At 42.6% G+C, this 144,179-nt stretch overlaps 1 protein-coding gene and 1 pseudogene across 2 annotated transcripts; both read left to right on the forward strand.

Moving 5' to 3' along the window:
- Positions 1 to 5,346: 5,346 nt before the first annotated feature.
- GOLIM4 (golgi integral membrane protein 4) lies at positions 5,347 to 74,035 on the forward strand. 2 transcript variants are annotated; one of them, XM_040986392.1, is made up of 16 exons: positions 5,347 to 5,772; positions 43,444 to 43,518; positions 44,738 to 44,787; positions 45,429 to 45,482; positions 46,900 to 47,050; positions 50,942 to 51,024; positions 51,484 to 51,567; positions 55,111 to 55,275; positions 58,398 to 58,727; positions 61,049 to 61,299; positions 61,697 to 61,779; positions 63,192 to 63,301; positions 65,565 to 65,732; positions 65,981 to 66,049; positions 71,902 to 71,982; positions 72,282 to 74,035. In XM_040986392.1, the coding sequence occupies exons 1-16, from the start codon at positions 5,586 to 5,588 to the stop codon at positions 72,432 to 72,434; spliced, it is 2,094 nt and encodes a 697-aa protein (XP_040842326.1). In that variant the 5' UTR covers positions 5,347 to 5,585; the 3' UTR covers positions 72,435 to 74,035. The 2 variants fall into 2 exon arrangements, with proteins under 2 accessions (XP_040842326.1, XP_040842327.1); XM_040986393.1 differs by lacking the exon at positions 51,484 to 51,567.
- Positions 74,036 to 77,860: 3,825 nt separating this feature from the next.
- On the forward strand, positions 77,861 to 80,320 carry LOC121160518 (annotated as a pseudogene).
- The last annotated feature ends 63,859 nt before the right edge of the window (positions 80,321 to 144,179 follow it).

Raw genomic sequence — 144,179 nt, forward strand, 5'->3', positions numbered from 1 at the left:
TCAGGGTGACAGTCCAGGGAAGAAAGGCCTGCCTACAACCTAGGATTCTGAATGTGGATGCGAAGATGGTGGCACTGAGAGGTCATGAGCGGAGCCACAGAGCAGCATACAAAGGAGAAGGGTGGTCTAAGACGGATATCTCCATGTCGCTGCTGCAATTTGAGCTCCAGCTAATGCTGTGCAACTTGACCTCTGCTATCTTTTTACTTGAAATGCAATAATTGGATTTTGACTTTTATTGAAAATTAACTTTATGTCCTTTCTCAGTCAAAGTCCTGGAAGTCCCTTTGAGTTGACTCAAAATAGTCTTGGAAACTACAGCATAAAGAATGTTCTAAAATTAAATGTTGCATTTCTGACCAACACCTGGCATTGTATGCACCTGAAATATGACCGATCACATCTCAACAATGAAAGAAAGCAAACACCTATCATATATTAAAATGATCATGCCTATTCTGTAAATGTTCATGGATAAATCAATAAACCAGGACTCCAGTAAACTCTACACTTTTAGAGATGAGCATTAAGAGAGCCCTGCTGTCCTGTTGGTTGCCATTGTCTCTGCTTACCCAAGGCCTCCGAATTGCTGGTGCAGTGTGTTCCTGAAGAGCTAAAGGAGCTGATGGAACTTTTGGGAAGTCTTTTCAGCCTTCTGTGTGGTCATTTGATTTTAACATGCAATGAGACTATATTTTTTTTCTCTAAAATTAACATGCTTGTTTGTTCTTTATATGCTAATTCTAATACATATTAAACAAAAACAAAATTGAAATGATTTTGTGTGCTGCCTTAGCATATGGAAGTTTAGTCTATGCTAGGTGATCTGCTTTGGAATGTGGGTAAAGAAATTCCTTCCTTCTGGTTCACTCTAAACCTTAGGAAGTGAGTCTTCTAATCACTTCTCCCTATTCAAGCTTGTGTCAAACATATTTATTGGTAATGTTTACGCTGAGCTTTCTCTTAACGACAAATATTTCATGAATAAAAGGTAATCATTGGCTCTCTGCTTGCACTCTTCTACCTACTTAAATAAGTGAAAGGGCAAAATGACAGCAAAGCAAGACATGCAGACTTGTTAAGCGGGTGGGATTCAATTACTGCTACCACATTAGCCACTGTTCTTTTCCACTTTGTTAATCTGCTAACAATTACGCCCAGGTCATTAACAAAGGCTCGTGACAAAGGGGTTTCAAGGCATTGCTCAGGGGATCCTGGAAGTGACAGAGTAGCTCCTAGGAGGCTTCCCTCACCTTATAGCTCAGAGTAAGTCAGGGAGAGGTGGCAAGCAGGGAAACCAGTGTTGATAAGGGGACAGCAAAGGGACGAACTGGCACAAAGGAGAAGAGATTGAGAAAGTTCTGGTAGAGGATAAAGTATCCCTGGTCTCTGCAACTCTCACATGAAGAGTGTGACAGCTATGATTTGCGAATGCTTACAAGCCATTTTAAGTTGTATTTAACATTCATGCTTTTTCTGAAGTGGTGACTTTTCTTGTACATTAAAAAAAAAAAGAAAGAAAAGAGGGCCCGGCAGTGTGGCCTAGCGGCTAAAGTCCTCGCCTTGAACGTGCCAGGATCCCATATGGGCACAGGTTCTAATCCCAGCAGCTCCACTTCCCATCCAGCTCCCTGCTTATGGCCTGGGAAAGCAGTTGAAAGTCTTAGGACTCTGCACCCTTGTGGGAGACCTGGAAGAAGTTCCTGGCTCCTGGCTTCGGGTTAGCACAGCATCGGCAGTTGCGCTCACTTGGGAAGTGAATCATTGGACAGAAGATCTTTCTCTTTCTCAATGTCTCTCCTCCTCTCTGTATATCTGACTTTCCAATAAAAAAAAAAATCTTTAAAAACAAACAAAAACAAAAGAGTCCCATTTGTTGTAAAGAAGACTAGACTATAAGGAAAGCTCGCACAACGGGAATGACTTCCTCCTAGGTCTCACACATGATTTAGAACCATCTTTCTTTGCAAATTAAATTTCAACTATTTCTCTCACCTTTACCTTGGGGCTGGCATTGTGTCACAGCAACCGGCCACATGCAACATGAGCACCCACACAGGTGCTGCAGCTGTCCTGGCCGCTCACTTCCAATGCAGCACGCTGCTGAAGGCCTGGGAAAAAACAAACCAAGTAAGTCCATGCCATGCACACTGGAGAACCAGATGAAACTGCTGGCTTAGGTACTGCAGGACTAACCAATGGAAGATCTCACCTCCTTCTCACCCTCCTTCTATAACACTGGCTTTCAAATAAATAAATGTCAAATTAAAAGGAACATGAGCACACTTGATTAAAATGACAAATTCACTTACTGTGGAAGAAAACTATTCATGCTATCTTAGCCACTTTCAAATTTATTTAAAAATAAGACTTTGTCTTGTAAATTTCTTCTGAAAACAGAAATAAAACACAAAACCAGCATTATTCCTCAGAATCTACAATTTTCAGTTATATATACATCGCTAAATACATGACACATGGAAATGATATTATATAATACCATGTTTAAAATAGCAAAGAAACAAAACAGAACAAAAGACTTTCCAAGAGCAGTAAAAATAGCTCATTTATTGCAATCTCTGCTCAAAGGCAGTGTTATGTAAATCCGATTTATAGGCCCTGAGTGTCTCCTGCATGGTGGCAGCTGGAAGGCTCTCCCCTGGCATTGCAGGAAGTTGGCAGTGCATTCACCTTGGAATGTAACATGATACACACATTGCCATTAGTGATTTTATGTACTTCTGCATACCCTTCTTGAATTTGACATAATGGATAAGATCAGGTAATAATTTTTTACTCTTTCAAATTTTATGACTAAAATATTGAGTTGAATTTTATGGCATGCATTTGTTATATTCCGTAGCCAGCCAGCAGCTTTAGGCGAGGAACACTTTCGGCGTCTAGAATCAGACTTTAAAATGAGTAATCATGTATCCGAGAAGCATGAGGGATTTTCAGGATCTGGAATGGAACTAAATACTACCCACTGTGTAACATATGAGCAATATTTTTTCCAGGTCTTTCCATAGAAATTCCTTTTCTTTTGTGGCTAGAGCAAATTTTTAATTCAAACATGAGCCAGTCTTGCTACCATGAGTTTACAATTCCTCCAGAGCAGAGTAGCTTCTGGATGGAGAGTTTATTCAGCACATTTTGCACTGATGGTGCAAAGGGGGGATTTAGCATGAAGAGTTCCCAAGGGGTTCTAGTAATTACCCAGTCTTAGTTTTGAAGAATCCAACTGGAAGAAGCCAATTGAAACAGTGGTGGATTGAATTACAATTAAGGGTATAAAACATTTACACAACAAAGCCCCAAAGCCTCTGGAGTCTTAAAAAGAGAGAGAGAGAAATACTGGTTCTGACTTCCTTCAGGAGGACTTGGCCCCCCAGAGGAACCGAGTGGGGAAAGCCAAGTGCTGCTGTGGCTTCTAGCTGTGCTGGAACACAGCTTTCCCCCTCCTCACTGGAAAGGCAGGGAGCAGAGACCACGAAGGGGAGCTTGCAGCTGCTGATTTAGTCAGGGGCCCACAGCTCCGCCCATGCAGGCAGCATGGGCTTTCCTAGGGACCCTGGCCAGTACAGCCTGAACTCCACCACCAGCTCCAACCATGGAGGTCCATGCTCTAGGCAACGGATTACGCTTCTGTTCCCCCTCCCAGACTCAGAACAACTCAGTTTCCACATCTACCTAGGAGGTGCCGGGCCTTTAACGGTCACTTTAATAAAGTATTTCCTAACTTGCCAACTTGTAGTTCCAACATTCACCCTTGCTGTCTAAGTCAGGTAGTGTATTCATAAATGAAAGCATCTTGAACCACTTGATGATGTAAGTTAGAAGTACATGCCAGGAAGTTTAATCCTAACAAGCCAGATTTGTGGTACATTTTACTTACTTGATGACTTTTAGCATCCTGGGACTTCAGAGTCCTATGCCAGGGACCGGGTTTGTAAGTGTGTTTGGCTAACCAGATCTGTCCCTCGGTTTGGGCATTCATTGCCCATTTCCATGTGCTGGTCCCAATCCAGTTGGAACATCTTAGAAGTTCTGCAGCACCTAACTACGGAGGGGTCAGAAAACTCACATATCTCTCTTAGACTTCAGGTCAAGACCAAACTAAATCTCCACTTACACATGGCCCCAGTTTTTACTTCCTCCAGTGCTTAGAAACAAATTGTACTATGGGTTTCTTTCGAGATTTGTTTTACTTGATTTTAACACGGGAAGTTGTGTTGACCTTGAAAACATAAGAAATGTAACTTCTTTTTTTTTTTTTTTCCCCTGTGCCATCAAGCAAAACTAACACTCATTCGAAAAGGAATCTGTACTCATCTCTGCCTCTAAGATTTGTTCCTATTCCGCTTGCAGTCAGGGGAAAACCATGAGCTCATTGCTCCCCCGGTGCCAAAGTGACTTCTGCAGCCCACGTGGACAGTTGCGGCGCCTTCAGCCCGGCGCGCGCTTCAAGTCTCCCCGACTTGCAGCGTGCCATCTGCGGGCACACAGTGGCCCAAGGGAGTAGGTGGACCGGGGAAGACCTGGCGGGCACAGCAGGCATCTGGGTTGCATCTCAGAGGCGCTGCACGTTACCCAGCCAGCCCGTGAGTCAGCAGCACCCGGCCGCAGTGCAGGGAGAGACGCACGGTCGCTGCCATCCACTCCACTGACCGCGCACACTTTGCTGTGCTCTCCCCCACGTGCGTCCCGAGCGCAAGGTAGCCAAGGCGCGCTCCCACACGTGCTCACGAGCCTCACCTGGCCATCGGTCCGGAACCGTCTCCCGCCACCTCTGGCTCCGTCTCCCGCCACCCCTGGCTCCAGCCCCTCGCCCCGACCCGTCCTGAGCCCCACGTGGGCGCACCCGGGCGCCCGGCGGCCGCGCTGCCCACGGAGCCCCGGGCCGGCCCCCGCGCCTCCCGGGAAGGCGCGGTGTCGGGGTCGGACGGACAAAGGCGGCGTCCAATCCAGCCCGGCACTGCCTCAGCGAAGGGAGGGAGCGGCGGCAGGGCCCAGCCCAATGAGCACGGAGCCCGAGTGGGACTTCCTCCCGGAATCCCGTTGGCCGGGGCAGCGGGGCCGCGGGTGACACGTAAGTGAGGCGGGAGCGGCGGGGGCCGAGCTCCGGGAGCCCCGTCCGTGCCAGCGGCCCGCCGCCCCCCGCAGCCGCCCCCGGCAGCCGGCCCGTGCCCCGTGCCCCGCGCTCACGCCGCTCGGGGCGCCGCCGGGCTCTTTGTTAGCGCGCAGCGTGCCCGGGGCGGCCGCCGAGGGGTGCCGGGGAGCCGCCGCTCGGGGCGGGAGCTCGCGGGCCGCCGGGGCCACACTGTGCCGCGGAGGGCCCCGGCAGCGGCGTCTGGGCTGCAGCCCCGAAGTATGCGGAGGGCCCCCGGGCGGCCCAGGGCGCCCCGCGCAAGTTTGGCGGCGTCGGAGGCTGCGCGCCCGGCCGAGCGCGGGGACTGAGGCGGCCCCGCTTTTGTGTCTCGCGCCTCCCCTGGATGCCGCGTCGGGCCAGCTGCGGCGGCCGCTGCTGAGGACCCCGGCGGGGCCGAGGGGCGACGGCGGGCGCGGTGCGTGGCCCAGGCGGGACCATGGGGAACGGCGTGTGCTCCCGCAAGCAGAAGCGGATCTTCCAGACGCTGCTGCTGCTGACCGTGGTCTTCGGCTTTCTCTACGGCGTGATGCTGTACTACGAGCTGCAGACGCAGCTGCGCAAAGCCGAGGCGGTGGCGCTCAAGTACCAGCAGCACCAGGAGTCCCTGTCCGCCCAGTTGCAAGGTACGCCTAACGGGACGAGCGCGGCCGGGGCCAGCTGCGCCCCGCGCCACCGGCGCCGCTGGAAAAGTGGTTTGGGGTGAGCCGTCTGCACTGCAGGCGCCAAGGCTGACCTTCAGGGACATCGGGGCGAGCTGCGCGGGGCTCCTGGCCCTCGGGAGTGTCCGGGAAGGTGGCATCCCCTTGCTCCCGCGGCCTGCTGGGGGCTCCTCCGGACACTTCCCTGGGCGTTTCGCAGGGCTAGTCCCGCACCCCCTGCCCTTGTCAAAGGCCCAGCTGCAGTCCCCACGGCACAGGACTTTCCAGGGCCGCATCTGCCAGCCCACGTCCCAGGCACACGTGTTTGGGTGGCAGGGGAGAGGTGGCTCCCGGTGCGCTCTCAGCTGCCACAGGAAGTGCGGAGTTGGGCTGAGAGGCATCAGGGGAAACCAAAGCTCTGACCCCGAAGTCCCAACCGAGGGCCCAGTCAGCGGAACTGATCCTGCTGGTTTTCACTGTGTGTGTAACAGGGTGTCTTTCTCCGTGGTGGATGTGTTGGGACGCTCCACACCACTTCGCTGATCATGCCCTTACAGTTATCGCGGTTATTCTACACAGCCTTCACTTCATCACAGTGTGTGGGTTTGTGTAGGTGTACACACATTCTACCCTTAGCCTTGGGACATGGAAGAGGACAAACAGTTTCTCATTTTGCAAGACACAGCCTCAAACTGTGTATCCTTGTATGTGCAGTCTCATTTTATGTAAATTTCACACACGTGCGTGATTGCGTGGTGTAGCAGAAGACATAAGCATCCCATGCGTACTTTTCCTAAAGCTTTTGCCTGAACTTGTGGTTTCTTTGCAACTGCTGCGGCTCTGCAGGAGCACAGCCTAGAAGCTGGAAAGAGTGAACCGCGGACAGCCATTGCAGCCCATCTCGTAGCACGTAGCACGGCCCCGAGGGCTGTTCCTGGCTGTGGGTGCAGAGCTAGAAACAGGTGTCTGTTGTTGCTCCAGCTATTCTGCGTGTTTTGTAGTTAGAAGAAAAAAGGAGAGAAAATGATATACAGCTGATTGCTCGGTCTCATTTGTTCTTACCAACTTGGAAGTCGAGTATTTTTAGCTCACTGAGGCTGCTGTGAGCCTAAGTGGCAGGGTTTGGTTCAAATGGAAAACCTGTTTTGGTATGCCATTAGATTCATGAAATTCCTCATTCACCTTGTTGAAATCTATGCAGAAGTAACTGCTGGTTAGAAAATAGTAGATGTTTATTTACTAAGAACTATCAACAGCTTCCCTGGGCAGATGAGCTCATTTAGGCCAAGGGAGCGTTGGCTGTCTAAGGGTACAAAAGCAGGACTGGATGTGCAGCAGCCAGAGCCTTAGCTATGGGTGGTTAGTGGGTCTGTGCTGGGTGTGGGAGTCCCGGGTTTGTGGGTGGTCAGTGGGTCTGTGCTGGGTGTGGGAGTCCTGGGGAACGCCTTATACTGTGGGTGGTTAGTGGGTCTGTGCTGGGTGTGGGAGTCCCGGGTTTGTGGGTGGTCAGTGGGTCTGTGCTGGGTGTGGGAGTCCCGGGTTTGTGGGTGGTCAGTGGGTCTGTGCTGGGTGTGGGAGTCCTGGGGAACGCCTTACACTGTGGGTGGTTAGTGGGTCTGTGCTGGGTGTGGGAGTCCTGGGGAACGCCTTATACTGTGGGTGGTTAGTGGGTCTGTGCTGGGTGTGGGAGTCCTGGGGAACGCCTTATACTGTGGGTGGTTAGTGGGTCTGTGCTGGGTGTGGGAGTCCTGGGTTTGTGGGTGGTCAGTGGGTCTGTGCTGGGTGGGGAGTCCTGGGGAGGGCCTTACACTGTGGGTGTTCGTGGGGTCTGTGCTGGGTGTGGAGTCCCAGGAACGCAGGCCCTTCCTTCTTCCCATTCCATCCTCACCTTTGCACAGGGCCTCCCATTCCAGGAAGCGCACATGTGTATTTGAACAACAATCTAAAACCAGCTCAGTGAAGGTGAAAAAGTCTCCCCAAGTCCTTGGGTCAGCGCTTGAGGCCTCGCTGCTGTGGCTCTGCCGTTGGAAAACCAGAGCAAACATCAGAGACAGAACATTGCCCAAGGAGTGGCTTTGCCTCAGCTGCCAGTGCTACTACTTGTTGACCGAGCTGTTGATTTCTGAATCATGGTCTTGATTTGAAGTATTCCATTTTGAGAACCAGAATCAGTTTCTTATCCCCCTTAATTTAATTTCTTTTGCTAATGGTGGTGGAGGAGGAAGGTGGCAGATGGTAATACAGGATCATGAAAATGTACATTTCTTGCTGCAGCAGGAACTCAAAGGCTCTACTGAGCTTGAATGAGCGGCCTTAGAGTTTACTTCTTAATTTACATTTCTGCAAGTTCCACTCGAATCGTGATGCTGCAAGACTTAGGATATGATTGTGCACAAAGTGTTTCACAAATGGCCAGCGTTTACTGTTACCTGTAATGAACCCGTTTGACTTCTGTAGCCTTTCTTTTGGATTCCACATCTGCCCCTTTAACGAAAAGCTCTGGATGCAGCATCACTTTTGCTTTCTTTTTCCAGTGACAGGTGACTTTTTTATTCTTTTGCTCAACAATGTGGAGTATTGGCTCACTGACTGAGGTTAGGTGGGATCTCTTGAGTTGGGATCTGATTTAATTAGGAGTGACCTTTTAAAGGATGAGTCCTGAGAAGTTCCATGAGCTGATGATTAGTGAACATGGTTAGATCATCTTTAGCTGCAGAGTTATACTGTAGTTCCTATCTAGGTTACTGTAATCTCAAGTGCCTTTTGTTGTGAAATAGCTTCGTTAAGGTGCTGGGAAAGTAGGGGAGCCTTCCTCCACTGCACAGAGTGTTCATTTGTCTGTGTGTTATCTGTAAGCAGCTCCCGAGTGGCACCTTACTTTTACTGGGGCCTGGGGCAGAGGTCACATGCTGGTGGGAGAGGCAGAACAACAACCTTTGCTCACCACAGTATTGACTTAGCATTTAGGCTTAAAGCAAAGCAAAACAAGAACAATCCTTTTGGCTGAGCTTTGTACCATTGTCTGTGTCTAAGAGCAGTGTTTTCTACCCTGGACTGTCTGTTAGAACACTTGCATGGCTGGCTCCCGGAGCAGTTAAATGTGGTCCTGGGGGCGAAAGTGCAACCTCAGTGGTTCTCACAGCTCTGCAGGTGGTGTCGGGGTGCTACTCAGGCTGGGAATCCAGCTCCGAGATCTGCACACTGGACCTTGAGTCTTGTCCTGGAGGCAGAGCAGTCGGTCTGCTCTGTGGTTCGCACTCTCGTTCTAGAACTTCCTGGGTGAACATGGGCCTCGTTTTTCTTTTGTCAGATTTATTTTATTTAAAAGGCAAGACTTAAAGAGAGACAGAGAGAGGAGCTCTCACCCAAGTGACATCTTCCATCTGTTGCGTCCCTTCCCTAAGGGCCACCACAGCCAGGCTGGGTCATGCTGAAGCCAGCAGCCTGGAGCTCTGCTGGGCTGTTCCTTGTTATAGGCAGGGGCTCAAGCACCGGGCTGCCTTCTGCTTTCCCAGATGCATTAGCTGCAAGTTAGATCAAAAGTGGAACAGCTGGGACTCAAACCAGGGACTCACAAGACTGGCTTGTTCTGCTAGGACCCAGCACTGGTCCTGACTCATTTTCTTTTTTCTCTTCTCTTCTCTTCTCTCTTCTCTCTTCTCTTCTCTTCTCTTCTCTTCTCTTCTCTTCTCTTCTCTTCTCTTCTCTTCTCTTCTCTTCTCTTCTCTTCTCTTCTCTTCTCTTTTATTTTATTTTATTTTATTTTATTTTATTTTATTTTATTTTATTTTAATAGAGTTTAGAATGATCCATTTGGGAGCTGTTTGCAAAGTAGCAAGCTAAACCTCTCTGCCTGTAGTGCTGGTATTCCATATAGGTGCTGGTCCTTGTCCTGGCGGCTCTGCTTCTAACCCAGCCTCCTGCTAGTGGCTGGGGAATGCAGTGCAGAATGGTCCTAGTCTAGTAAGATGATGCCACTAGCATTCCTGGCATGCACCTTCTCATGAAAGATCAGCACTTCGTTTCACCAGAGTCTTGTTTGTATTAAGGTACTGTGCCTTTCTCTTGACTCAGTTTCATCATGTGCAACAGTTTGAACTTGGCAGAATCATTTGTTTACAGTTAGCCACCTCCGTTTATTGAACATCAAGGAAAGCAGCTGAGCAGGCCTGAATCCAGCCTGTGTTACTCTGCAGAAGAGACCTTCCTGAACAATTTCAGTTTAGCGTATGATTAACCATTAACTCCCTTCCAGGTCCCAACAGATTGGGAAAGGGCTGCTGCAGTAACTGTGTGCAGAAAGATCGAGGAGAGGTATTTAGCTATTTAAATGTTTGGAAAGGCAGGTAGCTTAGAGTCCAGCAATGCTGCTTCCCTAAAGCATAGTGGGAGTGTTGGGAGTCCTCTGGTTTTCCAAGTGGTGGACAAAAAGCACCAAGAAAATGTATAAAGAGGGTTGTGCCATGGGTGTCTCTATGTCAGGTAAGTATATTACACTTGTTTAAAATTGAAACAAGAAAGCCCTCTGCTCTAGGGGTGCGATCTGTCACCTGAGTGCCTGAGCGAGTTGTCCTTGCATTGTGCTTGCATAACCGTTAGGCTGGCCCTCCAGCCTCAGTGTGATTAGCACATCCGGTTGTGCTTGGTTTTCCTAAAAGCAGAGGTCCCTTTAGCCAAGGAATAGGCTCTCTTTAAAAATTAATGATTTTGAGACAGTGAGAGAGATACTAAGCATATTCAGACAGAATGTCACCTAACAGTGAAGTAGCTTGGAATGAAACAGAACCCTCTTGCTGTGGTTGGCCATGCTTTTTCCACAGAACACATTGCCTTCAAAGTTATTTCCCCATGTGGCATGAGAAAATGGGTTTAAGATGAGACTGAGGATTGGACATTACCAGTGTGGTTCTTCCTCAGGACTTTCCAGGGTGGAGTGCATTGTTGGTGCTGGCCTGCGAGCTGATTGGTTGATGCTGGAGCTGGTTTTCGGCAGCTCCTCAGCATCACACCAGACTGCGTGATGCAACACTTGCATTTCTTTTTCACTGCCTTATCCCAGGCCGGGAAAGAACTCTGAGTTGGGTGCTCCAGTCTTTGTTAAATATGTAGTTGCACATCTGGCTTTGCAGGGAAAGCAGGCATCAGGTAGCCAATGGTCTGCTAGCTAGAATTTAGAAATTGCTTAATTGCATTATGTGATTGTTAAGTTAAGCAATCCATTAATTGCCATCTATTAATGTCAGTGTTTCATTTAGAAAGTATTGGTGTGAAGTTTCTTTTCAAGCACTTGATTATAAGGGAAAAGGAGTGTCTGTAATGCATTGGTCCAGCTTTCTGGTGGATAGTAGTGCCTGCATCTCTAAAGTTCAGGATGGATTAGCTGAGAAGATGTGATAAAAAACATGGAAGTTCCTGGTTAGCAGATTGTGTGCTGGGATGATTGTATCATTCCTGAGGTGTCTTGAGCTAGCCTGGAGTTGTAATTTACAATAAAAGTTTAATTCATCTGCTGCCTTGTGCATCTCTGTTGATCAGCAACACTTTTCTCTCTGAGCAGAAATGGGCATTGCTGTTTTTCAACAATGCTGTGTATTTCTGAATGACATTTTTGTGTTTGTTGTTGTTGTTGGCCTGTGAGCGCCAGTCTGCCCTTCACTAACAAGCCTCATGAAGTAGGCTCGCAGCCTGCAGCAGCACAGGCAGGACATTCATTGCCCTCTGCAGCAGCATGGCATTTTAAAAAGTATTGCCTTACCTGTTTTTGCATATAAAATGTCACAGTATGATAGATAGTGCACAGAAAGGTAGAAGATGGATGTGCTGTCGTGCTGAGGAACAGGCAGGATAGGGCGTCAGAGTGATACCATTTGCTTGCGTTTGAGAGTAAATACATAGGAAAAAAAACGATTGTTTTAGGGGAATGAAACGTTCTGTTTTGTAGTACACATCTCATTTAAAGTACCTTTCCCTGCAATTTTCGCCACAAGAAACAAGTGACTCTGTAAATCAAGGCATTTAAGAGAGCTTTGATGTTTATTGTCTTTTGACAATATGTGATTGTGTAAAATAAATGCTAGAAACAAAAGTTAAAGTTGAACATTTGAGTGAAGAATAAGCTTTACTTTAGTGAGATTTGATGTTATAAATTGACTGGGATGATGTGGTAGCTGGCTTGTCCTCCTACCTGCAGCACTGGATCCCATTTGGGTGCCAGTTCCTGTCCCGACTACTTCACCTCAGATTCAGCCCCTTGAGTATGACCTGGCAAATCAGCAGAGGATGGCTCAAGTCCTTGGGCCCCTGCACCCATGAGGGAGACCTGAAGGAAGCTTCTGGCTCCTGGCTTCAGATCAGCTCAGCTCTGGCCATTATGGCCATTTAAGGAGTGAACCAGTGGATGGAAGACCTACTCTTCAGTAAAATCTATCAATCAAATATAAGGGTATAAACATACAGTTTTTTAAAAAAGAGAAGTCACTAAATGTGTGCTGAAATCATTGAATGTTCTCCTTTTCCCAAATGTGTTCTAGTCATTAGAGTATCTATTCACACATGCCTTTGATCTTACTCTTCTGAAGCAGTTGCTGCAGGAGATTGGGGTGGTAAGTAGGTAGAGGATGTTTTTCCGTGGTATGTGTTCATGCCATCTCCCGTTCGGGACCCTAGCAGGGAGGAGCGGCTCTTGATTCCCTGTCTTCCCATTGTGCTGTTGCTCTGCGTGTCTGCCAGGTTGCTGCCATGCTGATCCCAGTCAGTCTCATTTCCTGTGGCCTTCTTGTCTTGGGCACATTCACACACTTACCCTAAGTTCCTTGTAACAGGTGACTCTGTTCTCTTTTCCAAAAACCCAAAGAGGAAAATTCACTGTGTGCCTATAGCATCTTGCTAATCGACAGGGTACTTCTTAAGGTGACAATATCTTGTATTTTTCAGGTGTACATTTTGAACTCTTGTGTTGGCTAGGGTGCACTGGAATTTAAAAAAGATGTTGTTTTCAGCTGACGTGTCACATGGGAGCCATAGTCACGAGTGGGCTACATTGGTGCAGATGAGGCCCTTGTCTGAGTGGCCCACAGTCCAGTCTGTTAAATAGAGGCTGAGTTTTGCAAAGAAAATCTGCTTCCCTTTACTGCTGGCTTCAACTACCCTTAACTGTCAGCAGCAGCAGCTTGTTTGCTCCATAGGGAGTGTCTTGTTGGTTCCTGTCCCTACGAGTGGTGTTTCAGTTTGACCTCTGTGAGAGTCCGTGAACCTCCTGGTGTCTTTTTCCAAGAAGGAAGTCATAACTTTAATTAGATTCTCAAAGCATCAGTGACCTGAAAAATGTTAAGATCCACTGCTCCAAGGTGGATTCCTTTCTGAGGTTCTTTCGAGTTCATCTTTGAGCTTTACCTCCAGTGCTCCTATTCTGTGAACTGCTACAGCATGTCTGCAGATGATCAGGGCTTGCTGCTGCCCCTCTCAAACCTGAGCCATCCTCGTTGGAGACCTAAACAGTGTTTAACAAAAGCATTCATTCCTGTAATCTTAGATCACAGAGAACATATTGCAATTAGATGAGAGCTTTGTTTTTCAGATTGCTTTATATACATGGTATTATTGGATCCTGAAAACATGCCATTGTGGAGAAATGGAGCAAAGAAGATGGCCTCGATTCTTGTCTCAGTGAAAGAAGAATTTCCATGCAGACAGTTCAGGGAGCAAAGCAAGACTGGAGTCAGAAATTTACAGCAGTATCCAGGAGGGGGATTCCAGGAGAGAAGGTTGGAACAGCTCTGAGGGCCAAGTCTTTTGAGCAGTTTTTGAGTAGTTTTGGGGGGGAAAAAAAGAAGAGCTGCTAACAGAGGGTGTGGACAAAATCCATCCAAGTCCAGAATTGCAGTTCTGTTAATGATAAAACAAAAATGCCACCAGAGGGGTGGCATAGATGACTTCTGCTCTTGTGACAAGCCGACAACTTCCTTGCTAGTCTCATGAAACTTCACAGCCACAGGAGTTGGAGCAGCACTTTTTACTTTTTTAAAATTTATTTTCTTTCTTCTTCCCTCCCTCCCTCCCTCCCTCCCTCCCTCCCTCCCTTCCTTCCTTTTTGTTTTATTTCACAGTTTCATAGGCACTGGGGTATCTCTTCCCCCTCCCCAAGGTCCCTCCCTTCTCCCCACTCTTTTCCCCTCTAGTCTTACAATGGATGTCTTTAGTGAATTTTCACAAGTCCATCTTGCTGCCATTGAGGAGTTTCCCAACAATGTAGGAGGTTATTAGCTCTATCGCTCCAAGTCTGTCCTTGTCCTGCACACAGGAAGACATACTGTCTCTTTTTCCACCTAACTCAGGTCCCGTATTAATAGCATGCTGCACTCCTAAGACTCGCTGTTCCAAGCCAGTTTCTAGCTTTGCCTCCTCTGAGGGGACCCTGTTCTTTTTCATTCTTACTGCTCAGGTTAGAACATTCCAGATGGGAACTCACCTACACTTTAAGAATGGTCTAAGATAGTCTGCTTCTTGCTGTTCTCCTTCCCATATCTGTCTGCTGTGTCCACAGAAGGAGTTGATGGCTGCCCACGGTGGCTGCCTGCTTCAGCTCCACTCTGCAGCAGATCTCGCATGTCCTGGGGGACGTGGGCAGGCTCCTGGAGGGATCCATGAGCAGGATCTCAACTTCGCCTTTTGCTTTTGTCTCGGGATCTTTGTCCAGGATCTAGAGCACAGGAACTGGCAGCCCAGGGGTCTGCCCTTCGCCTTGGCTTCACGGGGACTCGGAAGTTCACTGCCCAGGGCATTTTTCCAGCTCTGAGATGATCCTAGCTTCCAGATGCAGAGGGCACATCAGTCCTCTAACTGATCGCAGGTTTGTGGAGCAGGAACCAAAGTCCTTAGGACCACATTGCAGTCAGGGGTAGGATTTGTTTTGCCCCATTCATTTCTCTGAAGACAATTTTGTGGTAGTGTCTCCATGGGAAAAGAAAGGTGTTACATAGATCTCCAGGTCTGCAGTTCTGTTGAGAATGTGCAATCCCGCTCTCGGGGCCTGTATTCCTGTGTGTTGGATGACCGGCTGCCCATTTGGAATGGAGCGTGTGGACTGGGGTGGGCAGAGCTCCACCCCTGACCCTGTGATGGCGCTTGCTGTCTGTGCTGGTGGCCTGGCCTCTGAGAGCACTTGAGATGGGAATGCTTTGGAGCAGCCTCCTTAGTTAGCAGTTCAGAGACGGGGTGACCTCACAGCCATGCTGTCCTGTGGGCTTGCTGCTGGTCACGCGTGGCCGTAGCCCTTATATGCCCTAAGTGTGACCCAGGAACTGGATCTCCACAGGTCTGGTGGGGATGGAACTGTGTAGAGAGCAGTGGAGCGCCCTCAAAAACTCAAAGATAAAATTACACCGAGTATGTGTGTTCAAAGGTGATGAAAGCAGGCTTCTGCAGGTCGCCTCGAAGCGCCAGCAACGCTCCGTGTGCATCAACTGATGAATGTGATTTAAAAGCAGTTATCTGTGAATGAAACTTTACATTTGTACATTATCAACAGTAACAAGTAATTAAAAAGGATAAGTTAAAATTAGAAATTAGTGCTCATTATCTATAGACTTTTTCTGACATTTTTGTCTGAATTATTTATATAGGATAATACATTTTAACATACTCAAATTACATTGTGTGTTTTTTATTTTGGACTAGATATTTGTTAAAATGCAGTATGAATTTTAAATAGATATTATAGTTTTTAATCTGAACAGAATCGCTTTCATATCTAATGTAGAATTTTTTTTTAAGATTTTAAAAATTTTTATTGCAAAGTCAGATATACAGAGAGGAGGATAGACAGAAAGAGAAAGATCTTCTGTCCAATGATTCACTCCCCAGGTGAGCACAATGGCTGATGATATGCTGACCCAAAGCCAGGAACCAGGAACTTCTTCCAGGTCTCCCATGTGGGTGCAGGATCCCAAAGCTCTGGGCTGTTCTCGACTGCTTTCTTAGGCCACAAGCAGGGAGCTGAATGGGAAGTGGAGCCACTGGGATTAGAACTGGCGCCCGTATGGGATCCCGGTACGTTCAAGGCAAGGACTTTAGCCGCTAGGCCACTGTGCCGGGCCCTAATGTAGAACTCTTATATTTTATAGAAATTTGGGTAAGAGATGGTTTTGGTGAACTACTGAATTGCACCTTGACTATTGTGTAAGATATTTTACTGAGTGTAGATTTCCTGCTTTTGTATTTCTGACTACTTGTGCACTGTAAATCTGATGTCGCATTCCATGTTCTTCTAGATATCCATTCAAATGTTACAGCAGTTTTAAATTGTTCCATTTATGGCTATACTATTACGCCGGTCACCGTGTATCCATTTTGTTGATGGGTGCTATAGGTTATTACTACTGAATGTATTAGTTCTTTTGTTTTTTTTTTCCTTTAGAAAGAGACCAGGAGCTTCTTGAAATGCTTTACTATTTCAAATAAAATAATGCAACTTAAGGACTCTTTTGAGTGCATTTGCAAAATGGCTGCTGGAGTGATTTAGTATCCTCATGGATCCTATGTGTAATAACTGTCCATGCTTACTACAAACTTAAAAATGGGACCTAGAATGGGGTAGTTCCAACTGAAATGTTTTACACAGCATTTGTGGTATTCAGCTTGGGTCAGGGACACGCTGCCTGAGGGAGTGTTCATAGACATAAGCTGTCAAATCTGTTCTCCATGACCCAGTGTTCATGTTCACTTGGAACATTCTTTTTTTATTTGCATATTGTAAAGGGGAGGGGGTCATCAAACCCATTTAAATATTATTATGGGGCCAGGTGCAGAAGCCTAGCTGCTAAAGGATTCTGTATGGGTGCCAGTTCTAATCCTGGCTGTTCCAATCCCCATCCAGCTCCCTGCTTGTGGCCTGGGAGAGCAGCAGAGGATCGGCCAAAGCCTTGGGACCCTGCACCCACATGGGGGACCCAGACAGGGTTCCTGGTCTCAGATGGCCTTGAGGAGTGAATAGGCAGATGGAAGATTTTTCTTTCTGTCTCTCCTCCCCTCTGTGAGTCTGAATTTCCAATAAAAATAAATAAACCTTAAAAAATGACAGTAGTCTCAGCAGTTGTACTGATTGCCTTCTGCTAAAGTTTGGAAATGCTGTCCCTCACAGGAAGGATCCCGTGCATGACCAAGTGTTTGGGAAGAATATAATGGAGTTACAGCAAATAGCTTGTAGGTGGTTGAACTGTGAGATTATTTCTAGGCTAAAATGTGATTTTTGTATTATGAGGTGGTGGTGTAATTGAATAGTGATGAAAATGAGAATTATCGCTAATGCTTATCTCCAGAAGTTTGTTCATATGCATTTAAAATTGGAGAGGCAAAGATACACACACAGACACACGGACACATGGAGAGGGGCGAGCCCATGGGGGCATGCGCTCTCATCTGCGAGCTCACTTCCTGAATGTCTGAGCGAGGCCAGCGAGTGGTTAGGACCAAGCTGCTTGAGCGGTTGCCTGTCCCCTAGACTCTGCATCAGCAGGGAAGCTCTGTTCAGAAACAGCATGGAGGTTAAGCCTGGGCACTCATCTGCGGGGTGCGGGTATTCCGACAGGTGACTTCAGTGCTTTCCCAAATACGGGTTCTTGTGCTTCACAAGAATGTTTTGCATTGTTACATAGTGACAAAAGGGGGGGGGGTGAAGAAAAAGAAATGACTTGATCAAGTGGGTCAATAAACCTGTAGTTGATTTTCTAACATTTAACACTTGAACATGCTAAGCTAACAATTGCCAGTACACTATTATGCCATTTTTATAAATATTAACTTGAGGAGAAAGAAAAACTAATTTCTACTCATTGTTTGGCCAGGCCAAAGCCACAAGCTAAAAACCTGCATTTCTGCCTCACAGGGCAGTGGTGAGGGTCCAGGAGTGTGGGTCATATGCTGCCCACCTCAGGCAGGGTAGCAAGGAGAGGACTCAGGAGCAGAGCAGCTGGAATCTGGCATGCTCAGCACAAAAGCTACAACTCAACCAGTTGTGTCAAAGCTCTGGCTAACAGACAATAACAGTAACCAACAACCGCTGAAACAAACATGTGTCTAACTTAAAACTTTAGAGTGTCATATTTTACCTAGCAGTGAAGGAAAAGACCCTCTTGAGAGAAAAAAATACTATTGCATGAAACCTCATTAATTGACAGTGGATTTATATTTAGAAGTAGTAAGTTATGCGAAGTGATGCATTTTTAGCTCACGGTTTCGCAGATTCACACTGATTGCTCCTTCAGCAACACTTAGTGCACATATAACCTGTACAATCCAAAGGGAAGCTTCTCAAACTGCCCTTGCCCCAGATTGTATCATGACGATCAGGAGGAGTCTGTTACTTTCAGTTAAACTGGAGGATTGCTTGGTAACTTGTAGAAACAGTTGAAGTTACAACATTGTCACACATTTTCTATATAGTATATTATAGTTTATTGGAGTTGTACTCCAGTTGTAAGAGATGTTTTGTGACTTTTTATTTGAAAATTCTTTATTGAAAAGGTGCTGATTCTGTTTCTTAAAAGACAGAGAAGAAAAGCACTTGCCAGTTTTGGATACATAAGTCAAGACTGTGTGGTTTTGCTGCAGTGGATGTTGTATGAGTAGCTGATCAAAGATACAGCAATCAGTGCCTTAGTGTTGACTGTCTTAAGCCTCTCAGTCTTGCTGGCTGGCAGTAGCACACTTAGAAAAACAAACATAGTAACCCTCGCGGCTTTGCAGTGTGCCTGAGGTTCACAGTGTAACATTTGGACTTGGTAGGTCTGAGTTGTCTGAATGGACACCAGGGCTTCAGCTCCACGGGCCTCTGTCCTGTGAGCTGGATGGGAAGGCTGGAATCTTTCTGGTGCTGCCCCTTCCGAGGAGACACACTGAAACAGAGAGGAAAGGCATTAACACTGGAGAAGTGGCACACTAGCTCCTGTGTGCATACTTGGTGAGCCAAGTCATACACACACACCCACCATTGTTGGGCTGGCAAAGGCTGCTCCACCCAGCACAATGAGGACTAAACGAATGTGTGACAGGATGCGGATGTATATAATTCAGTAGTGCCGGGTGGAGGACTTGGAACTGTCACACCCTATGCCACAGTCAGTTTGTATATAGGTGAAGTGTGTGAGCTAAAAGCATAAAGAACTATTTCACAGTGACTTTATATATAGCCTTTACATGATTAAATCAAGTAGCATAATTTAGTCACGTGTATATTTCTAGGTAGAGTTTATGAGTTTATGATGAATGAACACAGAGCATAAATTCTGGACAAATGCAGTACATTAATATATTCTTCTATTCAACATAGTTCTCCTGAACAGAAACTGAAGCAGTTACTGTCCGTCCCTCTTGTGAAATGCGAGTTTGGTCATTTAAGTGCTGGGCCATGAAGAAACCAAAAGGTGAAGCAGTCTACTAAAGACTTTCTGATTGGATTTTTATAGCCACTTATACGTGAAACATCTTTACCAAAATATTTCAACGTACAGTATGCTGATATTAGTAGCAAAGGAATACATGATATGCCCCATGTTGTATTTTTATGGGTTGATATATAGTGGCTGGAATAAAACCAAGCAAGTGAAAGCTGAGTGTTTTAATGTATGTAAGCTTCTGTTGGACAGATGAAACACTTTACTAGCCGTTTTTGTTTTTTTTAAGAATTGTTTGTTTGAAAGGCAAAGGTATAGGTTTGGGATTTGGGGAGAGATTGGTACCAATACTTGTTTTCCATCTGCTGATTCACTCCCCAATAGACAGAAGCCAAGGGCCTGGAACCCCATGGGAGTGGATGGTCAGTTTCTGTCTTCCCTGGGTACATTGGTAGGGAGCTGGGTCACAAGTGGAGTAGCTGGGACGTGAGGTGCCAACATTGCAGGCAGTGGTTAAACGTGATACGCCACAATGCTGGCCACTAACACATTCTCTAATTTTAAAATGAACCCAAAAAGAAGCTGTTAGATTTACTTGACAGTTTCAGTCTATTATGGTAACTGTAAATGTTTATATCCAAGGCCTTGGGAAAAGTTGTTGGAAAAATTCATAGAGGCACATGCCCTACTTGTAGAGAGGGTGTGTGTCTAGCCGATTGTTATATTGTCCTTAAATGAAATACTGCTAATAGCAACCTTTTCTACTTTTGCTTTGAACTTGGTTCTTTATGTCAGCGTCAAAACTGATTTTCTGTAAGATATCAAAAACTGTAGGTATGCAAATATAGAATTATTATGTGCAAATGCATATTTCTGTGAGTTGTTTTTATTTTTGGACATGTAATAAAAGAAGCAATAAGAAAAGGAACTTTTAAACCTGATTATGCGACACTTTTAGTGACTAATGCCTGCCTGGAAAATGTTCAGCATTTGGGCATGTAGGTTATTGGGAAGCCCTAATAAATTAAGCTCCAGATGCTCTATGAAACCAGTGAATGGTCTCCTAGCTACCAGTGTATTCTCCAACTTAACGAAATATTCTCATTAACGTCTATCCTCTTGATATGGAAGATAATCTAGTTTTATTTTGAACTTGCTGGTCCCTGCCTTGGCTCTCTGTAAAGGCTTAGATTCATAGACATGGTATTTTGATGCTCACATCCTTGTCTGCGTGAAGGCTGTAACTGTTAACCATCACCAAGACTAACAGAGGACACTTCCACTTGTTTGGCATCCACCCTTTCCTCCCATATACTGTAGCTCAGGCATTTACACAGGTCAATGTTTGCAAAACAGAAATTAGGGAATAGTATTTTCCATCTCTGTTTGAAAGAAACTTTTAACTCTTTCCTTTTTGCTGTAAGAAGTAACTTCCAGCCACATGGATTTGCAGCTGTCTCAGGGACATTCTGTGCTTGTATCTGTCTCCGGATTCCCAGGTCTTCTGTTCTCTAGTTGGAATGCTGTGTCTTGAGATCTGTAAAACCCTGGTCCTTTGTGCTCCAATTTCGGCTACCTAGAAAGGCATTTTCCTAAAAAGGCCACTGGATTGGTTAACTATGGCTGTGTAACAACTTAACCCAACTGAAAGCCTTCAAGCAATGAGTATATAAACACAGAGAAGACCCAGGGACAACTCAGTTGGGTGGTTCTGACTCAAGGTCTACTGAGAGGTAGTGATGTCATCTGTCAACATGGATACAGCTCCAGGGAAGATCTACTTCGCCGCTTGTACATGCAGCAGTTGCCTTAGACTTGGACCACGTGTGTCGTTCCAAGGATGGCTTGCATGTCCTCGGGATGTTTCAGCTGGCTTCCAAGGAGAGGGAGATCCAAGAGTGGAGAATGGAGTGGAATCTGCGGTGGCTCGTGAATGTTGCAGAGTGTGAGATTATTCCGGGCCAGGAGGAGTCTTTATTGCCCAAGCTTGGTGAGAGCAGCTCCCACTAAACTCCAGGAGCAGCTGTGCTGGACGTCAGTTCAGTGAGCTTGAATGGCTCAGCAGGCAGGAAGGACTGAAGGCTCACAGGCAGCCTCTGGAGCCAGTTTCACACCTTCAGTTAACCTGAATGGACCAGAGGAGATAGGAGGGGTGGGTGTGGACACTGTGCTTTCACACTGTCTGCTTTTGATTAACCTGACAAGAGGCTGGCTAACTCAGCCGGCTGCACCCCATCACAGCAATCTAATCTTGGCAGTAACACAGTATCATTTTTGCTGTAATATATTATCAGTTGTGCTAGGGGAGAGAAGGAAGAAAGGGAGAGAGAAGAGAGGGAGAGAGGAAAGAAAGAGGAGGAGAGAGGGAGAGAAGGAGAGGGCAAGAGAGAGGGAGAGGAAAGAGGGGAAAGAGGGAGAGAGGAGAGAAGAGAGGGAAGAAGGGAGAGAATCTTTCATCCATCTGCTGATTTATTTCCCTTGTGGCCACAGCAGCATGGGCTGGGCTAGGCTTAAATTCAGGATCTAGAGCTCCATGCAGGCTTCCTACATGGGTGACAGGGAACTCATACAATAGATGACATCTAAAGATAATGTTTTCTGAGTCACGAGATTCATTTGTTAGCAGGAAGCAGAGGAGCACCCCAACGTGAGAATGGCTGTCCAAGTAGCGACCTAGCCTTCTACTGCACCATAACACCTATGCCCTTCCTTTTATTTTTGAAGGCACAGTGACAATAGTCCAACCACCTGAGAACTGGATTAATTTCCCATTTGTACTTAGTGTTATCTGAAGTACTTAGTATTTGTTATTTTATGTAAAGCTGGTATTTTATGTCCATAACTCCAATTTTTGAGTTTAGAACAAGCCCTGAAGGTTTAATTTTAACATCAAATAGAAGTCTTTCTATACAAATACCTACATAAAATTAAAAGCGTGGAAAATATAAATTTTGTGGCTTAACTAGTATTTATTGACCTTACCTAATTGTACAAGGCCTACAGCTAGGTATTCTGTGGTTACAAACCCCAATAAAGCGTGTCCCTGCCCTGGAGGAGTCCTGAAGAGGGGAGGACTGTCCTGTGGATCGTAGGGAGCAGGAGTTACAGGAAGGGCTATGTAGAGGGAAGAGGAGGTGTGAGAATTGAGGAACATGCCTGATGGAATGCCTTTTGCTGTTGCAAGGTCAGTACAGTTTCTGGTTTGTGCTGTAGTTCTGTGTTGCAGTAAGTGGAATTGATAAATTACTTAGTTCTATATTTTAAAGGTTACCTTTCTAAAATGACTAAATGGTATTGTGTTTCATCACATAAGGCCATTACGCAGGGAAAGAAATTTGCCTGTATTCCAAGTAGTCTTAGATTAATGTGTGCTTATAGAGTTGTATTTCTAGAGCCTGGCGTGATGGCTCAGTAGCTTAAATTCTCACCTTGCAAGTATGGGGATCCCAGATGGGTGCTGGTTCACATCCAATTGCTCTACTTCCCATCCAGCTCCCTGCTTGTGGCCTGGGAAAGTAGTGGAGGACGGCCCAAAGCCTTGGGATCCTGCACCTGTGTGGGAGACTGAAAGAAGCTCCTGGCTTCTGGCTTCGGATCTGCTTAGCTCTGGCCCCTGAGGCATTTGGGGAATGAACCAGTGGACGGATCTTTTTGTTTCTCCTTCACTCTGTAAATCTGCTTTTCCATCAAAAATATATAAATATTTTTTAAAGATAGAATTAGATCTCTAAAAGTTGATTTTAAGATCAGTTGTTGCTGTTGTCATTATTTTGCTTAGTCATTGTCTCTCCCCTTTGTCATTGTTGCTTAATGTTGCTTCTGATTTTTTTGTGGACTGAAAAGTGCAATAACCAAGCCTGATGCGATTACTTGAAGTAAGAACACATGAGATTCCTTCCAAAAGTTTCTTTCAAGTAGTTCAGTCTGAATTGAGCTTCAGTTTATTTTTAGTCTACCTATTTGTGGCCCATCTTAACATCTGTGCAGGACTTGCTGTCCAAGGCGTGTGTGCAGGTTTTAAACATTGCCATTGATAGACAGGATGTTATTTAGGTTTGTGCAGGCTTTTGTCTCTGTGCGGTCATCACAGACTACAGCGTAACTCTGCAAGTTCAGTTTTATGTCCTTAAGCAAATTGTTGGAACTTTCTGGGTTTCCTTTGAAAAGTGCTCTCTTCCTTATGGGATTGATATCAAGGGTAAGGGACTGCAGTCAGGGATAGGACATGACCAGGCGGTCAGTCTCCCTCCTCTGGGAGTCATTTTTTCCTCTGGGAGATTGGCTTTGCACACAGTCCCCTTGTGCCTGCTAACAAATGCTTTGGTCACCAGGGTCTGCAGTGCAATCCGCTTTGTCCAGGATGTGCTGGTTCATGTGCAATGGCGGGGAAGACCAGCATAGTCCAGAAATCATATTTTCTTTCTGAGATCCTGAGTGTAACTTGTGCATATGGTATGGCCTTCTAAGTTTAGCTTCATTGCCGTGAAGTACCAGGAATCCGGCCCTTGCAAAACTTGTAGCAAGTAAACTTGTTCTCCAGGCATGCCTCAGGGATTAGATGTCCAACAGCAAGTTCAGCTGCTCCGTGGTGTTCACTCTCTGCCTAAGACTTACAATGATGGAACTCAGCCAGAGGCATCTCAGCCTCTGAAAAGAATAAGGCCAGAGGCTGAATGGGAGGATGTTAACAGTCACTGTAGATACACAAAGCTAACCAAACACTCAGAGTAAGGAATTTTTAAATTAAAGCTCTAGAGCATCCATTAATTACTTTGATTTTTTTCCCACTGGCTTACATATTTTTTGAGGTTACCCACCCTTGTGACTCATTCAATAGCAGCGGAGTCAGTGAAGTTGGCGTCTTTTTCTGGTCACCCAGCAAAATTGGGCCATCTCTGTCTTGGTGGAGTGTGTGGGGTGACGCACTTGCTTTCACAGTGGTCCTGCTGCTGCCATGTTGGCTTCTTGTTTCATTCTGGCTCGTTTCCGGCAGGCATCTGTAGCTTGCCAGCACTGAGAATGCTTCCTCCACCTTTCTTCTGAACATTATGGTTCTTGTGTGTTTTCATCTCATCCATTCCCTGGGAGCTGAGTTGGAGCTAAGACATTCTGCTCTTGTTTTACTTAATTTTCCATCTGAAAGATGTAAAAAGAGACCAGAAGTGGTGTAGGAGTGAGAGAGAGTGAGGGGAAGGGGAAGGCAGTGATGGAGACCGAGGGGGAGAAAACATGAATTGAAGTGAGTGGAAGTACCCTTATCTGCTGCTTCACTTTGCATGTGCCCTCCAGGCTTGCCGAGAGGTTGAGGGCCACAACAGCCCTGAGCCAACTTGAGAGCATGCTTGAGAGTGTGCTGCAGGCATCCTGCCTCCTGGGGCTCACTCTAAGCAGTATGCCTCAGGCAGCATTCTTCACTCTGAAAAGGCAGCCCAAACCTTGCGGGCTGTAGAGAGAGCCGTCCTGGCCGCCACTTGACTTGCCAGTATGGTAGTGCTGCCTGTGAAGTTGCGGCTGCTAGGACACTGGTGTCCCACAATGAGGGCCTCTTCTCGTACTGGCAGCTCTGTGTCTGATCCAGCTTCCTGCTGACATGCTGGGAAGGCAGAAAATTAAAGTCCAAATGTCTGAGCTCTTGTCACTCCTGTAGGAGACACATGTGGGATTTTGGAATCCTGGCCTTGTCCCGAGTAAGCCTTAACTGTTATATGGATGGTATTGTGGGTTCCAGGTCTTGGCTTGACTCAGTCCTGGCTGTGATACAGATGGGGTTATGGGTGCCAGGCGTTGACCTGACTTGGTTCTATTTGTTATGAGGATGGCATTCTGGAATCCTGGCCTTGTCCTAACTCAGTCCCATCTCTTGCAGACATTTGTGGGTGAGCCTGCTGATGGGAGGTCTCTCTGACTCTCACTCTTGATCTCACTTGCTCTGTCTTAAAATGAATCAATATTTAAAGAGATTGATGTTAGAATAGATTTAGTAATTTATTAAAAACTCACAAAGAAGGGTTAATTTATTAAATGCAGAAACGTTTTGGAACGCCTTTCCCACTTCAGAATTTGGGTTTGATGTCTATTTAGAAGGGTGTTACAATGAGCAACTAAGATGTATTTCAATTTATGAAGCTATCACTTCCTTTAGACAAGTCCTAGAACATAAATTTGCTTTCTTTTAAAAACGTCTTTAATGAAAATTGAGGCTATTCCCATGTTTTGAAGAACACCAATTTTTGATAATAAGGGTTTTGGAAGATTAGTAAAGATCATTTTGGGTTTCCTGGATTTTTTGAAGTTCACTCTTGATCCTGTGCTTCATGAGGGAGAGGACTGCTTCAGGGTTGTGGATGGGATCAGGAAGATGAAACAAAGCTGTGTGTTTTCACCCGATTTGCTTGGGTGTAGAACTAGACTCATATGCAGACTCCATCATGGCTTGGATGGCCTTTGGTAAGTTCTGTTGCCATTTACCCTCTGCCAAGTACCTGTTCAGGTGAGGGTTATGGGACCTGGCATGATGGCTCAGTGGCTAATTCCTCCCTTGCACGCACCAGGATCCTAATGGGCATTGGTTAACTTCCCATTCCCAGCTGTTCCACTTCCCATCCAGCTCCCTACTTGTGGCCTGGGAAAGCAGTAGAGGACGGCCCAAAGCCTTGGGACCCTGCATCCATGTGGGAGACCTGGAGGAAGCTCCTGGCCCCTGGCTTTGGATCGGCTCAGCTACTTTTCGAGTGAACCAGTGGATGAGATATCTTTGTCTCTCCTTTGTTTTGAATAAATCAGTTTTTTAAAAAAGATGAAGATTATGAACATTATACTACTTTTTTTGAGTTGTGGGTGGAATGAAGGCATCCATACCTGTGCCATACGTGCAGTAAGACATTTTTTTAAAAGACAATACCGTTTAATCAATTGATAAACTATCAAACTTCTACGAAAATATTACCTTTCCAACTGTGAGTTAATAACCTCTTCCTGTTCAAAAACTTTATAGTTGAAAACAAAATAGATCAAAGGTTTTATATAATGCTAATTTAGAGAAAGTAGAGAAGACATAAAGCTTTAGTGGATCCCCTTTGAGATTTCCACTAAGGCAAGTCACTTTGACATTATTTTAAGGCATGGTGTTTTTAACAGGCATTTTTATTTCTTTCATACGGAATATTTTGAATGATCTTCAAAAGGGCAGCCATTTCCAGCATTAATTCATTTTATTCAGGGATGATGAACTTCAAAGCAGCAAAACTCAATTAAGTGAAATAGTCAGGAAGTGGAATATTGTGGTGAATTTACTTGTCATTGCTACATAGAAAACTTACTGCTTTGTCTGCCAATGCATTCTGGTCGGTGACTTCACTGAATGTGAACTTGCATTGAAAGCTCTGTGTCATAAACATATATTTACATTTACTTATATTGACGCACACATATTTATAAGCACACATACACATCATATTTGCCCTAAAACAATGAAAGAGATTCGACTGGAGAAAGTTTTTATCATGTCAAGTTGTTCTGCTGAGAAGTTTCTAGATGACATTGATTGTTAAGTTGGTCCGAGTGGACATCACTGGAAACACGAGTTCTTACCCTGTTTTCAATGTATATCGGATAGAAAGTTCCAAGTAAATGCAGGCTTTGTTCTTTTTGTATAGCAGTGAATTACCCTTATTAGATCTGGATTGTTCCTTCTAAAACTTAAAAACAGAGCAAACCTTTAAGTTCGCTCTGAAGCTACTTGGTATTATACAAACTGACGAGTGCTGGTGACTGTAGAGAACCAGTAAGAGGCAAAAAAAAATTCATAGTTCCAATAACCTGAGAGAACTTCATTAAAATTCTGTTGTTTAGCCTTATTTATAGAATTACAGGCAAGTGGATGTGCATTTGTATTTTTTATAACTTAAATTGATGTTTTGCTTCATGTATTATTCACCTTATAAATTTCAGTGACGTAAAGAAAAGGTAGATGAAAAGACCCAAAACGAGGAACAAAGATATGGTCTTTTCTTCACCCTCAGACACACACATGCACGCACGCACACACACACATGCGTGCACACACACACACACACACGCACACACACACGCACACACACATGCGCGCGCGCACACACACACACACACACACACACACACACACACACACACACACTTATCTGTCCTTAATCCACATTGCAGAGTTTATTGAGTATACAAAGATGTAGGTTAGTTTAAACTTTGTCTTATTCTGCAAGAATTGTCAAATTCTACTATTTATATGCCAATAGTAAACTTTTTTCAGAATTCAGAAAAACTTTTTTGAATAATAGTTATTAAGAAGTCAAATTTAAGAGAGATAACTTTTTTACTTTATTGTCTGAGTGTTGAATGATAAGTTTTATCACAGTAATTTTTTTTAAAGATTTGTTTATTTTTATTTCAAAGTAAGATATACAGAGAGGAGAGACAGAGAGGAAGATATTCCATCCAATGATTCACTTCCCACGTGACCACAACAGCTGGAACTGTCCGGAGCCAGGAGCCAGGAGCCAGGAGCCTCTTCCGGGTCTCCCATGCGGATGCAGGTTCCCAAGGCTTTGGGTCCTCTTCCACTGCTTTCCCAGACCACAAGCAGGGAGCTGATGGGAAGCGGGGCTGCTGGGATTGGAACTGGCACCCAAATGGAATCCTGGCTCATTCAATGTGAGGACTTTAGCCACTAGGTCACCGTGCCAGGCTGCACAGTAACTTTTTGTTGGTTTGTTTTATTTCACAATGAGAAGGAATGCAAACTTATCAGGAAAATACATCCACAAATTATATATATTTGTTCTTGGTAGCTGAATTTCTAATCATTTCTAATAATTCTGTAAGCAAAATCTTATGAATATTTTTTTTGATTTATTTTTATTATTTTTTTATTGGAAAGGCAGATATACAGAGAGGAGAGAGAGAGAGGAAGATCTTCCATCCGATGATTCACTCCCCAAGTGAGCGCAACGGGCCGATACTATGCCGATCCGAAGCCAGGAGCCTCTGCTGGGTCTCCCACAGGGGTGCAGGGTCCCAAAGCTTTGGGTCATCCTCGACTGCTTTCCCAGGCCACAGGCAGGGAGCTGGAAGGGAAGCGGGGCTGCCGGGATTAGAACCGGCGCCCATATGGGATCCCGGGCATGCAAGGCGAGGACCTTAACCACTTGCGCCACCGTTCCGGGCCCTATGAATATTATTTTAATTCTGTAATGTACTATGAGATATCTATTTTCATCAGATTTATAGTGATACCTTATGCGTTGACTTAAAGCTTCCTGAAAGCTTTAACTGAAAGCTGAAAGCTTCCTTTTTCTTAGTTGTGAAATTGAAGGCCTAGAAATCACTGTTCTCCACTGTAGGAAACATTAGGCAAGCAATGGTAACTCACTACCAGGTTTCATCCATGTTCTTTTCAACTTCATTCAACTCGGAAGGAAGGGTTGGTGGAAATATTTACTTTCTGCCACATATAGGAATACATATTATTTATACTTATAATGTAGAATTGTTCTTTCTCTGCATTTAAGAATTTTTTATGAGTCGACCTTATTTTTATTTCTTGAGTGGTGGTGGTATAATTTCTGATGCATTTATTATTGGGATAATTGTTTGAGGGCTGTAACTGCTTTGTCAACTAGTTTTTAGTAGTCTGCTTTTCATAACTTCAGAAATACCAACTGGGAATGCTGCTTAGGATGCAAAACGTTGGTATTAACGTGTAGTGTGGGTTTAGAGTTGGGTATCTGTAATATAATGTCTGGTAGAAGTTGGTATTATTATGCTGTTTGGGGTGAGAGTTGGATATCCAACTTCTACCAGACATCATATTACAGATACTCAACTCTAAACCCACATTGCACGTTAATACCAACTTTTTTTCATTAGTAATGTAACCCTTCAGAAAGTCTAACAGTGAGAGAATTACCAAAAAGTTTAATGCATCCTAATTTAGTGCCTGTAAATGGAAGTATTGGTTAATGAGAAGTACGTTGATGATTAAACAGAGGAAGTTGGTAGCTTGCTTGTTCATCCACAAATTGCTCGTGACTTGAGAGTAAAAGCCCTTGGCACACAAACTGAAAAGGGGCGGGAGGGTGTAGTTATTAAGATTGCGCCTAATGTATGAATTTAAGAACATTTTTTCTTCAGTAGTTGAGCATTCTTCTGCAGTATGAAGGGGTTTCCAAGGGTTTATGGAGAATATGCAGTTGTGCATGTACGTTGAACTATTTTTTGCACTAAAATGAATAACTTAATTCCATTTGTCCCTGAACTTTGTGGAGGAATGGGGTATATGTAAGCTCTTAGTTACATCTTGTCTGCAAGGTGATAAGAATAGAATGAAATCTTTAATGGAATAACTGCTTGTTCTTCCTGTGGATTCTTGATTTGTATGTTTCGATGGAAAAAAGAAAGTACAAGCGCAACTGAAGCTTGCTAATGAGTCTGTTTGAAGGCTATAATTATAATTAGTTTTATCCTCCATTGCTTGAGTGTGAGTATGTAGGATAATCAACGCCAGCTACTCATGTCCAGATCCCTGTGAGTGGTAAACCGGTGGAGTTTGGAGCTAGTGTGTTTATTCTGTGCCTGAACTTCCTGTTTTCACCTACCTCCCAATTACTTGCAGCTGTCAAAATAATTGTACTCATTTTCAGATACTTTGTAGAAGGAAAAGGGCTTGAAGCCCTTCATTCACTCATCAAGAGTCTTAAGCTCTTCAGTTAAAAGATACCACCCAGCCTGCTCTCTCTTTGGATCTTTCTGGGCCAGCAGTCTTCTGGACATTACCGTTAATGTCTTAGGGTCATAAAGGTTTCATCCGGCCATTCCATAATTCTGACGCATTATTGCTATTAAAGCAGATTAGATAATGTTATACCAGGAAGAGGTCTTAAAGGTCAGTTGATAAGCCCTTTAATTTTACCAGTGATGAGGCACAAAGCACTAAAGACTTTTGAGATTCAAAATGAAACCACGTTTCTGGAGTTCTCAGACGTGTGCAGGTCTCTGCCCTCTGTGGAGGAGAGCCCATCATTCTCCTGCCTTGGAGAAGGGCCTCCCGCAGAATTGGTGATTATTCCCCACATGCTCAAGGGTTAGTGTGAGGGGAGTGAGGATGCATATAAAAGACAAGGAAAACCAAGCAAGCACACTATTTGGGCCCAAGTGCAATTGCAGCAGCATTTGTATGTGTGGGAGTGTGGGGGGAGGGGTTGGAGGTGGGAGCCTACTTTATTATTCATTCAGTGTCAGAAAAGCATAATGTGTCTTCATGTCTCATACACATAAGGAAAAAGAGCCCCCTGGCAGACACTGTAAATGTGGTACAGTACAACCTCTTCGTTTCTGTGTCCTGAGTTTGAAGTTACTGAAAATCACAGGTAACAGAAAAATAAGAACTTGTGTTCTTTTACCGAAAGACTTTTCCTAAAAGCCAGCGTTTGCCAGAATTCTGCTATTGTGACTCTTCACTGAAATTCACGTTCCTGAGAGTGTTCCAAGGGGCCGGAACAGGGACTCAACTGACTAATCCTCTGATTGCAAGCACTGACACCCTACGTGGACACTGGTTTATGTCCCAGCTACTCCACTTCCCATCCATCTACCTGCTTATGACCTGAGAAAGCAATGGAGGATGGCCCAGAGCCCAGGAAATCCTATACTCACTTAGGAAACTCAGAAGAATATCCTGGCTGTTGGCTTCGGATCAGCTCAGCTCCAGCCATTGTGACCATCTGGGGAGTGAACCAGTGGGTGGAAGTGATCTCTCTCTCCCTTTCAATTTGTAAATCTGTCTCTCCATTCCAACTAATTTAAAAAGACTTTTGTTATGTTTTATTTATTTGAGAAGTGGGGGAAGGTACAGGAAAGAGAGAGAGGAACAGGAACAGAGAGAGGGAGGAAGGAAAATGAAAGGGAAAGAAGACAAGGAAGGAAGGAAGAAAAAAGAATGAAAGAGAAAGAAAGAAACAAAGGGAAAGAGAAGAAGAAAGGGAGGGAGGGAGGAAGCGAAGAAGGGAGGAAAGTAAGGAGAGAAGGCCAAGTTTCCATCTGATGGTTCACTCCCCAGGTGAGCATGCCTGTAGAAATGGGTTGGGGTTGAAGCCTGGAGCCTGCAGCACGGTCCAGCAGTCCCATTCTGAACTCAGGCAAACGTCGTGTGAGCCATTGCCATCACTGCACGGAATCTGCATTGGTGAGAAACTGGAGCTAGGAACCAAAGGTGGGAATCAGACTGAGACACGCTGGGCATGGCTAATGTCTGTGCCTCTAACCGAAGTGGAGAGAATGCACTGAGGCTGTCATGGTAGATGCCCCGAGATGAGTGATGGGGTCATGACCTGATGAATGTGGTAAGCTGACTTTGCTAAATTGAAATGTTTTAGTCCACTGAGCTCATGGTTAGCAAGTCCGCTTTGGACACCTGTTCACTCTTGTGATTGTGCCGCTGACCAGGAGCTGCCACTTGTCTGTCTGAAGAAAGTTCAAAATTCACACCATGATTCCTGCAGAATACAAATCGCTTTTGCATCATCGTGAAGAGAAGAAAGCCCATGAGTGGAGCCATCTTCAGTCAGGGCTGGTCTGTTTTCCTCTCCACTATTGGTGTGCTTGTATAAAATAATAGAGTTCTGGGTCCGGTGTGATAGTGTAATGGTTAGGGTCCTCGCCTTGAACGTGCCGGGATCCAATATGTTTGCAGGTTCTAATCCTGGTGGCTCCAGTTCCCATCCAGCTCCCTGCCTGTGGCCTGGGAAAGCATTGAGGACGGCCCAAAGCCATGGGACCCTGTACCCACGTGGGAGTTCCAGAAAGAAGTTCCTGGCTCCTGGCCTTGGATTGGCGCAGCACCGGCCGTTGTGGTCACTTGGGGAGTGAATCATCGGACGGAAGACCTTCCTCTCTGTCTCCTCCTCCTCTCTGTACATCTGCCTTTCCAATAAAAATAAAAAATAAATCTTAAAAAATAATAGAATTCTGAAGTTGTTGATAACTCCACTCTCCAACCTCTTTTGTTGCTGAAGGACCAGAAATGTGCAGTTTCTTGTGACTGTAGAACTGGTTAGTGTTCGATGCCTGGAACAGGAATCTTGGTGCAGGCAGTGTTATTGTCCCCAAACCTCGAGTACTTGGAAGTCCTCATTAAATTATCCCTCGTCACTCTATTTTTTCCTGTTTCTGTTCTTTCTTTTCACTTTTCTTTCAAGTAAACCTATCTCAGCCTTATTTATTTTCAGTAGATTTAATCTGAACTCTGAAATGGTATTGAGAAGGAAAATTGGAAGTCTAATGAAAATGCTGTCTTTGCAGTGTTTTCTTTCTCTTAAGCTTCAGTCATGAGTTTACTGATTTTACTGTGCTGATTTAAAAAGAATTTGCATGTGTTACTAAACATCTGTATTCTCTGACATTCATATAGAACTTTTTGATGTTATCAGCCAATTTCTGTGCTTATATTGATATACGCAGCTGTTTCAAATTTAAAATTTCTTTTTAAAAAAGATTATTTTATTTTTATCGGAGAGGCAGATTTATAGAGGAGAGGAGAGATAGAAAGATCTTCCATCTGTTGGTTTACTCCCCAGGTGGCCAGCCAGGAGCCAGGAACTTCTTTCTGGGTCTCCCATATGGGTGCAGAGTCCCAAGGCTTTGAGTCATCCTCGACTGCTTTCCCGCTTTCCCAGGCCACAAGCAGGGAGCTGGATGGGAAGTGGAGCTGCCGGGATTAGAACCGGTGACCATATGGCATCCTGGTGCTTGGATGGGGAGAATTAGCCAATCAATCCACTGAGCCAAGCCCAAATTTAAAATTTCTTAAAATGTGACTTTCAGGAGTCTGTGTTAATTATGTGAATGATAACATTTCCATCTGTAAATTTTATGAAGTAAAATTTGTTGGAAGGGGGCAGACCTTCGGTGTAGCACTGGCGATCTCCCATGTCTGAATACTTGGTTCAAGTCCTGACTCCCGTTGTCATCCTGTTTCCTGTCACTGCACACCGTGGGCGGTGGCGGTTGATAACTTAGCTTCTTGGTTCTTGGCCCCCCTCCTGGCTTCTGTCTGACCCAGAACTGACTGTTGCAGGTGTTTGAGGAGAAAATCAGTGAATGGAAAGTCTCTCTCTCTCTCCCCCTCTCTCATTTCTCTACTTTCAAATAAATGAAAATCAGTGAATTGTAAAAAGCTAAATAAAACTGGCAGGAAGAATAGTACGTTGTTTTCAGCATGTGAGGTCTTAGATTCAGTCAGTGTTTGTGTACTCCAGTCATTTAGGTTCCCTCACCGAGCTGGACTTAGGGCTGGGAGGGAGATACGCAGATGATGGGACCAGCTTTCTGGAGAGTGATCTGCAATGCAGTGGGAGCCACTGAAAGTATCACACTATGACTGTGGATGGAGACAGCCTGAAGCTAGTGCCCTGTACAAGAGGGGCAGGAGAATTCCAAACGCCTTCAGCATCCACCAGGCCTGCTGGCAAAGGCAGACACTGACCTGCCTTTACCATCTTTGTCTAGCTTCCTGCTGATGTGCATGCTGGGGAGGCAGCAGGTGACAGCTCAATAGCTTGGTTCTCGGCCACCTTCCCTGTGAGACCCAGCTGGAATTTGTGACCCCGGGCTTCCGCCTGGCCCAGGCCCAGTTGCTGTGGGCATTTGGGGGATGGACCAGCCAGTAGGAGCTCTCCCACTATCATTCTTTCCATTTCAAATTAAAGAATTAGCTAATTAATGTTACAAAATGTCCAGTATGGAACCCTGAAGTAACTTTTTTTTTTTTTTTGCCGCCTCCTTTCTCCTTGGTCCATATTTCATATGGAAGCTAGCCCAGAAATGCTAGCTTTAGTCCTCTGGTTAGAGGGGCAGGGGCATCTTGTCTGGGAGTGAGCACGAAAGCTTTTCTTTTACTGGGTGCTTTTCCACCTGCTTCGTTTTAAACAGCAGACTACTGCGTAAAGAAGATGCACTAGCCCCAGATGACCCCATTTCATGTGCCTAGATATTTATGGAAGGCACCTGGTATTTTTTTTTCTGATGGCTGTAATAACATTTCCAATGGATATTTATTCCCAGGCATGTGTGCTCACAGTTGCAAATGTGAAATGTCTTTATAGACATGTCTGTCCCCAAAAAGAAAATGGAAAAAGAAAAGGAATTCGGGATGCAGAAAAGATGGAAACCATGTCTGTGCTCCTACAGAATGAAAGGCCAAATAAATCATCCATGTGACTTAGAGCAAGACAGAGATTCCACCAGAGCTATCCCAGGTGAAGATGGAGGGGACTGTGTTTCGGAAAACCTTGAAGGCGTTGTGAAACTGACAAGTGAGTGAAAGTCAGTCAGTCATGGAGAGACTTTGGCCCAAAATGTTCTGGGAGACATGGAAGTAGAAAACAGTGACACATGTAATGTATTTTATATTTTATTTCAATTCTAAACTGAAAATGTCATGATGTTACAACAAAAATGGATGATGCTTGTTTCAGTGTATCTCTAAATTTTTATGAACTCTGCGGCTCAATGGATTTGTGGGAAGAGGTCTCTGTCAGCATTCCAATTAGGAATCAGCATCGTCAGTGCCCCACAGCATTCCCTCCTGCTCTCTCTAGACCATTCCACTCTCCCGGGCACAGGACGAGCAGCCCGGCTGGCTTCTTTCACCATGGGTTTTGTGTGCTTGTTTGGGAGCTTTTTATAGATAGAATCAGTAAGTGCCACTTTGCTGTCTGGCTTCTTCCCCTGGTGTTTTGATTGTGAAAATCATCAGGCTGTTATGTTACGTTTGCTCACGTTGCTGAACGGAGTTTTACTTGTTGAACACTGCAGTTATTCATCTTGCCCTGATAGGCATGGGTGGTGGTTCCAAGTCGGAGTCGCTTCCAGTACTGCTGCTATGAGCGTTCTTGTATGTGACTTCTGGTGAGAAAGTATTTTGTTGTGTATTTGTTCTGTATTTTGTTGGTGTTTGTCTAGGAGCAGAAGTTAGAGGCCATAACATATGCCTTCTCAACTGTTGGGAACACTGTGAGCTTTCTAATTTATTTCAATCTATACATCCACCAGCGAAGTATTTCCTGCATGTTCTTGCTATCTGTTGGTATTCTCTTTTTTGTAACATCTACTTTGATGGGAGAAGTTGTATTGCGCTGTGATTATAATTTACATTTTCTTGGTACCAAAGTTAGTGAGCACCTTTTTAAGTCTGCTGAGGTCATTAGGGTGCTTTCATGTGCTTGTTTATATTCTTTGCCATAGCTTTTTCACTTCCATAAAATTTTGATTGTACCATTGGAAAACAGAACAAAATAAGGCAACTTTCTATGAAATTGTCTTATTGGCAAAATTAGAGATGTTCTTACTTTAAAACAATGTGGAAATTTAACTCTCATCTCAGTGTTTTCTGAGCCAGTTCATTAAGCCATTCTTTGGGGTGCCTGTATCCCATAGTGGAGTGTCAGGGTTCAAGTCCAGTTCCACTCCTGATTGCCGCTTCTTGCTAGTGTGTAACCTGCAAGGCAGCAAGTGGTGATGCCAGTGGTTGGTTCCCTTCCCTTCCCTTCCCTTCCCTTCCCTTCCCTTCCCTTCCCTTCCCTTCCCTTCCCTTCCCTTCCCTTCCCTTCCCTTCCCTTCCCTTCCCTTCCCTTCCCTTCCCTTCCCTTCCCTTCCCTTCCCTTCCCTTCCCTTCCCTTCCCTTCCCTTCCCTTCCCTTCCCTTCCCTTCCCTTCCCTTCCCTTCCCTTCCCTTCCCTTCCCTTCCCTTCCCTTCCCTTCCCTTCCCTTCCCTTCCCTTCCCTTCCCTTCCCTTCCCTTCCCTTCCCTTCCCTTCCCTTCCCTTCCCTTCCCTTCCCTTCCCTTCCCTTCCCTTCCCTTCCCTTCCCTTCCCTTCCCTTCCCTTCCCTTCCCTTCCTTCCCTTCCCTTCCCTTCCCTTCCCTTCCCTTCCCTTCCCTTCCCTTCCCTTCCCTTCCCTTCCCTTCCCTTCCCTTCCCTTCCCTTCCCTTCCCTTCCCTTCCCTTCCCTTCCCTTCCCTTCCCTTCCCTTCCCTTCCCTTCCCTTCCCTTCCCTTCCCTTCCCTTCCCTTCCCTTCCCTTCCCTTCCCTTCCCTTCCCTTCCCTTCCCTTCCCTTCCCTTCCCTTCCCTTCCCTTCCCTTCCCTTCCCTTCCCTTCCCTTCCCTTCCCTTCCCTTCCCTTCCCTTCCCTTCCCTTCCCTTCCCTTCCCTTCCCTTCCCTTCCCTTCCCTTCCCTTCTAAATAAATAAATAAATAAATAAATAAATAAATAAATAAATAAATAAGAAATTTAGAAGTGAGTTAGAAGAGAAGCCTGACTCATTTTCCTACACCTCCAATCTGTCAATTTTGAACCCTGTTTTTCCCCTGTAACACTGATTAATGTGTAAGATACTATTTCACTTATTTCTTATGCTTAATGTTTATCATGTATGTTTCTCTGCGAGAAATTCCCTAAAGTAAATTGTTGATACCATTTTACCCACAGTATTTTTTCCAAATATGAGAATAACACCTGGCTACAGTTGATTCTTGGCAAGTGTTGGTTTGTTTTGAGGAATGAACTATGTGTCACTCAGAAAAGATGAGACTTTATGTGGTAATTATAAGCCTGGTGTCTAGGTTTGTTTTCGTTTTTCACATTTTGAAATGAATACTTGAATTGGGACTTCGGATAAGGGCGGACTAGTTTCTGTACTGCACTTAACTGAAGAGAAACCAGTGGTGGCCAGTCTGATTTATCTCACTTGGGAGCATTCCCTGCAATATAGTCTTCAACCTTCTAGGGGTTAATTGTTTGAATACTGGATTTTGTGTTGGTCCCTTTTTGTTAATATTGCTTTAACGTCCATAGAGGAACCTGCGGGGAAAATGTTTATAAACATGAGATATATTTTATGTTTAGTTGTATACCAGTTTCCAAGAGTCTATAGACGTTAATTCCTAGTCCCATTTTACAGTACCGCACCTTTGCGTCCTTAGCATGTCCTCACCTCAGTCGGAGGGCACCAGAGCGACCTGTCTCTCCCTGTCTGTCTCCCCTTCATCCACCCATTCTCTCTCCCCCGCATTTTCCTCTTTGTTCGTGAAGTACTTGGAGGTTATCAGTTTAGATCTGACTGCTAGACAAGGAGACTATGACACTATAGGATCCGTTTACTTAGATCTACTTTTAGAGCTGTTGCTTCTGTTACAGTGAGTCCACGTTTCTAGTATGCGTGTACACACGTGTCTGTGTTATAGTGAGTCGACGTATCTAGTATGTGTGCGCGTCCGTGTTATAGTGAGTCGACGTTTCTAGTATGCGTGTACACACGTGTCCGTGTTATAGTGAGTCCACGTTTCTAGTATGTGTGTGTGTACACGTGTCCGTGTCTTGGGGAATGTGCTCTTGGTCGTGTGCAGCCCCTCATGCACAAATCACTATTATCCTCTCTGCTCTCAGTTCCTGTTTACAAATCCGTCAGCTCAGAGGTCACAGTGTCTTTCCAGGCTCTCAAGCCTTTGGGGTCCTCTGTCCTCGCTGGGTCTACCTCGCTGCCCTCTTTCGGTAATTTGAATTGGTCGGTTCTGAGACATCTGTGAAAGCGCGTTCTACATGATGCCTGGAATGTTGCTGGTCATGATGTCAGAGTTCTTCACAGCTGAGAATGCGTCCACAAGGAGTGAGAAGTTTTGATGATGACTGTGATTGTTGGTGACTCCCTACTTGAACAAATGCCAGAGAGGAGACCAGCAACAAGTGCGTGTGAAGCAGGCCAGTGCAAGCCCAGTGCAGGGGCCAGCTCCACGAGGTGGTGCGTCCAGGGAGAAGCCTTGGTGTAATGTGGTCCACTAGTTCTAATCAGGGTGAACATGTTCACTTGAACTACTTCATAAACTGAATGCATTAGCAACTTTAAAATAGACCCTTGTGTGAAAATCATATATACTTCATTGTACAGGCCAAAAAGAAAGAAAAAAAAAAGTTGCAAGTGACGGTCATTAGAAAATAATTAATCAAACTGTTCTTTTTCTCAGCTTTCTGAAAGCATCAGGGTTATGATTTACGCACCGCTCCACTGACATACAGCATTTATATTTAGTCTCTGTTGTGTTGCCCGCATGTTCTCTGAGATACTTCACTGCTAATGAGCACCAAATGTGGAAATTCAGTTTAAAAATTCCAGGCAGGGCAGGCATTTAGCCCAGCAGTTAAGATATTACCTTTGCCTATACCTACAATGCCATGAAACACTTAAATAGAAGAATATTAAGCTTGTAACTGTTACTAAAGGACTACACTGCTGTGATAATATGGGGGGAAATGGTGGGAGGGGAAAATGAGGAGGGGACAGAGGACTCTAAACCCACACAACTGTATCATGGAAAATGATAACAATGAAAATGATAACAATGATAACAACTAGATGCCAGTGCAGAGATGGCTCAGGCTACTTGCTGCCCCGACGGGAGACCTGAATTGAATTCCTGAATCCCGGTTTGAGCTTTGCTCCAGCCCCAGGTATTGTGGGCATTTGGGCGTGAACCATTAGAGGAATTTCTCTGTTTCTGTCTCTTTATCAAATAAACAATTTTATTATTATCACTACTGGGGCCTTAAGGAATGGCATATGGAAGAAGGAAATTATGAAATATCTTCTAAATGCAGTCATCTTTGAAAAAATACCGCTGAATACCATGGGATATTAGGGACTGGGGGGTTATGATTAAGAGAAGGAAGAAGGTTGCTACCAGTGTCGACCATCAAGGCCTTAGCTTCTTAGCTCGGTTACTCAAGCACTGATCATTTGTTGCGATGTTTATTGACTGCCTACATGGAGTGTTTGTGTTTCTGCAGTATGATAATAAACCAGAAGGTTTTGCTCTGATTTTCTGTTTTTGTTGAATAGATAGGTAGTAAGCGGCTTGGGATTGGTGCTGCATAGAGAGGCAAATCAAGGAAGACCAAGTGTTGAGGATGGAGAGAAGCTTGCGGTTTGATGTCTTTTTAGTAATGATATGTTAGTGGCGGAGGTTGCCATTAGGACACCGGCAGAAAATGCTTGGCGGCTGTGGGAGAGGGCAGGCCGAGTTGCTGTGGGGAGCACCTGGCCTGTTTGTGGAGCAGCCAGGAGGCTGTGTGGCTGGAGTGTGGTCAGCTGGGGGTTTCACTCAGAGTGTGATGGGCAGCCTTGGGCCTTGACTGAGTAGGAAGAGGTTGACTAATCATGTTCTGCTGCAAGTTGTGAATCCAGCTAGAAAGGTTGCATTGAGAGATGTGAAGCGGACTTGGTGAGAAGTAAAAGGTGGCCTTGATTCTTCTGGGGTCCTAGATGAGAAGGGTTCAGGAGCTGTGAAGGTGGGTGCAGAACTCTGTGGAGACACCAAAGAGGCAGGTGTGAGGTACGCTGGCCTCCTGGGGCCTGGAGAAAGAGTCCAGTGTGTGTCCTGAAACGGGTAGCCTTGCCTGCTGGCCTGTCCCATTCATGGTTCTATGCAGGTTGTTTTCTGAGGATATATCCTGTATTCTTTCTCAGACTTACAGGATTCAGTGAAGGAAGGAAGGAAAGGTCATGGGAAACAAGTATCTGTTGTCATTTGTTTGCTGAGTGACTGTTCGAGCTCCACCCTACTTGTGCGAAGTGGAGCCTGTCCCAAACGGGACTTAGGGACCCTGACATATATCAACAACAGTAGAGCTGCAAAATAACACCTGCAAAGTGGTGTGTTCTGAGAACTGTATTGCAAAGATTTGTTTATTTGAAAGGCAGAGTGATGAGGGCAGGGGAGAAAGACAAAATGAACCAATATATTCAGTCTGTTGCAGTCCTCAAATGACTACAATGACCGGGCCAACCAGGAGCCTGAAGTGACATGTGGGTCTCCCCCGTGAGTGGCAGAAAACCAGGCATCTGGGCCGCAGGCTGCGTCAGGGCCACAGGCTGCGTCAGGGCCACAGGCTGCTGCTTTCCCAGGTGCATTAGCAGGATGCTGCTGCAGAAGCAGAGCAGCCAGCACTTTGGGCACGGGCAGCACACACAGGACTTGACCTGCTGTGCGCTTCTTTCTGTTCCTTCTCTTGTCTTCCTACTTAACGTCTGCAATCATAGTTATCAAAGGCATTTGTTCATTTAACTTTCTACCACATGTGAAGTGATACAGGGCCTTCCAAATCTTAATGTTTTTTTTATAAGTTGAGTTGTGCAACATTCAAACCTTTGTTTGTTTTGTAAAGGTAAAATATTCTCCTATATTCAGGACCAAAATGGCATTTCCTGAGTTCTTTAACTTCTGCTTAAAAAATGTTGTCCTCTCGGGCCCAGCGCGGTGGTGCAGTGGTTAAGGTCCTCGCCTTGCACACCCAGGATCCCATATGGGCGCCGGTTCTAATCCCGGCAGCCCTGCTTCCCTTCTAGCTCCCTGCCTGTGGCCCGGGAAAGCAGTCGAGGACTGCCCAAAGCTTTGGGAACCTGCACCTGCGTGGGAGACCCGGAAGAGGCTCCTGGCTTCGGACCGGCATAGCATGGGCCGTTGCACTCACTTGGGGAGTGAATCATCAGACAGAAGATCTTCCTCTCTGTCTCTCCTGTCTGTATATCCGCCTTTCCAATAAAAAAAAAATGTTGTCCTCTCTTAGTGAAAGGTGTTAAAACTTCAGTGATATTTTTTTGTCTAATTTTACACTATTGATGTCTAACTTTAAGTAGGAACAATGTGCCCTGAAATGACATGGGTATATATTTTGCCCATAAGGGAATATATACAGTTAATTTCTCTGCTATTTTCTGTTGAAAATCAGAGTTAAAATGGAAAGTTACTGAAGGAAGCAGGTGGGTTTTAAATTCCTGTATATTTTTGAGGAGTCATAAGCCCTGTTTTCATTCTTGACTTTTCAGCAGGCAAGGGAGGAGATGAGTGTTAACTAATCTTTATCTTCTTGTAATTCAAATCCCATTACAGCTGCAGTATTACTCTGCATTAAACTCTTGAGTGACAACATTGAATTATTATTTTTATACTTCTTTTGCTGTAAGCTTGTTTGGGAGTAGTCATGATGTGTAGATTTTGTCACAGGTGCTCTGGCTGCAGCTGCCAGGAGTGATGGCTCTGACTCGAGAGTCTGCATAGGAGAGACTGGTGTGGATGTGTGTGTGTGTGTGTGTGTGTGTGTGTGTGTGTGTGTGTGTGGTAGTAGTAGTAGTGAATTTTCCAGAACTACTGGGACACAAATACTCTATGTGGTTTGGCTTACTGACCTTTGATTTTATTTTAAAACTAATGATAATTTAAAGAGCATTTCTAAGGCAATTATTTTAAGAGACTAAAACCTAAGACTGCCGTTATTGTCTTCAGGGTTCTCTGTGTGTGCACTTTGTTGTTATTAGGCTTAATGGCAGGACTGGAAGGAATCATGAAAGGCGCTCTCTTTCCTTCTCTGGCACTCTTAAGATTTGTGATTTAATATTTATCCATGATGACAGAAGTAGAGTTACTTTGTCTTTTTCATATTTATTTATTTTATTGCAAAGGCAGATTGACAGAAGGAGACACAGAGAGAAAGATCTTCCATCTGCTGGTTCATTATCTAAGGGGTCCACCGTGGCTGGAGTTGAGCCGATCAGAAGCCAGGAACCTCTTCTAGGTCTCCCATGTGGGTGCAGGCTCCCAGGACTTTGGGCTGCCCTCTGCCTTCCCAGGCCACAAACAGGGAGCTGGATGGGAAGTGGAGCAGCCAGGACACGAACTGGCACCCATATGGGATGCTTGTGCACAAAAGTGAGGATTTAGCCAATGGAGTCATCACACTAGGCCCCTAGAGTTACTTTTGAAAGATGCATTAACTTACTTGATTCTGACATCCACCCAGAGGCTTAGGTTCTGTTATTACCCCACATGCCACATGGGGAACTGTAGAGACTATGAGTGGAGATACAGTCTGTGGCCCTATCAGATGGAATCCTGAAAGGATGGCAGCATTGGAGGAAGGACCATGGGAAAGGGCAGGAGGAGAGGCAGGGAACGCCTTCACCAGGCAGGGCTGGTCACAGTGGTAAGAGAGCCAGTGATGCCATGCCGACTTTGGTCATACCTGGCAGGGTTGGGGTCCTCTTCATATTTTCACACAGTAAACTGGTGATGGATGCTTGAATTGTCCGTAGCCATGGGGAACTTCTGACTGGCAGAAGAATGGAGCACAGGTTTGGCTTAGCTTGCCAGGAAATGAGATCATCATTCATTCATCATTCAGAATAAACAGGATTGAAACAGTACAAGAGAAATTCCATTTATTTTCTCTTCCTTGTCCTCCATTGCCTATTTGGGGCTGACTTTCATTTTCCTGTATGAATTCTAAGACAAACCTGTTTACGCCTCTGACTTCTCTAAGAGTCAAACAAAACAAAAGGAAAGAGTCAGACTTTGAGTACAGCCTAGGTCAGTGATTAGCTGTCTGGTCTCTGTGCGGTGTAATCATAGGTCTCTTGGTTCAGAAGCAGTGCCTGTCCCTCACCTGCACTCCTGCTTCCTGCCATGCAGGGGGGCTGCTGCTCCCTCACCTCCCAGCTTCTCTGCTCTTCTTGCCTTCCTCACTTGGCAGAGCATTGGATGACCTTGGTTCCCCAGTAGCCATAGTTGGTGAACCTGGTTCATTCTGATGAGTTCTTTGGACAGTCCCTTTCCCTCCATTTCTAAGTTCTCTCACCAGTTTTCCTGGCAGTGGGAGCCAAGGGGACTCGCTTTCTCCATTTACATCTCTGCGGTGTGCAGCTGTCCTTGCCTTCTGGTCCAGCAGCCTTAATTCAGAAGCAGATGACCTTGACTTTGTAGTACTTACAGGGGGTGTATAGGTGGAGAATTCATTTGTAACTAGAGAGAAGCAAGGAGTGAGAATGCAAATGTGGTGGTAAGTACTGGGTTAAAGTCAGAAGAGTGGGTGAAATTACCCAAGAAAGGTGGTGGACTTTACAGACAACGTTGTGTTTCCCCGGGGTTAGGGAAGGAAAGGCAGCTGTCTGTAAAAACGGAAGTTGGGTCAGAGCATTAGCCGTAACATAGGGCAGGCTGTGCAACAGTCAGCTCGGAACTCTGCCCTCCCACAGGTCTTGTCTTGATTTAAGATGTGGAACTTACAATGTGTTGGTCTTTATTTTCATTACATATCACAATAAAGGTCCTACCGTGCCTTGTTTCTGTGGCAGAGATCAATGCCAATCTTACTTCAGGATTTCTAGCTTGTTCAAGATAAATTTAATTTTTTTTTCCAGTTGTGTATGAACACAGATCAAGATTAGAAAAATCACTGCAAAAGGAAAGACTTGAACATAAGAAAGCCAAAGAAGGTAAATAAAGCATGCCCTTTGTGTCCTTGTTTCCTCACTCTTCTTTGAACTCTTGTGTTACAGTTGCTTTGCCATATATATATATATACTTTTGTTTTGGGCCAAATTACTTCTCAAATCAATCCCAAGTCAATGTGGTAAACTGGCTGGAGAAACACCTGCCAGGCAACAGACAGGCACTATACTTCTGATCAAGACTGGCATTGCACTCTTGGGTCAGTTGCTGCCATCTTGAGGTAGACCATATCCTGGGCAGTACATATAGATTACTTCAAAAATAATGCATTTTTTAATTGAAATATGACACAGCTCTACTACTGAATATCTATTCAAAGATATTCAGGAACAAGGAATGGAATAAAGACCAACAGCCCTGAGACCAGAAAACGGTGCGTGTCCACACATGCACACACATTCAGACAGTAATGAGCTGTCTGCATTGTTTGGTGTTTTTGAGTTATTCACCTCTTCATTTCTCATGAAAGCTTTTATTGGCACAAATTACTCATTTGGTTTGAAAAATGAACATTTAGTGCCTATATTAGGCACTGATTGAATTTTCTCAGACATTTTCTGCAAGTAACCGGTGTTACCCACTGTGTGAAGAGAAGTTTTCTGTTTTATTTGTATATAGTGATAGACCTGGGAGTTCAAGTCTGGTGTTCCTGTGTCTTGGCGCAGGTCTGGGAGGGCAGCAGGAGAGGTTCGTGTGCCAGGCAGGGAGGGGGTTTATTGCTTCATACCTGGAGCCTCTCTCGAGAACACCAGTCAGTCCCAGTAAAACGCTTCAGAGGATTTGAATTTCCATCTTCTTCAGATGCAGAGTGATTTTATGGAGCCATCTAGTGGGTAATAAAGTTTGCAGAGCGTTGCAGATGGCTGGGACCCAGTGAGTTCCCTTCGCAGGCCCTGAAGGAGTGGTGCGTGCCATCTAGTGGAGAGCAGTACATCATCCTTCTGTGCACTTGAGCACAGACATGCTCTCCATGCACTTTGAGCCAGTTCCATAGAGTGCAGATTTTGTTGATGCAAGATACACAGCTTTAAGATAGAGGGATGGCTATTTTATTTCAGTTCTTTCTAAAACATTGAGAAGCAAAATGAAGTATAGGAATAACCAGAAAGATAAAAACACTATTGCATGTTTTAAGTAAAGTTTGCCTTTATTCTCTTAGAATGTCAACATGAATTAATTCACACTGTATTATGTTTGTCCTAGATTTTCTTGTTTATAAGTTAGAAGCACAAGAAACCCTAAATAAAGGAAGGGTAAGTTTGTTCTGTTTTGTTCTTGATTTATGTTGATGAACCATGGAGGGAAAGGATGCAGAGTGACCAAGGCCTTTCTCAGATGGCCACTAAGTCTGTGGACCTGAGGTTCATTTTTCTTTTTTTTATTATGAAAATACCCTAGGAGGAAAGCCTTAATTTGCCTTTTTAAACCCTGCATGTGCTTACCATATGGTTGGTGCTTGCCTCGGTGAATTAGTCACATCCATTGGCTATTACAGGACAAGGTCCTTCTCATGTCTGGGTCTTAGTTCTTCTGATAGTAAGAGGTGAAACTAAGATATCACCTAGGACTTTGTCAAGCTATCATTGTAGGATTGCATATTTCTCATTTTCATCGTAAAAAATACAGCACACTGATGGGAATGTTAAAAGTTTGCTTCTGAAATTAAATAGAGAGATGGCCCCGAGACACCCTAGAACAAGCATACAATTTATCTGAGGTTGTATAAGAAATAAATCACAAGGCAGAGAACTATATTAAGAGCTCTAAGTTGTGTATAGCAAGAGACTAGATTGATTATCTTGGTGTTGACTTGTTTATTTATTTACAGCAAATGTACTCTGGTTTCTCTTCAGATCGTATAAATCTTTCACCTTTTTTTTTTTTTAACTTACAGCAAGATTCCAACAGCAGATACAGTGCGTTGAGTGTACAACATCAAATGCTGAAAGTGAGTGAAGTTATTCTTCTCGAAAAACATTAATACTTGAATGATTGGTGGTTTTTAAAATAATCAAAAATCCACAGACTTGACTTGTGTTATAACATGGTAAAATTATATTTGTCTAGAAATATAATGCTCCACCATAGTTACTGTCTGATTATGAAAAAAACCCATATTTATTATATTAAGCACATTTTACATATGCTCCATGCTCAACTGCTTTTATAATTTTTTTTCTTGTTTCTTACCGTGGCTTTTCCTTTCTCTTAGACAGACTGGAGACTGTAGTGATCAGTTGCTTTTATTGAAAAATGTTCTTTTGCCTACTGTAGGGATAACAATATATTATTTATAGTTTCCTTCCTTGTTCCTTGAGAAAACCCATTATTGTGTGTCAGGAAGACCAGAGCGAGGACAGAGATGTTGTCTCTGCCATATGGACAAGATGAGCAGCCTGCTCACGCTCACCGTGTCATGCTGTCCACTGCATGCCAAACCCCCAGCATCTTGGATCAGACCATGTGCTTTTTATCCAAACCCTCCCTGTTACCAACAGTGCAGTGCATGAATTAAAGCAGAACTTTCACATTCAGCATTTGCATGATTACAGTGTAAGATTGTATGAAACAGAGTAAATAAGAATCAGTTCTACAATCAGCATACTGTTTCTGCTTAAGAGGAGGCAGCCTTCTATTGTCTTCAAAGTTTGCTATTAGGATGGCTGAAAAACTAAAGAAGAAAAATAAAATATGATCAACCTCTGTGTGTGCAGGTTCCCTGTGTGCATATTTAAGCAGCCTTGAGTTGAAAATATTTGAGGAAGGGAGAATTGTGATGTAGTTCACAAAGATACCTGCAAAGCCAGCACTTACATTGTATGATGTTACAAGTATTTTCATGTGAATTAAGTATTCCCAATGATGTACAACAGTTATCTGTAGCAGATAACTGCTACCATCTTATATAGCAGCTTTGTGTATCAGTGGATTTTGATATCCAAGATGGACAATGGAAGCAGTCTTCCCTGGATACCATGAGATAGTTACGTGGTGCTGGGGAAGTGTGCATTGCAGGAGCAAGTGCAATAGATAATTTTAATCATTAGTTTTACCTTGCTTCCATGGAAATTAGAGTCCCTGGGAATCTTCCTAAATGCTCCCCTTTTCCATCTCCCATTAAAACTTATTACTTTTGGTGGAAAAAATTAAGGGGGGCATTATTTTTTGTCCATGATCTCAAATTATTCATTTAAATAAGAGTGAAATGCAGGGAGGCTGCCCACATGAAATAGCAGCTCAAGGGAAGCAAAGCCTGCTTCTTCATGTGCCCTTGTGTTTCTCAGAAGAGAAAGGCTTTGCTCCAGTGAGGCATGGTTTTGCATAGTTTAGAGTGTGTGTTTCATCTCAAGTGTTTCCCTGTGCAGAGCCAACACGAGGAGCTGAAGAAACAGCACAGCGACCTGGAAGAGGAACATCGCAGGCAAGGGGAAGACTTCAGCAGAACATTCAATGACCACAAGCAGAAATACTTGCAGCTTCAGCAAGAGAAGGAACAAGAACTTTCTAAACTGAAAGGTATTTGAAGCGCTAGCAGACTGAGAACTCATGCAGTGTTTCAGTAGGACAGACTTTACTTTTGTCTGGTGTTTGGCTTAATGCTGTGACGGTTACTTCTTGGTAACATTCCATAAGTATCCTCAGCTCTTTGGGTTTGCTTAGTGAAGCAGAACAGAATGCCTCGTGTGTTCCATTATATCTTCTCTTGTGTGTGGTTGCACACTTAACATCGTTGAATGCATTCAGTAGACATCATTGGTTTTCCTCTGTTGTCACAATCAAAACTTGTTCCACGCATTTCTTAAACGGTTATTTTTATTTGAAATACAGAGTGACACAGACAGAAGAAGACGGAGGGAGAGAGAGAAAGAGAGATCTTCCATCTTCTGATTTTTAGCCAAATGGCTGCAACAGCCAGAGCTGAGCTGATCTGAAGCCAGGAGCCAGAAGCTTCTTTCGGGTCTCCCACATGAGTGTAGGGTCTCATGGCATTGGGCTGTCCTCCAGTGCATTAAGCAGAGAGCTGGATCAGAAGTGGAGCAGGCAGGACTCAGACCAGCACCCATACGGGGTGTCAGTGCTGCAGTCAGATGATTTACCAGCTGCACTGTCACACTGGCCTCAGTCCGCACCAGGCAGAGGACTGAACCACTGACTGTCCCCGCGGTATAGATTTAGACTGCTGGCATCAGTCCTGACTTGGGCAGCTCCTTGCCCTGTGACGCTGCGCAAGACGTGTGCTCACCACACAGCATTGTTCTCTGTGAAACTAGAATAATTTTGGGGAAATACCGACTTCATTCAGCGGTGTGAGGCACAGACGAGATCTACGAAGAATTTAGAAGGATTAGTGACATGTGGACTGCAGCCTGCTGTGAGCGTCAATGCCAGGCGTTTCCTCAGCAGTGGGAAACAAATATAGATCTCTTCTCTGAGTTCTTTTAAGTTCTGGAAACCAGAGTTTTCTCTGAGCAAACGTGTAAGTGCTAAGTAAGTTTGAAGTGTGAAAGTCAGTCATAAAATCTACATGGTACTTGTGAAAACAAGTCTATGGTCTGGTCAGTTGCCCTGTGGCAACAGTTTGATAAGGTGCCATCCTTATCAAGGATCAGGTGCCATGTGCAGGACCTCTGACTTTAGTGTTGCTGTTGAAATATTTTGTAAATATTTAAAAACAAGTTAGGAAACGGTACAAAGTTCAGTTGTCACCAAAGAAATACTGCAAAGGGTGAAGGTGCTCTAGGCAGAGCTGGGTCAGATGTCCGTAGTGAAACGTGTGGAGTCCTGGGTGTGTTGCTGAGTGCTGGTGGTCGTAACAACACAGAGGATGGAAGACACTTTGCAACACCAGAAATCCTCACAGAAGTTTGAAAGAAGGTGCTTCCAGGGTGAGACAGTGCTTGCCCTACCTGGAGAGCTACACCAGTGTCTGGCGAGGGACAAGCCTTTTGGCTTACAGTATATGTAGCTTAGCAGTGCTGAGCTGAATAAGTACACTCAAGTATATGGAAAAGAAGTGGATTTATTAAGGAGTGAGAAATGCAGTTTTCTAGGTGCCATATCTGTACTTCATGCATGTTAACAATATCCCCAAAGAGCATGTTTTGTTGTGTCTGCTCTAGCACTTTCTATTTCCAAGTGATATATAGTAAAAGTTTAGGAAATTATGCATAGCAGAAGTCAGAACCATGGAAGATAAGAGGGCATACGTAGTTCAAATCTTATCACCTGGTTTGAACTTACCAATAACACCCAGGTTAGAACCAGACCTGGTAAATTGTAGGATCCTTCTCACCAAAAAATTCAGCAGGGCAGAAAGAGAGAAACACAGTGGAAGCAGTTACGCAGCGAGACCGGAAGCAGCAGCATCTGGACAATGTTTCTGACACTTGGTCAGCACTTTTGATCAAGTACTGAGTGAGAGTGTTTCGTGACTGATGCAGCTCAGCAGTGGCTAACCAAGGTGTAGAGTCTCCATAGTTCTTGGCTGCTTCCCACAGTGCAAGGAGAGGATTTAAAATGCCTGGTGTGGAGAGCTGGACATGTGGGCCTAGGTGGTTGCTGCTGATTGTCATCCCCAAAATAGCTGACACTTGGCAGATGTTGGCCATGTGTCAGTACCAGGTGAAACTGCTTAGATGTATTGTTGTATTTAATTCTCTATTAATAGGTCGATGTTATATTTAGCATCATTTAACAAATGAAGAAGTTGAGACCTCCCAAAGTTAAGGAGCGTGCCTGAAGCCAGCTGAGGCACGGATGGCATGACTGTTCCCGGAGTTCCCTTACTTACCACAGGTGGATGCTTCAAGTGCATGCGTGTGAGAGCACAGCCACTTCCAGCACCGACGCTTCAGGTCCTCCTGGTGTGTCCTGTTCTAACCCTCTGGGAAAACAGTTAGTACCTGGAGGTGGACAGCACAGCCACACATTTCCATCTTTGTCCTAATCTGTCCTCCAAGTCCACTTAGACGGCCAATGTCCAGGAGTTGCATAAGGACTGTGAAGGACATGAAAGATGGTGACGAACAGTTTCCTTCAGTGTTGAGTGTGACGTGGAGTGGTAGGCTGTGATGCAGCAGGCTCGGGTGCTGTCTGCGGATGGATGCCCTTAGTGCAGGTGTACACCTGTCATCCCAGAAAAGCTCTCGGTAGCGTCCTATCCGCTTGCAGATGTATCCCACTGGGAAATGGCGTGCTACTCTCACCACTCTACTGTGGAGAGTATTGTTGCATGCAAATTGGCCTATTGTCGAATCTATTTAATGCAAGCTGTTTAAATGGTGATCACCATTCAATTATGGAAGACTCTGTTTAGGCCAACATAACTAGTTCCCCTCCTCACTCGCCCCCCCCAACCAAAAAACAAACAAACAAAACCCCAAAACGTGTGTGTTACATTTAGCCACAAAGAGCTACCAGTTCAAAAAAAAAAAATCCGATATCTAGGGTCTGGTACTGGGGCATAGTATAGGCTAATCCTCTACCTGTGGTGCTGCCCTCTCCTATGGGCACCAGTTTGAGTCCTGGCTGCTCCACTTCTGAAATAGCTCACTGTTTGTGGCCTTGGAAAGTGCTGGAGGATGGCCCAAAGCCTTGGGAGCCTGCACCCACGTGGGAGACCTGACTTCAGACTGGCCCAGCTCTGGCTGTTGTGGTCACTTGGGGAGTGAACTCTCGATGGAAGATCTCTCCTGCCCACAGGTTCTCAATTTCCCTTCCTCTCTGCTTCTGTTACTCTGCTTTTCAAGTAAAATAATTTTTAAAAATTCGATATTTTTTAAAGATGCAGGGAATATGGGAAAACTATGACATTGGTCAGAGGCTCTCTGGCGTTTTCGTGATTAGCAGGGCTTGCGGGGGAAATTGTAGAACTTCATGTTGACTGCAGCTGGCTCACATTGTAGAATTAGGACTAATCAAGCATTCAGTGGTGGCAGAAAGAAAGAAAAAGATTATTAGAATCTTTCAACAGGTAAGTTGGGTTCGCACTGTCTCCTTTTCCTTGAATTGCCTTTGTGGAAGCAGTACCTTCAGGGGCTGTCAGCATTGCTCATTCTGTGAGAAACAGGGTGTCACCTGAAACCACCCAGCCATTATGTTTAGTTGTATGGACCTGCCTCTTGACAGAAATGTTTGATTTTTGACTTCTGAGTGGAATAGCCTTGCCTTTTGTCAAACATGCATAGCTTGTTCATAAGTGTGTAAGTGACTGAGCCGGTTTGTATTGAGATGTCCAGCCAAATCTAAGCCTTATCCAAAAAGATACGATTTTTGGTGATTTGGAATACTACACTGTCAGATTCAAAACAACAGCTTAAAAAAAAAGTTATGTGTGTCTTTAGGTGTGAAAATAGCTGAATCCCAATCCCTGAGACCTTTCTGTGTGGCTTCCTGTTTCCAATACAGAAACGGTGTACAATTTGAGAGAAGAGAACAGGCAGCTGAGGAAGGCACACCAGGACATACACACACAGCTTCAGGACGTCAAGGTAAGCCCCGTGAGCGTGCGGCTGCTCGGAGACCGTGCTCTGCTCTCCAGCTGACTGGGAGGTCTCTCCCTGGTCGACGTGCTTGGCCAGTCGGGGTTGTTAGTGTGGATGTGCATCCGCTGGAGTGGACCTGCTTCCTTTCTCACACTGACATCCACAGATAAAGGTGATCTGAAAATCCAAGGGTTTCCGTTTCCAGGCGAATGCATTTGTAAAAACTTTGCACATACAAAGGTTTCTCGATCTAGTGAGATTTGTCCCTTTTGGGTTTGCTTCATTGTAATGGTTATGATTTGTCTGGCTCGTGGGCTCACCTAAATCAGCTGGCTTACCACAGGGGTTTTTAAATGTATTAAATGTTACAGTAGACAAGCAGGTATCATTGAGGTGGTCATTTACCAAAGCAGAGTTTATCACATAATGGTAAAGCTCAACCTGTACGCTTGTTTTCTCATGTAGCAGCAGCATAAGAACTTACTCTCGGCCCATGAGCAGCTGGTAGTGACGCTGGAGGACCACAGGAGCGCACTGGCTGCCGCACAGGTTGGAACAGTGGCAGCCTCTTGGTTCTTTGCAAAGTCTGCCTAACATTGCTAAACTCTCTGTGCATGGGGTCTCTCAAGCCAGTCTTCAGAAAATCACTTCCAGAAAGCTCTCTTAAACTAAGGGCTATGCATGCTTTTAAATTTTAGTCAAGAAACCATTCAGTCAGCTTTGGCTCGTTCTGAGGTACATACAGCTATCTCCACCTTATCCCAGTCTCAGTAGATGATGATATAACACTTGCTTGAATCACAGAAATTACTTGACACATAGAACCTTTTTCAACTGTATGATAGATATATCAAGTATTGGTGGAGGATCTGTGAAGTCTGTGGTGCTAACTACCCACAGAAATTATGGCCAGACTTGTTCTTCATCTCTTATTCCCACCCGGCACCTGTCTTATACCTCAACACAGTTCTCCTAGGACTAGGCTTCTGTGCTGCTGGCCAAGGACAGAATAGAAGAAAAATCAGTAAACGAGGACACAGATGGGTTGTGATTTTCATTTGTTGGTAGCCTGGCAGAGCCCCGGCGCAGGGCAGGCCCTCGGAAATATGTACTTCCTGCTTTTTTGGGGAGATTGTGAGAAAAGAATGAAGGGACACCATGTGCCTTTGTTCATCAGGAAGACCAAGGTATCGTTGCTGACCCTTCTCTGGGGGCTGTGACTTCTGTTTGTGGGACTCCCTTCCAAGAGTCATCCATATGTATCTCCCTCCTAAGCTGTAGCTTGTTTTCCCTCTTAGGTATAAATTGACTTTAGAGAAGATTATTATTAATTCCAAATTTTAGCAAACTTGGCAAGTGTTGTTTTATGTAAGGCTGTGCTTCATGCTGTATGTTGTGACAAAAGGGTTTGAATACTCTGCGACAGTGCTAAAATGTGAGACTAAGTGACCATTGGAAAGTCTATCAATATAAGCGAAATAGTTCAATCCAAACCTAATTTTCTAGCAGGCCTGTGGGCCATAGTACTGATAGAAGAATTTTGTTGTAAAATTTTTTTTCATGCAGCCTATGTGTACGTCCTCAAAGATTGTTCTGCCTTTTTTCTCTTTTAAACTGTTTTACCAGGATTAGGTACAATATTTAACTAGAATCATGTGTCTTAGTTTGGGCTGCTGCAACAAAATAACACAAACCAGGTGGTTTATATACTAAGAATTATTCTTATATATTTATGATGTTTTTAGATTTAACTTTTTTTATGTGAAAGGCAGAGACAAAGAGGAACCAGAGAACTCGCATTTACTGATGTCTCAAGTGGCCAGGGATTGGCCAGGCTGAGCCAGGAGCCAGGCACTTGGTCCCGGTCCTCTCTGTGGATGGCAGGGATCTGAGTCCTCACGTCATTGCTTGCTGCCTCCAGTGAGCTTGTCAAAAGGAAGCTGTTATCAGGAGTGGTTCAGAACTTGAATCCGGGCACTCAGGCATGGGATGCAAGAGTTCTAAATAATGTGCTCCAATCCTCTCTTCCTGAACGAGAGTGCATTTTTCCTTGTCAAGCTCAGGTTCTCAGTACATGTAGCTCTGATGATGACTGCTCACAACCTGTGTCCCCCCCCCCCAGAGAGAGCTCCTGTTAGTCCACCCGTGAAAGCTCCACCCTGTGACATGGTGACTCCTCAGGAACTCCAGCTGTTACCACTGCCGTGTTGGGTGTAGGTTTGGTAGCCAGCTTCTAGATTTGGGAAAGTTACAGCATTCGATCCAGAACACCATTAGCAAACTCCCCAAATTGCCTGAGAGACAAACATTGTTTCCTGCAAATCATTGCCCCAGATTCTGGCATGGCAACCTGATGTTAAATGTAGTTGATGGTTTTATTTGATTTGTCATTTAGTGAGTTCTGCAACATTGCACCCTTGCTCTAAACAAAATGGAGATGGAGAGAGAGGTCAGATTATTCACTCCACCCCAGAACAGTGATCAGAACCCATTTTCAAGTTCAGACTTGAGAGTCACATGAACTCCTCAGGAGTCAGTTCTTATTAGATTTGTTTAGAAGATATATTTATTTGCTTGAAAGACAGTTGTACATGCACACACACACACAGATCCTTCCACTGATTTACTTCCTACCCATATGGCCATAACTGCTAGAGATGGACCAATTCAATCCAGGAGCTTTATCCGGGTTCAGTGACCAAAAACCGTAGGTCATCTTCCACTGGTGCCCATGAACACTAGAGTGGAGCAGCCAGGACACTGGCACCACAAGTGGCAGCTTTGCCTGAGACGCCACAGTCCTGGCCCCTGGAGACCTGGCCTCATCGCGGTCATCCGGGCCTGTCCTCACACTTCCTGAATCGTGATTTCCGCAGTGGGTGCCTGGGAGCCACATCATCAACATGGCCTGAATGTATGTTGGTATCTGAGAACCACGTCCTCAATGCATTGAAAGATGAAGAATCTCGGAAGAGAAAGAAGTAAGGAGAGCAGGACTGGGCTTTGTGTATTTCAAGTAGTGAAGGACTGTATGGCTCTCGGGTTTTTCTATAACCTACAAAGTTGTTTCCATGTGTACTTAGATTTCTGAGGCAAGAGCCTCTGCTAGCTGTGTAGTATACGTTGTACAAACTACACAAAGACTCTGTCCTGGGACAGATTTAGTAAGCCGACATCTTTACCTCTGTGTGATTGAATGCAAAGGGTCGGTGTTCCTGGAGGCGGAAGAGCAGTGTGGCAGGGCTGGCCCGTTCCAGCTCCACTCACCGCAGGGAGGGACGAGCGTGCCGAGAGAAAGGGTCAGTGCTTTTTGGATGGCCTTAGAAGTGTGTGCTTGCGTACAGCCTCCCCGCCTTCAGGTGTGTATATGCTGATGTGTGTGCACCATCTCTAAGGAGTCTGTGCCTTCTTGGTGTCTTAAAGTGTTACAGGCATACATGTACATTGTATATACACAGAAACATTCTGGTGAGAAAACTTTAGTGCCTTTGTCAGTTTAGAAGAAAAGGATATTCAAAACCGAGGAATAAGATTCTGTCCTGGCTTCATGCCTGTGTTACAGCTTTACCAAAAACCCACTGAGCCCGAGTCAAGAAGCACTGTGACAGGCAGGGGACACGGCTGCTGGGGGAAAGCACAGCTGCTAGTAATGTCATATATATACATACTTACACACACAATCTCCTTCTAAACCTTTGGGTTCTTTCCACTGGAAAATACTGCCCCAACCCTGTTGGTAATTCAGGTTTGAACTTAACTGTGTAATTGTGTGAACTGAGGCGTCAGTTTTTTAGTGAGATGAAACAGTGATGCCACAGCAGCTTTTTGGTGATGTGCAGAGAAGGCCTGTGTTTACTTTGCATGGAAGCTAACCTTGTTTCAGATCTGTTTTCTGTTGCCTTTAATGCTAATCCTAATCTGCATGTGCTCAGAAATGGGAATAGCCGATGTATGGAGACGACCTGCGTATTTTCCTAACTTGTATTTTGGCGTGGTGTCCTTGCCGAGAACACCAATGCCTATTTATGGATGATACCTTTCTTCCCTCCTCAAATTGTGCGATTTGCATCCAATTGTACAATTGACCCGCAGACTCAAGTGGCCGAATACAAACAGCTGAAAGACACTCTGAATAGGATTCCAAGCTTCCGAAAGCCTGAGCCAGCAGAAGCGCAGAACGTGAGCCCTACCCAGGCGGGCCGTTCTCAGCCAGGCCACCAGGCAGCTAGAGAGAAGCCGACCTCAGAGCCACGGCAGGTAAGAGGCAGGCGCTGGCCATGTGCCCTGTCCAAGGGGCCCAGTGCCCCCAGGGCTGCACAGTCTCCACACAGAGAACAGGGCTTCTCAGATGGCAGTGTGGGTCAGAACCCTCGGGGGACTTGGTAGCTGCTGGGTCCTGGCTCCTGAGCCTCTGATTCCCTCAGTTCAAGGAGAGACCAAGGCCTTGCATTTTTAAAGGATGCAGCTTGTTTGGGAGCGCATTTTGAGAGTGATTGCTGTGGTATCCTCTGGGAGAGACCTTCCTGAGCGGCAGTTCTGCCAGGGGCTCGTCTTGAAGGAGCTGTGGCATCGGAGTGTTTGAAGGCTGGCTGTTTGAGATGTTTGATGGAGTGGGAAGGTGTGTTGTTGATGAGGGTAGCATGTGGCAGGCAGTGCCCTCCAGTGTCGGCATTTGTCATGGCCGCTGCACTTGGTACAGCACCAGCTGCACTTAGCACATGGCAGCGTTTCCGTCACAGCACCACTGTTAGCAGCCAGTCTGAGCGTCACTCTCATGAAGCATGCCTCTGCTCTCCTTCATAAAGTCCGGCCTGCCAAATGTGGGACAGAAGAGATGTCCCCTCATCACTAGTTCTTACAAAGCTGTTTCTGAAATCAGGTTAGTTATAAAAGGTACCTGTCGCAGCTTCCCTCTCGGGGACACGGTGGCAGGTGAACGGTAGCTGTCCCGTCCCACTTGCCAAAGGCTGTGGACATCGCTAAAACGTACATCGCTCCAAGTTGTCCTCAGGTGTCCGTCGTTGATACGCAGTCCAGGTGCATGTATTTGATGATTAGCATCTCTGTTAATGCCAGAGGAGGGCTTCTGTTTTATCTTCATTTCAGGAGAGTGTCCTAACTAAAGAAGCCTTCACACTGTTTGTTTCTTCTGGTAAAGAAGGTTAAGGGGGAACAGGCCCAGCTTCTCCTGTCGGCCATCTGCCTTCCCCCACTTTCTGGAGCAGTGCAGATCACATAGAGACCACTGAGACCTGCAGGCAGACAGCCTTGGCTCAGCCCGGCGTCGAGGGCTCTTCTGTACAGAGCTATCTGTATTGACAGTGCAAACTTTGTAAAAACTGTGGTGTACAGGCCTGGCGTGGTGGCCTAGCAGCTAAAGTCCTTCTCCTGAACATGCCAGAATCCCATATGGATGCCAGTTCTAGTCCTGGCGGCTCCACTTCTCATCCAGCTCCCTGCTTGTGGCCTGGGAAAGCAGTTGAGGATGGCCCAAAGCCTTGCGACTCTGCACATGTGTAGGAGACCTGGAGGAGGTTCCTGGTTCCTGGCTCCTGGCTTTGGATCAGCGCAGCACCTGCCGTTGCATCCATTGCATTGGGGAGTGAATCATCAGACGGAAGATCTTCCTCTGTCTCTCCTCTTCTCTGTATATCTGACTTTGCAATAAAAATAAAATAAATCTTAAAAAAAACCCTGTGGTGTACAAAGAAGCTCCAGTGTAACACATGGCAATCATTTTATTACATTTTGCTTAATGGGTACTGTTTTCAACTAATGTATTTGTCAGTAATGGCATTCTTTTTAAAAATTATATTAAGTCCAGCTGATAGAAATTAACCAGTTCCTCCTCCATTTGAGTTTTCTGGGTATCCATCGAAACAAAATTCACTTTAAAGAAAATTATGTGAATATTTTGTCACTGGAAGTCTGAGGGTTTTTTCCTTTTTATTCTAAGAGAAAATAGAGTTTAGAATGCTCTGGAGCTGGATTCACTTCTGAGCTTTACTTTTCTGGGTTATTTAACTGAGTTCTTTTTTAAATACGAATTTGAGAGGGAAGTGAGGTCTGTGTGCTTGTTCACTCTGTGCCTGCCTCCAGTGGCAGGGCGGGAATGGCCTGGGAGCTCCCTCTGGGTCTCCCATCAGCGGCAGGAGCCCCATTACTCTACCTGCCTCCAATGGCAGGGCAGGAATGGCCTGGGAACTCCCTCTGGGTCCCCCATCAGTGGCAGGAGCCCCATTACTCTGTACCTGCCTCCAGTGGCAGGACAGGAATGGCCTGGGAGCTCCCTGTGGGTCCCCCATCAGCGGCAAGAGCCCCATTACTGGTGTCATTACTATTGCCTCCAGGTGGCACGCTGCTAGGAGCCTAGAGCCAGGGACCCAGAGCCAGGATTGCACTCCAGTGTGGGCTGGAGGCAATGGGATTTCTAGGCTAAATGCCCATTCCTGAAATTTTTTGTAATATGAAATTTTGCTTATATTCACACTATTTTAGAGGCAAGCTTACATAATGACAAGAACTAAGTGATTCTATTGCAATAATATCTTTTTAAAAGATTTATTTATTTTTATTGCAAAGTCAGGTATACAGAGAGGAGGGGAGACAGGAAGATCTTCTGTCCGATAATTCATTGCCTAAGTGACTGCAACAGATGGAGCTGAGCTGATCTGAAGCCAGGAGCCAGGAGCCTGGAGCCTCTTCCTGGTCTCCCATGCAGGTGCAGGGTCCCAAGTCTTTGGGCCATCCTCTACTGCTTTCTCAGGCCACAGGCCAGGAATTGGATGGGAATCAGGGCTGCTGGAATTAGAACCTGCGCCCCTATGGGATTCTGGCATGTGCAAGGCGAGGACGTTAGCCACTAGGCTACCACACCAGGTCCTGCAACAATATCTTAAAATCAGGACTCTATTGTTTCCATAATTGTAAAAAAAAATTACATGTATTTATTCGGGAGGCAGGGATATGGGGGGAGAGAAGAGACAGAGTGAGAAAGATGAGGGGGGTGGTGAGAGAGGTCTCCTATCAAGTGCACTTCCCAGATGGCTGCAATGGCCAGGGTGGGACGAGCCCAAAGCCAGGAGACTGGATTTCCATCCAGGTCTCCCCCATGGCTGCAGGGCTCATCTTTCATTGTATTCTCAGCTGCATTAGCTGGAAGCTGGATCCAAAGTGGAGCTGCAGAGTTTGAACTGTCACGCATGTGAGATGCCAGCATTATAGCTGGCAGTGTAGCCTGCGGAACTGCAACACTGGTCGCTCCAAATGCTAGCAGATGCTGAAATTCAGCAGATGCTGTAGCACCCAAGATATGGTGATAAAGAAATGACAGCACTTCTGAAATAAAAGTGTCATTGCTGTCGGTGTGCTTGGCCTAGGGGTCTCAACATAACACTATGTGGCAGAAGCATGGAGTTGTTCCTGGAAGAATAGAAGACACAGGTTCCATTCCTCCCACCAAGAAGGAGGCGGAGGGTCAGGCTCCTGCTGGCCCAAACCGGCAGGAAGTGGACCCGAGAGAAGCTGAGGAGCATCGGGCAGAAGAGGAGCACCGGAAAGCCCTGGCGGAGGAGGAAATGGAGCAGGTTGGGCAGGCGGAGCGCCTGGAGGAGGAGCATGACCCGTCCCCTGAGGAGCAGGGCCAGGAGTGGCGAGAACAGCGAAGGGAGCAGGTGGCTGCCGGCCTTCAGGAGAGGCATGCCGCTCAGGTAAGGGCCCCACTGCAGGTGTCTGCGAATGGGGAGTGCGGTTCTGTGCGAATTAGCTGAACATACCGCCTCCCTCCACATCTGTCATGATGTCTAACAGACACACAGTTTCCCCTTTGTCATGTTCCTAGCATGGCTCCTTGCCAATCTCAGAGGAAGCGGTGCTGGGGAACTAGGTCTTCTCCCCTTGGTCAGGCATGCATGGACACCTGACACCCCAGATGGGCTGAGCACTGACTGGACACCTCCCTAGTGGCCACCTGCCCGCTGAGCACTGCAGTGGGAGGAAGGCACCATTTCTGGGTTCAAGGGCCCCTTCTCCACCTGTTGACTACCCACTAATGTGTGAGTTGTGGCATGTTCACCTTCAATGGGATCTTTTGTCTTAGGAACATTCTGCCTGGTGTCAAAATGCTATATATTGTAAACACTTCAAAAACATAGATTTTTAAAAATTTCTTGAGAAAGCCATCATTTGTATAATCAATACTTTAAAAGAACTTAAACCAACATCAAGTATAGCCAGTTCTTTTTCAGGTGAGATTCAAGGAAAAAAATCTCTTTACCTTCACGTGGGTGTTGGTTACCTGCTACTTATACCTTGGACTATTTTCTTGGCTTTAGATTTTCTTGTTTTAAATTGATTGTCAGGCCGGGTGTGGTGGCATAGTACGCTAAACTGCTGTCTGTGCTGCTGGCCTCCCAAATGTGTGCTGGTTCCAGTCCTGGCTGCCCCATTACCAGTTCAGCTTCCTGCTTATGGCAGAAAGCAGTGGAGCAGGACTCTAGTCTTTGTGCCCCTGCACTCCTGTTGGAGACCCTGAGACAGCTCCTGGCTTCTGGCCTTGGATCAGCTCAGCTCTAGTTGTTGAGGCCATTTGGGGAGTGAACCAGCAGATGGAGGACCTCTCTGTCTCTCCTCTCTAATTCTTGCAAATAGAAACAAATGTTAAATAGAAAATTGATTGTCACACATTATTTTACTTTAATTTTACTTCCTTGCCTGAGAGAGAAACCAAGAGAAACAGCTGTTGTTCATTTCGCAAAAGCTCAAGCTGGGAAGTGATTCCAGGTCTCCCCCGGTAGCAGGAATGCAGGCACCGGAGCACCATCATGGCAGCCTGGGTTGTGCTTTTGTAAAAAGAAAGAAAATATTTATATATTTACTTGAAAAGCAGAGTTAGAGAGAAGGAGAGACAGTTCCACCAGCTGATTCACTCCCTGGATGGACACAGTGGTCAAGGTTGGACCAGGCCAAAGCTGGGAGCTGGAACCAAGAGCTTCATCTGGGTATCCAATGGGGGTGCAGGGGCCCAGGTACTTAGGCCATCTCCCATGGCTTTTTGCTGGCCATTTAGCCAGGAGCTGGATTGGAAGTTGAGCAGCCGGGACTTGAACTGGTACTGATGTGGAATACTGGCTTTGTAGGAAACTTCTTAACTTGCCACACCCTGGAACCAGGCCTGCCCAGGCTATGCACTAATAGGAGGCTGTTCAAGAGCTAGGACAGATATCAAACCCTGGTACTCTGAAGGAGGAGCCAGGTGGATGTAAGCACCAGGTTACGCATATGCACTTTGACCTCAGCTGTTCCTTTGGAGCTGCTTGAGACGGCAGGTGGCTGGTGTGAGGCCTTGTGTAAGCACCATCTCAGGTGTTGTAAACAGCCTGGAGTAGCTCTTCAGGTCTTACATCCCTCCTCGGCAGGTTGAATTCCCCTCTGCTTTGATGAGGACGGTGTGTGCTTCTGGGAGAGGCCTTAATGGGAAGCAGTTTGAAGAACTGTGTTAGATTTGCCTTTAATCAGAAGCTGTATCATTCTCACCCAGGCTTAATTTCTTTGGAGACAACTTTCCCTGCCCTTCCATCGACATGCTTCTGGATGGCCTTGGAGGCTGGTAGGGCTGGGCAGAGCCTGGGCATGATAGACACAAGTCCGTGGCTAGCATTGGTTAGCGTTGCTCTGTGCTTCTTGGAGAAAGCTTCAGCCACTGCTTTGGCTCAACAGATGGCCCCAGCTGTGGGAGGTCACTGCAGGACATTCTTCTTTTGCCCTGTGGCTTTTGAGCAGGAGCACCCTGAAAGTTGGCCTTGATGCAATGCCAGTCCCCTGGGACAGTCAGCTGCAAATAGAAGCTGAGGGTGATTCCGAGAAAGTAGGAGATAGGAATAGTTGGCCATCATGGTTAACTGCCACCCACTCGAGCGATCAGCGTTAACACACCAGTCTTGCCTCCCGAGTTTGTCCTGAGAAAGGACTAGCAGGGGAAGTGGAGTGCTGAACCCCAGGGCTGGCCCAGGCTGACGCTTCTCTTCCCCAGGTTCCCTCGTCAGCCCAGGCTGTGACCAGATTGCGATCCCCGTATGAGGAGCAGTTGGAGCAGCAAAGGCTGGCGGCCCGGCAGGCGGAGGAGGCGCAGCGGCTACAGGAGCACCAAGAGGCCCTGCACCAGCAGCGGCTGCGGGAGCACTTACTGCGCCAGCGGCAGCAGCAGCTCCTTGCCAAAGAAGTGGCCCAGCCAAGACAGGCGCAGCATGAAGAGCGTGGACAGCAGCCCCAGGATCAGCTCCGGTAGCCTGCCCTCTCTTGCTGCCCTGGGAGCTGGGAGTGGTTGGGCTGGTTTGGCTCATCTCGTAGCTGGGCCAGACAGCTCCACCAGTTTCTACTGATGTTGGGTTTAAATTCCAGATACTTCGTTGAAAATCCATATTTGTTGTCTGTTTCTAAGTGATAGTTTGGGTCTTCAAGTCAAGCTTTGGAGTTCCTCTATTTCATTTTGTTATTGCAGCATGTGGTGGTTTTAAAGCTTTCCTTTTTGTGATTACACCTAATCACAAATCTAAACAACTTGAAAAATATTTTTTTTAGTTGCAGAATCTTGTTCATTGCTTTCTTTCAAGATCATTGATGCTTGTGAGAGTGGGTCAAGTTTTGTGTCTCAGAATTCCTGAAGTCTGTGTCCTTGCAGGCCGCAGGCTCACTATGAGGCCATGGACAATGACGTCGTTCAGGGAGCGGAGGACCAGGCTGCCCAGGAGGAGGAAGGAGGAGGTGAGGCTTCCTAGATGATGTGTTGATGGGCCTGCTTGGTAATGCTCTCCGAGATCAGCGAGCCAGTGTGCCAGTGTGTGGTGTTCCCATCCGGTGTGCATGCTCGAGTCAGGGCCCTGAAGACTTGCCTGGCAGTGCCAGTGTGTGGTGGTGTTCCCATCCGGTGTGCATGCCCGCGTCAGGGCCCTGAAGACTTGCCTGGCAGCTCTCTGTCATCCTTGTTTCATGGCTTTGTTCATTCTCACAAACTATCCATGATTAGTGAAAACTGCTCAGGGGATAAGACCTCTTTTCTCTAATATTTTCCCTTGAATTTAAGCTCCTTTGTTCCAAATATTTACTGCTAATGGATTATCCTAAGCCCTTGGAAATTTTCTACATATTCTCTTAACTTTGGAAGTCTTTGTATTATTGCCTTCAGTTGTTCTTCTCCCCTTCTTCCCCCTCCAAGGAAGTTAGGAGCAGCTTTCATTTGTGATAAACACCTGGTCTGTGAGTCATCAAATAGTGCTGCCTGTGACAGTAGAACGAGAAGGTAACAGCCACCTTGGCCCCACTACTGCTTGGCTGAGGATCCTTTTTCAGAAAAATCGAAAGGAGAATGAGGACGCTGACTCCCTCCGTAGCTTTTTGTGACCGCTTATGGCCCAAACAGTGAAGCGGATGGTTCGACATATGTCCCTCCTGGGGCCCTGGAAGCTCTTCTGTTACCAGTAAGACCAGGGCATCGCTTGTTCCCTTGTTTGTTCAGTAAATCCATTGAAGCATCTAAAACCGGATAGTAACTACTCCTTTATCTTGGTTTTCTGAGGCCTAGATGCTTCCCATATATTCAACCTTTTTACTTCTATCTCACTTCTTGTAGAAAGTGTTTCTCTTTGCAGGTTCCTTCTCTGACTAGTTTTCATCAGGGTCGGTGAGCCAGTGCAGAGCGTGACTGCCCCTCTGTTGTGGCAGGGGCTCCTTGTGTTAGCCCCTGCCGGGCCGCATTTGTCTTGCAGTCCAACAGATGGCGCTGTTCTCCCTTTTGCTTTCTGTGACAGGATCAAGTTCTGAACCTTTGCCATCGCCTCCGGTGTTAACACAGTCTGATTGTTTCAGAAGTGGCCCATCCACTGGGCTTTCCTTTACTGAAGAAAAGTTGAGATTCTGGCTTTTGTTCCTACTGGGGTGGCCTCTGCTGTCAGTGTTTGGTCTGGGAGGCTGAAGTGGCATCTCTGCCCTGATCATCGCTGCAGACAAACACTCTAGGCTGAGGCTGTAACCTTCTTGAAAAAGCCGAAGCCTACACTGAAAAATCAAAGCCAGGGTGGAGGGGCGGCAGGGATGGGGTCGCGGGCAAAGCCCAGCAGTTGGAAGGGAAGAGCCTTCTGATTTGTTTTGAGCTCATTTCTGTCCTTTTGACTTGCTAGCCTACGAAAGAGACAACCCGCACCAAGATGAAGCAGAGGGAGAGCCAGGCACCAGACAGGAGCCCCGGGCACAGCCGCCCCGAGAAGTGGACCCCAACTCTGAGGCAGATGTAAGTGTGCTCTCACAGAGACACGCGCAAGCCAAGAGGGAAGTCGGAACGTGGGCCTAGGCCAGCCCCTGCGCCGGCTGTGTCTGATCAGCATGGGTCGTGTGGTTTGCATAAAGCCGCTCACATGTTCAGCTGTAAATCATTGTGATGTCCATGTGTGATGAGATGTGGTCCAAGGATGCTCTGGGCACAGCGTCGAGGTCAGTGAAGCAAGCCCTGAAGAGGACAGGGGAAAAGCAGAGCTGAGAGTTGGAGAGGGGGCCACACGTTTCCACATGCTGCGTCACCCTCCCAGGCTCTGGGGATGCCGAGTGGCGTTGACATCTAATAACCAGCATCATTGTCTGCCCCCACAACCTGCCCAAACAGGCGAGCAGAGGTTGAATTTGTCCCTGTGTTTGTGTTGATGAATTATGCAGTTTGTTTTAGCTCTTGTATTATCTTTTGCTGAGATATCACCCCTGTGTTTACAACCTTCAGTCTGTGCTATCGTGTGGGCCCTGTTCCTGTTGATCACGCCAGTTGGAAGGAGGACCTGTGTGCTTCTTTCTTTACCAGGGAAGTCCTTCCTGCTAGCTGTGTGAGCCCTCTTAATGGCAGTGGCTTTTCCACTTAACTTACCCAAGCTGAGGCAGAAAACATTCCCCATGTTGCTGCTCCAGATGTGTGCACTGAGGAGCTAGTCCTGAGTGGTTTTCGGGACAGAGCAGGAGTTAGCAAGAGCATGGGGGCACAGGAGTGTGTCCATGATGCAGAACAAGTAACTGCAGAAGCCGGCAGGTCCCAGAGAGGGCCAGAAGGGCGAGTGTGAGGACGCCCGTCCGGCCACCTTCGGTTGGGAGCTGCTGTGGGCTTTCACAGCTGGAGGGAGTGAGCCTTTGTATTTCTGGCACTGGTCTGTCTTCTGGAGAACACACTAAGAAACACGGCTTTTCCACCGTGCCCTCTTATCGTGTGCCTCTCCTCTCTGCTGATGATGCTGTGCCTTTTGGAACTGAAACGAGTGGCCATTTTAACAAACTTTCACAAAATGTATTTGGTACTTGCTTTTTGAAGAGAACCCATTACATTCTTTATTTCCATACAAATTATTGGTAATGCACAAAAGGAAATCTATGAAGAGAGACCGTGGAGCGATTCAGGTCCAGTGTGAAGGGGATACTTTCTACACTCCAAAGAAAAGCATTATTTGCACTTGAGTTTAGTCTGTATCCTGGGATGTGCAGATAGTAATACATTAGCCGAGACGTCGGGGAGCTGCTGAACATGGCTCGGGACTCTTGGATGAAGTGAGGCAGCAGCTTGTCATGCAAAGAACACCGACAGAGACCAGATCCCACTCCGTGGTCTCGCTGTTGTGTGGCATGTCCGTTGGTGACCACTGATGACCAGGAAGAGGTCAGGGAAGCCAGGACGAGCATCAGCAGGTCTGTGCACCCCAGGTTCTAAACCCAGGGTCTTGTTGAGCCCGGCCATTACTTGGAAGTGCTTTGGGAGATTAAGTGGAAAGTTGAAATAATTCCAAAGTTGACAATACTTGTGTGAAGGGCATTTGTTGAGATTGGTCACTGTGAACTACTCGGGACCTACTTGAGAGGGTCCTGTTTGTGACTGCTTCCCCTGACTGGCCCACTCACCTCCTGGTTCTTGCAGGGGACACATCTGTCTGGTTCATGGTACTATTTGCTATTAGGAAAATTTGATCCACACTAGAATCGCTGTGCACTTCCAAGTTATCCCTTTTCTCATCTTGCCTCCTTTTCAGATCTTCCTCTTTGGTCTTTTCCACACTTAGCTTCTTGCCTTTGAGGTACTATCTGCCTACTTACCTGTCGGGGGCTAATTTTGATTGGATGTTTGTGAAACCATCAGTATTATCATGAAGGGAGTTACTATTTGCTCCTCTGACTCTCCCATCTCATCCGGTGGATTCTGGGTAGTCCATTGATGGGGAAGCTCCTTTTCCTTACTGTTCACTCAGTTGCACTGCCATTACTTGCTTTAGTGGAGTGTTGAGCCCTGTTGTGGAAGGTATGATCAGGGAAGTAGTGACAGCTATACTCGTTCTGATTCTTTGACTTGGCAAAGCAATCTCTTATGTCTTGTCTTTGGGCTGCCTGATTCTAGTGAGTCTTGGTAAGGAGAGATGCGAACAGCCCAGCGAAGGATGGTTTCAGCTCCTTTCAAGGAACCGCCTTTCAAATGCAATGAAGCATGGTCCTTAGTTTTGAAGTGATGGTTACTTTGGCTTAAAATTTTACAGAGGGCAGCCGCAGAGGATATAAACCCAGCAGATGACCCCAATAATCAAGGGGAAGATGAATTTGAGGAAGCGGAGCAAGTGAGAGAAGAAAATTTACCAGATGAAAATGAAGAGCACAAGCAGAACAATCAGAAGGAAGAGACAGCGGAGACAGAGGCTCGTCTACGGGTAAGCTGGTGCTGCGGGTGGTGCCTGGGTGCCTCCGTGCAGGGCTAGTTTATGTAAAAGATCAGTGTGGTATCAAGCCACTCTGAAATGACATGCCTGCACGTAGAGAGAGGGTAGCGATACTCTGGGTTATTCTCTGTTTCCTGACCACAGGTGTGTTGCCAGTGCCCCTGGATGTGCTGGCATGCTTGCTTTTGTCTCGGGGTCTGGATGGACAGCTGTGTGAGCCTCCCCTTTTGTTTCAACAGATGGCAGGAAATCCCGACCAGCAGGAGGACAATGTTGATGAGCAGTACCAGGAGGAAGGAGAGGAGGAGGTAATAAGATGGATGCAGCAGTCTGAGGGGACCCTGCGGTCTCTCACACTCCCCTCAGATACACCTCACCTGCTCTGACTTGGCACCTGTTATAGAAGCGTTCTGAGAGGTGGAGTTAAGGGGAGGTGGGCCACACAATGAAGCCGTCACTCTGGTTCTTGCCAGGAATTTTGTATTAAGAAGGCACTGGGCTTTCTAAGTGTGACACATTTAGACTTCTGTGATCATTTCCTTTCTAAGAACTCTCTCGTGAGGAGGAGGGAATAAAGCGGTTTCATACTCGGGGAACCTGGGCGAACCCTGTACTCTTTACTGTACCTGCTCTGTAGCCACGCCTCAGGCCCTCGCTCACAGGAATACCCCGAGGTGTCTACTGGAATCCACATGACACCTCCCAGCCCTCTGACTTCTCCTGTCATAAGAATTCAAGATTGTAAATAAAAAAGGGAACACATACAAGAAGCTCAATTGAATAGAATGTATTTGGATGGAATTTCCTAATACTTGATTTGAATTTGCTGTTTTTTGGTAAACATCCATCTTATAGTTAGATTTGTCTATTTTTAGTTGCAAGACAAACTTTCAGAGAAGGAGAGAAAGACTAAGATCTTCCATCCAGTGGTTCACTCTGCAAATGGCCACACTGGCTCAAGCTGTACCAAGCTGCAAGCAGGGGCTAGGAGCTTCTTTCCAGTCTTCCATGTGGGTGTAGGGGACCCGGCTGTTGGGCCATCATATGGTGCTCTCCCGGGTACATCATCAGGGAGCTAGATCAGAAATGGAGCAACTAGGACTCAAACTGGTGTTCATACCAGCTGGAGGCTTAACAGGCTACACCACTGTGCTGGCTCCGTTTTTAATTACATTTGTATAATCTCTGTCATGATGCTGGTTCCTGTAGGTAACTAGTGAGTGGTGTCATTGCTGTTTTTTTTTCACAGACTGCCAGGTAGACAGTTGTCATACTTGGGACTAGGGGAGAAGTTAGGTACAGAGCCCATGTTTAGTCTCTCTGTGGGCCAGGGATCATTCCCAAATACAAGCCCTGGTTCAGAGCCAGTTCTCAGCCAACTGTCATGCAAGTCTGTGTATTGCTCCCTAAGGGGAAGGTGGGCTTGTGGCAGAGTGTGTGTGCTCTGCCTTCACAGAAGTACCTTTGACCAGGCTGGTTTTCTGTTGCTTGCTGTTCTCGTCAGCTTTGTCAAGACAGTGATGTGATCGGTGCTTCCCTCAGGACAGCAGGGAAAGATGCTGCTTTTGAGGATTGCCAGCAGCATCTTGGGCCATGGGGACTCGAACGGGCTTGATCTTTTTATTCTCACTCTGGTCTGATTCTGGAATTCATCCTGACCAGGACCTGAGCTATCCTGACAGAGAGAGCCAGAGACACCAGCCAACTTAAATATTAGACAATTGGCAAGAAAGTGATGTTTTCCTCTGGGCCTCTCTTGTAACAGAATGTCTGAACCAATATCGCCTTGTTTCTTTATGGCAGGTAACAGGAATCTTTGAGGGATTAAGAGAGAGAAAAGATTCACCTTGGTTTCTCTTTAAAAATTCAGAAGGGTCAACATCAAAATTTAATAATAGTTACTGATTCTTTTCCACCTCTGAGATATGATCAGTTAAGATACAGGAGAACTCCTGAGATCCAGGAGGGATCAAGGATAGAAAGAAAAGACCGAGAGGAGAGATGACGATGGTGCAGGGGAGGCATGCTGGCACAGCACATTCTGAGCTTGGCACCCTCCTCTGCCTGCAGAGCGGGCAGCAGCCTTCTTCTCCCATGGCAGCTGCCCACACATCCTAGAAGGATAGCAGTGCTGGAGTCCTTTTTCTGGATGACCCTCTTGCAGAGGCTCCAGGACGCCACCCCTTGGGGTTAGAGCTGTTGCCAGGTGAGCCGCCCAGGCATGCGTGGTGGGTTTGCCTGCATCTCGGTGTGCCTTCCCTCTCTGGTTCTTATTTAGCCTGGGGTGATTGATGGTTGCGTTGTATCACCTCTCTCCATCATTCCCATGCCTTCTCTGGACAGAAGGGAAGAGTGGTCACCCAGTCCTGTTAAAGTACTGGTGATGGTCAGGAATGTAGGGAGCCTGCAGCGATGAGAAAAATGTAGTGAAGTGTGGTCTGTGTGCCAGGACGACACCCATAGGAACACTCTGATAACAGAAACACTGCAGAGCTGGGCCTTGCTTCATCTTGTGTTTAAACACTTTCATTTTCTCAGATGCCTAAGCCAGCAGAGTTCAGAGCCAGGAACTCCATCTTGTCTCCCAGAAGTGGACTCAGGTGTTTGGATCACCCTCTCTACCTTCCTGATTCCCGCTATATTATTGTAACAGTACAGTCCTTTAACAGCAGTCACAGGCTCATGATTCTGCTGTTTAAGTGTATCCTGACACTGTAGGTATGGACGATGGCAGAAAGTCCAGCATCCTGTTGTCAATCTATATTGAACAGTTTCATTAGGAGTCCATCTTTTATTTGGGAGTAGAGATTCATGCTGCAGTGTGTTTTCACATCTTAGTATGCCAGTTTCCATTATACAATTCCTATAGATGAAAATATCTATATGCATGTTTACCTATATATCTATTAATCTTATACTTTTATAGGAAGTTACATTCTATCAGAGAGAACACATATTATTTGTCCTTTTGGGATATGCTTATTTCACTGAGCATAATGGTCTCTGATTGGGACCACTTTGTTACAAATGGCAGAATTATTACTGAAGACTCCATTGCAAAGGAGAAAAACCCTTTGCCAACTTCAGAGTTCACTGAGGAAGACATTGAGAACATGGGAGATACAGAATTCAAAACACTTGTTATAAAACTTGTTATCAACAACGAGAAGCATGTAAAGCAGACATTCAAGGAATTCAAGGAATATGTCACACTGGAAATGAATCAAATAAAAGCTGATATATCAAAAGAATACAGTGGAGCAAAATAAAAGTACAGTGGAGTGTCTCTAAAAATAGAATGAAGGAAGCAGAAGAAAGAATCTCAAAATTAGAAGATATTTCCTGTCACTGGGGGGAAACAAACAGAAAGCTGGAAGCAGAGCTGAATCAGGCCAAAAAAAGTATTCAAGAATTGAGAAACACTATTAAAAGGCCAAATGTAAGAGTTGTGGGAGTCCCAGAAGGTGCAGAAAGAGAAACTGAACTTACAGATATATTTAATGAAATAATAAGGGGAAACTTTCCTAATCTAAAAGAATTGGGAAACAACATCCAGGAGGGGCACAGAACTCCCAACAGGGATGACCAAAAGCAATCTTCACCAAGACGAATCATAATCAAGCTCTCTTCAATCTAACATAAAGAAAAGATCCTTAAATGTGCACGTGAAAAAAATCAACTGACATATAAAGGAATGCCAATTAAACTCGGAGGAGACCTCTCACAGGAAATTCTACAGGCCAGAAGAGAAGGGAGTGACATATTCCAGATTCTAAAAGTAAAAAATTGTCAGCCCAGGATAACATACCCAGCAAAATTTTCATTTGTCTTTGAAAAGGAAATAAAATTCTTCCACGGTAAAGAAAAGTTAAAAGAAGATGTCTCTTCCAAACCTGCCCCCTACAAATGATACTTCAAGATGTTCTCTTGACAGAAAAGAGGAATAGCACCTACCAAAACCAAAGGCAAATGGGAAGAACATCCCAGTAATGACAATAAAAGACTAAATCAATGAACAACCCATTGCTAAAACAACAGAACCAAATTGCCACTTATTTGTATTAACCCTGAATGTAAACGGCTTAAACGCATCAATCAAATGTCATAGATCAGTAAAACAGTGGATTAAAACCCCATCTATTTATTGCCTACATGAGACATATCTCGCAAACAAAGATCAGTAGAAACTATATCTCATGGTTTTTGATGTTTTTTCATTAGCTTCATCTCTTCAAAACACTTGCCTCTGATTAAATTCTTTAATGACTCATAGATCATCCTGAAGCATCATTTTCTTCAAAAAGGTTCTTGATTTTCTTTTTCATTTCTTCAGTGACACATTAGTCATTCAGTATCATGTTATTTAAGTTCATGGTGTTGTTAATTTCTTTATTTTTTCTTCCTGTTGTTGATCTTGTGTTGTGGCTTTTCCTTTAAGGGGATGTACAGTAACTGTGCAAAGGAGACTATCATATCCAGATGTGTGGATACAATGCAGTGCGCATCTCTACTTCCAGGCAAAGATGGACTGCCAATGAAACTGTTTATCTTGACAGTGGGATGCTGGACTCTGCCATTGTTCATGCCCACATTGATGGACATATGACTGCGTATGAAGAACTAGTAATGATGTAGGGGAAGTCAAGGAGGAGGGAATTGGAGAGGGGATAAGGGAAATCCCAGGACCTATGGAACTATATCTAAAATGCTAATAATAAAAATAAGTAAAATAAAAATAACACAAATAGCAAAATTCCTTTTTTTAATGAGTGTGTAATTTTTCCTAGTGTAGATGTATCACAACTTTTGACCCACTCCTCTTTTGATAGGCATCGGAGTTGTTCCCATGTCTTCTCTATTCTGTATTGTGCTGCTGTAAATACAACATTATAGTTCACTTTCTCATGTGCCTATTTCATTTCCTTTGGATATATTCCCACAAGTGGGAGCTGGGTCAAATGGCAGATCCAGTTTTGGTCTCTCAACACTGGACTTCCTTAGTGTTCTGTGAATCTCTGCCCATTTGCTGGCAGTTTTCTTGATAAAGTTTTACAAAGGTTCATGACTCACCAGCTTCCCCTGCCACATCTAAATAAAATTAAAGGTCATCAATTTCACCCAACCCTTTATGTTACAGATAAGAAATTTAATCTTCAGAGAGATTGGATCTTTTTCAAGGTCACATGCTTGTTATTCCTGGAATCATTATTATGGCACATGCAAGATTGCTTTTAAAGGATGGCATTATACAATTGGCATGGATAAGTTCCTTATAGAAATAGTGAATGCAGAATTCTGGGATTGGAAAAATCATCATTTCTAACCCTTAATTGGGACATAAATGGGTGGTATCTCTGCTTGAACAAAGGTCAGATGGTAAAGTGGATTGATTCAGTCCTTAAGCTAGCTTGCATTTGCTGGCATTGGGTGGGCTAGAGGAATGAGTTAAGTGATACCCTGAAAGAGGAAACAAATAAAAAATGTGAGTACAACACATCTAGAATTAAGGAAAAGAGAATGAAGAACTCTTATGTGTGGGCTTTGTTTAGATTTGTACAAATTGAATGTAACTAGACATAAGTAAACAATCAGAAAATGTCTGATGGACCGTGCAAATACTAATTTTATCAGGTGTGATGTCCAAGGATGTAAACTGTGATACAGGTAAAATTACATGTCTAGAATTTTCAAGAATAATTCAGTGAATAAACAGGAGTGATAAACAATGTAGGTATGTCTTAATATTGAGATAACGTTGGAGCATTCATGATGACCATCAGCATAAGATACTTTCTTTATATGCATGTACTTGAAGATTTTATATTTTTATTTATTTGCTTGCTTGTTTATTTTTATTTCCTCTACCCCCTTCTCAAATCTCCTCCCCCCCACCAACGTCCCCTATATTATTACTATAGCATAACTCTTCATAAGCAGTCACGTGTTTATCACTGTGGGCATGGACAATGGCAGAGTCCAGCCTCCCGCTGTCAAGATCATTTTGTTTTCTAATGAGAAAATAGTACCTTTGACTTTCTTTCACAAGTTTTTTTGAAGTAAAATTTGTGCTATTTTAAAAGAACTTTGGGGGAACCAAAATTTAGATATTTAGTCACAAGTGTCTAAATGATGAAGTATCATATAGTCTCTGTGGTTTTAGGTTCAAGAAGATTTAACTGAAGAAAAGAAAAGAGAATTGGAGCATAATGCTGAAGAGACCTATGGTGAAAATGAAGAAAATGTATGTGTGGGATGTGTATTTCCACCGTGTGTGTGTGTGTGTGTGTGTGTGTGAGTGAGAAGAGGCATTTGTACGTATAGTTGTGGCACAGCAATCATCAGGAAAGACACGTGTTGGTGCGACTCACTCACTCTGGAATACTAAGACTTATAGCATGATGTCCAGGAGGGGTGGTGTCACTGTTTTGTTCACTGGTTTCTTTTTTGCAAAAATGAGTAACTTTGCACCCTTGCTAAAGGGGGAGTATTTGTCACTAACTCTATACCCTGACTTGTGACTTTTTTCATTTTCTTTTTAAGGCGGATGATAAAAACAACGATGGAGAAGAGCTGGGGGGCCACAATGACAAGCACCCCCAAGGCCGAGAGGGGCACTACGAGGTGGAGGAGGAGGAGGAGGAGGGGGACAGGGCTGCCCTCATGGGGAAGCCACGGCGAAGAGCTGAAATGTAGCAAGGGTTGCTTTCCGGACACTGTCAGCCTGGGAATTCTTTTGAAGCTGCTCAAGAACGAATCTGCCTACTGAATTCCAGTATATTTAATTACAAACAAAGAAGATAAGTTTGACTTTTTTTTAAACTTTTATATTAGAAATACTCATACATTTATATGAATATATTTTGGTAACTTAGGGTAGAGCCTCTTTTATATTAAAGCTAAATATGAACAAGAAGAGAAACAAACCGACCTTCAGCTCCGAGTCTGATTTTTGAGATCATTGAGTTTGTGTGTGTTTTGACTTGTCGCCTTGCTCTTGGTTCTCGAGCTGTGCTGTTTGCCTTTGACACAGGCCTTACAACCAGAGAGTGCTGAGAAATGCTGTTGAGACTTGAAGGAGACGGGCCACTGTCTGTTGTGTTGTTGTGTATGGCTCTCCTAGGATTTCCCCCAGTGTGTGTGGCTCTGGAAGTGGATCTGGGCACAGCAACGTGCAGGTGGAGGGCGGTTTCTTTTGTGGATTAAAGATGTCCTTGACATTCAGATCACTTAGAAACACACTGATCATTACTTAAAGCACAGCTCTCCTGCTTGAGAGGCATGAATTAGAACGTGAGATGGTGCCAAGACCCGCAGGGCAGTAGCCTGGACTTACTCAGCCACTTCAGTGTTCAAACAGGGTTTGGCACATCAATGTACTAACCTTTGGGGGAACGATGATTGGTTTAAAAGCTAATTAGTGGGTGTGTGGTGTTTCTGTGTGAGCACACACAGTGTTTTCCTCTGCGGTCATACAGTGACGCATGTTTCTGCGTCTAATTCTCTAAAGGATCTCTCCTTGGAGCTCTGTGCCTCGCTATGTAACCCCTTTGATAATAAGTATGAAGGCATACCAAACTACACAAGTAGATAGGATTATTTTTCAGACCATGTAGTGAAATATGTATGTGGTAATCTGACTGGCCTTCATGACTGTACTCTTTGTGTATGCATAAGGCATTTAAGGATTATGAATTACAACAATCCCTTAAAATAAGAAAATGAAAATCAGAAACTCCTCTTGAAAGAGACATAGTTCTGTGTCAAGTTTAAAATATAGAACTCGATTATAAAATTCAGATGTGTGCGGTTCTGCAACAATATTCTCAAAGTAATGAAAAGAAATTGTGTTTCCCACCTTCATTGTATGAGTGTAATTTTATTTTTTAATAACCACACTTGTATGTGGTTTTGATGATTCTGGTTGGTGATTGTGTATGTATGCATAGGAATGTTTTATTCAAATGTGTTTTAGATTTCCAATAATCATAAATAAAATCTTACTTTTATGTATAAAACTCTATGTAATGTAAAATGTATAATATTGTACATAATATTCAGAATACAATTATTTTGGTAAATTAGTTTGTATTTTTAATGTCCCAGTTGCAGTATTTAATTATTTGAAGCATATTGAAACTTGGTAATAGTCAATAAACCTATAAAAAAAAGTGGTAAATCTTTTAAAGCACCACAGTTGAATTTTGTTAGTTTCCGAACTTCTAACATTCTCCAAGTTCTTATTCATGAAAAATTGTAAAATGTACCAATATAGATAAATAAATTATAAAATGTCATTCCCAATCTGCTTCTATTTGTCTTTCTCTACTTGACTGAGGCTTAACTTATTTACCCTTGTACTAAAAGCTAAGAATTTTTTATTTTTCTTGAGCTTCTACTGGGACAAGAAAAATAGGGGGGCACAGATATGAGAGTGTCAGGTGCACACATACAAGAAGGACCAGAAACTGCATATCCTTCTCCAGGAGGATATGCAGCATACCCATGTGGGTGCTGGTTCATATCTCGGCTGTTCCACTTTCCTTCCACCTCCCTGCTTGTGATGGCCCCTGACCTTGGAACCCTGCACCTGCCTGGGGGACCCGGAGGAGGCTCCTGGCTTCGGATCAGCTCTACTTCGGCCATTGTGGCCACTTGGGGAGTGAACCAGTGGATGGAATATCTTTCTCCTCTATAGATCTGATTTTCCAAAAAAATTTAAATAACTATTTTTTAAATTGAGTAGATAAAAAACTGAAGCACATATATGTACACTATGGATTACTACTCAGTTGTTTTTTAAAAGAAGTTTAAATAAATATGTCCTCCAGGAAAGTAGCAGTCATAATCGGTTCCACTCAGCAATAGGACCAGTCCAGTGTTTCATGGAGACCCACCAGCCTGAGCTGATCTTCATTAAGTGAGTTGAGCAGAAATAGAATTCTGCTTGTATTTATTTGTCCTGCCAAATTAATCTGACTTTTGGTGAAACCAATAATTAAAAGTGTTTGGTACCAGTGATATAATCAAAATGAAATAAATCACATTAATTGGGGATGAATATGGTGGATCAAAAAAATTACCTTTTAGTACAAATAAAGTTACTGGTTATTTGCAGCAGTGATCAGAAAAGATAGAGGAAGAAAAGCATAATCTAGTTTCATGTGTCAGTGATCATTGTTATAACGGAATATTAGGAAGGTGTACTGAGCCTTGTACTACAAGGAATATGAATGGGATCCGTTTCAATACCTACAGTGCTTGAAAGTTGATAGGATCTGCCTCTTTGTCTTCCAGGATATTTTCCATGGTTTATTCATTTTGAGTTCATTTTGTGTTTTAGTTCTTTGATTACATTGTGGCACACCCGTATTAAAGCATTTTGGCTGGCCACTGTAGAGTGAATGTGGTCAATTTCTGTTCCCGAATCATTTTTCTTTTGGTTTCTGTTGTAAGGTCTGTTACTTGTTTGCTTTCTATTTCCTCAATTTCTGTAACGTGTCCCTATTTTTCCTGCCCCTTCCACACTGGTGTTCTCTAGGTTTTGTGATGGAGGTCTTTTCTCTGTTGAACCCTCACCCCTACTTTTTAGGGTGCACATGTCTTCCAGTTTCCCAGCTTTGCTTTCTATACCACATTCTATCTGCAGTTCTTAATTTTCAAAACCCAGGTTATCTTGCATATCACTTAAAAAATCCACTTCCCTTTCTAGGTTCTACAATTAAATTCATGAGGTTTCACACACACACACACACACACACACACACACACACACACACACACACAAACACACACACAGCTTGTCTGCCCTTCATTCTTTCTCCGTGTTTGTCACCACATACTTTCGTTTTGTCCTCCCTCCCATTTCCCTTGATCCAGGCCTGGACTATCTTTTACTTGCACTGTTACAATGGTCCCTGCCCCATCTACATGTTTACTGTCTTCTTCCCATTTTACAGAATCTGATGCCAAAGTGCTTTTTCCCTGAAAATAGCAGTAACTGTACTGTTATTAAGATATCATTTGATAAATTCCTACTGCTCATAGGTAAATCCCAGACATCCTAATGTGACTTCTGATTATTAGCCTTGGCTCGGCCCTATCTTCTCTTAGCCTTCAGTTTACACGTTAGCACTGAGTCATAATACTTGTGGTTCATTTTTGTTAGGAACATTTGGCTCCTACTGTGTTGGTAATCAACCGTGACCTCATTCTGCACATGGGAAACTGACTTGAGTAGAATCAATAGTACTGCTGTCCTTGAACAGAGAACTTGATCTGAGACAGCAGTGGAACCACAACATACACATTTGATTTCCTCCATGGGGTGTTTCGTTGGCAGTCATGGTGTTCCTACACATCTCATGACAACTTTGATTCTGGGCTGTCTTTTCAAGGATGTTTGTATAACAGCTTAGCTGTCTGTGATAGCTTGCTGTGGCACAGGGCAGATTTGTTTTCTGACATGGACAGTGAAGATGATGTCTATCTTAGGAGCAGGGTTCAGACAGGTTTGCTAGAAGCTGCTTTCTTAGCTAAGGTTTTTCTGGAGGCCCTCACAACAGCCCCATGTGTCTCCACTACACATGGAGGCCAACAGGAAGTCATGTGAATGTGAGTGAAGTCCGAGCTGCCTGCTGTGCCGTAGGGGATGGAGGTTCTTTGCCCCTGCCCCAGTACGCTGGTGTCACTGGCCAGCATCCATGAGACTGGTAGCTAACTTGTAAAGTGAGTGAATCCTTGCGCTATGCACCTTCTTGGCACGTCTCAGGCTTGAGAAAGGACGATAGCAATTTGCTTGACTGTCCTGAGACCAAGTTACTGTGGGAATTCAGGACTTCTGGTATCCACTTACCTAGCTGTGTGAAAAAAAAATACTCTTAGAGGTAGACAACAGTGTCACCATAGGAAGAAACAAACGGCAGAGGCATAGATGAAGAGTGTGGTGGCATCTTTTCTGGTTTCTTGATCACAACTAATTTTATCACAGGTTGATTAATAAGATAGTGATTTTTTTTTAAATTTGACTAGTTGGAAATGGGGTTCTGTCATTTGCCAGCTGGAGATTCCTAAATAACACTCCATTTCTTTAGAACATCTTTGAATTCTGGTCTGCTTGCTACCTACCCTCTCTCTGAGAAACCCTATTCAGCCTTCTTTGCTTGCCATGTGTTGCCTAGATGACTGCTTTGACATGCCAACTCCTTTGTAAAGGTCTGCCTTCCGATCACTTCTCCCTTGTGCCCTACAACTTCCATGACATCCATTCCTTGCCACTGTGTAGGACAGCCTGTATACGTGTCTATGCTTTACTGGATAAGTATTGAGAGAGTAGAAACTGTACTTCATTGGTTCATGGTTGTATCGCATAGACACATAGTAGGTCTGCAATGAATATACTATCATTTTCAAACCTTGATTGGGGAATATTGACTATAAGGCCATATGAGTAAGTGGGAGAGCTGTGAACTCTTCTGAGGTGAATCTGATCTCAACATAAGTACCCTACATAGCCAGTGTGTTTTCAATCATTGTTTATTGTTGCATGGTGACATGTATTATGAAGATATGTATTAAATTTTGCAAAAACAGAGTCAAAAATAATTAAACTCTCAGTCATATAGTGTTGAGAAAGAATGAGGAACTCAAAGACACTTAAGACAGAAGGGAATATACAATATGTATGTCTTGTTTGATGTTTCATTTATAGCATGAAGAAATAAGCGTCATGAGAACCAGGTAAATATAATTGTAACTAGAGATGTTTCTAATCAGAATATAGTTATGATTCGTAAAATGCCTTGCTTAGAGGCAATAACCTTTTAGCTCTTGTGCCTAACTGAAATGGGAGACTTGATAAGGTGACTTAGGGTGGTGTAAGCTATAAACTCACAGGTTAGCCCTTTATCCGCCAATCATCTCATTTGCAGCAAAACCTGAGACCACAGGTGTGGACACAAGATGTGAGCAGGGTCAGTGGTTGAGCTCCATCTATTAGGCCACATTGACTGTTGGCGGGATGGGAGCACATCTCACAGTCACCCTACATAACCTCCTGCTGGATTCTAGGTTGGATAAGAGAAATGCTCTCTGACTTGGTGATGGGATACAAATCTGCGTAAATGGAGCTGCCAGGAATCCGATTCGTCAGGACACAGACAGCTACGTGCAGCAGGCAACAAGGAAGTCGTCAAGGAAAGCAGAGTGAAGAGAGTGCACAAAGAGGTAGGAAAATATAGGGAAGAGGGAGATAGAAAGCAAGTGGTGGTCAAATTCTCAGGCTGTAACTTTATTTTGTTTTACCTGCCTATAAATTTCTCATTCCCTCTTTGCAGCAAGCATCTTAAAGAGTTTCAAACTGACCTCCCCAAATTGGGACTTTATTGTTACATGTTTTTATGGGAAAAAGCATTATTAGACTCATAAAAGAAACACTTATGATTAAATTTTACTCACGTTTTCCCCCAAAGGTAGCAGTTTTTTGTAAGTAATGACATGCTCATTTATCCATCTCTTTTTCTCTTAGTCTACAGCCAAGATTGTCAAATATCTTCTGTGAAATGCCAGAGAGCCAATCTTCATCTTTTCACGTCCTAGAGCCTCCTTGGAAACTACTCAATCCTGTTATGGTGCAGTGGAGGCAGCCGGGAACAGGGCAGAGCACAAAGATCAGAGCTGTGTTCTGATAAAACTTTACTTACTGAAGCAGAAAGCATGCTAGATTTGGTCTGCACATTCGGGACACCTGGTCTTTTTGGTCCAAATGCTTGTTACAAAAGCAGGTCATTTCAGTAGAAAATAAAGGATTTTAGAGTTTGTGATAGTAAAATTTTGTGTCTCTTTGCTGATAACCCCTTTATTTTCAGCTTGTAGCATTCCACATTATTTTAGCTTAACATTCGTGCACTCTTACCATCTCAGCCTACCTTGTTCTCCCCACATCTCTGTGTATCACTAATGGAGCTTGAAATTAAGTGTCATTTCTGTTTATGTGTTGATACATACCTATCATTTTCCCTAAGGACCATGTCTTATAAAGGCCTAATTCATTGGAAAACACGGGCTTAAACAAGGCAGTATGACATCCCGATCTGATAGGTCCTTTCTTCTTGTAGGCGTGGGTGCCAACTGCAACAGCTGCCATGATGCATTGGACGCAGACTGGCAGTCTCAGCTCTGAGGCTGGCTCTTTGAAATCAGATAGCTTTCTGGTAGCTATTGTGTTTATGCGCCCTAGTGCAATTGAACTTATTTTTTTCCAAAGGCAACCAATATACCTTTTGTTTGCCTTCACCCTGGCCAATTTTCTTTTGTGATGGCTCTAAAATTTCTCTACAGAATTCTTTGAGGGTCTTCCCTTCAAGAAGTCAGCTTCTTGTGTGGGGTCGACTTAGATATTGGCATCAGCATGGTATCCTCCCAGAACACCGGCCATAGGGCCACACTGACTGTCGCTGCTGCCTCTGGAGCTGAACCCAGTGCTGGCTGCTTCACCAGCCTTTTGCTGGTGACAGATCCCAGGGCCGACCACCAGCCTTTCACGACGCTATGTGCGGGAACCTGCCCACCATCACTCTATGCAACTCAGACACTCCTTTATGCTCCGTGGAGATCGCCACCCCCTGCAACAAGGCAGCTCACTCCGAGGGTGTGACATGGTGGACGCTGGCCCAGGACGCTCTGCACGTGCATGGCACCCTCTCCTGCGAACACCCACTGGAGGTCATGCCTCATCTCTACTTCTCTCACGATCCTGAAGAGATTGACGAAGAGCAGGCTTGGCTGAATGCTATGACTAGGGCAGTGTTCCAGGGCAAGTGGCCTGCCCCACTCCTGAGTTCTGGGTTACCCCGCCCCAGGGTACAGACTGGTCTGAGAGCATGCAGGTGCCCTCTGTGCCCAACCAATGTTCCCACTGAACACTGGGCTGCAGCCCACAGCTCAGGCCACCAGCTGGGCAGGAACAACCACCAAGTGGGCTTAAGCTCATCTGAAGTCTCTGAAGCAGACGTGACTGAGATTGACGAAAATAAACACGTTTCTTTTTTTTTTTTAAGGTTTATTTTTTGTTGCAAAGTCAGATACACAGAGAGGAGGAGAGACAGAGAGGAAGATCCTCTGTCTGATGGTTCACTTCCCAAGTGACCGCAATAGCTGGTGCTGTGCTGATCCGAAGCCAGGAGTTTCCTCCGGGTCTCCCACACAGGTGCAGGAGCCCAAGGCTTTGGGCCGTCCTCGACTGCTTTTCCAGGCCACAAGCAGGGAGCTGGATGGGAAGTGGAGCTACCGGGATTAAAACTGGCACCCATGTGGGATCCGAGCATGTCCAAGGCGAGGAACTCAGCCGCCAGCCCACTGCGCCGGGCCCGGAACAAGATTATTAAGTAAAAGCAAAAAGTCGTTGGTTTAATGAGAATATAGACAATAGTTACAAACAAAAAAGAAAGGAAAAATGACCACTTCATCCATATTCAGCACATTTTGAAGTAATCCCAGATAATTAAAACTGTTATAACATTCTTAATCATTGATTTGACAAAGGTATAAAACAATGTTTTACAAAACATTTGCAGGAATACTGATACACACAGATATTTATTTCTTCCCCTTTCTTTTCTGTACTCATTCTGTCCCTCCCTCCCTTATTTTTTCCTTTCCTTTCTCTCTCTCTTTCTCTTCCCTCCATTTTCTCCTTCCCTCCCTCCCTCCCTCACTCCCTCCCCCCCTCACTCCCTCCCTTTTTTCCTTCCTTCCTTCTTTTTTTTCTGTGCAAATGTACAGTTCCAAATATATGTGGTTTTGTCTACAGATGTCTGGCTTATTTCCCTCAACATGATGTCCTCCAGTTACATCAACTTCGCTGCAAATGGTAGAATTTCATTCTAGTTGTAGGTGAGTACTATTCCAATCTGTATACATTACCACATATTATAACACATGGAATTTCTTTATTTGATATAGAATTTTCAAAAGCCATTACCAAATCCCTTTGCTTCCTGCTAATAGTTCAGGGAGGCAGTTGGAGAGGACTGTGGCCTTTGGGCCCATGAACCCATGTGGAAAGCTGTGAGGAAACTCCTAGCTCACAACTTGAGATCAGCTCTGCTCTAGCTGTTGTGGCCATCTGGGGAGTGAACCGGTGAGTAGAAGATCTCTCTTTCTCTAACTCTGTTTTTCAAATTAAAAAATGAATATTTTTTGAAAATTTCTGGGGCTGGCATGATAACATAGAGGCTAAAGTCCTTTCCTTTAACTCGCCGGGATCCCACATGGATGTCAGTCCTAATCCCAGGCAGCCCCACTTCCCATCCAGCTTCCTGCTTGTAGCCTGGGAAAAGCAGTCGAGGATGGGCCAAAGCCTTGGGACCCTGAACCAGCATGGGAGACCTGGAGAAAACTCCTAGCTCCTGGCTTCAGATTGACTCAGCTCCATCTGTTGTGGTCGCTTGGGGAGTGAACCATCAGACGGAAGATCTTCCTCTCTGTCAATCCTCCTCTCTGTAGATGTGCCTTTCCAATAAAAATAAATAAATCTTTTAAAATTTTTCTTTAGTCACTAATAGCTGCATTCCATGATCACTGAACAGCACAGTACTAATCTGACAAGTAGCTGAGAGCCTGCTGTAAGAACATAATTATTTGGCTTTAGGAGATCTGTTTTAATGAAGAATTACTCAGGATCTTACTTCGTTAATTAAGAGGGATTATAAGGTTTACTTCTATAAAAATTTTTTTTTGCACTGGAAAGGCAGATTTTACAGAGAGAAGGGAAGGCAAACAGACAGAGAGAGATGCATTCCAGCCTCTGGTTCACTTCCCCAGAAGCCAGGAGCTTCCTCTGTGCCACCCACATGGGTGCAGAGACCCAGTTGCTTAAACAACCCTCCACTGCACCCACAGTGCATACACAGTGAGCTGGATTGGAAATGGAGCAGCTGCAACATGAACTGACACCCATGCGGGGTGTTAGTGCTGCAGGAAGATTAGCATGCATGCCACCTTGCCTTCCCTCTATAAGATTTTTTTTCCTGCTGAAAAACTATAATCAGAACTTTACCTTGTGAAAAATGGGTGCCATCCATACTTTAATGACTAGAATAAGGGCCAGCCAGCAGCTTCTGCCCACATTTATCTCTGGTTTCTGCATGCATGTTGCTTTCCAAGAGTTACAGTTCCAGCGAATCTTTAACCCTCAATGTGATGTCCACAGCAGTCAAGCTTTTCCAGTGACAATAGCTGGATCAGAAGCCTTACTCTCAATGCATGACCCATCAACCAGAACACAGACCCTTCATTCACTTGCCCAATCCCAATGCACGGGGCTTTGCTGGATGCCCAAGCTTTGATCCAAGTCATAACACACAGTAGGAGCATGAAATGAAAATGGATGGTCACCTTACGAGTGCCTGACTCCTGCACACATGGACACATGGACACATGCTGTAATCTGTGCTTGCAACGTGTGCAATAGAAGGTCTCTATCTTGTGTCCCAGTTTTATGTTTTTCAGTAAAGCATTCAAAGGAACTCAGCAAAATGTAAAACAAAGGCTAAAAAATAATAATAATAATAAAAAGCAGAGACAGGTTTTTAAATCATTTGTTACCAGACATCTTTGGGCCACACTGAGTTTATAACCCATGCCTATTTGCAGCGCACCAAGCATTTTGCAGGGCGTAATAAATGGGAGATGGGAGGAGGAGCCACCTGCCTCTTGGCTTTCTGGAGGGGAGAAGCCTTTGGTTTACAGGCTTCTGCAGTTCCTTGTATAGTAAAGTTTAAAAAAACTGCCAGAAGCAGATGCTCAGAACTGAGAATGGCCCTGCCAGACATGGTGGACGGGGTGGCTGCCGACATGGGTCCCGCTCGGGGTGGTACGGAGCAAGCCGTGCCTATCATCACTGTGCCAGACAAAGCCTCAGCTGTAACACACATTCCCTCCTGAACCCCAGCTGGTTATTCCTTTTGTTTCCAACCATGCAGAACTCAAAAGAATTAAGCAGATTAAAAAACCCGAACTCAGTGACAGGCAGTGTCAAAGGACATCATGTTGGGGTACAAAATTATTAAAATAAGAAAATAACTGAGTAACTCTGCATTCCAATTAACATTATCATTTTAAGTATAATGAACTACAGTTTCAGAATTTAATGTGACTGCCGAGTGATAGCAAAGGCAACCTAAGATATGAAGGCTTTTTCTTTCTCCTTATTTCAAACTCATGATTCACACAATGAAAGGAGAGGGAGAAGTGTGAGAAAAATTAAATAGTTAAAACATTTTTATTTATTTATTTTTTTGTAATTAGAAAGTGACTCCATGGACTCAGAACGAATTCCAGTAGCATTTTTCTTGTGTCAACAAAACAATTACCAGGTTCAATATTCAATAGTTTCACATTTAACTAATGAATGGGGTAAGTGTGTGAATCAATGCTATTGTGCTATCTTTGTGAACAACAAAGCAAGCAAGGTCATTATTTTGAAAAGACAGTGGGAGTAGTTCCGGCTTGCCCTTCACCAAGGGCTTTATGAAATTAATTAGACAATACGAGATGCCTAAAGCATTATCTGTCAGGTAGCAGTGAAATAATACATTAATGTTAATGAAGAAAAAACAGTGCTAGTTTCAAATTACTATACAGTATTAAATAATTGGGTGGGACAGATTAATGGTATTCAGAAGTTTAGGTAAAATATTTAAATATTTGGAAAGTGGTTGCTTGAGGTAGATTGAAGACAATCTATCTTTAAAACGTAGTCTAGAGGGTGATATTTATGAAATATATTTCCCGCTCATATCTACAGTTGATTGTGTAACTTTTATCTAATGTTGAACAAATATTGAAAATTGACAGTAGTGTCCATATTCGTTTCCTAGTGCCACCACAATATAATGCATCGCTAAATGGGAATTAGGGAAATAGAGACACATTCTCTCATAGCACTGAAGGCTATGAACTAATGCAGTATGGTTTGGCCAGGAGAGCACCAAACACAGAAAGAACAAACTCTTGGCTTTGAAAATGAGTAAATTCTGTGGAAAGGTAAAAAATATATTATATTTGAAAGGCAGTGTGAGAGAGAGTAAGGGAAATGGCTTTCCATCACTGTTTCACACACCACTTGGGCTATATTTCTCTGCTTTCTCAGGCCCTTTAGAATGAACTGGATCGGAAATGGAGCTGCTGGAACTCAAAGCAGCGCTCTGATTTGGGATGCTGGTGTCCCAGGTGGTGGCTTAATCCATGCAGCCACAACGCCAACCCCAAGAGAATGAGCTCTTTGTAAGAAGCAATCCTGGCCCCTGAGTCCCTCTGATCCCTATCTCAGCACGTGTTGCCTTCTGTACATCCTGAGATCCTTGCCAGAGTCCAAGGACAGGGAGCAACCCGTGCCAGACTTTGAACTTGCAACAACGTGAGCTTATAAATCAGATGAATAAATCTCTTTTCTTTATAATGTACTCGCTGATATCTTGCTATGGTAACAGAAAACGGGCAAACCCAGCATGTATGCAGCTGCCTCACCCCAGCCTCCATCTAGAGCACTCATTCCGGTTTGCACAAATTTGTGTCTATGTTGCACTTCACTGAAGGACAACAGGCATTAGATGTACCAGTCTAATTCACAGTTAATTCATTGTAACTGATTAGAGGTACAAAGACCTGGACTCCAGACAGGATTATATTTTAGGGGTGTCAGAAATGTTGAAAGGGGCATAATTCAATCCAGTTAAGTTCTTAGCTTTTGTTAAGGGAAGCAAACATAGGCTGTATAAGCTACTCAGTTATAATATCTTGACAATACTATTCTAACATTCTGCCTTTGTCTGTACCTACAATGCCACGATGTACGTGAGACGCAGAAGGTTCAACTCCCAGCTGTTACTGAAGGTCTACTGCTTCGTGTACTTGCACAGGTGGGTTGGGAAGTCCACCAGAGGCCTCTTTTCTTCATTCACTGCCTGAAGCGGGACTCGGCATCCTGCCTCATTGAGCAGCGTTTCCTCCTTCTGCAAATGCTGAGCTGTATCCCTTGTGCTTTGCCCAAAGAATCAGTGTGTCTTCATTTTCTTCTACCATATCTACTTCCTGTAAATAAATTTTATGGTTACTGCATAGGAAATGAAGAGTAAATTCTCATGAAATTAAATCAGTGTCAGAAATTACATTAAGTATTAATTAGGAAAGCTCTAAAACAATAGTTCCTTACAAGGTTGACAAGTATTACAGAATAAATGGCTTCCATGATGAAGTTAGGTGGAAAACATCACAATCAACTATGTTAAGCTAAAATTGGGAGAGTAGCCACATCATTTATTTTCCAAAGTTGGTAAGAGAGAAAGGGGATGCTACTGATGTATAAGCTAGGACAATGGATTCGGGATAGGTCAAGAGGCATGGTCACTGAATCTGTTGTGTGTCATACTGGTAGGACCTTTATCATAATAGTTGACTCTAGCTTTTCTAGGAAATACTATACAGTATCCCTCCTCTCAATATATTAGTTGAAGGTCTAGGTTGACCAGTGCTTAACTCGTCCTTAGAAAGATTCCATCCTCACTCATTCCAAACTTGAAAGGAGGATGCATAAAAACAGAAAGAAGGCATTATTATTTCTATCTGAATTTAAATTCCTATGAATGATGTTAAGTTCTTTAATGAGGACTTTAATTGTGTAATATAAATCCTTGGAATTCAAGCTTTCTAAGGATGGCTGATATTCCATTAACATTTTAACAATGTTATAATATTCCAAGAGGAAATTGGGTCTGTCCCAGAAGTTCATTAGAACAATTTGCCTGTTCTACCTACATTTTCATCGTGGTGAATTTTGAGTCCAAGAGTCTTTATTGCTTAGTTCAGGAAATGCTTTTTTCTAAGTCCTTTCCTTTCATGAACAGAAGATCATTTAAGTACAAATTCCCCTGTTGCTGAAACTATCTCTCTTACAATTTTAGGAAGTGTTTCTAACTTTATAAAATGATAATGAGAGTTTAATGGCTCTCTTCACTCCAGTGGAAAAATGGTTTCTAGCACTTTAAACAAATGGAGACCTTTCTTTCCCTGGAAAGACAAAAACCAAAATCAGTCCCAGTTTTCCATCTTTAATCATCAAGTCGTTAATTGAATATTACTCTTAGCCCAATTCCATCTGTTTTCAGGGGGCCTCAAACTCACCTCACCGATTGAAATACAGCAGGAGGGAGGAATAAAGAGTGGGAATTGGGTGAGTGAACCAGTGAATGGGAATTCTTTGTCTCTCCTCTTTTCAAATAAAATGAAAACAACTAAAATACCACAATAGCAAGAGAAGAAATATCCATAGTGGTGGTTAGTTAAAATTTGAAATATTTTCGGGAACCCAAACTCCAGAGGTATTTTCTGCTGTTCAGTGTTTGAGCACAAGATCCTGCCCTTCTTGCTCTGCCCCCATCTCTCTATCCTCCTCTACTATTGTTTTTAAAAGAAACTTTCTGCATGATATTGCATTAGTGAGTTATTTATTGGCAAAACTGACAATAGCAGAAAATTATTATTATTAAAGTGTGTGATGTTCCAAATAAATTGGTCATCCAGAAAAACTTTCAGTCATACAGAAACTCACCTAAACAGTATATGTGAATCTGCACAGTCGAGTGGCTTAATGCCTGTAGATGGAGACTTCAGATTTGATCCTGTGTTCCAACAAAAGGAATGTTGGAATGTTGTGTATCTTTGCTTTTTAGGGAAACTTCCAATAAGGCTGCTGTGAGCTGGCCTAATCATGGAGGATTAGAACTCTGAATGCCGTGGACAGAAAGTTGAATCTTGCTGTTTGTGAGAGTCCCTGACACAGAGGTAGCTGGGCTGAGCCCTGCTTATTCCAGATCATTAATCTTTACCACAGAGAACCTGGCTATTGAGAGGACCCATAGCAAAAAATTGCAAGAGGCAGCTACCAGTTATACTCCCATTTTATTTTATGTTTTTTTTTTTAAAGATGTTGGAAAGGCAGATTTACAGAGAGAAGGAGATACATAGAGAAAAATCTTTCATCTGCCCTGGGAATAACTGGGAAGCATTAACTTTTCTCCTTTGGTGGTTCACCATACTTCCTTTACAGAAAATAGAGTATATTTCACTTTTTGTCTCCTGCCCGCAGCTCTTGAAAAGTTTATTTTAACAACACAATGCATTTTGCCTTCTTGAGATCTTAAGGTAAAATAATACTTTATTAAAAACAGACAACACATTCTCTCAACTTTTCTTGACTAAAAAGTGATTCTGTTTTGTGTATTTGGTCAGTTTGTGAGGAATTAGTTAAGGCTATTGGGCACTAGGAATGGTGCATTAATTGTTTCATTTTTATGATGTACATCTTTCACAGAAATGGACCATACCTAATTTCTACTTCTCCTTATTTTTGAAGCTTCTCCTGCAAAGCACCCTTCTCTCCTGAGACCTGGCCGCTTGTTGTTTAAAGCCACAGGGGTGAATGATTTTTTTTCCACTGTGGGATTGCTTCTGCAAAACCACATATTGATTCTTTTGTCCAATGTAAAATAATTTTTAAAAAGTTGTTCCTTCTTTTTCTTTAAAAATGAGAACTTTAAATGCATGCCCCTGCTCTTTTTGATAAATTGCTGTCAGACTCAAGTTCTCTATATCATTTCATACTTTTTTCCCTGAGTGTGACAATAATGAGATAGAGAACGAATTCGAAGAAGTGAATATAAAAAAGATTTCTCTTGTGTCAAATCTCATGAGTTTCTTTCTTCAAAAGCTGGAGCTGAACCATCTGCACAAAACACAACCAGTGACAATGAAGAATTTGCAGAAGAGATTTGTAGCCAAAGAAGGATTAGAATTCAATTAATGAAAAAATGGCACCCTGTATCTGTCCTATTTTTATAAAGAAATATTAAAAACAATGTTTCTAACAAGAGGAGCAACTTTATATTGAATATTTGGTAAAATGTGTATGCATTTAATTCTTAATGTTTATTACGGTGATGGAAGTGCAAATTGGAACACTTACAAATTGGGCATTCTCTACCAAAATCTAAAACACATGTTGCTTTAGGAACAATAAAACTTCACTCCTTGGAGTTGATTCTACAAATATGCTGCGCTGTGTGTGAAGTAGCCAATTTACAGTTTAAATACTGACCCTCAACCACATTGGCATACTGCATCAACATGTCGTATGATAAGTTAAATCAAACCCACAACAGAGAGAGAGAGAGAGAGAGAGAGAGAGAGAGAGAGAGAGATCTTCCATATGTTGATTCGTTCTCCAAATCACTGCAGTGGCCTGGGCTTGTATAAGCCTAAACCAGGAGCACAGAATTCCGTTCAGGTCTTCCAGCTTGGTGGCAGGTCCAGGTGCTGAGCCATTCTCTACTGTTTTCACAGACAGACCAGCTGGTCCTGATGCAGTGCTCTGGATACTGCCATTTCCGACTGAGGCCTAACCTGCTGTGCATCACACCCATCCCAATCGGAGTTGTTAATTCTCATTCCCACATAGAGAAGGAATGGCTTAGAGGGCCTTTCCTTCCTCCCACCCAGAACTCACCCTCTCCAACTCATACTTTGTGAGCACTGTTCACTGGCTTAAGGATACAAATATGGTTCATTATTTTAATGCAATCATTTATAACCTTCATATAACAGACTTGCAAGAAGTTGAGTGTTCCTTTGTGCTCCTCAAATCAATTCAGAACCACATGGACTTTACTCATTCCCAAGCAGCCAGTCCTGCTTCAGAATGCCTCAAGGAGATCCAGCTTTTTAAACTTCTCAATCTAGTTTGCCCCAGTTTAAACATATCATTGCTGGTCCTGGTGTAGTAGCCTAGTGGCTAAAGTCCTTGCTTTACACGTGCTGGGATCCTATATGGGCACCGGTTCTAATCCCAGTGGCCCCATTTCCCATCCAGCTCCATGCTTGTGGCCTGGGAAAGCAGTCGAGGATGGCCCAAAGCCTTGGGGCCCTGCATCTGTGTAGGAGACCTGGAAGAAGCTCCTGGATCTTGGCTTCGAATCACCTCAACTCTTGCTGTTGCAGCCACTTGGGGAGTGAATCAGTGAACGGAAGATCTCCTCTGTTTTTCCTTCTTTCTGTACATCTGACTTCCCAATAAAAAATAAATAAATGTTTTTTTTTTTAATGTTGTGTCCTGTAAATTTAAAATCACTTTTAGCACTTTTTAAGGTATAAGATAATAAAAAGATGACATAAATTGGTAAGACTTGGAAATTCACTGTTTTTTAAAATGAAGAAGAATGAAAACTAAGAGAATGTAACATTTTTAGCAGAGAAATCCATAGGAGAGAAGAGACAGGTGAGTACATTTTGTGCTGCTTGACTTGGTGGAATACCTGGATAACTTGGAATGTGTGTTTGCGAATGAGATGATCACAGGAACCCAGAGCCTTAGGGAATATTATCCCTATCATGGAAGCAGCAAGATAGGTGTGTTCTCTCAGGGAGCGAATTCAAAGGAGGATCTTCAGATAGATCTCTCTCAGTCAATGGTAAGTTGGGCTTTTTATACTTTATTTGCAGAAATATGATCATGTATGCATATTTATCTTTCCAGACTTCTAATTTAAGCATTCATTGGTGATGACTATTTTAGGCTGCTTATAACTTGCAACATAATTCAAAGTTAAAAGGTATGTTTGTGGGATGTGGATTTTTCAAGTCGAAAGACGCATCATGCAGGTCAGACAGAATGCATGCTGCTGCGGGTGAGCACACTCATTAGACAACACGGAAGCCCAGTCCGATTTTGTAACTGAAGCCAGTAGCCGTTTAATAACCTTGACACAAAGCAAGGAGGCCACTGCCAAGTGACAACTCTGAAGACCAGATGGCTGTCCTCAGGTGACAAAGACTTTCTGCAAGCCACAGCAGCCATTTCTGCATTGCTTACAGAGATCTTAATGACTTAAATTTTATTTTAACTTTTCTCTGCTTCTCTGAAAGAGAACATCAACCTCCCGAGCCTATTCAAGCCATTTATTGTGAAAATCGTGTCTTTGAACACAAAACATTGACAGGATGAAAGAGGTTGGTCCCCAAGATGTTTTCATTCCTGGAAGATTTTTGCGTTTTAAGCATGTTGTGCACAGCATCCATTGGCAAAAGCAAATTTTAAAAGTTCAGCATATTAAGGAGTTTGGTCCAAATAATAAGTATTGATGTCCTAACAATGATAAACTGAAAAAGATCATTGCTGAATAACTGCAATTACTTTAGAATTGCACTTGTACAGCAGCATTTATTGAACAATTTCTAAATCTTGGAATAAAATTGAGCACCACTTTCTCATCTCCTGTTCTAAGTTCATTTTTTTCTTAATTCCAGATATTGTACAAACCTTCTAAACCATGTGACATCCAAAGGCATGTTGTACAGCCTGTGAATTCGTCTGAGCTGGTAATTAATTCATAGGACATCTGGCAGATGGTGTTACTGCGTTACTCTTTAAAAAACAAAAACGTGTCAATACTGCTACTGACTTTTTTCATCACTTTGAGATGCTTGGCACACAAGGCGGGAACTGAAGCTTTGGAGAATATGGGGGGTGGTGATCAGAAATCAAAATGGCATCACAGGACAGAAAATCATTTAGATAATCTCTTTCCATTACAGCTGATTTCCTCACTGTGAGGAAGTGAGATTCTTGGCTTTCATAAGCGACCTTATCAGTTGTCCTGGCTGAGCATTATGTGAGTTTGTGCAACTCTCTTCATAAAGAATCTAATTAGTTCTCAGGCAAAGCAATAACCTTTATCCCCAGATCCTCTCCGACTTCTTAAATGAAAAGGTCAGACTGTGTCACTGCTGTAGTGGGCAGAATTCAGGAATCGGGTAGTCCTGCCAAGGTGTGATTTGTTTTCTTCTTGGGAGTAAATTGATCTGTTTCTTCGGTTCCTTGTTAAAGGACACAGTGTCAGAGCTATGATCTATGAGAAGAGAGGGGAATGACTCCGCACCTAATCACTAGCAAGCCTAAAGGTGTTTTATTAGATGAATGAAATATTAGGCTCCTATATCACCTTAATTGTGTTCCAAATTGGATTGCAAAATCAAATCCTTGTTTCCTGTCTCTTACTGCTTAACTTCTTCTTTTTAAAAAATATACACTACTGTGACAACACCTTTATGATAACTTACAACTTGTCAGCTATCTGATGTAATCATTTGGTGGAACAAGATTACCTTTTTGTCTAAGGACAATGATCAAGAAAAGAAATGCGCTCACTTTTTCCAATTTTCCCCAGAATCAATCTGATTGTGGCAGACCAGGACGATTTGTTAAAGGAAGAAGAAAAGCAATTGATTACTCACTTTTTGTGTGTGTGTACAATGTACTTCACATATCTTTTTAAAAGATGTGTGTATTAATTTTTTTAATGCAGAATGACAGACACAGGGAGACACATACACACACACAGATATAGAAAGGAGATCTTCCACCTAATGACTGCTACGCAAATGACACAAAGGCCGGGGCCAGGCCAGGTCAAGGCCAGGAGCTGAAGCACAGCTGAATCAGCAGCTGGGTGGCTGGCTGCCCAGAACGTCAGCAGGAAGTTGGAGCAGAAGCAGGGCATCACGGGCCTGAGTCTGCACGCTGACGGGAGATGCTGCCATTCAAACAGGCAGCTTAATGCACTGCGCCACCATGACTGTCTCCTTCACCTTTTCTAGTGAATTTAGACCCCACAAAATCTGGCGAGTAGACAAAACTGTCTGGGTAAAATGTTCCTTGGACATTTTCTTCAACAGAGTAATTTTTGATTAAATATCTAGGAACTTTATTGACACAAATTAATAAACAATTACAGCATTGCGTTTTTTAAGTTTTTGACTTGTGTTTCCAAGTCAGCCTTTTAAGTTAGTGTATAAATTCAAACCATGTGGCAGCAGTGGCATGCACTGTACCGAGTCCTTGCAAACTCTAGTCTTACCCTGTTGCAATTTTGTCAATAGAGTCCATTCCTATTAGTCATGGAATTGTGGAATTGCCTTTTTATTAAAATGTGTTTGTAACCTCTAAATCGATACATAAGGCATTTTCCCAGTCACTTGTGGTTTTGGGCAAAAATGTGGGCTGTACGTGCTCGGCTAATGTCGAACAAAGCAGCATTCTATGTCTTTACTTTGATGATGGTATAATCCAGTGTCTTCCTTGTGAACAGTTTAGTGCTATTATTTTTTTTTTCCTTTTTGTGTTTTTAATTGATGGTTTTGCTGTTTAAAATGTCCCCCAACCAGAGTGTCAAAATTGTGTCTAGTATTCCTGCCATAGGAAGGTAGTGACATGTCAACAGGAGTAATTACACATGTCAGACAAGCTTTCTTCAGGCTGTGCTGCTGTTGGTCTCAAGTTCAGTGATGATGAGTCAACAGGCTGGACAAAGGAAGCGAACATTCCCCAGACTGCACAAGAGTCTGCTCTGGAATGCTCAAGTAACAAACTAGCTCACGTGGAGACTATGGAAAAAATGGAGATGCAGCTAAATTGGTGGGTTCGTGGGAGAGGAATGAGTGAGTCCAACATCAGGGAAGACTTGCCTCCCACACAGGTTCCTAAGTGTGTTTCAGAGTCACTCGCTAATCCAGCTTTTGCTGGTGAACACCCTGAATGACAGGATGTAACAGTTCAGCGGGTTATCACACATAAGAGTGCTAATTTGTTAAATCCACTAGAGTCACTGTGTACACTGTCTTCCAATGCAGGAGCTGTGTACTATAGCCACACTAAAGCCATGTCAGGAGTCATGTACTGTAGCCACACTGAAGCCATTTTGCATATAGAACTGTGGGCCAGTGGAAAACCCCCGGCTGGCTAGATGCTTGGGAAAGAAGTTATGAAACTAAACACACGCTTAGCTTCAATTGTTTCTAGCAACTGCTTTAGAATGTGATTTATGCTGTACCTGCTGACATCTTGTTATTGATTACCTATGCTATTGTTGATATGCTGGTTACTATGGTTGATACGGTGGCTGCTCAAGAACAATTGGTCTGGAGACCTTGGCTTGCGTCCTAGTTTCTCCTTTCCTCCCTGAGCCTTAGTTACTGAAGAGTATAAAAACCCTCAATTAAAATCAATAAACTGACAGCTTGATCAGACATCCTGTCTTGCTGTCCATTCTTCATGTCTCTTGTCCCCTTCATTCTCTCCTAAGTGGTTGCGACCCCCGTTGACTGTCCTGCTGGACCGGACAGATATAGAGAGGGAAGGAGAGATGAAGAGAAAGGTACTCCATCTGCTGACTTACTCCCCACGTGGCCATAACAGCTGGAGCTAAGCTGATCCAAAGTCAAGTCTTTAAAGGTGGTTGGGTCAAGAAAATAGACGGCGCCTCCTGATTGGGATTAGTATTTTATGAAAGAAACCCCAGAGAGCTCTGAGGCTATTACTGGTGGGCTAGGCAGTAAACCCTACCACTGAAACTAGGTCACACGATCTTGAATGTCCCAGCCTCCTAGATTGTGAGAAATATAAAATTCTGTGGAAACAAAATTATTCATTTTATTTATATGAAAGGGAGAGAGAGATCTCCCACCTGTTTGTTCACACCCCAAGTTCTCAGAGCATGCAGGGGTGGGCCAGGTCACAGCCAGATGCCCTGATTTCCAGGTACAACTCCCAGGTGGGGGACAGAGACACAAACGCTGGAGTGTCACCTGCTGTATCCCACAGAGCACATTTGCAGGAAGCTGACAGGGACAGCAGAGCAAGGACTCCAGTTCAGGTCCCCTGACACAGGATGCAGACCCTGCCGCATCCCATGCCCACCCCACTTAGTGCTTTGTTGGAGCAGCCTGAGGGATCCCTTGCCATCTGCTTCAGGCGGCAGCAACGTCAGACTTGCCTTGAGAGGAAGGCATGGCTGCCGTCACACCACACTGTGTGGCCTTCCTGTGCTTCTCTTCCATTTGCTAGATGCCAGTAAATCTCTTTCTTGCTTCACTGGTATTTTTACTGGTTTGTTTCTTAAAGTGGTACAGTAAAGGCTAGTGAGACCATGCGCTTGTGCAGATTCTCTATTCAGTTCTCATTCCTCCTTTAGGTATGAAATTGAAAATATTTCCCCATGGAAATTCTCTATCAAAGGAAATTTTTGCCTTCAGAAGAAATAATTAATTTTGTCTTAATTACTTTTACTTTATGAAAGTCAATTAAGAGCTCATACAATTGGTATCTGTGGTTTTGGGTGAGCATTTTCATATTTAAATATATTTTAGCATTACTGAAAATTACTAGATGTTTTATATTGTCAAATTAGGGTACCATCTTAAACCCAAAAAAATTTGGGGAATATTTTTCATTGATAACCCCATGGCTGTTTTCTTTGAGATTCAAGAAGGCACATCTGAACTTATGACCTGCTACCTAGCACTAGATGGGTGGTTAGGGCTATGGTTTTGGACATTATTATTTCTAACAAAATATTCCAGAAGAATCTGAAGACTCAGAGGATGATGAAGCTTGATTTATGCTTCTGTTCACTGATAGAAATCTAGCTGCTTCCATTAATGCAAAGACCTTTTGACCTGAAAAGCCTCAGCACATGAACATTAGGTTTAAATGTTGAGATGAGAGGATGGGAGAGTGCACAGTTGTTGAGTTGGCACTTGGAATGCACACATGTCTGTCAGAGTTCCTTGTTACATTCTGGCTAATGTGCACCTAACTCAGCTCCATACTGAGGAGCACTATGGCAAGCAGCAATGCCAGCTCAAGGGATTGGTACCTACCTGTGTTAGGTAAAGTTAGCCAGTAGTTTTCCTGAAGGTAAAATTAGAGCCTCTGGAAAACACTGAATCAAGCTGTCAAACATTGGTATGGGAAGCCAGGGCAGTGGCGTGGCCTGCAGTGCTGGTGTCCCAAATGGGCATTGGTTCAGGTCCCAGCTGCTCTGTTTCCCATCCAGCTTCATTATTATGGCACAGGAAGGAAGCAGAGCATGGCCCAACACCTTGGGCCCCTGTACCCACATGGGATTCCTGAAGGAAGCTCCTGGCTCTGAGGTTCAGACTGGAACGGACCAGCTCTGCCTGTTGCAGCCATTTGGAGAGTGAACCAGTAGATGGAGTATTTCTCTCAGTTCTTCCCCCTCTCTTTATATCTCTGACTTTCAAGTAAAATGCCAGTTTGACTGTGAGTTGGTCATTGAAGTAGAAAACCCTCTTGTCCTGGGCCATTGGAGATGATATGAGGGAGAATTCTTTTCTTTTCTAATTTACACGTAGTATTCCCATCTGTAATTGGTACATTTGGGTGAGATTGTACCTTTCTCCATGTGTGCACAGTCTTTCCTTATGGGCTTGATGTGGAAACCAATCCACAACAAAGTGTGTTTCTCTGCAGGGTTATTCTCCTTTATTTCCACTACTCATTGCCAAGTAGCTGCCATTAATGACAGCTGGCCACAAATTGTTGTGGTGGCCTGCTTCATCTTCCAGGGACAGTTCAGGGCTTGCAATCTCGCTGGCACCGAGGCACCAGCAGAATCAAGCAGCTATGCCCTTCTGAACTGCCTTTGCTCAAGCTCGACAGTCTCTGCCAATATATCATTACTAAGTGATTCAGGGCCTATATTGCTCAACGCTGGTTGAATCTGTTCCTCTGCATAGACCAAGTTTAGAGTAAATCCATCTTGGCTTAGTTTTGTTTCTTGAAACAGTTTGCAGTTTCATAAAGTAATGCACTGGGAACAGCTTGTGCAACCGCAGAAGGGTGGTCAGCAGAGCTGCCATGTGACCTGGAGTGTGCCTTCTCACTTGTCAACTGACCATCTGCAGACTGGCAGAGGCTGTTAAGGCCCCTCTGTCAGGGTCACTCTCAGAGATCATCCATCCCTCTGAATCCGCTTGGCTCAGCTATCTGCTGTCCTGCAGGCTGCTGATGCTCTTCCGTGGAGGTGTGCTTCTCCATGGTAGCTGGGACCATAATCCCACACAGGGGGTAGGCTGAGGTCTAATCAGGTCTTGTTTGCCTCATTGGTGTCTGTGTAGAGTGGCATTTCTCCATGGTAGCATGTGCTGGTAGCCATGGCGCAGGAGTTTTTCAGGTTGGTTTGTTATGTTCAGACCTTACCAGTCCCTGACACCTGATTCCTCTTTCCTTCCATTTGCTGCACCGTTTGGCCTTGGAGGCTCCAATCTTCCATGTTCATGGACAGCAGAGTCAATGAGGCACCTGCAGCAGTGGGATGTTGCTGCAAACTCAGATAGCATGTTCTCTGCTTCTTGATCCATGCCTCACCCCCAAGTCACCTTCCTGGTCCTAAACCCCCTGATCTACTTCTTTACACATCAGAAGTTCCCAGTGTTCAGCACACATGCCAGGAGCCACAGCTCCTCTTCAGAGACCAGCCAAGTGAATCAATTTCTAACCGTGTGGCTTATCAACGCAACATGGTTTTATTCTCTGTTGGTGATGTAAAAGTCTCAAAAAAAGTTACAGCCTTACAGTTCTGAGAACCAATTCTTCTGATGTTCACTTCTTGCTTCGAAGACCTTCCCTGAACACCTCTTTTCAAGAGTCACAGCTGAGTGGTAAGAGAAAAAACAAGAACAGATTTTGAAAATGACCGTGCAGGGGTCCAGGAGTACAGCACAGAGGTCCCAACACCTCTCTGGAGCAAAACATTCACAATGATCCCTCTAGTTGGCTGACAGCACACTTAGCACAATACTTCCGACTCTTTCCTCTTTCCTGTGGTCCAGTGTTTCCATTGCCTCATCCCATCACTTGCAGAATGGGAGTCGCTGCCAAACCCCAGCCCTGCCTGCCTGCCAGAGAGGGTGGTCTCAGCAGGTGTATCAGAGCCAGGGCCAGAGGTGTGCAGGGGAGGGAGGCACAAGGTGTCTTGTGTTCCATGGTAACTTCACCACCGTCTCCTCGGATGGACCAGGGGAGGGAGTATGGTGTGGGCCTTAGCCCAAAGCTCTGTACCCTCTCAGGATAATAGACCTGAACCTCTGATACGACCACTGCCCCCATTATCCTCAGAAATGTGACCCCCAGGTCTGATTCCTATCCCTTGCTGCTCAGTGACACAAAACAAAAGCCGATTCCATGTTCAAATGCATCCTTATACATTAGATTACATACATCAGCCAGTCACCTAATAAAGTGTGTGGAATAAATTGTTGAGAGATATAGTATATGTTTAAATAAAAAGGCTCAGTTAACTTTTTTATTTAACTCTGTGGATGAACTGTGGTCCCACTTTCAACCTTAGCTGCTTCTCTTCCCCAAGTTTCTCCTCATGTTCATGGGATGGCAGTAGATGATGGCCTAATTGCTTAGGACTCTACCATCCACAGTGGAGTCCTCGATGGAGATCTTTGGCCCTTGCCTAGTCCTGGTTATTGTAGCCATTTGAGGATTGACTCAGCAAATGGGAAATGGCTCTCAGTCTTTCAAAAATAAATCTTTTATTAAAAAAAAACCTCTCATTATTATTTGTGTAGTGGAACACATGTAATTATGTAATTCTATAATAAATAAGGTAATTTTCTGTATCTGAAAACTTCGCTGGTCTCCCCTATTTTTTTTTTTTTTCAACTTCTTACTCAGGCATTGAACACCAGTATGCCTTCCACTCAACTGCAAACTTTCATGAGAATTGGGTCTGGGATTAATTCACTTTTATGTTGACCTCAGCAGCTACCATTTCACTTTGTACACAGAAGGTGTTTAACCAATGTCTACAGTTATGCCAGTAAGTGGATCTTTAGTTGGTTGACTCCCTACTAGGTTCAACAATTGTAATTGGACATTTCCAACAAAAGAAAGAAAAAAATAGAAGTTGAGTGTGAAAAAAATATTAACATAAATCATGGGGCAGTAATGTGCAGAGAGTGGGTAAATAGAAGGATATAGCTTTTAAGAATTTCAACTAACAATGCCACAATCATTTCATGACTTTGAGAACTTCAGTAGAGACTTTCAGATAATATAAGAAAGACACTGAGCTTTAACTAGCTCAAGTAGTACTCTGTTCTTTTTAGGATATAAGAGAATCTTTTAAATTCAAAGAATTATCTTTCACAAAAACTTTCTCAATAAATTTATTGGCTTTTTAAAGAGACTTATAAAAAATTGTCAAGGGTAAAAAGCATCAGAAAGTTGAAAAAACAACTCTTTTATGTCAAGAGAAAAGATTAAGAAACGAAACAAAATAAATGAAGGAAAGAATCTGAGCTGAATGATATAGATTGGTTTAGGGAGAAATTAAAAATACGGATACAGAGATATGACCCAGAATTTAAATCTAATGTAACTGTAAGGGTAGTCACCTCGTCTGGGAACCCCAGTGGAGATCTGTCTGACAGCTCTGTCCCTGACTCAATGTGTTTGCTCATTAAGCAGAGGTGCCACCAGCTAATTACCATTCCTTGTGGTTACACTGGCATGAGGAATAACAGCTCCAACCCAGGACTGACTTAAACTCTTGCCTTTCCTTCTGCCCTCTTTCTCATAATCTCCTTGACTTCCAGGTGAAATGCAAGTTGTTCTGGAGGACACAGTTCACTTATTTTGTAGAAGTATATCACATGGATACATATGTGTATACATACATATATATGTACTAATATAGAGATAAACATTTCAGTGACTGTGAAATGTGGGAAGGGGCTGTAAAAGCTGAGTTGTTAAGAGACACTACGCTGCCCCAGGTCAGTTAGGTCAGTTGAAATATAGAGGCCATGGAGATGGTCCAATTCCCATTGGCTGTTTTCCCTCACACAGGAGCTCTTTGTACCTTGACATAACCTTTATTCTGTCACCAACACCATGGGACACAAATGTCCATGAATGGTTCAGGGCAATTCATCAGCAGGTCTGAATCAGCAGACTTACTTTGTATTTGGGATCAATAGTTAATTTTTGTGGAAGGAGAATAGCGCATCAAAGCCAGAAGCCACACTAACAGTAATAAGCTGAGGTCTAAAGCTGAATGAAAACATCACCTGTTATTTTAATCTATTGGCTGCTTCTAAGATATCAAATCTAAAATACATTTTATGAACTCAAGCTTTTTATATATGTCCTTTCCTGATTGATTGTAAATTAAAAGCTCCAACCGAGAGAACAGTACATTTGTTAATTTCTATTTTATTAAGAGATTGAAGGAACTTACAAAATTCTCTATAATGCTATGAAAATTATAAGGAAAAACTAGTCTTGCAAAACTGGTTAACCCTTCCTAATTTCTCTGTTCCGCTAAGCATGTTTTATGGTTCTTAGCTGGTACTAAACTACGGACAGTTATTTAAATCATCTTGAGCAATAAACTAAATGAATTTGGAAAAAATGCTACAGTCTAAATGATATCTTTTTTAAAATTATGTTTCCAGAACAATCAAGAAAAGAAAAGTAAATTTTTCTTTTAATTATGATTCGTTCGATTGGTGAATTATGCAGTTAGAAAAAAGAAATTCTAGAAAATAAGCTAAATGACTAACTCATGTATAAGAATATGATATAAGAATATGGCATTTTATTATAAGTTAGACAATTATGGTCACATATCTTTATGGAGTACAAAATCATTTTTAACTCATAAGTATAATTATGTGGTGATTGAGTCATGCTATTACACTCTCCATCACCTTCTCAGTGCTTACAGCATGCAGGATTTATTTGTGAGGAGGTGGGCATTTAAGGCAATAGTTAAGTTGCTGCTTGGGTCACCCACGTCCCACATTGGAAAACTCTGCTTTTTAATCCAGTTCCCCCTAACACACACACTGGTGGACTGGGAGTCGGAGAGTGAAGGCTCCGTACTTGGGTTTCTGCCATCTTGGGAAGCCTAGACAGTTTCAAGCTCCAAGAGTTAGCATAGACTGTAAGTTTCTCTCTGTCTCTATACCTACACTTTTCAAATATAAGTTTGTAAAATTTTAAAATTTACTGTGTTGCCAATGTGCAATAAATCCACTGCAGATTTTAAAAAACTGTTTATTATATAAAGGAAACAATTTCATGTATTTCACGTATTCAGTTTAACAGCCTAACAATGCTTTCCAACCAACCCTCCTCCCTCTCTCACTGTCACTCTTCCTTCTTTATTTTCTTATTTTTCTTTAAATGTTTGCAACGACATATTTTCTGCTTTATTTATAATCATAATCAACTAAACAAAGAATTCAATGAGTAGTAATTTGTAAACTACTTATCAAGAATATAAACAAGCATTACAAGCAATAATCAATGTCACTTTTCTCATACATATTATGCTTTTTTGGGACTCTGTGTATTAGTTACCACATCAGGGAAAATACGACATCTGTCTTTTTTTGAACTGCTTATTGTAACTAGACATAGTGGCTTCCAGCTGCATCCATTTTGTTGCAAAATATAGGATTTAATTCTCAAAAGAAAAGCATTTCTCTTAGGGCCAGCATGTTGGTTCAATCGCTTATCCTTCACTTACAAACAATGGAATTTCATATCAGAGCAGATTTCTGGTTGCGCTACTCCTCATCCAGCTCCCTGCTTGTGGCCTGGGGTAGCAGTAGAGGACTGCCCAAAGCCTTGAGACCCTGTATCGGTGTGGAAGACCTGGAAGAAGCTCCTAGCTCCTGGACTTCAATGGGCTCAGCTCTGGCTATTGTGGCTATTTGGGGAGTGAATCAGTGGATGGAAATTTTCTCTCTGTCTCTCCTTCTCTTGTAAATCTGCCTTTCCAGTGAAGCCATTTTTAAAAATTCTCTTGCCTGAGCCTTTTTTTTTTTTTTGAATGGCATAATAACAAAGAGAGAGAGAGAATAAGAGAGCAAGCACTTCCAAGTGCTAGTTCACTCACTCTCCAAACGCGTCCAACAGCCTAAGCTGGGTCGGGCCAAACTCAGAGCCAGCACCCATCAGGTCTGCAGTAGTGCTGCTGGGGACTCATGTTTGAGCCATCATCTGCTGCTTTTCCAGGGTGCACATATGCATTAGCTCCATGGAAAGCAGGATTTACACTCAGACAATGGGACCTAGTGTGCCTTGGCCAACACCTCCCCAATCACTCCAACCCATAGCCTCTAGTAATTGCTATCAAATTCTCTGATTTCAGTTTTTTTTGTACGATTTCACAGGAGTGTGGATGTAAAGCATTTGTCTTTATTTCTTCATTGTTTTCACTTAGTGTAATGTCCTCCAAGTTCATCCAGTGTGATGCAAATGGCAGTCTCATTTATAAAGACAGAGTGGTATGCCAGTGTGTGTGCCTGTGTATGAGGGCACATCTGTGCAGCTGCAGCTCAGAGTTTCTGTGGTCACTGGTAATGCTTACCTTGATTGTATCACTTACTCTCTTGAGAATAGTACAATGAACATGGAAGAGGAGAATATCTTCTGTTTTCACTTCTCATGAATATACATGAATGTGAGGTCATCGAGTAACGCTGTTTTCATTTTTAAAAAAAGATTTATTTATTTTCATTGGAAAGGCAGATCAGATTTATGGAGAAAAGGAGAGACAGAGAGAAAATCTTCTGTCCACTGAATCACTCCACAATAGCCAGAGCTGAGCCAATTAAAGTCCAGGAGCCAGGAGCTTCTTTAGGGTCTCCCATGTGGGTGCAGGATCCCAAGGCTTTGGGTCATCCACCTCTGCTTTCTCAGGCCATAAGTAGGGAGCTGGATCAGGAGTGGAGCAGCCAGGACATGAACCGGCAGTCATATGGGATCTGGGTGCTTGCAAGGTGAGGATTTAGCCAGTTAAGGTATCGCACCAGGCTCCTGTTTTTAATTTTCCTAAGGTCTCTATAAGTGTCTGTAGAGTCTCCTTTAAGTATTAATTCCTTCACAGCAGAAGCAGCAGTTTTCTTTCCTCCACATCTTTGCCAATGTTTGTTATTCATCCTGCGGATAATAGCCGTTTGATGAGTTTTATTTATATATCTCTTGGACATTAGTATGTCTTTTTTTGAGAAATATTTGTTCATTCTTCCTGACCATTTCGCAAACCAGAGCATTTGTTTTCCTGCTATTGCAGTGTGTGAGTTCCTCATATATTCAGCCATTGTCAGATATATGGCTTATGAATATGTCCACTGTCCTACAGTTGTTGCCTTACTCTGTTGTTTTCATTTGTGTGTAGAAGCTTTTCATTTTGGTATCATTCCATTTATATGGTTTTGTCTATGTAGTTTGGGCTTTGGGGACAAATCTAAAGCGTCATTGGCCAGACCAACGTCATATAGCTTTTCTTCATTTTCCTTCTGGTGGTCTCACAGTTTGGGCTCTCACGTTGTCTTCAGTTATTTATGCTTGGTGTGAGAAAAAATTTGAAAGTCATTCTTTTAAATGTGGGCATCCAGTTGTTCAGTTGTTGGGATACTTTTTATTAAAGGCATTTCCATTTTCCCATTTTATATTCTTGGTACCTTGTTAAAAAGCAATTCCAAGTTTGTGTGGCCACTTCCAAAGGCTCTCTACTCCATCCATCAAAGCATTGATTTCGATGCCAGTACCATGCTTTGCAGTGTGGGCTGAAATCTGCTAGTGTATTTCAGACTGTTCTTTTTGCTCATGATTATTTTAGTTATTTTTTTAGCTCTTGTGAATTTTAGGATTGGCTTATCAAATTATGTGGAAAATGACGATGATATTGTCATAGAATTACATTGAATCTGTATACCACATTGGATAATATGGGTATTTTAACAATATAATTGGTAGTATACAGAATCAGAACTTGTATTGATTTTGTCTTCTACTAAGTTTGCTGAACACATTTCTTTTTGTAGCAAGCTTTTGTATAGTGCAGGATTTGCTACATACAAGAAAATGTTTTGTACAAGCAGGAATTGTTTTTCTTCTTTCCATCTTTAATTTCTTCGTTTTATAGTTTTCAGTGTTCAGATCTTTCACATCCCAGTTAAGTCTATGTGTGTCCTGAAGAGTGAGCGTATTGTAAGATGCATGTAGTTTTTGTTGTTGTTGTTGTTGTTTTGTTTTGTTTTCTTTTTCAGTCACTCTTTTTTTTATCAGAGGAGCTAATCCATTTATAGTTAAGGTAATTGCCAATAGGTAAAGACAACTGCCATTCATTCATTGTTTTCTATTACTTGTAGTGCGTTGCTTCCTCTTTCTGTCTTCTCTTGTGGTGTAATGGTTTATTGGTGTCCTTAGAATTCGATTTTGTTTTGTGCATTTACTATAGATTTTTACTATTTTCCTGAGATTGTCATGAGGGTTACTTAGAACATCTTATAACAGTCTGTTGGAAGTTGATAACTAGTTAATACTGATTACATACAGCTTCTCTGTAATTTTAGCAACTTGTCTACATTTTTTATTTTTGAAGTCAGAATTTATCCATTTTTAGCATATACCCCTTGACAGTCTATTACAGCTACAGCTATTTTTTTTAAAGATTTATTTTTATTATTTTTTTATTGGAAAGGCGGATATACAGAGAGGAGAGACAGAGAGGAAGATCTTCCGTCCAATGATTCACTCCCCAAGTGAGCACAACGGCCGATGCTATGCTGATCCGAAGCCAGGAGCCTCTTCCGGGTCTCCCACATGGGTGCAGGGTCCCAAAGCTTTGGGCCGTCCTCGACTGCTTTCCCAGGCCACAGGCAGGGAGCTGGAAGGGAAGCGGGGCCACCGGGATAGAACTGGCGCCCATATGGGATCCTGGGCGTGCAAGGCGAGGACCTTTAACCACTGCGCCACCGCACCGGGCCCTACAGCTTTTCTTAATAGTTCCTACTTTTAACCCACATACTTGAGAGAAATCACTTTAAGCAGCTCATTACAATCCTAACGTATTTTGCATATGAATCTGTCATACTGGTATCACTGACCTCTGCATTAATTCTTGATGTTTTGCTTCTGCTTTGCAAACTCCTTTTAGCAGTTCTGGGAAGTGTGGCCTAGAAACAAACTCCTTCAGCAGTTCTGGGAAGTGTGGCCTGGAAACAAACTCCTTTTTCTTTGTCTACAGAAGATTAGATTTTGTTTGTCCTTTTTTTTCTGAAAGACAGTGTTACTGGGTGAAGTATTCTTGGTTGGAATTATTTTCCCCGTGTACTTCCAATATAATTGTGCACTGTTTCCTATGGGACAACTCATTGATGGCAATACTGAAACGTACTGCTGTGCTTACCTTTGTCTACTCAAATTTAATTGTCGTTCATTTCTGCAAGTTTTATTTGAATGAATTGCAATTTCCTCTCTATGATCAAAAATAAGCTACATATTTATAAGTTAGTATGATGGAGCAGGAGCATTTCCATTCCAAACAGGAGAGATAAGGAAACAGAAAGGACTATTCTAAAACAGAATCAAAGCCCATCAGGACAAGCATTTCATCTTGAAGTTCTACTCCAGGCATCCTGCACCTGCCACACTCCTGCAGCTGTGCTGGTCACAGTGCACATTCCAGCTTTCAAAGGCAGTCCCATCTCTTCAGCTCCTGGAGGCATCACCCTGGTGGGCACCCTGCACAGACGCTCTGCCTCCACATTGGTGCGTGGCATGTCCCAAGTGAAGGTCTCTCGTGGTGGCCCTGTCTCCTTGGCCAAGGTTTACCTGTACCCACAGTTTGCCCCAGTGGCTGCTTGGTGAGGTTGCATGGGTTTGTCTGTGGTTTTCTCAGGCCTGACTGGAGCACTGATTGCAGTTCTTGAAATCATTTCACCCAAACAAACCAGATTTCCATAAACCCTGACAATATGAACACACACAGGATAGCTAGGATCTTTGCACCGTATAATATGGAAAAATTTTATTCAACTCTTAGTGGCATATACATTACCAGAAAAACTCATCTTTATGGCCTTTTATCTTCTCATTTCTATCAGAAGTTATATCTTCCAAGCCCTCTTCAAAACCACCCATAATGTTTAGCTTATGAAATTTTAGAAGGTCTCTCTAACCTGTTTCTCTGAACTCTGCCAGCCGTCTGTCATGGACAGATTTCCAAGACTTCTTGAAAACTTCAGGCGCAGTTAATACCTAATTCCTCTTGTTAGCTTCTTACCAACTTAACTTACCTGGGGGAGGCGGGCTTCTTGAGAAGGAAACAGATTATTTCAATTTATATTTGGTGGCCTGTAGCTCAGAATTGGTAGCTCCATTAATCTGACATTTTCTGGAGTGTGTCATTGGCAGAGTGTGTGCATAAGAATAATCTCATAGTGATGCAGAAAGCAGAGAAAGTTAGGCCAAAGCCAGCATCTAAATTATCAACCTTCTTGTGAGAGCTACTTTCTAATGACATGCCTTCGATCTCCTAAACTTCTTTCACTAGGCTCACCTCCTAGTCTGCAAAAGTCTTTGCTTAACAAATCAACTGTTAGCATCAATCTATTAACTGTTAACACAAGACTACAGGAGTCTGGGGAGCCATGTCCTGTTCATCTCACAACTCTGTCTTTCTCCAGATTAGAGAAGTTACAGCTACTTTTTCCCCTTAAATTATGTTTCTGGTCCTTACTTCCCTTTTATAATTTAAGTGTTCGATCATGTCCCATAACTTCTGTAGACTTTGTTCATTTTCTTGGTCTTTGCTTTATGAATAGGGTAATTTCAAATGTTCTTAGAGCTTCCTTGTTCTTCTAAGTGAGTTAGAATTCCACTGAAGCTCTTTGTCGCATTTTTTAGTCCATTCACTACATTCTTCACTTCTGTTTGGAATTCAATTTGCAAATTTTTTTTCATTTTTGTTGTTGTTCAAGCTTCTGCTTCTCTTTTTCCCTTGAAAATCTAAGGGCATAGAGAAGTCCTGTCTGTGTGACACTATGGGGTTCTGGGGCAGGATGGAGGTGGTGCCAGTGGAAGCTCTTTTTGTTTCCCGTTTAGAGTAATTTTCATTCAGTTCTGTTGTCTACATGTGTGTCACCAACTTGTTTCCAGGTATTGGGGCTTTCCCAAAGATGTTATTGTCTTTGGGTAATTTCTAGTTAAACTTTCTGTAGGGGCAAGGGAAGCCCAAGGTTTCCTATTGAGTTATTTTACTCAAATTTAGCTTTCCTGTTACAGCATTTCACAGAGCGATTTTATAAGTTCTATATAAAGCCAAATATTTCTCAATCCTATTTAAAGATTCATTTGAAAACATTACAATCCATAATCTATCAATCTTCTAGGAATTTAAGTGATAATGGCTTAGCAAGACAAGTTATACTCAAGGGCAACATTGGGACATTTCTACTAATATCAGAACACACCAACAAAGCAAGCTCATGAATAAACTCATTGCAAAGTAAATCATAGGTTTACGTTATTGAGAACTTGATGCTTTCAACAAATGTTTATGGAAAACCTACGATGTCTTAGGAATTAGCTTAAGCAGTTAGCTATGGCATTAATACGAAATCCTTCCTCCTTCCCTCCCTCCCTTCCTTCTTTCCTTACCTCCTTCCTCCCTCCTTCCCTTCCTTTCCTTCCTTCCTTCCTTCCTTCCTTCCTTCCTTCCTTCCTTCCTTCCTTCCTTCCTTCCTTCCTTCCTTCCTTCCTTCCTTCCTTCCTTCCTTCCTTCCTTCCTTCCTTCCTTCCTTCCTTCCTTCCTTCCTTCCTTCTTTCCTTCTTTCCTCCCTCCCTCCTTTCCTTCCTTCCTTCTTTCCTTCCTTCCCTCCCTCCTTCCCTCCTTCCTTCTTTCCATCCTTCCATCCCTCCCTCCTCCCTTCCCTCTTTTCCTGAGATGTGTCCTATCTCAACATTCAGGTATCAGAATTTGATTTATTGACATGTCACTGAGCTCCACCAACAATGTATTTTAAATTGTGATATGCATATGAATATTTAAGACACACTTTATACATATAAATAGGCTTGCAGGTCAGCTTTCTTTTTGATGTGATAATAACCTCAAGTATCTACAGAGACAATAAACACATCTTCTTTTCCAAATTAATAGATTTTCACAAGTTATAAAAGTGAGATTTTTCCTTAGCATTTGAATTTTAACACTAGATATCATATTAGTGACTGAGGGGTGTCTACTATGAGGGGATTCACAAAGCCTAACTGAAATTTTCAAGTTAGTTTTCTTGACAAGAAACACCAGGTCCTTACCGACTTCATTCCTCAAAAACTTAGTCGTAGGAATTTAACAATTTAAATGTGGTCTTTGGCCAGAATGGCCATTGCTTACCTGATGTGAAGCTGGGAGCCAGAAGCTCTTTCCAGGTCTCAGACTTGCTAAAAATGATCTAAGAATACACCCTCAGAAGTAGAGTTACTACTAAAAGACCATTAACGGCATGACAAGAATGTGATCTTGGGTAAAGGAACAAATTAATCTGAATGTTGGTGAGACATTACTGCAAGCTAAGATGGAAAACCACCCAGAAGAGCAATATTAGCAAGATGAACACAGGAAACGGTGGGTAGTTTGGTCTCCAAAATATCTTTCCAAAGCATTAACTAAACCACAAAATTTCACTTTCATTTTGACCACAGTTTTGTTGGTACGGCATCATACATTATCAGATTAAGTCTTACTGACAGGTGCAGACTGTGAGATTTTTAGCAAAAACTTATCTTAAGTCTTAGCTTATCGCCTCTGGTTGAGTGACTTTTGGCAAAAGGAGTATGGTTATTTTTTAGCTACTGCAACTTCAGTTGCTATATGCGAAGAATAATAACTCCCTTGCAAGTTGTTAGGAAGATTAAAGAAAATGGCTTAGAATCATACCAAGCACTCAATAAATGGTGGTGGCTGGCAATTCAATACAAAGGCAAAACACAATAAAACAGAACATGCAGACAGAAAAGTGGGAGTTAATTCATTTGCAGGTTAAAAATCTGAGAGATTTCCTATGCATCTGGCAGGATGCAGCTAATTTATCACAAATGGAGCAGCTGGAACTGAAAGGCAAAAAGAAAGTTAGCAGCTTGCTCAAACCAGAAAGGAGGTTTACGTGTCACGGCCACTGTTCGTTACTCATTAGGAGACAGTTCTGTGAGCTGTGCAAGTCAGAACAGAGAGGGCAAGATTGAAACTTCTAACTTCGTTGTGGCCTTTTGCCAGAGAATAACTTATTGGAAAACATGAAAACAACTGTAGAAACAGAATTTTAAATTTCAGTCACACAGGAGAAACTTGTTTCAGATGAATTTTTTCAAATCATGGACTTTGTAGAATTAAACATCTCCAAAGGAATAAACTTGGCAAACCCATCATGGCTCTCAAGATTGGATTTTCTATTGATATGGCAAGACACGGAACACACTTGCCTCCAAACCTTAGAGAAAACAAGCCCATTATTGATTTGTTTGAGGAGGTGGTCGCTCAGAATCAAATGGATTATGTGCGCTGTGCAGCAGAGTGCCCTGGCGGAGTAAAAACATGACCAGGCATGTCTGGAAGACAAGTAGGATGTTTTCACCAGAAATCTATTTATATTAGGAATGCAGCGCCCCTAGCACATACATCATCCTAAAGGAAGGAGGAGTCAGATGTACGGGGTTGCTTCCACAGCAAAGAATCAGCCACCTGCGAGGTAATTTTCAGTATAACATAGTTTATGTTACTTAGATGCACAATGACTCACATCAACTTCCTTCTCTTTTGTAGTATTCATTCGTATATGTAAATACATAAGAATATGTTTTCATTTTTTGATGATGTTTACAAAGTTAAGACAGACACCCATGTGGACCATTGATCAGGCTGGGAAGTATGGAGGAATGGGATAAAGTGGATGAAATAAATGTTTCCATTCTTTTTCTGCCTGTATCTGTAGGAAAGAAGTAGAGAACGGGAGAGGTCTGCTCATGTAGCTTAATGGCATTAGTATGCAGGGATGTGGAATGGCCTCTCAATGTCATCCTGGGGTTCCCAGTGTGGAGCATGTTCCGAGGGCACTGCTCAAGTGGTTTCAATAGTTCTGAGGTGTTGTTGATTTGCTGTTCTAAGGTTAAGGAAATCCATCCAAGGTGTACTGCTTGACACAGTGCACCCAAGAGTTTCCACTTGCTCAGATACTTGCTGTCAAAGCTTGGCCAGGAGAGATGTCCAATGTTCTGTCCTCCATGGTACTAGATATTCTCTGGTCTGTGATGTCCTCCATGCATGTCCAGACATGTTGTCCGCTTGAGCAAGGAAGAAAACCAAGTGCTCACATGCACTTCATGGTCAGAACACAGATCCTATATTCTCCCTGTGGTCAAAGTTTTGAGACAATCAGTACAGTTGGGGAGTGGGAAGCAGAGGTGCAATGAAACCTCACCAGAGGTGACCCAAAACTCAACTCCTATGTGTGCCAGCCATTGTGGGATCCAGCTCAGTCTGTCATCCACATCAGCCTAAACACACACTGGTGGTTGCAGTTGGCCAGTCAGTTTTGACTCCAGCCCCATGTCAAACACAAACCAATGGGTGCTGCAGTCCAGCCCACCCCTGCCCACCACACACTCAACTCTCATGCACAGCAGCAGGAATTGCAATAAAAGAGACACCCCAAAAACAGACCCTCCCCAAGCCTCAGTGCACTTACATGCCAGTATGTCCAGCAGACTGGTCCAATTGGTCCCATATCCCATTTGGAATTTCCTTTAGATTTATTTTATTTATTTATCTGGAAAGGCGGATATACAGAAAGGAGGAGAGACAGACAGGAAGATCTTCTGTCTGATGATTCACTCCCCAAGCAGACACAACAGCTGCAGCTGAGCCAATTGAAGCCAGGAGCCAGGAGCTTCCTTCAGGTCTCCCACATTGGTGCAGGGTTCCAAGGCCTTGGGCTGTTCTAAACTGCTTTTCCAGGCTACAAACAGGGAGCTGGATGGGAAGTGGGGCATCAGGAACACAAACCGGTGCCCATATGGGATCCTGGTGCATGCAAGGCAAGGACCTTAGTCGCTAGGCTACCATGCTGGACCCACCCATTTGATTCTTGTACACATCAATGGATATGACAGCCAAGTTTAGCCTGACCAACCCCACTATACAGCCCATTGTTATGCCAGCAGATATTTCCACCTGTCTAGCCAGGAATATTATGAATGCAACTACAATGCGGGTAGGAGTTTTATATGTTTTCACCCATATTTTACCCTCCAAACCTACACTGGGAACAAGTGCATGTTTTGAGCTACTTATAAAATTGGTTAAATAACTATTATCTCATCTAACATTCTGAGATGATTATTCAATAAAACATTATTATGCAATGGCTAATTTTATGTGTCAATTGGGCAGGAATAGGCGTATGCTCAGATATTTAACTGTTATCACTATGAATGTGAATGTACTAGTATTTTTGAATGAAATTAACTTTTAAACTGGTAGACTAAGTGAGGCGCATTGCTTCTCCAATGTGTGGGCTCATTCAATCTGATGGAAGTCCAAATATAACAAAAGGAGCCAGAGTTCTGGTTCAGCACATTAAACCATTGCTTGTAATGACATATCCTGTATACCGGTTCAAGTGCTGGCCATTTGCTTCTAGTACAGTTTCTTGTGAATGAAACTGAGATGGCAACAGAAGATGACCCACCATGTAGGGAAGCTGGGTGGAGTTTCTGCCTTCTAGCTTGGCCAGGCCCTGACTTGGGTGTTTTGGACATCCTAGGAGGTCAGTCAGCAGGTGAAATGTCTCCTCTCATTCTCTCTCATACACAGCATTTCAAATAGATTTCTTTTTTTAAAGGATTTATTTTATTTTTATTGGAAAGGGAGGTAAAGAGGATGAGAGACAGAGAGGAAGATCTTCCATCCGATGGTTCACTCCCCAAGTGACCACAACAACCAGAGCTGAGCCAATCCAAAGCCAGGAGCCAGGAGTTCTTCCAGGTCTCCCATGCAGGTGCAGGGTCCTAAGGGCTTGGGCCATCCTCAACTGCTTTCCCAGGCCACAAGCAGGGAGCTGGATGGGAAGTGAAGCTGCTGGGATTAGAACTGGCGACCATATGAATCCCGGCGCGTGCAAGGCGAGGACTTTAACCACTACGCTATCACACCGGGCCGCAAATAGATTTCTTTTAAAGTCAGCTTTCTTGGAGAAGAAACATAGGCCAGGTGATTGCTTGAGCTTGAGACAGGCTGTAATTGCACCATAGGCTCTCCTGGCTGTTGGGCCTTTGTGCTGGAATTTAACTATAACATCAGCCCCCTGGGTCTCCAGTTTGCAAATCTAGATTACAGGGACTTATGGTTTTTACAACCACTTGTCATATAACTATTGCTTATGATAAAAAAAAATATATATATAATAACATATATACTTACACATATATTTGTATGTATTATTTGAGCACAATCATAACAATCATGATTATGGATTCTATGTTCAAAAATTTAACCTGTTGTGGATGGCACATATTTCAGAATAATAATTGCATCTATACTGAATATGTACAAGATGAGAGCTACTTATGCAACCTTTACATTGTATAATGTATGGTAAGTAAGTTGGAGACGATTTAAATATATGGGACGATTGGGTAGTCTATATGCAAATACTATATGAGTATGCATAAGAGATTTGGCATCCACAACAGGTTTCAGAACCAATTCCCCTTGTATTTATACATGCTTATTTATGCTTACTAAGTTGCAACGTTTATATTCAACTCATACATAACAAATATTATCTAATGTATTAAATGTGACATATTAAATGGTATGCATAGCCTGCAATAATCTGCCTCATTTAGAATTCTCTAAACATGTAGATCAGTAAGAGAATATACACATATCCCATATATGTTACATTCATTCATGCATTGTATACAGTCAGCTCCCTATGTCTAGAGAGTCTGTATCTGCATATTCCATCAGCCATGAATTAAAATGTTTAAAATTATTTTATCTGCATTGTGCAATGACTCAGTGGCTAAATCCTCACCTAGCGTGTGCCAAGATCCTATATGGGTGATGGTTCATGCTGCAGCTGCTCCACTTCCCATTCAGCTCCCTGCTTGTGACCTGGGAAAGCAGTGGAGGACAGCCCAAAGCCTTGGAATCCTTCACATGTGTGGAAGACCCAAAGAGGCTCCTGGCTCCTGGCTTTGGGTCCAGTCATCACTGGCTGTTGTGTCCATTTGGGGAGTAAGCCAGCAGATGGAACATCTTCCTCTCTGTCTCTCCTTCTCTCCATAAATCTGATTTACATTTCCAATAAAAATAAATCTCTAAAATTTTTTCTTCTTCATTAAATATACAAATATTTTTTTCCTAAAATTATTCTCTAAAACTATGTAATTTTCCACATGGAATTGACATCGTGTTTGATACTATATGTCATCTAAGTGTATATATAAGGAGGGATATACAAGCTTATTTGCAAATACTCTGCATTTTTATAAGACATTTGAATAAATGTGAATCTGTCAGTTAGTAGTATCTTCTAAACCAAACGTCCAACTCTAGACCCTTATTTTTTATTTTGGAATTACTAAAAATCAAGATAAAGGAAATACAGAAAATTGTAATGCAATCTTATGGCAAAATAATTTCACAAGAGTCACAGATTTCTATGAGTAAGAACCATACTTGAGACATTGGCAGCCACTATAGTATAAACCTCCGGTTGTATTAAATAATCTGTTTAACAATTATTAAATAGTAAACATTCTGCCTAATAATTAAACCAAATAATTACCGAATGCACTCACTCACATTAGCGTCTGTGCCATTTTGGAGCGAGTTGCTGGCGAGACGAACAGGAAGCGCATCAGTGCTCAGAAGTGCAGGTGCCCGGTCAAATCTGAAGCCTATGCCATGTGAGCAGTACTCATGCAGTGTTGAACTGGCTCCCTCCTTACTTTCTGAAAGCGTTTGTGCAGCACTGGCGTGGTTTCTCCCTTAAATATCTGATATTCCATTAAAGCCATCTGCTCTGAGATTTTCTTTGTGAGAAAAAATTCAACTTACTACTTTGCTTTTATATGATATCTCTATGAAAATCTCAATTTCTTCATAAATGCATTTTGGCAGTTTTTAATCCCTTTATGGAATTTGTCCATTTCATCAGATTTTAATCGATAAAGTTTTTAATAATATTTTTCTAAAATATGCTTAGCTTTTTAGGTCCTTCATTTTATTTTAGTAATTTAAGCTGTGACTTCTTTTATTCTTGATGAACCTGACTAAAGTTTCATTTTATTGAAACTTTCAAAGAGTCAGCTTTGTAATTTCTATGGTTTTCTTTGTAATTTTCTATTTTACTGATTTCTAACCTCTATTGTTTCCTTTGTAGAACTTTCCTGCCTTCAGGAGGTGAAAGTTTAATTACCTGATTTTAGACCTTCTTCCTTTTAAACATCAGGACTTTCCAATGCAACTTCCCTCCAGCGTTACTTTGCCTACCACACACACAATCCTAAGAAACGAAGTTAATGCAATCAAATTTCTGATTTTGTGACTACCCGTGACACACATTACTGTGTAATGTAACTGTTCGAGGTGCATTTTTGTACCTCCAGGATTGCCATCTCTTCCAAGATATTATCAAGCCATTTCTTAAGGAAAGCATTACTTATATTACAGCAAGCTCCAGGACCAAGGTGGGCACATAGCAGGATGTTTGGACACATTGTGGGCTCAATTGTACTATTGTATGTTTTTAGTTGTGTGTCTTGGCCTTATGTTGCCAAAGATGTTGTTTTTCTTTTTTATCATAACATGATTGATCAGTTTGAGGTATTACATCAGTTACAGGAATCATTTCACATTTGTAGAAAAACAACAACACCCTCAGAAGAATTCTATGAAACATCAGAGAGGTGATTGAGTGTCCATACAATGGGGTGAGGCAGCAATGAGGTGACCAGAGACATTCTGCCAGGCCTTGCCACGCAGCCAGAAACTCCTCCTTGCCTTGCTAACTGAGGAGCAGTGCTCATCACACACCCATGCCATCCGACCCAACTTATGGTTTCCCACAAAATCTGCATTCCCAAATATATTGCACCAGCATTTACAATAGTCAAAAAGGCAAACCACTTAAGAGTTCAACTACCAATGCCCTGGCAGAGAAAGCATAGTGCCTATATGCAATGGGCTATTACTCTATCACAAAGGGATGACCTTCCTCCGTTTGCATCAATGTGGACAGAGCTGAGAGTCATTATATTAAACAAAGCAAATACGCAAAGACTGATATCACTGAATCTGACTCACATGCAGAGTCTAAAACATAATTGATCTCCAAGAAGTTAAAAATATAAGCAGATGCTCTGGAAGAAAATTGAAAGGGAGGAATGGAGAATGACTGGTCCTAGGTTATAGCTGTGTGAGAATAAGGCATTCTTAGTTCTATTATCCAGTAGGGCTATTTTGAATAATACTAATGTGCTGTGTGTTTCTCTATTTTAATAAAAGCTAAAAGATACAGTTTAAAGGATATTTTTACTATAAAGGATGTTAAAATGTTTGAAAAGATATATTAACTATGATCAGACATTACATAACTTAGCCATGTAAAGTTATGTCACAAATACGCACAATTTCATATGGCTATTAGGTTTTTCTAAATCAAACATAATAAAAATATTTAGTTAATGTTTTTTCCTCTCTTGAAGGGTGGGAAAATGAGATGAATAAACATGTGTCTTTTTGCTGGAAAGTTGGGAAGTCTGTTTTAGGCTTTGTTTAGGGCTATATGAAAAACACAAAGACTTTTTTTTATAAAGATTTATTTTTTTTAATATTTTTTCATTGGAAAGGCGGATATACAGAGAGAAGAGACAGAGAGGAAGATCTTCCGTCTGATGATTCACTCCCCAAGTGAGCACAACGGGCCGATACTATGCCGATCCGAAGCCAGGAGCCTCTTCTGGGTCTCCCACGCGGGTGCAGGGTCCCAAAGCTTTGGGCCGTCCTCGACTGCTTTCCCAGCCCACAGGCAGGGAGCTGGAAGGGAAGTGGGGCTGCTGGGATTAGAACCGGCGCCCATATGGGATCCCGGGCGTGCAAGGCGAGGACCTTTAACCACTTGCGCCACCGTTCCGGGCCCAAGACTTTTTTTAAATAGAATAAGATTTTAGACAGCTACGATGGTGATGGTTTTTGAGAAATATAGAATAAAAGGAAATAAAGAAGGCAAGTGAAAAATTATAACTAAAAACTAGATATTTATTGCATAAATGTATAAATATTTCAAAATATATATTAGTGCAGTTTTTAACGTGAATGAATTTCTAAGTCATGTGAAAATGAGGTACGATTTTAAAAATCATACCCACAGATCTTTTCTGAGAGAATTCATATAATATCAACTCTAATGGGAAAAGATTATGCTTTATGTGAACATTTTTAAAAGATATGCACTCGGCTGTCATACTGTTTATTACACATTTTCAGTGCTGGTTTTGGTTCCACTGTGATCTGTATCTGAATGAGGAACGCTAACAACAGTAATGCTTGCAGAGCAGTTGTCTCCACATCTTCCATGAGAAAGTAAAGCCTGCTGAGCATGGGTTCCGTCACAGCTAGTCTTGTCTGAAGCTTTCCATTGCCCAGCACAACTGCTTCTTCTACATGTTGGTTTCCAGATGAGCCTCTGCTTCCTTGTGATGGCCATGCTTCTTGTAATGGTGACTACGTGTTTGATTAAACCCTAGCCTAGATGTTGCTGTGCGAGCATCTTAACATGTTGTCAGCAGCATCTATAATTGCTTGACCTTAGAGTAAATTGTACTCCATAAAGTGGGTGAGCTTCATGAAGGAGTTGAATTGTTTAAGAACAAAGATGGAAATTCTCAGAAAGGAAAGAACCACACCTCTATATTAAAACACAAAAATTCCTTCTGAGATTTGAACCTTGGGATTCAAAACTGCTATATTAGCTCTTAACTGCCCAGACTTATGGTATCTGGTCCCTACAATAATTGTGTAAGCTGGCCCTAGCATGATGGTCTAGTGGCTAATTGCATCTTGCATGCTGGGATCACATATGAGCATTAGTTCATATCCTGGCTGCTCTACTTCCCATCCAGCTCCCAGCTAGTGGCCTGGGAAAGCAGTCTTGAATGGCCCAAAGCCTTGGGACCCCGTACCCACGTGGAAGACCTGGAAAAAGCTCCTGGCTCAGGGTTTCAGACTGGCTCAGCTCTGGCCATTGTGGCTACTTCGTGAGTGAGTCAGCAGATGGAAGATCTTCTCTGTCTCTGCCTTCCCAAGAAAAATAAAGAAACCTGTGAAAACAAATTGCATAAGCCAATTCTCTAACATAATGATGATGAATAGATATAAGAACAGATCTATTGGTCCTGTTTCCTTGGATGACTCTAACACTTAAGATGGCATATTCAGAATTATGGCATGATTAAACATCAAAGAGCCTTCTATATTTATTGTGCTTATTGTCTATTGTCTGTTTGTAGCATGGTGATATTAAAAAGGATAAAAAATGAAAATGGGCATTTAGAAAACGTAGCCATTTCATGCCACATTACTCAAGTTCATCCTCAGTTCACATTTAGCAGCATATGTGCCAAGATGAGTGCGGAATGCACTTGAGGTGATCTGCGTTGTCTCATCTATTTCAAGATTAGTCAACCATAGCTCCACGTATATTCAAATCTGAGAATAAGTGAGCATTAAATATTTATAGCTTATTTTCAAGTTGTTTTACTTTTTAATTCAAAATTTGAAAGCTTACTATTTAACATGGTTAATGATATTGGAGAAGACTTCACAAGTACACACATATTTCTAAATTGGAAGTTCTTTTTATAGATCTGTGAATCAAACATGATAGCAATTATTCTATCAACAAATATGGCGTGGAGTCTACGTTTAGCATGGAAATAAATTCTGCTCGCACAACTGTCATGGCAGGAGAATAACCTGGAGTTGCTAACCAGATGAAGGCTTTTGCGCTAGAATGTAAATCAGCTAGCTGCTTCCAGCACTGGTAAGGTCTTCCTGGGGTAAGCGTCAGAGGTAACCTCAGCTGAACTGAATGGCAAGCCACATGGTGTGGCGTGTGGACTACACAGCTCAGCTGTTACATTTAAGATAACTTACTTTATTGCATGATAATAAGCATGCCGTTAACAGCTGAGCTTGCTGACATCTGTGGTCAGCCAGGAATAATGTTTTTTTCAGAATGTTTGAATTATGGAATCAAATTAGTAATATGAGAAGCATTTTGCTCTTGTTTTAGTGATTCATTTTATTATTATTTTTTTATTGGAAAGGCAGATCTACAGACAAAAGGAGAAAGAGAGAGAAAGATTATCTTCCTTCCACTGGTTCACTCCCCAAATGGCTGCAACAACCAAAACTGAGCTGATTCCAAGTCAGGGGCCAGGGGCTTCTTCTGGGTCTCCCACATGAGTGCAGGGTCCCAAGGCTTTGGGTCATCCTCTAATGTCCTCCCAGGCCACAAACATGGAGCTGGATAGGAAGCACAGCAACTGGGACACAAACTGGTACCCATATGGAATTCTGGAGGTTCCAAGCAAGGATTTAGCCACTAGGCTATTGAATCAGGCCCTGCTCTTAAATTTTTAAATACATTGTAATTTTTTTTAAGATTTATTTTATTTTTATTGGAACGTAAGATATACAGTGAGGAGGAGAGACAGAGTGGAAGATCTTCCATCCGATGATTTACTCCCCAAGTGACCACAACAGCTGGTCCTATGCTGATCCGAAGCCAGGAGCCAGGAGCTCTTCTAGGACTCCTACACGGTTGCAGGGTCCCAAGGCTTTGGGTTGCCCTCGACTGCTTTCCCAGGACACAAGTAGGGAGCTGGATGGAGTGGAGCTGCCGGGATTAGAACCAGCGCCATATGGGATCCTGGTGTGCCCAAGGCGAGGACTTTAGCCGCTAGGCCATCACACGAGGTTCAAATACATTGTAGTTATTGTGAAAGGTGTTTGAAAAATACTAGAAAATTATTTTTCTGATATCAATGGCATGTTAAACTTGCACTCCTTTTTCTCATAAGGAAGGAATGTCACAGGTTTCCAATGGAAGATCAAAGGGTGAAATAAAAGAAGCTTGGAAGAACAGAATCCCTATGGATTGTTATAATGCGACTCAGAATTGAGCAACTGTGTCTAAGGCAGGTGATGATCTTGATGAAACCCATCAGCCAGATAAGATGTGGATGTATTATTTCTATGGGGGAATCTGAGGCTAGGTTGGCTGCTTTAGGAAATGGAAACATCTACCTCACAAATGTCTATTTTGCTCTTTGCTTACTCTTACCTGGCTCCCTATGAAATTGAGAGACTCAAAATGGCATCAGTTAGGTGGCTGTTTGGTGTGCTGTTAGAATGTCACTTAAGATTCCTCCATCTAATTCAAGTCTTGCATTGAAATTCCTGCTCTACTCCCAGTTCCAACATCTTGCTAATGCACCTGCTAGCAGGCGGCCAGTGATGGGTAATACTGGAGTTCCTATACCTGGGTGGGAGAGCTGGCTTGCTTTCCAGGCTCCTGGATTTGGCCTGGACATTTGGAAAAAGAATCACTGAATTTGTCATTCTCTCTCTCTCCCTTTCTTTCTGTGTCACTCTCTCTTTCAAAAAGGTAATTTTAAAAGATAGCATGAATGAGGCATAATATTTTTTTTTTACAAAAAAAATTTATACTCTTCCTCCTTTTTTGATGAGTTTAGTTTTCTTCCATTTTACTATGTTTGCGTAGGTAATCCGTAGTGATGATGAGGAGGATGCTGATTGCACTGCCCAATATGACATATTTTAAAAATATAAAATGTGTCTCTTTAATTCTTTTCCACATTCTAGTGGATAATTTGACTCCTTGCCACTGAAAATGGTGCACTTAATCTTTTAAGATCTTGGTGGAAAGCCACAAAAGCTTTTAAAATGGTGTTTTAGTGGAGACAGATGCTCTGGCTATTGAGAGCTGTAGCTATTTGGATGTTACTACCTGACATGATGACTTTTTTAGGCTCCTGTTTTTCACTCGAGACCTACAGGACAAAAAGAGTTTGATTCATTTATGAATAAATTTAACAAACCTGTACAAGTTCATGGAGGATTATCTTGTCAGTAGATGTTGTTCTTTCTCATTGTTAGTTTCTTGGAAAGAATAAAGAGTAAGCAAGTCACTCACTCTAGTGATTAGCTCAGATTCATGGTGTATAACTGATACTCAGAAATTTGGAAACTTCTTATAACTTTTGTTCCATTCTATAGAATGAGAGTGACAATGGCCTCACATTTCATCTCGGATCAGTACCACCTCCACTTGGTCTTTCTCTGCTGCCTCTCTCCATCCATCCCGCTGTGTAAAGCATCCCTCTACCTACTTGCATTTTTTCTGGGTTTAAAAGCACTTCTGCCACTGAGGTCCCATTATCAGTGATTGGCAGTTCTGGCGCTTCATCTGGAGACAATGCTGAGAATCAGATTGTGGCCCAGATATAGTGAACGGGACTGTTCCTGGCCATATTCTTGACTTCTCAAAAGCATATAAACACTTACACACTAGGTCTCCTGTGTCCACACAATTAATGAAAATACAGAGTATGTTTCTGGAGAAAGTTTATTAAAGAGGTCTTAGCAAATTCATGTTGAAAGGTGTGAATGCTGGAGGCGAAATGGTGAGACCACTGGCTTGGTTATCATCAGGACTAAGATTGAGCCAGCTCCAGCAGTTACTAGCTGAGTGAACTCAAAACAAATCACTCTAACTGTTCTGTCTCCTCCATTTGCTGAAATAGACTGTCTCCTGAGAAAACTTCTTGCCATGAAAGGGAGGCAGAAAATTCCACTTCTGTTCAAGTTTTCAACTGATTGGACATATCTGTTATGCAAGGCCAGGTGACATACTCTGAAGTTCACTGATTTCAATGTTAATCTCATTCATGAAAATCTTCACAGAAACATCTAGAAAAATATTAGATCAAACTGTGGACACTATGTCCAAGCCAAGCTGATACACAAAATTCTTTATGCTCAATTGTGTTTATGTTGCTCCTCCATGCTCTGCCCTAGTCCAAATGAAGGGAGACTATTTGCTTCCAGATGGAGTTGAGGGACAAAACAAGGCAGTAGGTTGAGGTCACGATGAAGACCCTCACATCCCAAAGCTCTAGTTGTTGCGAGAAAGATCTTTTGAACAGTGAGAGAATAATTACCTAGATGATCACACAAGATCTGAACATGCCAGCACGAGGCCTTGGCTGTTGCAGCTGTTAAATGAATGCTGCCTAGCAATATCAAAGAATCCAATTTACACTTGCAGAGCTAGAACACATGCTTTCTTTTGTTTAGATGGAAACCAGAAGTATGGGGAGAGCAGGGACAGACCCACACACACACCTTCCCCAAGAGTTTAGAGCAGGCAAACAACAATGCAAGATATAATTAATTTTCTCTCTAGGAATGCTTTTGGTCTCACCAGTGGGCTATTTTCTATAGTTATGTAAGGTAATTTACTGGGAGAAAAAGATTCACAACTTTTTAAGAATGTGTTTGGGACAGATAATGTCTTTTAAAGCAGGAACAATATATCCAGTCACTAAACAGGTGTGCATTTGCCAAGGAGGTAATAAATGAATGTTTTAAAGCAATTTTGCCTCAAAATGAGTTTGTTTATAAAAAATGATGGGCAATATACCCTGTGGATGCTTAATACAATTTCATTTGAAAAGCATCTTATACCTCATTTTTCCCAGTGATCAATACCTTTGTCTTTATTTTCATTTTAGGAGGAGAGAGAGAGAGAGAGAGAGAGAGAGAGAGAGAGAATCATAATTCCTCCAAATAATGCAGAATAATATTCGATTATTTTTAAAATTTTATAACATGGTGTAAAAAGAAATATTATCATATTAGTTCTTTATTTTAGTCCTTCATTTGGACCAACCAGGGTTTTGCTACATTATTGATTTTTGTTTTAGGCAATAACACATTCTAATTTACAGGAAAATCTTTTACCTATGATCATACAGGCAATAGATTGAGATTCTACGTTTCTGAGATTTGTGGATTTAAGCAAGATGTCATTCTAATTGTTTGTGGTCATTTTAATTTAGGTCAAACCCATTGTACTGCTCAAGGTGAAAAGCCAGCATGCTTGCGCTCTGTAGACAAGAACACACTATGCTGTAACATTAAGAGAAGAATGAAATGAGCACTCCACCAGAATATCATTCTTAGCCATGGGACTTGAGAATATCAGGTTCTTCAAAAACATCTCTCTCAGTGTTCCGGAAATGCATAATGAATATTGCAATGACTAATTAAACAAAATAATATTTTAATATAAATTAGGTCTTTGCCTCAAAAGTGACTGACAAAGTCTGATAGATTTTGCTGAAATTTAATAGAACTCATACCCAAACTAGGTGTACAATGACCTGTCACCCTACTGCGCCAAGATTTGACATTTAGAAGTGATCTCATCTCTAAAACAGACACACCTGGATTCGGCTTCATTTGTCTTGGTCTGCTTAGAGCACCTGTTACAACATCAGGGCTGTGTTCTACTGTGCAGGAACATGCGAGAGACAAGGGGTGTCTGTGTGAGAGAGAGAGAGAGAGAGAGAGAGAGAGAAAGACAGGTAGAGACAGAGAGGGGCGGGGAGAGTGAAAGCTGCCACTCTACCATTTTCTGAGTGGAATAAATAGATAAATTAATATAAGAAATATTGCAATACACTTGGAATGTTTCACCCTTGGAAAACACAGCTGTTACAGTTGTCATACCCACATAGCTCAGCCTGTGTCCCTGGGAGGAGGGCGAGAGAACTTCTGACTGTTGAGGCAAACAAGAAGCCTGGACAACTTCAAGGTTACCATCTATCCCACAGACAAGTTCATAATTCAGTGAGATTTTTGGTTTTTACAAAAATACTTCTTTCAGCACTATAACTTTTATTTCCTTAAACTCATGGGATACAGTTTAAACTTTTTTTGACACTAGGAATCTAATCTCAAGGAGAAAGCGCTGGTATTTACACATCCACTTAACACTCATTAAAGAGACATCTTAGTTTTTGTGAGTTCTAAAGAGGAATTAAGATGAGTCTGCCCCTGAAGAACTCCCACTGAACATTGTCAGAAATAGCTGGGATATGAGGCATAAAGTGAGAAATGACATAAAATATGTGCAGCTCAAGAACGCTAAGCATTTATGAAAAACAAAGATTTTTTTCAGCACAGAGCTTACTATGATTTTTATGATGAGACATAATAAATTTTGGAGTCATCTCTTGGAAATTCCAAACAGAGCTTACAGAATCCTTCTTTGGGAGAGAAAATAAAAGAACATGAGCAGACCTCCACCTGCACAATTCAAGTGTGGACGCGTCAGCTGCTCAAAAGCACTAAAGCAAACTAGTTCTTTTGTTTCATGACTGCACGTGGCTACAAGATGGGCATCCACTAACACCGTGTGATGGTAGAATGGCAAGCAATTAGTTGCAACTGTTCCAATCCAAAAAGAGATAATAATTGAAACTGGATGACTTCTAAAAGAATTTAGAAAACAAATTGCTAACTTAATTTTTAAAAGGTGGTGCAGGGAATTGATTTTAGATATACTTAAAAGAAATAGCATTCCATTGGAAGTTGCAAAAGGCAGATCCTAATTTGTGCAAAAGAAATTTCCTGAAGATTAAAATAATGTTCATTGGTGTTTATAATATGTCAATTTGTTCAAATGGGAGTTAGGAAATAAATCCTTGCTGTCAGGCAAATGCTGACATTCGCTGGGAATGATGGGAAGTTGTGCTGGTTAATATGTATGCTTTGTCACGCACTGAATTGGTTTCTTTCAGCAAAATTATTTTCTAACAAAGCAGGAATTTGCATCATCCTCTTCTCAGAGAAGAACAGAACCCTCACAATTTAACCCCTGAGACAATTTTGAATGGAGCCATCCCGTTATTCATGAACTGGCATGCATGTGCTATTCAGAGGAAGCATTTAGGAGGCAAAATTAGATATTACATGCTGAAAATACTGAGTATGTTCCTTCTATGCTCTCTAGTGCCAGGAAGCAGGGAGACAATCAAATATTTCAGAAATATAGATAAAAATAAAGTTTTAGAACAGGAACTTGGTACAGTTCTGTCAAGTAGAGTGTGGCTAGAAGATATCGCTGCGCCCATGCATACAATGTTATAAATATAGTTTTATTGTTGATAAAGAATCTCTGTGTATTGCACTACGTGGTATGTGTTCTGACCTGGTAATGACATGGGAAAGTGTGTCAGATCCTTGGGCAACAGAGAAGATGAGAGAAAATATTGTAAAGGTCAAGTGAGAAACTCTGCTTGACAGAACAGAGCTGTTGTTGAGCTGGCCCCACCATGACTGCCTGTGCTCCGTACCTGGAGAACACAGAGACTCAAGCTGAGGTATAATATTACTCAGTTCCAACCAGTTCTGCTTTGGCCTAGACAGGCATCACCAACGTAAATCAACCCACTTGGCCACATTGCCTGTGGAACCTGTAGTATCAGATTACAATCTCAACACAAGGCTGTCTCTTAGGAGCAACATAATATTACCTTAGGACCCTTACGTGTGTGTGCATTCATTCTTCCTTACAGCCAAGTACAGAAACACCTCTTAGCTTCTGTATGTGAAACCCATGAATTTCATTGTCAGAATGCTTTTGCCTGCAAGTAACAGAATATCCAATTCAAACTAGCTTAAGCAATGAAGCAATCTGTGGGCTGTCACAACCCCTAAGTTTCTCATGTATTCATAACTTCTTTGTATTTCCAGTATTACTATGCTCATAAAAGTTTTTTCACATGAACTCTTACAGGTGTGTTCTACTTGGTAATTCTACCATCCATTACTTATTTCCTTCAATAATGGTTTATCCATTTCATCAATATTTTAAGAGTCTACTTGCTATGTTTTGGGAGAAAATATTGAACGGGTTAGGTCACAGTCACTAAATGGGAGGAGCTGTGCTATTTAGGTAAGGTGGTACGATACAACACCCAGTAAATCCTAGAGGCTAGTAACACAGCCCTCTTCTCTCCTGTTATTGCTCTCTTTACAGGATAACTGGAACTCAACTGCATATCACAGTTACCTGAGGCACAAGGATGTCAGAAGAGCCTCCATTTGGAAATTTGCATATTGAAGTGGCACAAGCAAAGAAAGTGTGACAAGGCATAAACTGCTTCTCAAAAGTTATGTCTGGAGGTGTCTAGCTCCTGCTCTCTTACTAATTGATCAAAGCACAATCTTGGCCAGTGTCACTTCAAGGAGTGGCAGAAGTATACAGCTCTGTCAGACAGTGCTAGCAGACACTGGTGAAGACAAATGCCATCCACCAGCCATGTGACATTTGTGTTGAGAGCAAAAATCATCAAACTAGATCATTCCACAAATTTTCACAAATAGAGTTGTGCTTGGACACAGTCACATCCACACACACACATCTGCTTCCTGTGTCTGATTTTGTGTTTCTACGATAGATGTAAGTAAGCAGTTAATCCAGAGACCAAATGGCCAATATCTAGAATATTTCCTATGAGATTTTTTTATACAAAGCATCTCCCTACTTTTATTTAGAAAGGCAGAAATATTTGAATATATAAAGTAAACATTATATGCAATTAGGTATCCTGTGTTTATTAGTTTTTTTTTTTAAGCAACAACGATGATTCCTTTTTCCACACAAATTATATTAGGATATAACACACATTTTTGAAAAAATATTTGATTCTGGTGGTGAGTGATCTTCTGGCAGCTTCAGGATTCCATCCAGTATTTTTAAGTTTGGCAAGCAGGAAAACACGCTAAAACAGAAGTCAAAGAAACAGTTAACTATTTTGAACAAAAGCATCTTATTCCATCTTCTTCTTAAATGAATAAACCTGTCTGTTGTAACAGACAAATGAACTATTATTACTTCGTGGTATTTTGTCGTCTTTGCAGAGGGGCTAAAATAAAGAGGTGTGCCTATTCACCGCTTGATGATTAGATGCAATCTGACCTCTCATGGATATGCTGTACCTCTTTGTATATGCTGCTAAGTATTGACCAGAGAAGTGGGACTGCACACGATCTAGCTTTGTAAGAGAATTCTACTCCAATTTTTCAAAATCCTATAAGGAAAAAAATTCAGTGGGTGGATTTAGCCAAGTAACGAGAATAAAGGAGATTGTGGTACATGTGCTCACAGCAGTAAAGCAGGTGCCCCGTGGAGTGAAGGCTGAGAAGCAATTGTGGCTGAGAGTCAGAGCAGAGCAGGCAGGAAGTTGTACTCTGCTGAGTTATCTGGTCTGGACTGGGGCCCTGTTTCAAAGTTACAGTCACTTTCAGTTTCAGGAAGAATCTTTCAGATCAATCCAGTTAAACAGTGAGAAAGCAGCATTTTCTTTCAAGTCATAGATGTTTTTAGGTCTGGGAATTTTCAGGGCTCAAGCAGTAAGACATTGTGACATTCAGATGTGGTGGACAAAGGATTCTGAAATCTTTCATGGGATGTGTTATGTCAAGTAATCATGGTGCCAAATCCGTTGAAAACTCCCATTGCTGGTTAATTTTCTCAGAGCTCAAATATCTGCAAATCAGCACAATATCTCATTTAATCCTCACAACAATTGTTAGATTGATTTTTAGCACACATTTTAAGAATGTGAAGTTTGCAGGTGGCAGGACAAAGAATAAAACCTAAGCCTTCTGTTCCCTTGTTTACAATTAGCTGACAAGAACTCCTCAACACTGTGAAAAGTCAATTGATGGCGAGCTAACAACACACAAATTTGTGGAGAATGGTCACAGTCGGCTGTGATTGTCGGCCGAATGTTGGAGTTACCCTGCACCTACAGGTCCTACACATTATTAGCTTTATCATTAAGTGCTTTTTCTTTTGAGCTATGTTGCCTTCCTATTGGGAGATTTGATATAAAGAATAATGGGAAAGCTGATCACAAATGCAATTCAAGGTTATACTTAACATTTTGAGCATGATGCAACTGGTTGTCAGTATAGGTCTGGCTCAAGTTCTCAATACAGAGATCCAGTGTCAAAATGGAACACTACTAAAATCTTCAAAGTGTGGATCTTGGGGACTGGGTAACTGAAACAAATGTGGATGAACTTTAAACTTCAGCTTGTTTGCTCAGCATGAGCTGAAATTTAAATGACTACATCTTCCTGCTCAAGGCAGTCATGCTCTACCTAAATCCACACAGCTTAGATTTTTATAACTTGAAAGTCATTATTTTCCCCTTGGATCCAATCCAACGGAGTTAATACTAAAAAAATAGAAGAACCTCATTATATCTCTCATTCCCACATAACTCTATACCACATCATAAATTTTTAAGACAGTTATAGTGAGACCTTAGGGTGTATTAGATTTCAGACAATTAATCTTAATACAATTGTTGTAAGGCACTCTTGAAGCAACACAGATGACAGAATTGAGCCCAAAAATGTTTTTACAAAATCCCACATATAAATTAAGAAAACCCAAATTTAGCACTATTAAATTATCCTTATGGTTAGCAATATGCTGCCTTTTGAATGATGTTGAAATATCCAGCTGAAAGTCCTCTGACTACAGTTAATGTAATTTTAAACTTCAAAACATCCTTATGGTTCAGTATTGGTTTAATATTAAAGGAACTCGGCTGCTAGTTTTTGCTGTTATGTAGAAACAATTTGAGAATTTATTATCACAGACATGGAGTTCTGCTTCCAAACTACAGCCATTGGGGAGACAACTGCAGTAATGAGATTTATGTAATAACAACAGAGATTAGAAATTTTTACTCCGACAATTTTTCATTGTAAATCAGGATTCAAAATATCTAACATCCCATTAAGCCTCTGGAATACAGTGGTTGTCATGGGAGACGGCTGTGTGAGGAAAAAAGATGCTTAGAAATGTTTTACTGAAACTGAATGTAGATGAAGGATTGCAGTAATAAAACAGGACTGAACTCTAGAGACAGTCTAACTTTTCGTAAAGTGGACGTGGAAGTGAGACGACCCACAGTCCTACTGGGGAAAAACAGGTCCCAGGATTCTGTTGCTGTTTTTATTCTTTTAATTTCCATAAATAATCTAACATTGACATATAGCTTGATACACCTATGAAGATTCCACTACAACCATTAAATGTTCCTAATAGAGATAAAGTAATAGAACTGGTTACTTCTTGGCAGATGTTTGAACTATTTCAAACACTTGAGTAGACAAAATCAATTTTTTCTTTGTATTCACTTACTGATATTTCTATGACTCAAAGGAGAGAAAATAAAACCAGAGGATAAAGTATTTGATATGTCACATAAAATGATAGGAATTCCTATTTATGAAACACATGAGCAAGATGTACAAAATTGTAAAGTCTTAAAATGAAACAACCTTGAATACATAAAGTCACATTTAAAGAAGAACTTAAAATCTGTCCAGTGACTATAAACTTGTCAAAAGAGGCAAGTACTACAAATGAAAAAAAAAAAAAAAAAAGACAAGGCCTGTTCGAAGTTCTTCAGTAAGATCTGAAGTAGAAAGTGTGCAGTATCTAGCAGATATAATAAATATTTATTCAATGAATTTAAGCAAGAGACAAGTTGCATGGCGAAGTACAGTTAAAAGGCACTATCCAATGAAGTGCGGAAGGAGTCGTAGGGCATTCGGGCTTACCGTTTTCTGTAACTTTGGTAAAACTCGCATGGGTTCCTCTTGAGGTTGAGTGACTCCAACGGAGTGTGCCGCAAGCTTGAGAGTCCAGTCGGAGACTCAATGCGGTTTTCGGCCAGGGACAAATGTTGTATTTGAGGTATCTTTGGCAACTGTTTGAAAGTTGTGAGGTGATTTTTGTTCAGATTTAAAATTCTGCAGCTGGACACAGAATGTAAACGTTGTGGTGTTTGTCTCCTAGGAAGATGGTCAACAAGCAAATTTCACAGAGCTAATTTGTCTCACGTGGAGCACTAGTCTTTAAACGAGTAACTGCACCTGTTCTACAAACATGAAATGTGTATGTGTGTGTGAGTGAGAGAGAGAGAGAACACGAGAGTGTCAGGAGGCAGAGAGCTGTTTTAGAACACTAAGGGACCCTACCCGGTACTTGGGCTATGAGACATTCCTCCTGTCGAGAATGAAGAGCAGCTGCACTCAACGTCAATCACAAACAATGCCACTGGTAAGTAGTAATTATAGCTATTTTCCGTCTACTTTCCTATACTCCAAGATTGTTTATTGATAAAATGGCTTTCAATCACACAAAAGAAAGAAAAGTATGTTGGGCATTTAACTTCAACATGTTTGCTTGAAAGATAATGCATCCCTTAAAACCGCAATCGTGTAAGATTCTGTAGATAAAATAATTCAAAATCTATCACTGACAACTTGCCTTAACTCTTGTTTGCAAGAAACAGCGTGTTTTGGCTGCACAGACACTTGGTAAACAGGACTCTGACTTGAAGATGGTGTGGTATCACTCCCATCTTCCTTCTGCTTCTCCGTTGGCTAGTGTACACCACCATCACACCCTCCAGCGCTTGACTTCTGCCTTTTCTGGGTCACACACAGTCGTGAGAAGCACCGAGCCTCCATGACAATGGCTCATTGAAACCTCTACCCCCTTGGCAGTTCCTGCTCTTCTGCAATGACTGCTGTCTCCTCTGAATTTTGTCTCTTTTACCGTCAAACTCCCTTCTATGTCTCCCCGATTAGTCCCGACACAAATTGCCTCAGGTCAGTAGAATATGTGATGGGAAAGGAGAGTCAGAATCAGTATACAGTGACATGACTTTTTGTATTTTTAAAAGTGTATTTATTTATTCGAGATGATAAGTGATAGAGGTGAGCAAGGATGTGTTGCCCCTGCTTCTTTGCTCCCCAAATGACTATGATGCCCAACTGTGTTAAGCTGAAACCAGGGGCCAGAAACTGCATCTGGTCTCCCTGGGGCAGACACCCAGTTTCCGGCTGTTTCCCAGGCAGGTTAGCATTAGCTGAACTGCCTGGCACTCGCATGGCAGATGGGTGTCAGAAGGGGCGCCGCAATGCGGAACCTAGCAACGTGATTTCTTGGAGAGGAAAAGAAGTTAGGAATGTACTGGCAGCAAGTTGCTACACACTAAATTGACAGCTGTAAAAATTTGAATTCCAATTGTATTTACGTGTTCTATTTTTAAGGAAAAGAACAGTCAAGAGATTGTCTCTTGAGAACATTGAAACTAGGTCATCTTTTATCGTATTGCTTCTTCTTGTTATTCTTTTTCCTTCTTTCTCTCTTATTGTTTTTTTCCCACAAAATAATCAATTTATACCAAGTTTAGATACTCCAAGCAGATGATCTACTTGGATGCTTTTAAAATGTGCTCTGGACCTCTGTGAACATTAAAATATATTGATTTTTATACTTGATTCAATATGTTTTACAAAAAACACAGCTAATACATTCTCATTTTCCCCCAGTAGCTAAAATAGAGTGTTCCTCACCAAAAAGCTATTGATTAATCATATGAAGTAATATCAATTTTTAAATAAACTTTCTTTTGCAAGTTTTTAGTTAGTTCTTTAAAATTAGCTACTTTAAAAGACAAGAAATGAATTCAAATACCATTGAAATATGTGCTAAGTTTCCGATGGGCATTGAAACTGACTGAAGAGGTGGATGCCCAGATGCCTCACCTGACTTGGTACTGCTGTGCCTGCCCAGTCCTTTCCTCCAGGGTACAGCCTTGGTACCCTGCTCCCAGCACCCTGCCTCACCCATGCTCAGCCTTCCCTGCAGTGTGCCGCCTTGGTACCCTGCTTCTAGCACCCTGTGTCAGCTCACACTCAAGGCTTCGCTCTTCCCTGTGGCTGTAGCCTTAACACCCTGTTCCCAGCACCCTGTGTCAGTTAATGCTCAGGGCTCCAGTCCTTCCCTGCAGCGTGCAGCCTTGGCACCCTGCTCCCAGCACCCTGTCTCACCCATGCTCAGGGCTTCAGCCCTTCCCTGTGCCTGCAGCCTTAGCACCCTGCTTCCAGCACCCTGTGTCAACTCATGCTCAGGGTTCCAGCCCTTCCCTGTGGCTGCAGCCTTGGCACCCTGCTCCCAGAACCCTGTCTCTCCCACATTCATGCATGAATCTTAACTTTCATTGCGGTTTTTCAGTTTTCTTCATCTCTTGACTATTCCTCTAGAACCACTGCCTGGCTTTCCCAATGGTTAGCCGACCTACCCATTAGATTCAAGCAATTCTGAACATCAGCAAAGAGGCAGAAAACCTTTCTTGCTGGGAGTTGGGAACCTTGAGATACTAAGGGATCCACAAAATATTTGAAAACAAAAATCCTTAATTTCTTTCTGCCACTAATCTAATAGCCAACTTCCACTCCAAGTCAGAATGTAACGCATGAGCCAAATTTCCCTACCATCTCTTCTTTTCAAAAGGTGTTTAATCGATATCACTAACACTTGCAACTGTTACAAATATGTAACTGAGTTGCATATTCTGGTCTAGAACAGTAAGAAAATAGCAAACTTTGCTACCCCTATTTTTTCATGATTAGGAATTACTCTTTTAAGAACTGAAGGTAATTGCTGATTATCTGAATTTATCAGTTTATACTGTCTACATACACGGAAATATTGCTTTGTATGCTATAAAGTGTACAAATATTATATTTTCAGAAAAATGGTTAAAAATAAAATAAATTTTTAAATAAATAAGATTGGCAGTGAAAGTGATAGTTTGGAAAAGAATATTTTTTCTCTCTACAACGTAGTATTTTGACAGTAACTTTCTTTTCACCGTATCATATATACTTTAGCAAATGACTTCCATGTACCTTGGCAATCGAATGGCACTTAAGTCCACCAGCGAATTATCCACTAACCAGAGGACTTCCACTCTAATTAGTCTTCTAAGAATCCTGTTAAAATTTTCAACTTGGTAAAGGTCCCCCAAATCCTGAAATGAAATGTTCAAATTCTGTGGGGGGAAAAAAGAGGAGAAAAAATGAATCCTTGCTCAACTTTTGAAGGCAGTTATTAAGAATTTCTATATGCATTATTTCAACCAGCAGCTTTCATGCCTTAATATGTACACACACAGACATTGCAGTGGCTCCGTAGTAAAAACAGAAATAACTTTCTCACCCACTTCCTCCCACTCTGTTCCTCTCCAGCCCAATCCTGGGATTGTAACCCCCCCCCACCTTCGTAATAAATATTAATTTAAAAAAAGAATTGCATTGCAGTGAGTGGATAATCTTAAGCAATCAATTATCATTAATCTCACTTAAAATATTTTAAAGTATCACACAAACATTTCTGAGTATGATAACATTATTCAAGAAGTGAAAAATATTATTTTATCTTAAGTAAAATAGGGATGCATGATAAAAATGACTTGGGATATTTTAAAGATAGTGAATATTTTATTTTCACTTTAACATCCAACAACATAGATGTAACGAACATTAAAATCTCTCTAAGTAGAAGCAATGCTCTTGTGAATTCTAAGGTGGTCTTCAAGAATGTTCACGGAAAATAGAATTAAAATGAATTCAGTGCAAAAGGTTTGAAAGATCATACTTAGTATGAATGTTCCACTAAGTTTTAAAATAGGATTTACTTATTTGAATAAGTCACAGAGAGACAGGGAGAGCGTGAGCTCCTCCATCAGCTGGTTCACTCAGATGACTGCGAGGGGCACTAGCAGGAAGCTGGGTCACAAGTGGAGCAGCTGGGACTTGAACCAGTGCCCACAAGCACTGCAGACAGTGGCTTTATTCACTGTGCCATAACACCAACCCCTATGAGCTCATGAGGATCCCTCAATGCATATATTTTAAGTATTTTTTTTTGCATTAAAATCAACTTAACCTTACACATCAATTACGTGAATCTGGTTTGTTATGAGTGTATTTGTGCTTCAAATATGCATTGGTATCCCTAAAAGTCAACTGGGCCTTTGATGTTCCCAGTTTAGCATTAATTTGTGCCAATAAAAATTATTGAATTGAATAACAATCCCCTCTTTAAAGCCTTCACATGACACAATTTGCCATTCTTAAGACACCTCTAATTTAGAAAAATTGTTAGGATGTTAACATTTTCAGACATAATCCATTATACAATTTAATGCATGTAAAGCCATTTACCAACAACGCAAAAGGTGTTCATTTGATAGTAAAACTTAATAAAGATAAAATATATTTAATATCTAGACATTAAAAGTTACTTCACAAAATTTTATTTTTTTCTTACCACTCTTTCCCAGTTGAGTGTTCTGCAGTAGTCTGAAGCTTATTTAGTCAGTCCTGGAAAGGCCATTAGGCTGTGTTAGCTTACTAGCAAGGCCCCACTTGTGTTCACAGCCTGCTCATGGTTACACTGCTGCTATAAAGACTGAATCAGCTCTCGGGAAGAGCTTGGAGAGAGAGGTCAAGGCCTTTCCTGCACTGAGTTGACTTTTTCAAACAAACAGGTTTATTACTTAGAATTTAAAATAAACAAATAAGTATACTTAAATTTTTGGGAGTAGAGCTACTGATTGATTATATATCGATTTGCCTTAAATTAAAACAGCGTGTTAGAACACAGCATGCCACCTTCATAACCTCCACCAAGGAGCCGTGTAACCTTCCCCAGTGATTCCTGTTTCAGGACTTCATTCCCTTTGCAAAGGAAAGAGTTTAGACCACACTCCCCTGAAACTCATTTCCCCGCTCCCTAACCTGGAGCAAGGGAGACATTAGGAAAAGCTAACAAGAGCTTTGAAGCTCAATTTCACTTCTTGAAGGCTTCCTGCAGTTTTCAAGCACAACTTGATCACTTTGGAAAAACAGAAACACTGGCACCCTGTGCTGCTGTGGAGTTGACTTGCTGCTGAGAGGCTGCCTGCCTTCCTGGCCTGGGTGAGTCTCCTGTCCTCCACAGCATGTCCCCATCCAGCTGGCACGAGAAGCTAAGGCCAGTGCAGCCCTGTGGCCCTCAAGTGCTCAGGCTGATTCACTGCTTCAGAGCCGGTGGTTTTGGCAGGGGCAAGATTTCAGGAAGAAAACACAAATGGAGCTTGTATCTATTCCAGGCAGACAGATCAGACCGGCTGCAGGAGCTGGTGACAACATCACCTCGAATTCCTGATTGCATCATTAACCCACTGATATAGATCATTGTGCAAATGTTTACAACTTTATATTATCAAAATGAATAATTTATATTGAAATATTTCAAAGTTTTTTAGAGATATTAGCTATTTGCAGATATGATAAAGTTTAGAAAATACAGGGATGGGTATTGTAGTATCACAGTTACATGATCACTTGAGATTTCCTGCACCATGGATGGAAGCTATGGTTCAAGCCCTGGCTGTTCCGCTTCCAGTCCACTGCCCTGCTGATGTGACTGGGTAGGCAGCGGAAGGTGGTGCAAGCGCTGGGATGTCTGTCACCCCTGGGGGGAGACCTTTCTCTCTCTCTCTCTCTCTTTCTCTCTTCTCTCACATTTTCCTTCTCTAGTACTTCACCTTTCACATGAATAAATTAATAAGTTGAACAAAAAAACAGAAAGAAATAAGATGGCCTAATGAAGTGGGTGAAAGATGGAACAGCCCTAATCCTGCAAGTTTTGGAGAGTTCTGAAGATACGGTGAAGGTTTCTGTCTTCACCCTGGTGAAGGACCTCTTTGAAGCAGAAATGGAGTGATTTAGTCAAGGAGCATGTAAAGTTCTCACCGTGCACTCCTCCCAGCTCTCTTGTAACCAGGTCTCCCACTTGTTGCTTTCAAGGACTCTTTGCCTTGGAGTGGAGGCACAGCCCACCTGTTTGAAAATGAAGTCTTCTTCAGGAGGCCCTAGGTAAGAAGCATACATGAGAGCTGGGAAGTGGGCTTAAGGGAACAGCGTCACAGCTTCACTTCCCATTAGGGCAGTTCAAAACATCCACACAATGTCAGGATGAGGAAACCATGATTTGACCCATATTGTGCTTTAGAGTGTGAGCAATAACTAAATGTGATTTAACATACACTGCTCTACCCAGCCTCACTGTGGAGGGTGAGAAAAGAGGCAGGGAAGGTCTGGGACTTTAAGAAATTCTAATTATGAAAATGACTTTCCTTAATTTTTAGAAAAGTAAACTTTCACTTCTAGTAAACAAAATGCAGTTGTTCCCCACTCACACCTCTGAATCTATGGCTCGTGTACGTGGCTGGCCTCACAGATGCAGGCAGCATGGACACAGAGGAGAGGCCCGTGTACGTGGCTGGCCTCACAGATGCAGGCAGCATGGGCACAGAGGGGAGGCTGCACCCTGGATTCAAGCCACAGGTGTGTGGATGAAAATTTAATCAGGAGAGGACTATCAAATATTTACAGCCCCCTTCTCCCGGCTCTGCCCTGGCCACGGGCGCCTCTGGCCGTGCCCTCTGCGCCTAACACTTGGCTCTTTCATGATGAGCCGCACAAGAGAGCAAATAACTGGCAACTTAGCCACTTCACTTCTTTCCTTTCTTCTTTTTAAAATTTGCAGAAAGTGAATACAGTTATCAGAAAAAAAAAAAAACAACTAGGGTTGTACATTAGCTAAATCATTCAGTGTTCCTCTATCTGGGGATTCTAAGATGACTGAGAAGAGCCAAGGCTTAAATTTCCTCTTGTATGGGATTATAAGTAACAGACGATTTTATCTTGGCAAAAAACGTTTTGAAATCCATGCATAATATTTTCACAATGCACATTTTCTTTCAAATTTTTGAAAGGCCCTTGTAGGCATTGCTTTCAAGTATTTTTGCTCCACAATAAACTTACTTTTAAACATCAATCTGATTTTAATTTTTATTATTTTACTTATATAAGATGAATAAGTTTTATGTAGTTTATATATTTCACAGTGCATAATTAGAAGCATGGTTTATTTATTTGAAAAGTAGAATTGCAGAGAGAGAGAAAGAGATCTTTCACCTGCTGACTCACTCACCAAGTGGCCATGACAGCTGGTGCTGGCCAGGCCAAAGCCTGAACGGGAAGCTGGGACGCAGGAGCTCCCCCCAGGTCCTCCACGTGGGTGCAGGCCCTAGCGCTTGGGCCATCCTCTGCTGGGTGGAAGTACAGCAGCTGGAACATGAATGCCGGCATCACAGGTGATGGCGTAATATGTCACCTGTGTGTGCTGGATGTGGGGTCCAAATCACCAACTTTACGATTAATTCCATTTCCCATGCATTTTTGGAAGATTACTGGTAAATCTCTTTCTAAGTCCTTTGAGCCTACTACTTGGAAGAATGCGATATTTAAAATAGAGAGTTTTTAATTAAGTCAACTTAAATTCTAGGCATACTTTGAAATTAAATATGATAATTTTCTATAACTATCACAAAATCAGTTACTTCTATTAACAGAGGGGAAAACTAATGCATAGAATTAACATTCCATCTTGTATAAATTATTTCTATCCCAAATAAGAAAGACAACAAGAGACAGGTGTTTTGGCACAGTGGGTTAAGTCCCCACCTGGGGTCCACACTGCAGCATTGGTTCTAGTCTTGGCTGCTCCATTTCCTGCTCAATTTCCTGCTGATACATTGCAGAAGTAGGTAGATAATGGCCCAAGTGCTTGGGATTTTGCCACCTACATGGGAATCCCTGATGCAGTTTGAGCTTCCTGTTGCTGTCTGGCCCAGCACTGGCCATTGTGGTCATTCGCAGAGTGAACAGGAAGATTGAAGAGTCTGCCTTTCTCTGTCCATCTCTCCTTGTGTGTGTCTCTGTCTCTTCTTTTCTCTATATATGTCTCTGTCTCTTCCTTTCTCCCTTGCTCTATCTTTCAAGTAGATAATAATAAACATATGTTAAAAGAAAAAGTGACTTGAATCTACAGGAGTTTGTGAAGCCACCTTGCATTTCTCTTCCCTTTCTCTCAACTGCATCACATCCTCATCTTTGAGATTTCTCCCTGTTCAGGCAACCTTCCTGGTGGTTCAGCTGCCAAATCCTCTTGTCTTCCTGCCTTAACTGGAACCGCTGTCTCTCAAATGTCCCTGCTTGTGTCTCTCCTCCCACGTCAATGACACAAGTCGCCACTGATTCTCCCCAAACCCAGCTGCTACTCCACGACTCAGGCACGTGGGAGCATTCTTACAGCCTACAAACCCTAGCTTTATTGATAAGAATAGCTTTTCACAATCTCAACCAAATTTCTGTTTCTAAATGTATTTCCACTCTTATCCAAACTTATCACTCTGTAATAGAGTGCAGACCCCCAGGCTTAAGGAAGGGATCCCTGTTGCAGGATAGAGGCAGACAGTGAGTAACTGTGTGACTAATTCCTTCTGAGCTTCAGTGTTCCACACCTTCAAGAATGTGGGGAAGACTGAAGTAAAGGCATATCATGAGGAGACGTTATGGGAAAAGATGTTTGGCCCTAGTGTTTAATAAAAACAACGATTTCTAACACTTCTAGTCTAACATATGCATTCTTACAGCCATTGGTCCCCTAGTCTCTATCATGCTACCTCAGGCAAAGTTCAATGTCCTGTGATGTCAACCTGGCTCCTTAACGAGCTTCTGCACCAATGATTTCATTGCCTCGCACCTCTAACACACTGTACATCAGTGTCGTGCTTGTGGCACTTGCACACACTTCCTCCACACTTCAAAGGTTAAGGAACGCAGAAAAGGGACAGCAAGGCGTCAAAAACAAATTCGGTTTATGTTGCTTGTTTGTCAGGACCATTATGGTACATGATGATGGTTGACAGAAGCAAAAAGAGAACAATTTTATTATGTTCTAGTTTTGAAAACACTAACTTTTGTACCCAGTGCAAGAAAAAGCCACAATACCCTCTGTCCTTTCACCCATTTTTCATTTTCTCATGATGAACTGTACTATTGCTGTCCAAGAAAACTTTGACCTTCAAAAATTATTCTTGGGTTGGACAATGTTCTTCTTCATTGACAAGGCTGGTTGGACTTAAGGCTCACAGCAATGGAAAACTGGAAAAAATCATTTAATCGACTAGGGAGACTTTCAAATTGCACTGTCCTTTCCACAGTCCCCTCATCCAGCATCCCACAAAATTTGATATTTTCCTCCATGTACTAGATACCCAGAGGTACTGAGCTCTACCCCACATTGCTCGTTTGACTGCTTCTGAACCGCTAGCCTTTTAATTATTTCTTTTCACTGTAGCTTTCACAGATCTCCTTGAAGTTAGAGGCCAAAGGTCGTTTCCACTGTGAAGAGTAGTATTAAATTGAATTTTTTCTACTCTGACTTGGCTGGTAATTGAAGATCTATCTTAACAGCTCAGAATTGCAGTCTGGAATATGTGTCAACCCAAAGACGTTAACTTCCACCCTCTACCTCTGAGCTAATTCTTTGTTCTCTCCCTGGACCTGTAACTTATAACAGCTGTCACTGAATTAACATGCTGGGAGATTTGAAACAGAATGAATTTGCTCTTTTAAAGGATTCTGTCCTTATATGTGTAGTACATTTTATGTAAATATAAATGTGTTTTCTCTTTATATCCGGAACATCCATCTTCTCCTATCCTTGAACATTACATATACATATATATTTTGTATAAATATCAAAATATGTTGAATATGCTTTTAAAGGGACTTTCATCATATCAATAACTTTTGATTTTGGAAAAGAAATTTAACCCCAAATAATGTGTTTTTTTTTCTGAAAGTATTGTCTTTCATCCCACACACAAAAATATAAACTCAGAGATGTATATGAAGAATACGCAAGTCTGCACTCCTACCTTCCCTTACTCGTGGGCAACGCAGTTGGCTTCCTCGAACGTCATGTTCTTCAACCTTACTCCAAGTGAGGTACTTACAAGAATCTGACGGAAGCTTTAAACAATGAGAAAAGTATCACAGAGCAACTGGGAATTAATAATTTATTAGTGTGTAAAAGCAATGCAAATCCTTCCTAAACATTCAGCTAAATTAAGCTTCAAATATCTAGCGGTGTACTCATGGAAGTCATATTTTCCAATCTGAATAATATATTTGTATTTACCACTGCACACGTAACACCTGACATGTTTATCCTGGATGGCAGATGACTGGATACATAAATACGTGGACAGCATATTAGTAATAAAAATATGGGTAAAGGTTCTATTTGTGGTGTTTTTATATGCTTTAGTAATACTGAGGCAGCACTCTATCAAAATTCCAGTATTTTATGTAACTTATGATATTTTTGAGGCTTAACACAAATAAACAGAAATTACAATACTTAGAGAATATTATGCTAAATACACACAACACAGCATAGATTCATTATTCTGTTAGCCAATGCTACGTACCTATGCTAAAAAAGGAATACAAAATATTTTGTTTAAAGAAATGCAATTGGAGTATTTGGAACAATTTGTGTTCACCCTACTTGGAAGTGTTTCATGTGATTTATGTCTGCTTGAGCTGTAAATCTGTGGAACTAATCATGTTTATTTTTTTCATCTGACAGGATTAAACCAAGGTAAACATTTCTCTTTACAACTTCTCAGAAACTCTAAAATACTAACGACACCGTGAGTCTATACTATAAAGTGATTCCTTGATGTATTAAGCCATGAGAACTGTCATCGTTTTGCAACATTTGAGACTAGTGCATTATGGCAGGAAGAATTTAGAAAATATTTTCTTGAAATAAATTGGGAATGGGTGGGTTTAAGACTATTACAATAATACTTGATATCTTGTTTTATTACTTAATCATCCAATGATCATAGTTCTTATAGTAAATATCCTAAAAACTATAAATTGGAAAAACAGAATTAGTAGCTAAAGCTATCTACATTATAAACAGTAACACTAAGATTTTAATAAAATCTGAAGCAACTCTAAGACATTCTAAAGACTTCTTAATGTGATTTCAAAGTGTTAACTCATGCTTTCAAATTATTCTTTGACAATAATGAGCATAGATTTATTTTAGGTTATTAATATAGCCACAGACCTATCGATGTGTTCCATTTACATGTTTATAGAAACTGCCTAAGATGATGTGATTTGGGAAATTTTTTTCTACTTTCTATCATCAAGTAAAAGTTTTTTAAGAGGTTAAATTTCCTTGAGTTGTCACACCCCACCACACTTTGCACTGTATAATGAAGTTTGAGTTGGTAACGGAGCAAAAGCACCTAAGATGACGATGCATTCAAGAAGGAAGCTTCCGTTTCTCACCTGCCATTAAAGGAATTATTTGGCGGCTGAATTTGGAATTCCTAATACTGTATGAAAACAAGTCATTACACGTCTTTATTTCTATATAAGGTTATCAATATGGCACAGTCATATGCCATTGGCTAAAGAATTAGTGAATATTTGGGGTCTACCTCTGCACCCCTTTTAATTCAAATGGACCAACTGATCTGCTGGTTCAACAAGCATTTTAAAACTAGTATGCTTAATTTCATTTTACTCATATACTTAGAAATACTTGCATGTCTGTTATGTGTCATATTTCTGTCAGGTAATGGGCATTCCAGGATGACAAAATGCAGTAATTATGCTTGAAGAAATAAGTTCCTATAAAATATGTGGGCTGCTTTAGAATGAAGTTCTTAGGGAAACTTAATAGAGCCGAGTATCTAGGTTTAAGAAGCAAATGCATTTATTTTATAACGTTAAATATAAAATATATAACTTTTCGAAATTATCACCAGTTAAAGGGTTATTTAGAAACATTTACCAAGGATGATATTCCGGAGTCTGAACGTGGATGGAACGCTGGACTGGACTGAGCAGACCACCTGGGTGCTTCCGTGGGGCGGGAGTCGCATGATGGGTCAGACCCGCAAGTCTCCTTACTCCCTGTGCTCCGGCCTGAAGAGCTGAGGGGGATAACACGGAAAGGAGTTGCACACCTAGCTACAGCCTCTCGGTGCATATATGTCTGTTTAAAACAAACTAATTATGTTCATGAACTTTTAATTTGCAGGAGTTAGAAATTATCCTCTGCGAATTTATCTAGATTAGGTAAGGACTTCTGCATTGTATCATAGTTCTGCATTGTATCATAGTTCCAACCACCGTTTGTGAGTTTTGCGCGGGCTGGTAGTCACGGAAAATAAACTTTCCTCAAAGTCAAGAGCATCTATGTAGAGCACGTGTCTTGGAAAAACCAACCCAACAGCATGACCCACACCCATGTACCCGTGAGTTCTTCTAAGATACTGAGGTGCTGAAGGGGTCAGGGCAGCGGAATTGTGACACGTGAGGGACCACAGGGACCATAGGAACCTCTGTGGAAAACACGATAATCTTCCACAGGCTTAGGGATTTCTGCTTACATGCTCCCCATTGCCTGTCCCGCCCCACCCCCAACACTTTCCCCCTATACGATCGTAACAGTCACACTTTTTTTTTTAAACATTAAAAATGTTTATCTTTTACACCTTGAAGCGCCCTGGTGCAAGCATCCTTAAACTCTTGCATTAATTGCCTCGAGAATTTAAGCCTCAATTTTTCCCTCAAAGCTCTTCCATGTCTTCTGTATTTCCTTAAAATCTATGGCAAATTAGGAAGTATTCTTTCATTAAGCTTAGATCATTTTAAAGGGTACTTAAAGCATTTTATTAGGCAGTAGTCCAATTCTTCTGTATTCCCACTTAAAAGTAACAAAATATTTAACAAATTGAATGATTGGAAAGCCATCCATTGGTTCCCTCTCCATCTATCCCAATAGCTGTGATCTGTGCCAGGATGAAGCTGGGAATCAGGGGCTAGATTTGACTCTCCCACACTGGCAGGGACCCAAGGACTTCATCAGTACGTGTTACATTCCCGTAAACGCATTGGCAGAAATGATGGAGACTGAACCCAAGCACTCTGATATGGAAAACAGGAATCCCAAACTCAGTCTTGGATTTTTATTTCATTTATGTAAAGGGCAGAGGAAGAGGAGGGAGAAGAGAGGAGTAAGAGAGATCTGTCCACTGTTTCACTCCCAAACTGTCTGTCAAAGCCAGGAGGCAGAAACAATCCTGGTGTCCACTGGCTGCCGGGCACCCAGCCACTCCAGCCTGATCCCTCCCCCGGGGCAGCCCAGGGAGAAGTTGAAATCACAAGTTAAGGTTAGCATAGCAACAATGTCCTACCACTTGATTTTAAAATCAATGATTTGGACTTAATTATGAAGAAATCAGACAAGAACTATATTCCTCTCATATCCTTTCACTTGAGTAACTTTTTTTTTTTTTTTTTTTTTTTTTTACATTTTGGGGTATTATTTCTTGAAATCACCACAGAGTATCTTGCTACAAAAACAAATCAGCAAACACTAGGAGAGCAGCATTAATTTTTCTAAATTTGTTTTTCTATACAAACAGGTGTATCTTACCATCTGTAACAGAACTTTTGATCAACGACTACACAAAGATATTGAGGCAATCACAACGTCAAGGAAGAATGGGGGATGCACACTTAATTGACTTTAAGTTTCATAGTCATTATTAAAATACACTGCCATTTTCTTCCCAATTGAAATCAGGAACACAGGGATACTGAGCATGACTGAGTCTTTGTTCAGCGACCGGTGATTGTGATGGCTAGACAATAGGCTTTTTTCCAAGTCTGAATACATAGGCTGGAAGTCTTCCTTTGACCTGTGTTGTAACCTAAAGCTTGAGAAGTTGCTTTATTTTGCTCATGCAATCTCTGTACAGTCAGACGTGGAAGAAAAATGTTCCCATAATTAAAAGGTCTGTTAAGAAAGAGCCAGTTGATTGAATTTTGAATGTGACTTTTTATTTTGATTCTAAAAATGTGGCACAGGGAGGTACAGTAAGCTGTCCAACTCAGTTGTCCATGGCACCGAAGGTGCCTAATCGCCATCAGACAGATAAGAACCAATTACGTTGTGTTGCTCCTTGAAGGGACTATAAAGCTTCGTCACAATTAAGATGCCTTTGTTTATCAAGAAAATACACTGACATTGATTTTTTTCTTATTCCAGTTGTTTCGTTTAACCACATAGAAATAATTAAATGGGTTGGCAGGAGCCGTAAATCTGAGCAGTTGTTTGCTGAATGCAAAAGTTAAGCCTTTAGTGGCAGATCCTGCAAGATTCCCACTGAAGACATTATTAAGCTGTTTTTAAGGCCCTCCTCTCACTCCCATCCCCTCGTCAATAAAAACTGACATATGCAGTTTAGTTGGTATATTGGTTTACTTGTTTTTAATCTTTCTGCCTGCAGTGAACAGTTATCATAAATTACAAATCTAAACTCTTATGAAAGAGGAATTTATTTTATTAATGTCCTACTACAAAGCTGCCATGGAAAGGATGTCATGGCTAACACTGCATGGCCTCCGCCAGCCATGATTTATGGAGTCTTTAAAACAGGTGGTATTATCTGAATTGGCCATCTATTCTTGGTTTTGAAAACTATGGAATGGCTAACAAGAAAGGATTAGGAGTGTTGGAACTGCCTTATGAAAAACAGCCTAATATAACATCAGTTGACGAGTGTCTTCCATCAGAAGATTGCGATGTCTTTCCAATCACAGGCTCATTAGCCTCATATATTGTCTGCAGCACCGGGTGTTCTCTGTTTAATTAAAACGTCAAGTTTGTGATTATGTAACTGTTTAAGTCTGGTAAAGAAGGAAGTGGGAGGTGGCCTAGTTACTCAGTGGAAGCTAAGAGCTTGAGTTGAATGAAATCGTGTTGAGTTTCCATGATCTATGAGACAGAAGGCTCGGATAACACATAAAGGATCGGCAAGATGGTATGAATATTGGCTCAATTCTTAATGCTTTAATTACACTCGTTATTTCATCATGATAACTTTAGAAAAGGAAGGTGCATTCAGTCATATTTCTCCATTTACAAAGAGCATGCTCGTCCCGGAGTACCAAGCTGCATTCATGTCTGCAAACAATACTGAGCAAACTGCCCAGATCCAGCCGGGGCTTGCCAAAACCAAGCATTTCTGAGGAATGGACCAGAAGAAAATCACTATAAACTATACAGCATTACATGTAAAGATGTAACCTCAGCTTCAGTTTTCTTAAAACATTCTATTTTAGTTTTCAAAATCATAATTCCTGCCCTTTTTCTATCTATATTATATTCATTTGTCAAAGAGGTAATGGCTATACCATCTGAATGCTAGAGATTTTAATGAGGTAACAGAAAATATTCTCAATTTCTTGTGAAATCATGAAGAAATTCGATGTTGTATATTTTGGTTAGCAGGTATTTAAACTAGGGCGCTATAACTACTTGCTGATAGATCTAAATTCCTGGAAGTAAATCCACCAATTTAATGAAGAATAAAATCGATGAACTCTTCTGGAAAAAAAAAAACTGTATCTTATAAATATTCCAAAAATATTTGCAATAAAAGCCTATAATTTTAAGAGATATATCCTAAATGACTTAATTTCTTTATCTAAAAGCATGCAATAGGGCCTGGTGTGATAAAGTCCTCAATGACTAAAGTCCTCGCCTTGCAGCCATCTGGGACCCCCTATGGGTGCTGGTTCCCAGCAGCCCCACTTCCATCCAGCTCCCTGCTTGTGACCTGGGAAAGCAGTGGGGGATGGCCCAAAGCCTTGGGGCCATGCACCCATGTTGGAGACCCCAGGAAGCTCCTGGCTTCGGATTGGCACAGCCCTGGCCATTGTGGCCACTTGGGGAGTGAAATCAGTAGATGAAAGATCTCTGTCCCTCTCTCCTCTCTGTATATCTGATTTTCTGTTAAAACAAAACCACGCAATAATAAATCTCGATACTGAATAATTTGCAACTGTAATTATTTTCTGCTTAAATCTTGATGAGTCAGATTGTAGCTTTATGTAATACAATATTTTTTGACTTTTACATCTCCCTATTATTCTCAAAAACGTCAATTTGTCTCCACATTAAGGCATAATAAAACAAAAGGAACAAAAACATTTCTAAGACTTCTCTAGAGGAAAAACTTTAACAGCTACTAATGGCTTCACTGACATTTACGGATCGGAAAGAAACCTTCAAATCCCAGGAACAATGAAAACAAAAGGACTAAAATCTCTTTATGTCTATAAAACTATATTACAAGTTTTTGAAACTCTTTTGTAACAGTATATATAGCAGCTGGTTGGAAAGGTTTTAATACTTGAGAAATATCTCTCCCACTCAGCACATTGTTAAACTTTGAAAATTTAGGAGGATACAACACTATGAGAGAGAAGAATATTGATGTTAAGATGCTTTATTGAAGTAGCTCTTGAAAGCAGAAATAAAACTACAAAAGCCCATATGCAATGGCTATATTTAAAAAGGGTATATTAGTAAGATTTTCATTCACAATATTCAGCAATGAAATTAAAAAAAACTATCACTAAGAAACTTTTTACCCTCCTTCCTCTTCTTCCCCTTTTTTCCTTTTCTCTATCTCTCTTCTTTCCTGAAAGTATGTCATTGTAAAAATTCAAAAATAATAATAAAAGAAGGAGGGGGGTGGATGCAATGTGGGCAGGAAAGAGGGTAGATTGGGAAATGCTATTATGTTCTAATATACATATAATATATATATGTAAAATCTATTCACCACATATAAATTTTTTTAATTTGAAGTTAAAAATAAGTTGT

This window comes from Ochotona curzoniae, unplaced genomic scaffold (genome assembly GCF_017591425.1).
Source record: "Ochotona curzoniae isolate NIBS_2020 unplaced genomic scaffold, NIBS_Ocur_1.0 contig_4504, whole genome shotgun sequence".
Lineage (NCBI taxonomy): Eukaryota > Metazoa > Chordata > Mammalia > Lagomorpha > Ochotonidae > Ochotona > Ochotona curzoniae.

Bases quoted from the DNA above. Each gene is read 5' to 3' on its own strand.
- GOLIM4 (XM_040986392.1), top strand. From the start codon at position 5,586: ATGGGGAACGGCGTGTGCTCCCGCAAGCAGAAGCGGATCTTCCAGACG. The intron at 55,276-58,397 runs GTAAGAGGCAGG...TGCTTGGCCTAG, and splicing joins CGACCTCAGAGCCACGGCAG to GGGTCTCAACATAACACTAT. The intron at 71,983-72,281 runs GTATGTGTGGGA...TTTCTTTTTAAG, and splicing joins ATGGTGAAAATGAAGAAAAT to GCGGATGATAAAAACAACGA.